General features: G+C 46.0%; 10 protein-coding genes and 1 pseudogene across 19 annotated transcripts in view; 4 read left to right on the plus strand and 7 right to left on the minus strand.

Annotated features, from left to right (window-relative positions):
* Positions 1-5,762: 5,762 nt before the first annotated feature.
* On the plus strand, positions 5,763-18,561 carry LOC144107882 (barrier-to-autointegration factor-like). The gene is made up of 3 exons (XM_077641105.1): positions 5,763-5,898; positions 15,910-16,046; positions 18,084-18,561. The coding sequence occupies exons 2-3, from the start codon at positions 15,921-15,923 to the stop codon at positions 18,228-18,230; spliced, it is 273 nt and encodes a 90-aa protein (XP_077497231.1). The 5' UTR covers positions 5,763-5,898; positions 15,910-15,920; the 3' UTR covers positions 18,231-18,561.
* Positions 18,562-22,020: 3,459 nt separating this feature from the next.
* LOC144107884 (barrier-to-autointegration factor-like) lies at positions 22,021-25,079 on the minus strand (annotated as a pseudogene). The gene is made up of 2 exons (XR_013309425.1): positions 24,955-25,079; positions 22,021-23,078 (listed from the first exon to the last, which is right to left on the minus strand). The product of XR_013309425.1 is annotated as a barrier-to-autointegration factor-like (transcript).
* Positions 25,080-30,802: 5,723 nt separating this feature from the next.
* On the plus strand, positions 30,803-34,611 carry LOC144107881 (uncharacterized). The gene is made up of 3 exons (XM_077641104.1): positions 30,803-32,074; positions 33,364-33,565; positions 34,255-34,611. The coding sequence occupies exons 1-3, from the start codon at positions 31,852-31,854 to the stop codon at positions 34,544-34,546; spliced, it is 717 nt and encodes a 238-aa protein (XP_077497230.1). The 5' UTR covers positions 30,803-31,851; the 3' UTR covers positions 34,547-34,611.
* Positions 34,612-36,926: 2,315 nt separating this feature from the next.
* Positions 36,927-69,187, minus strand: l(2)gd1 (lethal (2) giant discs 1). 4 transcript variants are annotated; one of them, XM_077640127.1, is made up of 25 exons: positions 69,013-69,186; positions 66,803-66,953; positions 65,977-66,083; positions 64,542-64,648; positions 62,291-62,444; positions 60,810-60,924; positions 58,598-58,750; positions 56,898-57,058; positions 56,223-56,307; positions 55,374-55,487; positions 53,669-53,823; positions 53,352-53,424; positions 51,775-51,963; positions 50,333-50,472; positions 49,936-49,992; positions 47,862-47,987; positions 46,191-46,249; positions 45,271-45,387; positions 44,061-44,125; positions 42,109-42,153; positions 41,977-42,029; positions 40,488-40,539; positions 38,328-38,427; positions 38,152-38,242; positions 36,927-37,432 (listed from the first exon to the last, which is right to left on the minus strand). In XM_077640127.1, the coding sequence occupies exons 1-25, from the start codon at positions 69,073-69,075 to the stop codon at positions 37,313-37,315; spliced, it is 2,652 nt and encodes an 883-aa protein (XP_077496253.1). In that variant the 5' UTR covers positions 69,076-69,186; the 3' UTR covers positions 36,927-37,312. The 4 variants fall into 4 exon arrangements, with proteins under 4 accessions (XP_077496253.1, XP_077496255.1, XP_077496254.1 ...); XM_077640129.1 differs by having other exon boundaries at positions 58,598-58,687; positions 69,013-69,185; XM_077640128.1 differs by lacking the exon at positions 42,109-42,153 and having other exon boundaries at positions 69,013-69,187.
* A 3,985-nt stretch (positions 69,188-73,172) lies between these two features.
* LOC144107144 (uncharacterized) lies at positions 73,173-75,148 on the minus strand. Its single transcript, XM_077640131.1, has 3 exons — positions 75,036-75,148; positions 73,776-74,941; positions 73,173-73,532 (listed from the first exon to the last, which is right to left on the minus strand). Exon 2 carries the CDS (start codon positions 74,916-74,918, stop codon positions 74,070-74,072), a length of 849 nt encoding a protein of 282 aa, XP_077496257.1. The 5' UTR covers positions 74,919-74,941; positions 75,036-75,148; the 3' UTR covers positions 73,173-73,532; positions 73,776-74,069.
* A 7,249-nt stretch (positions 75,149-82,397) lies between these two features.
* On the minus strand, positions 82,398-86,428 carry LOC144106580 (uncharacterized). Its single transcript, XM_077639427.1, has 6 exons — positions 86,278-86,428; positions 85,334-85,442; positions 84,433-84,543; positions 84,305-84,362; positions 83,482-83,628; positions 82,398-82,725 (listed from the first exon to the last, which is right to left on the minus strand). The coding sequence occupies exons 1-6, from the start codon at positions 86,298-86,300 to the stop codon at positions 82,553-82,555; spliced, it is 621 nt and encodes a 206-aa protein (XP_077495553.1). The 5' UTR covers positions 86,301-86,428; the 3' UTR covers positions 82,398-82,552.
* A 1,248-nt stretch (positions 86,429-87,676) lies between these two features.
* On the plus strand, positions 87,677-94,429 carry LOC144106782 (uncharacterized). The gene is made up of 4 exons (XM_077639716.1): positions 87,677-88,252; positions 90,040-90,296; positions 92,286-92,546; positions 94,262-94,429. Exons 1-4 carry the CDS (start codon positions 87,840-87,842, stop codon positions 94,330-94,332), a joined length of 1,002 nt encoding a protein of 333 aa, XP_077495842.1. The 5' UTR covers positions 87,677-87,839; the 3' UTR covers positions 94,333-94,429.
* Positions 94,430-96,529: 2,100 nt separating this feature from the next.
* LOC144107329 (uncharacterized) lies at positions 96,530-100,140 on the minus strand. The gene is made up of 3 exons (XM_077640321.1): positions 99,557-100,140; positions 97,992-98,135; positions 96,530-96,775 (listed from the first exon to the last, which is right to left on the minus strand). The coding sequence occupies exons 1-3, from the start codon at positions 100,025-100,027 to the stop codon at positions 96,545-96,547; spliced, it is 846 nt and encodes a 281-aa protein (XP_077496447.1). The 5' UTR covers positions 100,028-100,140; the 3' UTR covers positions 96,530-96,544.
* Positions 100,141-100,577: 437 nt separating this feature from the next.
* On the plus strand, positions 100,578-106,555 carry LTV1 (LTV1 ribosome biogenesis factor). The gene is made up of 10 exons (XM_077640319.1): positions 100,578-100,712; positions 100,811-100,978; positions 101,529-101,699; positions 102,116-102,206; positions 102,293-102,425; positions 102,549-102,732; positions 103,415-103,542; positions 104,208-104,353; positions 104,429-104,481; positions 106,127-106,555. The coding sequence occupies exons 1-10, from the start codon at positions 100,710-100,712 to the stop codon at positions 106,451-106,453; spliced, it is 1,404 nt and encodes a 467-aa protein (XP_077496445.1). The 5' UTR covers positions 100,578-100,709; the 3' UTR covers positions 106,454-106,555.
* A 565-nt stretch (positions 106,556-107,120) lies between these two features.
* On the minus strand, positions 107,121-108,245 carry LOC144107328 (uncharacterized). The gene has a single exon (XM_077640320.1). It carries the CDS (start codon positions 108,118-108,120, stop codon positions 107,254-107,256), a length of 867 nt encoding a protein of 288 aa, XP_077496446.1. The 5' UTR covers positions 108,121-108,245; the 3' UTR covers positions 107,121-107,253.
* Positions 108,246-109,043: 798 nt separating this feature from the next.
* Positions 109,044-142,107, minus strand: part of mon2 (Mon2 homolog, regulator of endosome-to-Golgi trafficking) — a 210,372-nt gene continuing 177,308 nt past the window's right edge. For all 6 annotated transcript variants that reach the window (XM_077640316.1, XM_077640318.1, XM_077640317.1 and 3 more), the window contains 5 exons: positions 122,100-122,160; positions 120,308-120,434; positions 118,888-119,039; positions 116,056-116,194; positions 109,044-112,132 (listed from right to left, as the gene is read on the minus strand). In XM_077640316.1, coding sequence (XP_077496442.1) covers positions 111,951-112,132; positions 116,056-116,194; positions 118,888-119,039; positions 120,308-120,434; positions 122,100-122,160 — 661 coding nt within the window. In that variant the 3' untranslated portion in view covers positions 109,044-111,950. The remainder of the gene's footprint in view (positions 112,133-116,055; positions 116,195-118,887; positions 119,040-120,307; positions 120,435-122,099; positions 122,161-142,107) is intronic.

Here is a 142,107-nt window from a genome sequence, read left to right on the forward strand (position 1 = left end):
CATAACTCACGAATCGAGATAGAGGAAGCAGAAGAGAAGGAGGGAGAGGAGAGCCAAGTGGTCTCAGGCGAGACGGAGCAACAGGGCGGGACGTCAAGGGGCATGGTTTACGCGCACCACACGTGTCTCATGCATGTCGGAGAACTGCGACACCAGCGCAGAGAGCAATGGAAGGGTGCTTATGTAAAGACGCACTGCCGCGCACTGCCATGCATCAACACTTGCCGCTTATGAACATTTATGAATGCGTTTTTTTTTTTCATATAATGTAAGGTTTCACTATAACCAGTATATCGGCAGATCACCTGACGGAAGTCTTGTATTTTTTTTTATTCACCTTTTTTTCTATCGTCAAAAGCGTTCCCCATTGATTTTCTACGGCAGTCTTAACTGTTCGATGCGATCGCTGGAAACATTTTAAAAGAAAGATTTTGCCACGCATCAGAAGAATGGACCATTACCTTCAATATTTTCATAACATTATCTTGCAATTTTAAAATTTTCAAAACTTTTGCCCCAGAAAGCTGGACTTGTTTTCTGCGGCGGAAAACTTCAAATTATGCGAATTGAGACCAAAGGATCTGCAATATTCGGCCGGAAACATAGTCCACGTTTTTATTTTGAACATGCCTACCATTGTTCCAATGTAACTTTATTAATATCAAAGGTGGAGGTTACCGTTCAACGCCAGTTTGTGCTTGTTATTCTCACTCCCCTCAAAAAATGCCACAGGTTTAACGCAATGCTCCCAAAGCTACTTAATCAGACTCTAGAAAATTTTTAAATATAGATTTTTTACTTAAAGAGCGTTTTTTTTTCTTTTCGGCATGGCATTGGTAGCGGTGTAGTGCATCAGCCGAATATCCTACTGCAAGGATTTTTTTTTAATGCGTTTTTTCAAGGTCGGTTTTCTGTAAATCCGAATTTCAGCGTTTTCGCGCCTTTTCTTCTCATCTCGTCACTTTTTGCACGACGACAGGTTGGCGTTCTTCCGCCGGCCGCACCACCGGCTGGTGACGTACATGCTCGGGATTTTCCCGGGAGGCGCGGCTTCCTCACCAGTCGGAGTGACGCGACTGGCTGTCTGTGGTTATACGGTAGCTCCGTCTGAAAAGAAAAATTAACTAACAGCCGTCTCTTAACAGGCGTACGCAGCTGCGTGACACCGAGGGGGGGGGGGGGGGGTGGGGGGGGGGGGTGGGGGGGGAGTAAGAAAAAGTCGCCAGAATTGGCTCGACAACTTTAGCGAGCGATTGTGGGTTGTCTGAAGCCTGTAGAGGTATATTACTTGGCTCAGGCGTTCATGAGAACACAATGTAATGATTGAGTCAGTTTCTGTACTCTCCTCGGAAGGTGTTTCAGGGCTCTATTAACCTTAACTTTTCCAGAAGGAAAAGTTGCAAGAATGCACAGCACTAACCACACATGCCCCCTCCCCCCAACCACTCGATCATCGCCTAAAGCGAATCGTTACCCGCCGTGGTGGCTCAGTGGTTAGGGCGCTCGGGTACTGATCCGGAGTTCCCGGGTGCGAACCCGACCGCGGTTGCTGCGTTTTTATGGAGGCAAAATGCTAAGGGGCCCGTGTGCTGTGCGATGTCAGTGCACGTTAAAGATCACTAGGTGGTCGAAACAATTCCGGAGCCCTCCACTACGGCACCTCTTTCTTCCTTTCTTCTTTCACTCCCTCCTTTATCCCTTCCCTTACGGCGCGGTTCAGGTGTCCAACGATATATGAGACAGATACTGCGCTATTTCCTTTACCAAAAAACCTATTATTATTATTATTATTATTATTATTATTATTATTATTATTATTATTATTATTATTATTATTATTATTATTATTATTATTATTATTATTATTATCATCATCATTAAATCGCGGGGCACCAGTGAGCTATGAATGTTAAGAGACAGGCAGGAAAGGGCTAATAATAAAAAATAATTGGTTTTTGGGGAAAGAAAATGGCGCAGTATCTGTCTCATATATCCTTGGACACCTGAACCGCGCCGTTCAGCCTCCATAAAAACGCGGCCGCCGCGGTCCGGTTCGAACCCGGGAACTCCGGACCAGTAGCCGAGCGCGCTAACCACTGAGCCACCGCGGCGGGTAGGAAAGGGCTTCATTCGCGATTTTCGGTTGATGTATGACCGGTTTCCTCATTGTCCGGAATGCGGCAGTGAACGACAATGCTTCCGGATGTTCGAGGATATAATATTTCTGAAAAAACTCCACAATAAGCTGGCACTCGAAACAATGGAATTAGTTTTTTTTTTTAACCTGCGCTGGACAGCCGGACTAAGAGCATTAAGAGAGAAACGTTTGTACTTTCTTATCTATGTCTTGCTGTCCAACGCTGTGAAAAAAAGTGGCTGTGGCTCAACTCACCTGAGCCAGGATATGCAGAGCGAAAGCTGTGTTAATCATGGTTGGACACGGTTTAGCTTTGGCTCGTCTTGATTGCTTCAAGACTTTATCGAGAGCAAATCACGTGATGCACCCTGTGCCACAAGCGGCTGTCGGCGCAGCGGAGGACGGTGACTGGCAAGCGAAAGAGCGAATCACGTGACACACCACATGCCACAAATGGCGAGGAGGAGCGGCCGAGCAGCCTCCAGCGCAGCGGCGAACGTGGCTGCGCGCAGCGATTTTGCACATGCGGCGCGCCTCCCGTTAAGCCTGTTTCACATGGTGCGACGGGACCGAAAAATTACGGCCCGGTCGCACTGTCGTTGCGACGGTAATCGCAGCCGCCGTTTCACATGACAACGATGAATTCAGTCGGTGCCGTCGGCACCAGCGCCCTAGCGTCGGTGCGGCCTTTCAGTGGACGAAAATTCTTCGGCTGCAATAAATGTCAAACATCGTGGCAGGCGTTGATTTCGTAATAATGGGCAATAATATTGAGCCGTGATGTATTATTAAGTTCAATCAGACGTTTTCGAGATTTTCCTGTCATGTCGCTGAGCTCCTATTGGCTGACTGCTGTGGCCATCGCTGCGACCGCACCGACGCTGCGACAATGCGACCAACTTGTTGAAAGTCTGTCGCAGTGGCCCTGCGACGAGAACGACGCGCATTTCTGTCGCACAGCGGCAGAAATCGCATTGCGCTGCGGCAACAATCGCATCATGTGAAACGGCCTTTAGAGGTCAAATCCAAGAGCCTGATGACCTTCAGGCCCCGCATGGGAGGAGTAGAGCTTTTCGTCCTAAAAAGATCGTTATGGAATACCAACTCGCCCAATCTGCCGTTGTACAAATAACGCAAGCCGCCAAAATTTCGAAGCTAAAAATCGAATGCGTCAGCACACCCTCTGCTCCCCCCCCCCCCCCACCACTTTTTTTTATAGTTCCAGTTACATGTCTCTGCAATGTCTCTGTTTGTCCGTTCACCTTCCTTTCAAGCTTTTTTTTATTCTTTACAGCTGTCTTGATTTCTTCAAATTTTATCCTTTATCATGTAGTGGTGTTAGCTATTGGCTTTTACTCTCGCGATTCTTAAATGCTCATACCCCTCGCTTTTTCGTCTGTGTGTTCGAAAAACCTCAACGTGTCTTCATGCCATCGTGTCTCTCTCGTAATCCAACAATTCAATTTTCTCTCTGGCTACAACTTTTTTTTTCTCGCGGTGAGCTTTTATGTATACTTAATTTGGAGTCGGGTTAACTGTTGGCTTTGTACGTTTCGTTCCTGTGCGTCTTCCTAAATACAAAGCGAAAAATCACGCTCAGTGGTCATGTGTTGCACTGGTGTTGCTGCGCTGTGCACAAAGCCGATGCAAAAACAAATAGACTGACTTCTCGTTCTAATAATTTTTTTTTCGAGCGGCATCGTAACACGCGGCTTCTAAGCTGAAAATTTCAGTTTCCACACAGAAGTGAACAGAGACAGTAAATTATGTACCCAAAAATTCCTGTAGACAGAGTCACTAGTGTAGTTCATTGTACGCGTCGAAGCAAAAAAAAAAAGTGCCTTGATAATAATTGCATTATTTCCAGAAGTAATCGTAATGATATGCCACATATTTGTTTGTGAGCAGTTATAATTATTATAATTTCACTACATTTGCGCAATTTTTAGGAAGCAATTTAAAATGCAATTTAATCACCTATCAAAAACTGCCTAAACTATGCTAAGGCTTAGTTGAAACATTGAGCGAGCGCTGTCATGTTTTAACTTGGCCGTAGCCTTGTTAAGCCAGTAACTTGTTCTCGCTTCCTTCCATTGCTCCAGGTCGGTATCCCTCCATGTAGTTCTTCGCTTCGCTCTGTTCTTCTTTCTTATTCTTCTGCCTTCTCTTCTTTTCTCTTCTTCGCTCTCTCTTTCTCGCTCTTCGCTTATTTTGGTTTATCTTGGCTTGGCTGTTCGCTTGGCTCTTGGCTTGACTAAAACTATAACGGCCTTCAATTACGCGTCGACTTAGGAAATGGGGGGGGGGGGGCTCTCAATAAAGGGGTACTGAAAGGAAGCCCACCGAGAGTTTAAAAAAAAGCCAAAATGCTGTTATAAATTGCGTCACCTATTATCCTCGCGCGAAATTTTTTCGTCTAGCGTCGGTAACACCAGCGATATCGGCAATTAAAAACGGCCTCCGAGTTTTCTCTCTCCACTCAAACAGCGGACCGGGAACGAAAAAATTATTGCTCCGCCCACGAAAGCGCCATTAAGCCAACCGGGCTAGGTTGCTTACTGATTTTTTGTTGCCGCTTGCACTCTCGCCACGACTAAACGAGACAGGAGTGCGTGGAAAGGGAGACATATGCCGGGGTCTCCTGCAACCCGCCTTCTTCGCTGCGTTTTTTTTTTTTCAAGCCAATGACCGCCTTCTACTGCTGACGTCACGCGTTGTGCGAGATTTCGCGCGAAACCCCGGAACCCCAGGCCGCCGCGAGGCCTGGGGTTAATTATAAAGAATTATTTTGTAAACTATCGGCTCACTTCTGCAGACTTGACTTGCATGCGGCACGCATACTCGGCTGCATTTACTGAATAATGCACCCATTTGATAGCCACTTCCTGAAACGCTTCAGTATAGTTGAAATGTGGGTCAGTTGGTACATGTTCGGGAAAAAAGCCAGTCAAAAGACGGAACACAGCGAAGAGACGAGGCACACAAACGACGACTTTATCAGACACCCTTTAAATGCACTCGCCGTAAGATTATTGTGCGATATATAATACGTCAGTAAATTATGGCTTCATTGCCCTCGGGTGACAGAGCCCTGAAGACATTGTGACTCACTCTGTATCGTGGATACAGGCTGCCAGATTAATTCTGACCAAAATTTTGGCACTCGGATGCTTACACATTTCACTCGCCACATTGGCTCCGTGGCTGTGGTGTTCTGCTCCTACGACAATGACATGAACCAACTCGGCCAACAATGCACCCGGCTGAGCCAATGTCGCGGGATCGGATACCTGCTGCGGCATGAGTGGATGCGGTATGCTAAAAAGCTGGTGTGCTGCGAAATCTAATTGCACGCTTATAATGCGCAGGTGGTTGGGATTATTCCTGAGCTCTGAACCACTGCGGTTTCTTGTACGGCTCACCCGCAACTTCGGGAAGCTGGCCTTCACATTCCGTACCGTTCCCGCATTTCGTCGCCCGTCACAAGTATCGGTCAGCGCTGCAGAAAGGAAGCGCATGCGACTGCTCTCGTATGAGGCGCTGGGAGGCGATTCCGAAACTTCCGACACCGGATCTGCCCTCGATATCTTAAAAGTCAAATATATGACGCGTGTGCACGTGACGACGGCGCAGTAGGAGAGAGGAAACGGGCAGGGCTAATAAACGCAAGGCTTTCTCCGCGATCATCATTCCCTGGGCGGCGGTCGGACTCGGCAGCAGGTTCTGTCCTCGGCGGTGTTCTCGCAGGGTTCCTTGACTAGGTGAGTTCGTGCAACACATTTTTCACGACCTTCCACGAAAAAGGTGCCAGCATAAGTGACTTAGTGCCGGCGCCTGATGTACAATTACTAAGAGCTCTGTGACCTTCGCTTTCAGGGACGGCGAACAGCCTTGAAGCAGTTCTTAGCATTGCCATATCTTAAACCAGATGAAGAAATCTCAGATCGAAATTTCTGCACGCGCAAGTTTTATTATTATAAAACTGTTATAAGGAAGAAAAATATTTAAAGTCGCCGTCCTATGTTTCTAAGACAAGGGTCCAAAACTAAAAACTGCACGAACTCCCTTTTAGAGGTGAGGTGCTCCGTTATTCGTTCTTTTTCTTTTTCGGATAGGTGCGTGCACAGAATGCCCTACAGCCACATGTTGCTAATATTGTATCGTATGAAGCCCTTTTATACGCTTTAAAAGCCTGATTTTTTGTTTTGTACATGTAAAGTTACCCCTCTGCTATAATGTGTATTGCCGATGCAAGTCCGACATCAATAAATGCATTTAGCTCCCATTGCCTACAAACTCAGGTCAACATCGTCCTCCAACTAGAGCAAAGCTGACGCCCAAGCTGAAGTCGAAACTTCCCGAAATGGCTCGAAATTTCTCGTCCGAATGGTATGCAGCGCACACAAAAAAAAGTGACTGGATGTTTAATCTTGTGGTAGTCCGTATTTCAGCCGAATGCGTGGTACGGAATGCTGATTCGAGACGGAGTGTTTAGTAACATGGACGCAGGATGCTTGTTGCGTCTATGCCTCTACTGTCTCGTTATCACCACACACGTCTGAGCTCTAATACTTGCTTGTAAGCTTTTCACTGATAGAGTTGGAGTAGGGGAGGGGATATGTGGACGTGGAGGTAGGGGCGTAGGAGGTTGGCCATAATCAGTCGGACTGTTGGTTACCCTGGATAGGGGTGTCCCTTACAAGTGTTTCTTTAGACAGCCTATATACCATCGATGCGCTTTGTCAATAAAATCTATGTGATTTTTATAGACAAATCGTATATAATAGACTCTAGGAAATACAAATTCTATAGAGAGTCTATAGACAATCTATATATTTATGGCCACACACTTTTCTTGGAATTTTGTCTCTAGACTGTATATATACGAATGAAAATCTCTATAGGAAGGCAATATAGTCTTATGAGGTCTATAAAAAGTCTAAAAACCATTTTTATAAACGGGTGTGGGTGCAGAGTAGGCATACGTTGTGGGGACCTGCCCTGCAGCCCCCTGAGTTTGCTTTCCCGCGAGGCACCGTGCAGCAGCAGTCGTACCCCGAGGATGAGCGCGTTCCCTTGCCAGTTACATTAACTGGCAAGAGAGGGCGCCAGCGTCGCTGCGGGGGAGACTGCTGAAGCCTGCCCGCGGGAGATGGGCTCTCTTGGGCCGGGATAATCACCGTGGGCGGACGCGTCGCTCGGGTCTCCGCTCTTCGCCGACGGGGCGAAGAAGCGACGGGGAGACAGGCTCCCGTACTCGTCCCGTCCGGCCTGCGGAGTTTATATCCCTTGCCCTAGCGCGGGCGAACATTCGCTCGGAACCTTGCTGGTGAGTCGGACGCCCTCGATTCATTAGCGTACCTTGTTGCTAGCTGGCGTTATTGTTTCTGTAGCAATAAATGCCTGTTTGTGTCAGCCAATGTGTCGTTCCTTTGTTCCCCCAGAGCAAGGCCCGCCGTGGTCGGCGAGCGCTCGGTAGCGTACGCGATCACGGGGTGGGGTCCGGGCGGCTTTGAACCGTGTCAGCCGCGATTGAGTGGGGAGAAAGTACCTATCTCCCCATGTCAACCCCACATCTGGCAGCCCAACGTGGGGCCTGCTCTTGGAACATTGGACGACTGTCGGTTCGGTTCGAGGAACGCTCTTTGTCCGGACTTGACAAGTGCTAGGCCTAGAGTGAATTTTGATCGCTAGGACCTGCGGCATGCTTTCTTGAGTGCGAGGTGTATTGCGCTGCAGCATGTTTGAACTTTTCGACATGCTCAGCACATTTTTTTTTCCCTGGAGTTTCTTCGTGAGAATCACTTGGTCCGCATCGAGGGAGCGCGAGGCCTAGCGCCCGCGGAGTCGCCGAGCCCGAAGCGAGTGAGTACGGAAGCCGCGTGGGTGGTCCGAGTTTCTGTATATATTTTCTCTACTATCTCTTTTTCGACTCTGGGAGTCGCGGCTCCGGGAGCCGGGTGGCCTGGGGCCACGGGTGCCGCTACGAGCTCGCTGGTATTGCAGCTCGGCACCGGGCGCTCCGACACCGTCCGATACGGTGGGCGCCGACCGCTCAGAAGCTGCTTTGTGCAGTGAGCGGGGTAGGACCACCCCACAAGGCTGATGTCTCCTCGCGGCTGCGCGCACAAAACCCGTTTCGGGTCTTTGGTGTGGTCACGGTCGTTGTCGGAGTGGTCGTTAGGCCTGAGGCTTTTCGGAGCTGCCTGCACCACATTAAAAGAGACATGACCACCGGACCGTGACGTTGAGAGGGGGCGCACTTTGCTGCCCGTCCGTTTTTTTTGTAACCTCGCACGAACTGAGCAGTCTCGTTCAACTCAAGAAAGGGCTTTGTTCACTCGAACTTTGCGTTTGCACAGCCGCCGACACGTTTTGCTAGCGAGTTAGGCATTGTGCCACGAGGCCCTTGCGGATGCCGTTTCCCCTCCCGTGACCTACGTTAAAGGCACGCCGAGAGCGTTTCGACAATTTTGCAGATCCGGTGGAGCCACCCAGGCTTGCTGACCGGTGCACATCGTCTCGCTGCCACCTGCTGCGACGGAGCGGCCTGTATCCTGTTCGCCGCATCCATCCGGGGCAGCTGTGGCGAGACCAGACAGCAGTCACCTCCGGCTGCTGCTGCCCTGGCGACTACTGCAGGATCCTGGCCTGCAGTTTTCCCACCGGCCTTCGATTCGCGGGCCTGCGGACACGGTAGTCCGCGGGCCATACGAGTCGTCCCAGCGGAGACCTTCACGCCGCCTTCGGAATACCGCGGAAGTCTGCGTGGGCGCTGTCGGCGTGACCTCCGCTGCAAGACGTGCCTCAAAGACATGAAGACCAGGAGACTCCTCCATAGCATGTACTTTCAGGCGCGTGGGTCTATTTAAGGTTGGGGGGATGTGGGGACCTGCCCTGCAGCCCCCTGAGTTTGCTTTCCCGCGAGGCACCGTGCAGCAGCAGTCGTACCCCGAGGATGAGCGCGTTCCCTTGCCAGTTACATTAACTGGCAAGAGAGGGCGCCAGCGTCGCTGCGGGGGAGACTGCTGAAGCCTGCCCGCGGGAGATGGGCTCTCTTGGGCCGGGATAATCACCGTGGGCGGACGCGTCGCTCGGGTCTCCGCTCTTCGCCGACGGGGCGAAGAAGCGAGCGATCCAGGAGCGAGCGCATCGAGCAAGGCATAACTGCTTCTGCACTTCTTTGCAGCTGTTGAAACTGCACGGACGCTGCTGCACAATCACCGGAGGACTACACGTGCTGCTGAGGGGAGCTATCGCTGCTGCTTCCGGGGGAGCCTGCCTTACCTGCGACCAAATCTCCAGCGGCAGATCCTGACTAAGCGCCGACGCATTGCATCGACATCCCGGCCTTCAGCTATAAATTGGCGCACCAGCGCCAGACAACCATCATAACAGCGAGCGATCCAGGAGCGAGCGCATCGAGCAAGGCATAACTGCTTCTGCACTTCTTTGCAGCTGTTGAAACTGCACGGACGCTGCTGCACAATCACCGGAGGACTACACGTGCTGCTGAGGGGAGCTATCGCTGCTGCTTCCGGGGGAGCCTGCCTTACCTGCGACCAAATCTCCAGCGGCAGATCCTGACTAAGCGCCGACGCATTGCATCGACATCCCGGCCTTCAGCTATAAATTGGCGCACCAGCGCCAGACAACCATCATAACAGCGAGCGATCCAGGAGCGAGCGCATCGAGCAAGGCATAACTGCTTCTGCACTTCTTTGCAGGTGTGTAGCATTGAATTATTCTTATTTAGAAAATTTGCTACCCGCTCGGCGCCTTGATCGCTCGCTGTTGAAAAATGGGTGACAAACCACCTGGTACAATCAAAGATCTGCTGAAGTATGTAAATGATCAGAATGCCGTCCTTAGAAAGGAAGTAGAAGAACTGAAGCAAAGCATGACTTTCATGAACGATTCCTTCGAAGCCTTTCGCACGACAGGTGAAGAACTCGAGGCCTTGAAGAAAGAGCACGCAGCCCTAAAACTAGAGAAAGATGAACTAGCACAAACCTTAGCAAAAACGCAGAAGGAACTGATTGAACTAAAGCAATACTCCAGGCTTTCTAACGTGGAAATTAAGGGCATCCCGGAGACCGAGGACGAGTCACTGGTAGAAGTGGTCCAGAAAATAGGTGAAAAAATTGGAATGGACGTAGAAACAACCGACATAGACGTAGTACATCGTGTTCCCACAAAAGAAAAAACGAAAAAGAACGTCATTGTCAAGTTTGCTTCACGCGCAGCTCGGGACAAATTTTTGCAGTCTGCAAGGAAAAAGAGGCTATCCGCAAATGACATTGGTTTTTCCGAGACCACACCCGTGTACCTGAACGAGCACCTGTGCCCCGAATACAAAGCATTGCTTGGAATGGCAATTGCCCGAAAGAAAGCCAACAACTGGAAGTTCGTCTGGGTCTCTAACTCTAAAATACTGGCAAGGAAAGCAGAAAATTCCACTGTCATTCACATAGCCACTCGCGACGACCTGTCTAAGATAGTATAGCCGTTTCCTTTTTTCTAAAGCATTGCGCTTACATAGCGACAAGCATAAAAATGCTGAACAACACAGCCAGAATACGTGGAAAAAACATATCTTTACTACACTGCAACATTAGAAGTCTGCATAAAAACTATGACTCACTCGCTGCCTTTCTTTCTCACCAGAAAATGCGATATGACGTCATAGCAATTTCAGAAACGTGGCTTAAAGGAGACGAATCTCTGAATCTACCTGGTTATAAATTTGTGTCCTTGCCAAGAGCGGCAGGTTCTAGAGGCGGTGGTGTAGCTTTTTACCTGTCATCGGAAATCACTTACAAAAAATTACTGGACATTACAGAGACCAGTATGGGTAACTACGAAATGCTCTTTATAGAACTAGGAAACAACATGGTTATTGGTGTCATGTACCGTCCACCCATGTCTAGAACTCAGCCATTTTTGGACAAACTAGAAGAGGCACTGTACAGCCTCACAAATAAGGAAAAAAAGGCGGTTATTTGTGGCGACGTTAACATCAACACAGCTGTTTCATCTAGTAGTGAATACGTAAATCTTTTGTCATCCTACGGCTTTCAAAACCATATAGCAAGTCCAACCAGAATAACGCCAACATCATCATCTACAATAGATCACATATTATCAAATTTGGATGTCAGCCGCTTGAAATTTGGTGTGATAAAATATAACATTACAGACCATTTCCCGACCTTTCTTATCGCTCCTACAATAGCTGTACATCATTCCAAGGACAACACTCATATGTCACCAAGATGGGACTATGAGGCAACAAAAATTTCTATCCAAGAAAAAGACTTTTCAAGCATCGATTTTGATGACGCCAACAAAGCATATAATGCATTCAGCACGCTGCTTTCATCATGCTGCGTCCAAAAGCAATACAACTCTCGCAGAGCATGGCGCCTTCATTCACCTATTTGTCCTTGGATGAATGAAGAAATACTCTCCATAATCAGACTAAAAGAGCATTGGCATACTAAGTTGATGAAAAATCCAAACAACAATTATTACAAGGAAAAGTACAGAAGCATACGGAATATGTCACTTTCTATGATGCGGAGGCGAAAAAAACAGTATTATAGCAACCTGGTTAAGAAAGCCCAAGGTAACTCAAAAGAAATATGGCGGATAATCGCTTCCATTACTAGATCCCTCGAGAAATGTAGTATTTTGCCAGAGCTCAGTGCCTTCAACTCTGACCTAGCATGTCTTGCTTCAACGTTCAACCATTTTTTCCTTAACATAGGTAATAGTATAGCTGCCACCTTGCAAATCAACTCTTGTACTGTTTTGCCAACTCCGTGCTCTAATACTTTTGCTTACACAGAGATAACAGCTGCCGAAATTGTTGCTGTCGTCCGCCAGATGTCGCTTAATAAAGCTATGGGTCATGACGAAATATCAGTGAACATCATTAAGGACAACATTCATATTTTGTGCCTTCCACTGGAAAAAATATTTAATCAGGCTTTTTTATCGGGTATCTATCCTGAAACGCTCAAGATTGGGAGAGTTGTACCGATCTACAAAAACGACAATCCCAATGATGTAGAAAATTACCGCCCAATCACCATACTGAGTTGCATTAATACGCTCTTCGAAAAACTAATAGCTAAGAGAATACAGGATTTTGTTGAAAAATATGGCATCTTAGCCAGAGAACAGCATGGTTTCCGCAGAGGTCATTCTACAGGCACAGCAGTACACTCAGCAACAGAAATAATTAACCGGGCTTTAAATTCAAACAAGATTATTATAGGCATATTCCTTGACATTAGAAAAGCATTCGACACTGTTAAACATGACATTTTGTTACAGAAACTTGAAAGTTATGGATTTCGAGGACCAGCCATCAATTTTTTCCGTAGCTACCTAACTAACCGCATGCAATTCGTGCAAATCTCAGATCAAAGATCTTCAATGGGGGAAGTTAGGACAGGAGTTCCGCAAGGGTCAGTACTTGGCCCCCTGCTTTTTTCCCTCTTTATAAATGATTTTCCTCGTTTCATTGAGCATGGACAAGCAGTCATGTACGCAGATGACACAGCTCTACTAATACCTCATCAGTCGGCAGAAAAGGCTGAATCACTTGCAAATGATAGCCTCCAAAAAGCAGCAAATTGGTTTAGCACTAACAAACTAGCGCTAAATGTTAAAAAAACAAAGTTCATTGCTTTCACCTCCCGTCGTAAATCTACCCCCGTAGAATGTAGTCTCCATCTCGATGGATTACCAATTGAACGGGTTCAAAGCTACAAATATTTAGGAGTAACTCTTGATGAGAATCTACACTGGGCACCTCATATAGAAAACTTATGCAAAAAGTTAACCTCTGGGTGCTATGCACTAATTAAAGCACAAAAACATTTTGACAAGAACACACTACGAATGATATATTTCAGCGTTTTCCATAACCATTTAATATACTGCATTGAATCCTGGGGTTTCACCTTCGCATCTTACTTAGCAAAAGTTAGCACTCTCCAGAAAAGGGCTGTCAGAATAATATCATATGCACCGAGAGCAATACCATCCAAACCTCTTTTTGATGAATTAAACATAATGCCCTTCACCAATGTACGTGAGTACAAAACGGCCATTTTAGTCCGCCAGATAATTAGCACGAACTCTCCACATCCTTCTTCCATATTCATCTCTCCCAAACGTGACACTAGGCAGGCACAGCACAATAATTTTAATTTACCCATAGCTCACAACATATACGGGCGGCGCTCAATTTCTTTTATCGGGGCTAAAATATGGAATACCGTGCCGTGTTACATGAAATACACGTCCAACTTTGTTTCTAAACTAAAACGCCACTACCTTAACAAGCAATCTGATGCACCAAGCTAAACACGTGTTGTTGCTCATAGCAATGCTCCATATAGTGATTGTTTAACTCTGACAATGTTTGTAATGGATCCATCACTAGCCATAGCGGCTAAGGATCCAGATGACTACACAGCATTTTGTGTATAAATTTCTGCGTGAATAAACGTTCTGATTCTGATTCTGATTCTACTCGTCCCGTCCGGCCTGCGGAGTTTATATCCCTTGCCCTAGCGCGGGCGAACATTCGCTCGGAACCTTGCTGGTGAGTCGGACGCCCTCGATTCATTAGCGTACCTTGTTGCTAGCTGGCGTTATTGTTTCTGTAGCAATAAATGCCTGTTTGTGTCAGCCAATGTGTCGTTCCTTTGTTCCCCCAGAGCAAGGCCCGCCGTGGTCGGCGAGCGCTCGGTAGCGTACGCGATCACGGGGTGGGGTCCGGGCGGCTTTGAACCGTGTCAGCCGCGATTGAGTGGGGAGAAAGTACCTATCTCCCCATGTCAACCCCACAACGTCAGGCAAGACCTTGCGTCACGTTCGGTCTATAAGTGGACCGTCCCTCGGAACAAGCGCAGTGAGTGACACGGTATCACAGGGAGCATCGAAAATACAGTTTAAAATTTTTAATAATAATAATAATAATAATGTTCACCTCACTACCATAATATACATGATGGAAGAATTCCAACAATAAAAGCTGCCCCTTGGGCAGCTTGACTGGGCCATGGACACCCAGCCACTGACTTTGACCGCAAAGCGGTGGCTCACACAACTTACAATACATAAATATTAAACAATATTACACACGATCAAGACGGGTGTTTTCCGTAAGAAAAATAAAATGGCATACACGAAGTAAACAAGCGAACAATACATTTCATTTGCACAGGCGAAGAAGGATATCGAGTGCATATAGCAAAAAAGGGGATCACGTCACAGCGTCTTAGAGGAAACGTACTTCACTAGTATGAAGCCTCATTAAAGTGCTACTGAAAAGTTTTGTTTCTTCTTCTTCACAAAATACGCTTCGTGCTTTTTTGTTATTGCACTCGCGCAGGATCTTAACTTGATTCAGGGGAGCCTCTACGAATACACGCTGACAAAGTCGCCATTATCATTAGGTAGGCTACGCCAAATTCACAACAAAGACTCCTCCCATTAGTTTTCAATTACACCCGTCCTGCGCAATGCACGCTCACCTCGCAATTACTATCAAGCTTGAGGAGGTACGGTGCAACATCCGCCGCGTTATAAGCTTCGCTTCAAAGACGACTGTGCGGTGACAAGATGCAGAAATATAGGTTAAAAATCTTCCCGCCAGTGAAGTCAAACTCGTCATGTCCTTACCAATGAGGACGGGTCGACACCGTTCGGAAGTGAATTATGGTGTGCAGCGTAGCCTCTGAGATACGTAATTGAAATTAGTGCCAACGCGTGCATTTTACTTTGCGGAATCGGCCCGAGATGACGACACCTGTATTCCGTTTTTTGCTCTTTTTCTAGCTTACAAAAGCTCCGTTTTCGGTGAGAGTGGTCTCTTTGTTACTAGAACGTGGTACCCTGTAGATATAGATCAACTTCTATCTGCCTTGAGTATCCCTTTGGGAACATTCGCTTTATAATTAGATCGCCTGAAAGGACGTTTCGTCCTACGTTCAAAATCTGCCACAAGATGCGCACATAATTGGCAGGAAATGTTGATTTGAAATTCCCTAGATTGGTTAACAAGTGCGTTAACGTCATTTGTACGATGCAGTTTCGCGTCAAGGCCGCACCACTTGACGCCACGTGACCCTCATGATGCCATGCACTCTTAACAACCTGTCCGAGTACCTGGTCTATTCAGATTGAAGATAGGAGGCAGGCTTTATATTCTTTCGGCTTACATGTACACTTTCGGCGTCTGAAACCAAGCTTATCTAAGCTCAGTCTTAGGCGCAGGTGCGTCAGGCCAAGCATAACAATTTCATAAATCCGGAGGATGATCCTTACACAGGTGCTGAGCCGTAAACGTGCAGCATGGATGACGATGCTATTCCCTGCAGCTAGATCTGCTGCCGAAAGTTCAGACACTGTGTCGTCTGCTGTTTCCATCCGTCGTGGGAATAGCAGGTTCACGGTCCACTCACTTGACGTGATTTCTCTGGTTTGCCGGGAGTTCGTCTCTGTTGTTATTCCTTAATTGTGGAAACTGCGACCATTGCGTTACACATTCTTTGACCCCAGACAATGCGGACACCGTGGTGAGATTCGTTAACGTACATCTGCTCAGTTTTATAGCGTGGCAATGCATGAAATAAAAAAAAATTCACGAGCCTTGACAAGAGCTCTTTTCTGTACCTCGTTATGCGTCACGATTTGAGTGACTTCCCGAAGCAATCATACGTAGTTATCTCCTCCCCGTCGTTTCCCTGCAGAAAAGGCAACCATGTCGTCGACATCCAAGAAGCACCGCAGCTTTACTTCTGAGCCAATGGGAAACAAGAGCGTCACGGACCTTGCTGGCATTGGCGACAGCCTGGGAGGTCGGCTGAGAGACCAGGGCTTTATGAGAGTAAGACGACCCTCGGATTTTGCGCGCATTTTGCATTTACGGACTCCATAAGGACACTTAGATGAACAAGGAAACGAGCAGGAAAACGCCGATGGGCAGGGCACGCGAAGGCGGATCTGCCGTCCGCGCTGTTGTCTGTGGTGTCGCAGAAATATACCCATCAACAGCGAAAACCGGACCGGAGGCAAGAACCTGCAGGCAGCGTCGCCAAGAAAAACCGAAAGGCACAGATCACAGGCGCGAGGCTTTCAGGAGCTGAGGCCGGCCGTTACGTTCATAAACTGCCACGGTTTGTCGAGCAGAGAAGCATGCCATCAGACCCACAGTACATACTATGTGAAACTGGTACGAAATGACTGATTATCGGTCGTCGTGACTGTCAACAAACCAAATGTAATTTCTCCGTTTAAGACGTAAAGTTTCCCGCCTAACTTCCACCAACTAATTCATTGTAAACTAAGCAGTTCGGACGCTCTCCACATGCGGACTTTGCAAACCCGCAGCGTTTGTCATCACTAACATTCGTTCATACCACGCCACTTTTTTTAACACGTGCTAACAATCCAAAATTTTCTGAATTTCCAGAAACAGTTAACGAATGGAATGCTTTACTTGTAAAAATTATCTTGAGCGATCACTTTTACATTGAGGTTCATAACTTTTACGTCATTTATTTGCTGTTTGTTTTATTTTTGTAGTTATCTCCCTATTTTGTTTATATATATAAATTCTCTGCCTTTATCTTTTCTTTGCTCTCGCAGTATTCACTGACGTGAACATTTTTCTCGTATATTTGTGCCCTTCCTGTTTGGACCAAATGAAAGCCCTGCAGTATTGAATAAGGAATGAATAAATATACCATATGGGGTCACTCTGCGTCCAGCCGGCCGGGAAGGCGAGCTTCCGTGCAAGCTACACGCAGGCGTTATTCAAGTACGCAACACGTTTCCCCAACCCGTGGCGCAGAGTCGCAGCCACGGCAGGTCCGGACGAAATAGGCAACGGCAGGGCACGCTAGGAAATAGTTTATTATCCTAACGCGAGGTAAAGCACACTGCGGAAGAATGTTCTATCCGTAAAATAGATGTTCAGTAGCTCACCAAGTCGTTGACGTCGACCGGCTTTGGTGTTCGGGGGCCGGCGGGCAGCGGACTCCCTTCCCGCCGCGCGTTCCTCCCCTTTTATCCCTTCGGGCATTGCCTCCCTGGCAGCAAATCGTTGCCGTCAAGCTTAGGCGTGCTACCCTCTCCGCAGATGGCAGCGCGCTGCCGTGACGTCACGTCAGTGCTGGGGCGGAAATGAGCAGAGTCGCGGGGGTGCCTTCTCTCCGCATTCCTGGTGGTCAGCGCGCCCGTGTAAGTCACGGTCGCCGCTGGCGCGTGGGACGAGGAGGGGATACCAGTGTATCCCACAACCAGTAATAGCAAAAATAATAAGGATTGCTTTCTCACTCGCCCCTTTGTTATTGTTCGGTCGTGCCTTTGATACCACAGAACCACCAAAGGAGATTAGTTGCCGACTATCTTTTCAATGACGCTAGAGGCTCTATAGCTATAGTTGTACCAGTGGCAGGGTAGGGAATCGAAGCAGTCGTAGTAGAGGAATCGCAGGACAATAAGGTCTTACTATCAAATCAAATAAGTTAATTTTTATTGAGTCCGTAACAGACCGCGTGCCTTCCGATTCTGCCCAAAGGCTGCCGTAATAAACACAAATAAAATTCTAAGTAACACTACATACGAGTGTCTCTACAACGGAAACTAGTCTACAAGAGCAACAAATGAGGAAATGACAAAGACATAGCTTACATTGCATAATACGTGAGTTCAAGGAAAGAACATGTTTTCAATGCAGTGGAGAAAAACATTTTAAATGTAAACAAGGCAAGCAGTAGTCCGTATACATTAGTCACAATCGCATCAGCATAGCATGAATTCTTTATTTTGTATCTCTACCAGTTAGAATTTTGAAGCCCCATTTACAGAACGTATACGATTGCATTTGTACCGTGTCATATCCGGTATGTTATCTTTTCAGGCCGACAATGTCGTTGGACAATACTTGCTGATGAGGCGCAATGAGGACCGGTTTACCTCCTGGCTGTCGAACGCCAGCGGCGCCAACCGCAGGCAGGCGCGAGACTGCTACCGCTGTGTGGATGACTGGTGCCAGAACTTCATGTAAACGAGCCACACTGCGCCTGCGTCACTGCAATTGCGGCGTCCCCATTTCCCTCTTGTTTAATCAGGCTATCATTGACCTTGAAAAGATCGCGAGACACCGTTCAGCACTCTTCTCAGCTTTTCATGCAGCGACTCTTCAGATTCTGCCTGACTGCTGCGTCATCATGGGCTTTGTTTCGTCATCGAAGATAACACGCCCCAATGAACAGCTTTCCTGCGTAAGAGGTGCAAAAACTAAATCTGTCTGTAGATTGGAAATGGCATCAGATTGAAATCCGCCCAGGCGAATAAATAGCAGTGTGGATAAAATAAACAAGCAGTCAATCAATTAACATGCTTGTGGTGACTGTTGTTTTATTCTGCAAAGTAGACAGGCGCAGCTCGAACTGGAGCAAATTTGTTTAGTACGAAAGCACTACTTCACGAGGTCTAAACGGTACGCAGAGTTTGTGTGAATATTGACCTTGGCAAAACCTACAATAGCAACAGCCCATGCAGAAATAAAATAAACATTGGCGCGACTGGGTGTCGAACCAGCGGCGGTGCGAACAGATCATGGTCACTGCACGAGAACGCTATGCCATCGCCACAGCCGGCCACATAGACAGACAGATAGATAAATTTAATGATACGAAGGCAAAGAGGTTGGCCTGAAAGATTGATATCTGGCCTGCTACTCTGCACTGGGGAAAGGGAGGAGAAGAAAGAGGGTCCTGATGGGTGACGATGTGGTGAGAAGAGAGATGCTGGAATTACAACGGGAGTAGAGGCCCGTGTCACTCAAAAAAATATGGGCGGCTTGGCAACTCTGCGGCCAAGCGCCTAGCGGTAAGTCCTCCCACACTGCACGGCATGTATCGCATGGAAATACCCTGAATTAACGAACACACGACACAGTAAACTTCGCAACCGCATTTGCTGTGGAGGTTCATTGTGTGGGTTTTCCGTTGGCTCTGAAGTCTGAGATATAATCACGTGTCAGGTAGTGCATCTGCGAGCCGGGTATGATGCAGCAAAATAAAAGCTGCTAACACTGTGTCACAACTTCACAACTGCTAAAGCGAGGTCCAGGCGTTCAAGGAGGGTCACGAAAGGGGCAGTTCACAGACGGCGTCAAGGTGGTTTACAGCCGTCCTTCCACACGCAAGGTCTCAGAATAAAGCAGAAAATATTCATGCACGGAGAGAAAGGAATTTTAATCCCTCGTGAAAGGTAAGTAGGTCCCGTACAGGCCGGTCACAGTATATCGAGCTGAACACGGGTGCAGAGATGATAATGGAAAACATGCCTTTGTATAAGTGTTTCAACGCTGAAAACAAGAATTCAGCAATAAGACGAACGAATAACCGACGAACAGCAAAAACACCTATTCAATTCATCCCCCTTCCCCCCAATCATGAACAATCACAAAAATGAGAAAAAAAAAACAATGATGACCTCCAAAGCAATCACTAAGCTGACCTGTAAGAACGCACTGACTATCGTGTCCGAACAAGTGCCTCGGAAGAGCACGAAGCAGTCTGTCGCACATAGCCAAGGCCGCCAGTGCTGACAGGCCTGAAAAGGCAAAATAGGAAGTAGGCCGAGTTGCATATTGTTCATAATGATAAACAGACGAAAACTTGAAGACACAAGAAGAACGTAGTATAGGCTGCGTTCTCGCCACTCGAATATAAGCGAAAACTCGTTAGAGCAAAAGAAGCTTATCAGGTATCACCGCAAGCTAACAACAAACCATGACAGCCTTGAAATCATTGGAGATGGACAATTTCTTTCCTTGAGAGCGCTGTTGACGGTTTGTCGTACACTTTCTACAAGAGGGGATATACAATACTTCCATCACTAGCTTCCTTTTCATGGTGCTGCGAATGGCGAAAACAAGACGTCTGTTTTGTCAGAAATGGACTGCAATCTTAGCATGCGCTGCAATGATCACTGGAAAAAGAATGCTGTTCCTAATATCTTAGTGCACTATCAAGCGAATGTTCGAGCAGCGCCCTCTTTGGCCGGTATATTAACAAAATGACCACACTCGAGGGGAATCTTACAAACATCACCGGACTGACAGCTCAAAAACTTCACTCGGTGTTACAGCCTGGTGACGCGACCCACGTTTTCAGTCTTCCTCTGAGCCACAGGGAATAATATGCCTATTGAAGGGAAGCAGAGAGCACCACCTTGGTGCCACATCTCTTGGCGACGTGTCAGTCATAAAGCTTGATAAATGGTGCGCGCATGGAACAGCTGCAGATTCCTTCGTCTTCGCATGCACTGAACTGGAAGATCCATCGTCCATGGCCCATTTCATTAACTTCTGACATGACAGGGCAATAACGGTGTTCGGACACTCTTCGGCTTCCGGTCTTGACAGTTTTGCGTAAAAAAATGCAACATGGTCAACTGAATTGATGCGGAGGGGTACGCGTTAGCACTGCGATTCCGGTTACGTCACCAACTTGAGTTGATGAACTCATTGCATTCACAGCTGTTGTGACCGGGCCTGAGGGAGGTGTGGAGCCGTCAAACGACGACTTCGTTGCATAGATTGCGCGACAGCGTTGCATCGAACGGCATCCGCAAGAGCTCGCATTGTGCGGAGCTCGTGGTTTGTGCACGCGTCGAACGCGCGCACAGAAATTTCGCCATCCTCCTCACCCGGTAACTCGCCGCCTCGCTACGTTTGTTTGGGTTGAAACCCAGGTACTTCGGCTACTGATTCGGAGTACCCGGGTTCGAACCCGGCCGTGGCAGCCGCGCTCCGATGGAGCCGAAACGCGCAAGGCACCCGTGTACTGTGAGCTCATCAAATTACGAATGTTGGTCCATATTGTCACGTAGTGGTGACGGCAGTCGAAGCAGCGATGAAGACGGACAAAAGGGTCTTCTAAAAGAAAACTGTTTATTGGGCTGGCTTGCACCCAAAATGGACTGAATCCCTCGGCGGCGGCGAAGCGACAAGCGTGCTCGGAGGTCGTCGAACAGAATGCCCGCCGCTGTCTCCCGTGCTCCATTTAAAGCTGATAGCGAACTTTCGAGATAAAGCGTGCAAAGTTACTAGAATATTCCGGAACAACGTAGAATCAGCTCTGCCTGGCTGCGATCAATCGAGATAATTGTAGTCGCGTCTTGTGTCGCAAACAAGGCGATAAAGTTGTGTGGCAACAGATTTGAAGAATGAACAAACACTGCAAATGTTCGCGGCAATAAGACACCATGCGAATGCCACTGAGGCTCTGGACAGTTGAAGGGGCTCCGAATAAAGCTGCGGTATGCCTACGATGTTAAAGGACTCCGCTTCGCAAATATCCTCCAGCAAGAATATTTTAATGCGTTTTATGGAAGCTGAGTTATCTGTAGTGAAAATTTGAATTTACGCGCCATCTCCCTCTCTCCTTGCGGCACTTTTTGCACGCTGAAATCCCCACGCGGCTGTCGACACGCACGGGAGGAGGGGGCGGAGCTTCCGGCCGCAGCGGTAGAAGGTGCGTGACGTCAGAAATAGACGTCACGACGAAACCGATGAAAGCCCTTCGCGGCTGACGTAACGAGTGCTGCATGACGTAACGAGTTCGGATTCAGGCGAACGCTCGGCGCCTCACGTCGCCGCGAGGCGTGGAAGCGCGAATTTTTAAAAAAATATTGTAAAAGATCAGTTCGCTTTTGAAGTACTGTAAGCGGCATGAACTTTCGGTGGCCTGTACTCTCCATAATCCAAGCCTTTTATAAGTAACCTCAAACACCCTATTCAGGGACCCTTTAAGACACTTGTCTGTGTGCGTTTGACACGACGGTTTCCTTCGGCGCTGCCCACTCTCTGTGGGGACTTCCGTCCACTCATTTCTTTCTTTCTTTATTTTCACTTCAGATATTACAACACGTTTGCAAAGTGTACAGAAGGTGCCTACAGCACGTGCGCAACCATCGGCGAGTACACTTCGGATCCTTGGCCAGTCACGTATGGAAATGTCGTTTCTGCCTCCACCGGGTGTACTTCGTTGACGACATACTTTCCAACGCACTCTTTTCTATTGCACGCGAAAAGTGGCCGATGGAGTCGTTTCATTTTAGATATAAAGAAGCAGGACCGATGATGACGCAACCGCTGCATGAAAGATGGGAAGCAACTGAAAGACACAAGGGAGAGGGGTGCTCGAAAGCAAACCCATGAACACGAGTGTGAAAATCGGCATCGCGTCTGCAATATGACAAGTGCAGTCGTAGAGTTTCCTACAGTTACCTAGAAACGAAACTGCCTCTACGAGCGTTCGCACTTCCCGGGGATGCCGGGAAGTGCAACCTTCGGTTTCTGGCTTGGCTTGGATTTGTTCGAACACGCGGACTCAGTTGTACGACTGTTTATTTCCTCGAAGCATAGCTCCTGGACCTTTCTTGTTCCTTTCGATACGTATGCGCCTAATACCAAACCGTAACTTGAAATGAAGTTTGAAATTAAGTTAAGAAGCGATACACAACTAATTAAAAGAACCTGGTCAGCGCACCGTGGGGTGCAGTTGTGACGCAGCTATGATTCCTCATCAGAATACGCGTTTTCGGTCACACACTAATCGAGCCGAACACAAAAGGTCGCGGTTCCCGACATTCCCCTGGTGGGCGGAGCGCCCTTCGAGAAATTCTCATAGAACGGCTGCTTCTTTTCCATAAAGGTAATTTTGAGGAACTGCGTGAGGGCAGTGTTCGTAGTTTACAGGAATTCTTGACACCACTCCTTCAAGCACTGGTAGCAGTCTAACGCCTGCCTGCTGTTTGCACCGCTGATGTCTTTCAGCCAGGAGATGAAAACATCCTTGTTCTTCTTCATTACGAGGAACTGGCCCAAAACAACGTAGGCCTGAAACAGCAAGAAACAGTGGCGACGCCATTAATCTGCAGCACATACTGAGGCAGTATTGCAGCGCGTTAGCATTAGAAGCCGCATCGTGAACAAAAGCCAGCGTCCGTCATATGTGTGTGGGTGGGTATGTAGTGTTGTGACAGTGTTTAAGTAAATAAATAAAACATATCCATACTTACAGCCGCGAGCACAACTCGGACCCATGCCGACGCGAACAGATCAACACCGCTGCCCGCTGCTTTAGACCACTCGGTCATCCCCGCAGCTTCTCAATGCATGTGCTGAAACCGCCAGGCTCTCGCGCTGTGCTTATACCGCAAGCACTAGTTTGCGTAGCTGCGCACAGATGGCGCCACAAATCCCTCACAGATGGCGCCACAAATCCGCGACGCATGCGCTACTTTGCGTCTGGCAGATCTGGAAGGTGTCCGGAGCGCCAGTTGCGCTAGTGATTTGCTTATGTGGTGTGACAGTTAAGCTGCTTTGTGGAAGCATGGATCCAGGACCTTCTATTATGCATACCAGATGTAAAGCGGTGATAATGCTAACTCATTGCCATGTCACAATATAGACTGTGCGATCCAATAACTTTCTCATGGCACCTTTTCTCCGTCCATTATTTTGCCTTTCTACCGTCGATATCGTAACAACCACTTGTGTCGTCCGGGAAAGCATAGCTTGCTCGCTAGCTGGCCGGTTCTCGTGTCGAAGGTGGGCTTACCAATCGCAAATGGTTAACTTGATAGAGAAAAAGAATCGCCCGTATTTTGTCACGATTCTTTCCGCTTCTAAAAGGACACTGAGCATAACTCCATCCAGTTTTTGTTCCCAGTGAGAGCGAACCACGACGGACATGCCTTACATTGTCCAGGGATATGAATATGAGAAAGATTCAGGCCCCCATGTTGCATGGCACTGTTGACTTAGTCAGCTCGCGCCTGGACTGCAGCTGCCTTTGTGTTGCCCTTCGCTTGGCTTTGAGTGAATTACATCACCAGCAAACCACCCCGAACAACATTAACCGCACAAAAGGAAACCTGCCCCAGTAAATGCCCAGGGACTTCACTCTTCAACTCAGCGAAAAAAAGTCACTAGTGACCGCCTCCCCACAGTGCGACAACGTGACTAACAGCCTTAACCCTCCCCCCTTCCTCCCGCCACACCCGCCTTTCGCATCACAGCTTTCGTTTCTTGACCCCCTCCTCCCCTCCATACTTAAGGACGCTAGCTACTGCCCTGACGAAGGAGCCGAGTCGTCTTCGAAACGTTGGTTTAAAATTAAAGTTTTTGGTTGGAGATGTGCAGTTGATTAATCACCAGCTACCCTTGGGTATGAACACCCTTAAATCAGTCAATTTTATTTGGTTGCTCTTGCTGGCTATGCGAATGTTTGTTCGGTAGCAAATGACGTCCCAAACTGACTCAGGCTCTGAGGGACGCCTGTAGTAAAAGGCTTCGGATAATTTCGACCACCTGGGGTCTTTAGCGTGCACTGACACCGCACAGTAGACGAGCCTCTAGCATTTCTCCTCCATTGAAATTCGGCCGCCGGGATTGAACCCGCACCTTTGGGGTCAGCAGCTAAGCGCCATAACCACTAAGCCACCGCGGCGGCCCACCGAATACAAATGTAGTTGGAGCACAAATCTTATAACCCTGGCGCAGGAATGGGTTAATTGGAGATCGATGGGAGAGGCCTTCCTCCTGGTATGGACATATTTTGGCTGATGAAGATGATGATAGCGAATATAACAGCCGAGACACTGGCTTGTTTCTGCATTTAGCTAAAAGCTGTTCGTGTCTATATCGTATGCGTGTCTATATCGTATGCATGTCTATGTCGTATATCGTGTGCGTGTCTATATCGTCTTACCTTATCAAAGGATTTGTCTTTCAGCCGCTTTCCGAGGACGTCGCCAATGCCAGCGAGGTCTGTGACGTCCTTCTCTCCCATTGGCTCAGAATGAAGTTGCGGTGCTTCTGTGACGTCGACGACATGGTTGGCTATCCTGCAGGAGTGCATCAGAGAGAGGACCAGATAAAAAAACATTGCTCACTTCGGGCAGCCATTGATATCACGACACAGAGCTACGCACAGGAGAAGGCTCCAGACAAGAATTACGCGATAGCGTAACCACCATCCCCCCCCCCCCCACCCTTGAAAGGAAACACCGGCAATGTTACACACATGCCATCTGGCATGGGGACAAGAGCCACCTGCCAAGGCTTGTGCTCGGAAGAGCCAGCTGCGACCTGCCATGGCTGCCAGCTAGGTGGCAAAGTGGAGAAAGACAGTGAGAGAAAAATGTCCCTCTCCACTTCCAGAGAAGAAGAGGGAGGGACCATAAGGTGGCTGCCACGAGAAGAATCCTATCAACTGTTAAAGGTGCACTATAGAGGATTCTGAGCTCGTCCTTTTATCGCGGGAGCTCGATCTACAGGCTCCAAGAATTCTTACTTGACTTCGCGAATTGTGGTCCTGTGCGGCCGATTTCCCTATTAAAACGGATTAAATGTCCCGGCTCCTGCCTTATTTCTTTACTGACCTCCAAGAGAGAGGAACGTCTGCCACGAGGAAACTTCAGAGTGAAAAGCAGATTCGAGACCATTAAACGCTTGCCTTCTCCTGAGAGTCATCGGGGTGCTATGATATGTTGCCTTTAGGTCAAAATCCTGGTCACCACAACCGCGCTTGACATGCAGCCAGCGGCGTCTTTCCTGTTCGTGGCGGTCTGCCCCTACAGTGCATAAAAAGCAGATTGGCTCGCGCGTGTCGTCGAAGAGATAACACAGGCGCAACGGAAACAGCTCGCCATTCTCCGAAGACTCCATGCCACCGCTGAGCCTCCACGCCGCTGCCTCCGGTCGCGACACCGGACGTAATCTTGGGCAACATATATCATGCACGGATGCATTCGTTCCGACGCAGTTTTGCGCCCTGCAGTCGGGGTAGCGACGCGTTCGAGCGTAACAGCAACGCAGGAAACAGGGACGCGAGCACTCACAGGCTGGCATCTATACATCTGCCAGAAGACGAATATATTACAGTTTCTTCTTTCACTCCCTCCTTCATCCCTTCCCTTACGGCGCGGTTCGGGTGTCCGCCGAGATGTGAGGCAGACACTGCGCCATTTCCTTCCCCAAAGCCAATTTTCATTTTCACCGAGAACCCGCCGCGGTGGCTCAGTGGTTAGGGCGCTCGACTACTGATCCGGAGTTCCCGGGTTCGAACCCGACCGCGGCTGCTGCGTTTTTATGGAGGAAAAACGCTAAGGCGCCCGTGTGCTGTGCGATGTCAGTGCACGTTAAAGATCCCCAGGTGGTCGAAATTATTCCGGAGCCCTCCACTACGGCACCTCCTTCTTCCTTCCTTCTTTCACTCCCTCCCTTATCCCTTCCCTTACGGCGCGGTTCAGGTGTCCAAAGATATATGAGACAGATACTGCGCCATTTCCTTTCCCCAAAAACCGACTATATAGTTCCCGGGTTCGAACCCGACCCCGGCGGCTGCGTTTTTATGGAGGAAAAACGCTAAGGCGCCCGTGTGCTGTGCTTGTCACTGCACGTCAAAGAACCCCAGGTGGTCGAAATTATTCCGGAGCCCTCCACTACGGCCCCTCTTTCACTCCCTCCTTTATCCCTTCCCTTACGGCGCGGTTCAGGTGTCCAACGATATATGAGACAGATACTGCGCCATTTCCTTTCCCCAGAAAACCAATTATTATTATTATTATTATTCACCAAGAAAATTTAGATCTTCCCGCCAGTCGATTCAAACTCGTGACATGATGACCAATAAAAAAGGTATCCTTGATAAATAGCAGGGTTGCCTAGCATCCGTGATTCGGGAAGGAATAATGTTATACGAAAATCTCCCATCCACTCGCGTGCCGCGTTTCCGCTTGTGTGTACGATTGTGGCGCCACCGCTGCCTCTTCGCGTTCTTTACCGCACGCTGGAATTTCATCGCCAGCTGAGGAGAGGGGGAAGGGCCCTGGACGATAGCTTCTCCAAGAATTTCACAGCGTACGAAGCAGCACCGTCGAGAAAAACATATATCCTTCGGCTGACGCGACGACACAACGCAAGAACGTGATAAGCTCAGCCTGGATGATAAGCAATTGGCAAAGTTGTTATTCTCTCTGTCCCTAACGCCGAAGACGCTGTTGCCGGGCGCTGCTGGCACGTCTTCCACATTCGCTTGGGCAGGAGGAGCTGACAAGTCGGCGCGTTTGAAAAGCAGCAGGAAAATTGAGCGAGCTCGCGGCACGGCGGCACTTTGGGGGACGCTACGCGGAGCGCGTCTGGCTACGTGCATCTGAGAGCACGGTGCAAAATGAAGAGAGTATAGTTTCTGACTTTCCCGAGCTATTTGAGCAGCAAGCGTCAGTGTTACTAGAAATATTTCAATACATGCCCCCCCCCCCCCCCCCCCCCAAAAAAAAAAAACATTTAGCGTAAATCTACGGCCCTGTCTAAAGTTATACTTTTACGTCAGATGCACAGCTTTGGAGTCGCAAAAGTTCGCTGCCGCAAAGTTAACACGTCGATCAACAGCCACAAAACCTGCACCGTTGACTTTCCCAGCAGCGACTGCATGCATAGATTCCGATACGCAAGGGTCTATCCCGGCTGAATTAAAAGACGACACAGAATACATAGCAGTAGTGAGCCAAATTACCTTTTCCGGTCTAGTTTAACCTCTGGAAGGTAAATTTCGACTTACATACATAGCCGGCATTTCCATTTATCCCAGACAAAGATCTGCATTAAAAATATCCGCGAGTTCGAACCTTGCAGCTGCGGGTTCTTGAAAGCGATACACACGGGAGACTGATGCCGTGTCCAGCTCAGACTATCCGCTCAACCCCGGGATAAAGAGATCAAGGGTACGAACCCTTCTGAGCACGCTTATACTCCTTGTCCTACCTGTAACATGCATGTGACGGCAGTTTGTGGCTTTCGGGGTATACGGCATATTATACGACGCGGACACCGGTGTCTCCGAAAAATGTCCCTCACACAACTGTCCGCGTGAAAATGGTATGGATAACTCCTAATAGATATTGAACACAATATGATTAGGGCGCTTAAGACAGGATATAAAAGAACCAAAGCAAGCGCTATAGACGTCGACTAAAATCTGCCTAAATTATAACTTTACCTTAAAATGCTCATTGTCTCACTACTTTGATATTCAAAACTTTAAAAATCTTACTTCAAACGTTTAGATTTCATAGCAAATAAAGAAAATGCAATGAGATTTACATTAAAAGCTGCCCGCATATCTACCGCCGGCTCTAATGCAGCGCTGACTTACGCGGACAACTGTTGTGCGACGCGTACTCACCACTGAGCAAGGACTCTCGCGAGAACACGGAGGAGTTCACGAACACGAGCTGCAACGTCCAGCGGACACTGAGCGAATGATGCCGGCGGCTCGTTTACTTTAACCGTTCCCTCTCCCCTGATACGTCACCAGTATGCGTATAAGCGCTTGCTCTTGACCTTGCGAAAGCAGTCCCCTCCAGCGCCACTCTGGGAGGTTTCGGAATAGCCTCGCAACGGCCTGTGAGTGAATCCTTTTGCGCGGGTTTTGTCGAGGCCCCAGCGGCACACAACTCGACGGAATCGAAGTGAGCAAAAGAGATACGGTATGACATCGGTGGGGTTCAACATCCCGAAGCTCGATGCGTTCTCGAAGAGCGACGCAGTAGTGGCCGGTCTTCCGGCGTAAGAAAATTTCGTGCTCAACCACCGCCGCCTGCTTCTTCGTTTATTCATTTCTTTTAACTGTCTTTCTTCTAATATTTCGGGTTTTGTTTTTCTGCTGTCTCAGCATTTATCATTTATTTTTGTTTTCTCCCATCTAACTACTAACTTGTACCATCTCGCCACACTTTCCTGTGGTGTCTACGTTACTTGTTTTTTTTTTTTAACGTTCTTGTCGCTGAAAACGTTTGTTGACCAAACTGAGCATGAACCCCGTGGTTGGAGTCCCTACTTTACGACTCTATTGTTGTTGTTTGATACATCTTTATTAAAATGAAGCGTTTTCTTCTCTTTGTATCCTGGCATGACAATGACTCGACGAATTCGACTTTGGGCTGGTTTCCCGTCCTGGTTCTCGACGAATGAGATGGGCAGACGCCCGTGTGCTGAGACTTTGGTTCGATTTATTAATCCGGAAGCCTCTGCCTGTTATACAGGGTGTTTCGTAGTGCCTCCCTTGGTTTCTAGCTGTCACCCAGACACTGAAGGTATACGCTTGCAGCGCCGCGCCATTCGAATTTTGTCAGAAAACTGCTCATCCGCGATTGCCATTGATGCGTACAGTGGTACTTTCATCTAACAGTATTAATCAGGCCCGGCCATGATTAATGTAAGCGTTTACGACGGTCGCGCTTACCTGTAGCTACATTCTCGAGCTCAATTGCAAAATTGTAGTTAAGTACCAAGTGGTGCCGCCCAGAAGTAGATGCCTTGTGTACCTCAGTTATTGAATTTGTAGCAGCTGAACAGCTGAAGAAAAGTAGAAGGAAAAAAAATGGTTGTGGTCTACTCCTTGCTACGTCCAGATTACGCCACTGCAGGAATACATGCGTGTTATTCAATGTTTTCAGCTCATGCATACGCGAGTAACTACGCAAGGACGGTTTTTACTAGAGAAACCATTATGCATTATTTTCGTTACGTCACTAGTAAGCATTGACGCGCAGCAGCAATGACGTAGCTAGTGCGACATGCCTGCATAGAATCCTTGCCTCTTCTCGGCAGCTCGGCACAGGCGTTGTTTTGTTTTTGTTTTTAACGCGAAAATATTAAATATGGCTCAACGGAAAAGAAACCCGTCGTCGGGATTGACCTGAAGCAGTGGTCCCAAAAATCTTGGATGACGTCACCATGATATTAAAAAAAACTAAAATTTCTTCCGAAGGCGCGGGCAATTGAACTTTCAGATTGCGAGGCGAACTCGCAACCCGTAGACCACAAAACCGCTTTGCCTTCTGGCGAGCAAATGTGAACCGAGTATAAGCGTTGCCTTGCGACTGTCTTTTAATGAGCAGTGTGTGTTTAGAAAGGAAGCGAGCAAATTTAAAAATAAATAAAAATTAAAAGAACCAAAGCTCCCGCATAAAAAGCACGTAAGTGGACGTAAGTGCCCTCCTTAATTTTAGTTTACTTTCGGGTCACGCGTTCTAGGTAAAGTCAGTCTGGCAGATGCAAGGAACAAGCGCGCTGACGTTGGCACAAGCATATTTATATATATTTTATCCGCGTGACAAAGCATCTAGACGCACAAAAAATGGACGGACATTCAGGTATTCTATGTGACGAACCTGCGTAAGCAGCGGTAATTTAATGAGATTAAAACGTTTACAAATGACGTTTTTTTTTTTTGGGGGGGGGGGGGAGTTTTTCCCAATTTTGCCGCACCCAAATGCCCGAGTTTGAATCATTTCGTGTGTGTATACACCCTACTGGCCGACCTCGATGTTGCCCTGATTTTCCCGACTTCAATCGTAGCAAAATTGTGGAGTGCGTTCCGCACACTGGATAGGCAGCGCGCCCAACCTGCTACCCTAGCAGGTAGCAGTTAAATTAACTGTTGATCGCGAAAGGTTGGTCACCCAATGAACTCTGCGGCCTGTATATTCTTCCCTGCGGGCAGGGCAATTGTTTTTTCTTAAGCTCAATCTAAGCTCTGTATATTCCCCCCAGAGTGACGTCACAACGGCAGTTTCCAACGCACGACATCATGCGATTGTCACGTGACTATTCTACCACCCTCTACCTACGAATCGAAAGGTCAAGTGCTGCGAAACCATGGTGGACCACACATGGTAAGGCCTAAAGCCACACTTGACCTCTGGCTCACTTGAAGGTCAGCCGACAGCCCACGGCGAAATCGGCTTTACCTATAGCGTGGTGAATCTTCAAAACAGTTAATGCCGACTAGCGTGCATAAAACAAGAAGAAAGCTCTGGAGCGAAGCAAGCAGCGCCGGTGCAATCAAGCTTTTTTGTGAGCCCAAAGCTGCCCAGCACAAGAAAGTAAAGAAAAATAGAGGATATGAAAGACAGAAACTGTGTAAAAAAAATCTTACGAACATCAGCATCACACTCTGTGCGGTCGGCATGAACACCTATTTGTACAACACAATGTAATAAAATGCGCACCACAACACCGATGCTGTTTGCCTACACACAGCAGTTCACATTGCACACAACAGGTGGCGTCACCAGGACTGACGCCATCTTCCGTTTTCGGAGTCGCCGTTCGCAGCATGCGGTGTGCGATGCAAACCGTCGTTGCGCACCTTGTGTGCGCACATGTCCAGCTTGTTTTAACCGCTGCTCCGACCTCGCGACCCAAAGGTCCTTGGTTGAGAGAGCTCGATAAGCAGCTTTAGCCAACGGAGTCCCACACTGAGGACACGAGCAAGACCGCCCCTAACCCCTTTTCATTGAATAAGCGTTTTCTACTACTACTATAACTGCTGCCTGTGTACGGACGTCGAGCATTTTTCAAGCAATGTAGACAGTGAAGTGGAAGAGAATGTACGGATAACATCCGTTATCTCTGCCTTTTTATATCTAGGAAGGGCACCTCGTAGATCAGGCATCATGTTTTCCACGGTGGCCAGCGTTGTTTTTTCATGTTGGTGCCATAGAAGCAAAGGAAGCCGAAGTGACGCCAGAGAGCACCACGCGGGCGCGCGCCACTGACCTCCAGAAGAAGCGGCCGAACGAGGACAACAGCGAGTGCTATGCTGGGTCTCGGCAGCCCCATGCCCTACCTGGGCCCCGTGCTATTGGCGGCGACGTGGTTGCTGTCCGCCTGCAGCGCCGTCGCAGGAGACGCAGCAGCGCCCGACCTGAACGCCGCCCAGCTGCGGCTTGTGGCCGACAGACTGAAGCTGGACCAGTGCCGGAGCCTCGTCGAGTCGCTCCGCTCTTCCGAGGACTACGCCCTGGATCACACGCCCGACGGTATGCTACACGCGCGCAGGCAGCGAGAACTGTGCAGAACGGGCAGGCGCAATCAAAGGGCGAGGACATTCCAAGGACTAGTCAGCTGGCCTAGAAGTCCATAAAGAAACTATTAACGCGAGACCGTTAAGGAGCTCGTGATGCTAAAAAGCCGGCGTTGCCAAAGCTGCCGCAGCTTCGTCGCGTAGTGCGGGAAAAACCTTGCGAAAGCTTTCCACTTTTCGCACAGGCCACAAGGAGCGCTGTGACTGAGTTCAGGCTTATGGGCTTATAGGGATTTAACGCCCCAAAGCGACTCAGGCTATGAGTGAGGCCGTAGTGAAGGGCTCCGGAAATTTCGACCACCTGGGGTTCTTTAACGTACACTGACATCGCACAGTACACGGGCCTCTCGAATTTCGCCTCTATTGAAATTCGACCGCCGCGGCCGGGATCGAACCCGCGTCTTTCGGGCCTGCAGCCGAGCGCCATAACCACTCAGCAGCGCTGTGAGTGAGTGTGACGTCATCGTTCGTCTTTGAGGAAGCGGAGTCGAAAGTTTTCATTGCGCACGGGGCCTCTGGAGCAGTGCGGAGCGATGCCGTCAGTGGATGGTATCAAGAGCGGGCGCAATGCTTGCTCCCGACACACGTGTGTGCTGCAGCCGGTATAACGTATAATAGTGCGGAGATTTCTTCTGAATCTGTGCCTTCCCTGGATGCTGATGTGCCATCTGCACCGATGGGTGCTCGACCACGAGGGAACCTATACCTATCACGTCTCACTCAAAAGGAAGAGCTTGCGCGCCTGCAAGTTTTTACTAAAGCAACCTTAATTTGAGTTCACTAACGTAAGCAGCCTTGCTCGTGACGAAGCTTAAATTGAAGTGAACAGCATCTCTCGGCTTCAAGTGTCGTTTAGTCGATGGACCTTGATTTCCTAGGCGAATCAGTGCTGCTTAATGGCTCCAGTGTGGTAACTACAGAAGGCTTAAAACAAACGAGGTACTTTCGTACCACAGCGCAAGACCTGTGATGAATGTTAAACGTGTCAAATGACCTGGTACACTCCCATAGTTATCACCGATGCTAAATTCGAGATGCCGACGGCTGATAGCGCTTCCCTTAACGTAGTTCCAGAGAAGGTGAAGGTCGCTGCGTTACCAGGAATCATATAATACCAGCTAAGCAACAAATCCATCACGACAACGGAGCTCTTTTCACCTCGTATTTTCCCTGGAGCTGCGAAAAATCCGCGCACAGCGCTTGCGCATACCCGCGAGCCCCGACGTCCTCCGTGGCGCCCTGCAGGCCACTCGGAGTCCAGCGCCCTGTCCTGCTACCGGTTGCTGGACCTGTGGAACCGGCGGCGGCCGGCCAACAGCACCTTCCACCAGCTGTTGGTGCGGCTTCAGGAGCTCGGGCATCGCGACCTGGCCGACGACCTGGCCCGAGTCGTCTACGGCGAGAAGGTGCTCGCCGTCAAGACCAACTTCCTCTCGGACCCGTTCAGGCAAGGATCCGTACTTCTTCGAACCGCAGGACTTTTTCTTTAGTGCGACAGTGTGCCTGCTGGCATCAGGCATTTACAAGTATAGCTACACACTGGACTCTCGAAGAAAGTCCAGTAACATCCGGTGGTGCGGCCCAAAAATCCCTTTTTCTATATCTGGTGGTGCGGAGCAGGTGTTTCTGCCGGATAGCACGCTAAGAGGGGCAGGTCCAAAGCGGGACTTGAGATTAAAGAGGCTGCAAGTAGCGCAGCATAGGAAGATAACAGCTGTATCTTACCGGTACTCACCTATGGGGCAGAAACGTGGAGGGTAACGAAAAGGGTTCAACTTGGACAGACTGGGTCACGGAACAAACACGGACTAATAAAATCTATAGTCGAAATCAAGAATAATAAATGGGTTTGGGCAGGGCATGCATGCAATATACTAAGACAGTATAAAAAGTAAAGCAGTACAGCCCGACGCATAGTAAACCGTCTCTCGTCGAATATTTATGCGCGACGCATAGCACTCCTTTATTTTTTACAACCGCTCCAACACGCGTTGAATGCATTTCCTCAAACAGTGCTAACCGTGCTATGTACGCCCCTGAGGATGTGCGGCGCCGCGGTCACAATAGCGCGCGTGAAGGTTCCTACTATGAGGACGACCCCTCACAGGCCGATTAATTCACTCTCCGCTGCTCCAGGAAGCTGAGCCCACACCAGGACCTGCGGGCCCGGAGCGAGCTGGTCGAGGCCTCTTCATCGCCGGACGAACACACCGGCCACGGCGAAGGGGACGAGCACGGGGCGGCAACCGTGGAGCTGGTGACGTTCGCGCTGGCGCTGTCGCTCATCATGCTGTTGGGCATGTTCATCTGCAACCGGCTCACCAGCCGATGCACCATCAAGCTGCCGCCGAGGAGCCTCCGAGAACACGTCGTGCGGGAGCGCGACTCGCGGGAGTCCACGCTCAGATTGCTGCCCGAGCAGGTGTGAGCACACGCCCCATGCTTCGGAGCGACCTCCGCGGTGTACAATAAGAAGGAAAAGGAGCCCCGTGCTGCAATGTGTGTTATCTCGTGAACGGTATTACACGAAGGCGGCATGTATTTACTCCACAGCAAAAAGGTTCAGGAACGCCGTGGAAGACGCATCTGGGTATTACAGTTATACTTGGGGACTCCTGGACTGCAGTACAAAGTTTCCGAGAGGTCGTCGGCAGCTTTTCGTAGGGAATGTTTAGCTTTCCTCCAAAAGTGCACCCAAGAAAAAAAAAGATCACCGCTTTTAAAGCATTCAAAACCTATGAAACTAAAGCAGTTGGGAAAAGGGGTGCTACTGTAACGATTCCACCCTGACTATGGGTGTGACAAGCATACTTCGAACCCTTTTGGGAGGGTGCGAATTATACAGTGTGTCCCAACTAGCATGGACCAAGACTTGAAAAAAAGACCTAAGCGTTCTTCAGAACTGAGATCGCTTGGATGTTAAGGTTTATCTAAAGTTACAGTACCATTTCTTTATCGTCCTACTTGAATAATCACTCGAGATAAATTAAAAATATAGCTTGAAACGTTCAGGCGTCAATAGGAAAGTTGAGGAGCTCCACAAATATTGCCCAACCCAGGCACTTCCAACGCGATTGCCTTAGCAAGGCCGTCTTTATTGGGGAAAAACGAAAGCCCGCGGAGTTTAAAAATACCACGTGACAGCGCGCTCCGTGCACCCTAATGCGCCGCGATTAGAGCGCTCTCATCCGTGATTTGTAAAAAACATCGCCAGCGCCGCGCATTCTCCTCGCTTACGAGAAAAGGCTTCTATCTTTGCTTGGCTCTGATGTTACCGGAGGCGGCTGGCGACACATCGTGCATTCTGCTAGCGTGATAGCGCAATTATCGCCGCAGAAACGGGAGCCGGCATTCTTTCAACTGCCACCCGAGCCCACTGGCGCTTATCTTGGAAGCAGCCACATGCAACGCGAAGCTCTGTCGTGTGCAGCACGAAAGGCGCGAAGCGAGCGATGTTTACAATGCACGAATGAGAGCGCTGCAACTGTGGCGGGATCGGGTGCGCTGTCATGTGGCTTTTAACTCCGCGGGCTTTCGCTTTTCCCGTATTAAAACGGCCACGCTAAGTCTATCTCGTTGTAAATGTCTGGGTTGTACAATATTTGTGGAGCTACACAAATTTCCTATTGACGCCTGAACATTTTAAGCTATATTTAAAAGGTTAATTTATCTCGAATAATTATTCAAGTAGCACGATAAAAAATGGTACTGTAAATTTAGATAAACCTCAACATCCACGCGGTTTCAGTTCTGAAGAACGCTTAGGTTTTTTTTTTTTTTTTCAAATCTTGGTCCAAGTTAGCTGGGACACCCTGTAGAGACGGAAATGCACCCTTGAGGGTGCAAATTTTCCAATAGTGATATTTATAGTTACGCCACGTATGCTTTAACTGCACCAACTCCAAAGAAGTCATCTAACACTCACGCCAATTCAAGTCGTCGCGACCACAATCGAAAGGTCCGAGGCGTAGGAAAACGAAGATGCTCTATTTGGGCCGGTGTTGGTTCGAATTTCGCTCGAGGAGCCGGGATGGGCAGTTCCTTCCTGCTAGACACCATTAATACAGAAAATTCGGCTTACCAGACTTGGCTTTTCGGCATCCGCCTCAGGTTTTTCGGACGTTTCGTCATTTTCTTCTACCCCCAATCTTTGGTCGGCGCTCCTTCTTCGTTGTGGCATGAATTTACTACCCGACCAGAAAACTATTTCGCCAAACCTTGTTCTACCGAGTTTTCCGACAGTGAGAGCTGAAAACATATGACGCTTAAAAAGGTACATAGTCCACCCAAATTTATTATTTTTACCCGCCGCGGTAGTTGTGGTGATGACGCTCGGCTACTCAGCCGAGGACACGGGTTCAATCATGGTCGCGGCGGCCGCGTTTCGAGAGACGAAACGCAAAAGGCGCCAGTGTGCTGTGCCGTGTCAGTGCACGCTTAAAGAACCCCAGGCGGTCGAAATTTCCGGAGCCCTCCATTACGGCTTCCCTCATAGTCCGAGTCGCTTCATGACGTTAAACCCTACATACGACCAAACTTAGGTTATGTTATGTTAGGCCCAGGCCGGGAGAATACTTTTACAGAATTTCTCCTCCCATGCGGTTCAGGCTTCACTTTCAGCAGCTGAACGATGCACGGCTGTGGCGTCACAAGTAGGTCTGAGATCATAAGAGACATACAGATAATACAATAGTAAATGACCGCAAGAAAATTGTTCTGCGTTGATAAGTGCCTGCTGAACTGACAAAGCCACTCAAAACCTCATAAGACTCCGGCAACATGCAAATATCAAGAGACAACACAAAACAGCAAGAAAACAATTATTCCGTTTTAATGGCATGACAGTTTGCCTCCATGTGACAGGTGCATAGACACTGTAGCCAACAACGATTTCATATAAATAAAATAGTGCTCTCTGCTTAAGTCTGATCATTAAGCAAGAACTGGCAGCACGGAGAGACATTTGTAGATGCTTTAACACTTACGACACACTGCACTCGCTGCAGGTGGCTCTCATTTAACAAGCGGGCCAAATGCATTTATATACAAGTGCTCGATACTGTGCTTTCACCCATCATGCAGCACTGGCCTCCTAAAAGCAAGTTGCGATTATAGTGTCCGGCACTACCAGACAGGCAGATGGTCGCTGACACACGGCTGTATGCCTAACAGGAAAAGTGTGGGCTGGTCAAAACTAGCTGCCGATAATGAGCCACCTGTGCCTGATCTCCTCCACCTGTTTCGACACAAAAGGTTCTCGCACGCGTACTTTTACTTCAAGCTTGCCACCACTGGGACGCTTGCTGTCGAAGACCTTGAAGAAAAGGAAAACGAGAAACAATTTCTCAGTTGTTTTCACCATAGCAAAGAATTCTGCAAGCACTAAATGGTACTAAAAGGCTACAATGAAGGTTACGAAGCAATGCATCTTTTGATATCAGAAGCAAACTTTCACTGTTCAAATATAATCCGACAGCAAGTAGCAGTCTTCCAGACAAACAAAATTAAACTGCTTTTTTTAAAACATTGTAGCTGTCAGCAAATATGGCTAAGAGCAACAATTATATGCCACTGTGTACTGTTTCTGGAACAATCGGTGATCACTGCTACAAGCACTAAGTCATAACTGCAAGTCACTGTAAGTTGAAGTCATTGCCTGGACTCCAAAGTGCCTTAACGACCATTCATTTCAAGTTGTTACCAAGAGTTCCAGGATAGTTTACGTGATGGCAAAAAGCCCCCCAAAAACAGTTATAGGAAGCACCACGCCACTCAATCATGTGGAACCAAAAACTGGTACATCCCGTCCCTGTAAACTACCTGTCCCTACTCCCCCTCTCCTGTAAATAGGCCTTTGTGCTACCTCCATTTAATAAAGATTACTCAACTCAACATGGCTAAGCCTTACATACCTTATCTTGAATTCAGCTACGACTATCACACAAATGCACAGGAAACTTTCAAAGTAAACAATGGTTCAACCTCATTTCTTTGCACACACATACTTCACGGGTTAAAAGAGAAGAAACTTACATCGTAGCTGTCATGAATCTCACATTTGTTTTCCAATTCTTCAAACTTGATAGAAGCCGTGCCTATCACAGCATCACTTCGCAAAAATCCCCTGTAAGGAAGGAAGATCGCAAAAATGTCCCACGTTAGCAATCATGCCATTAAGTGCTTGAAATCAAGAGAGATGGCAGTCGCACCTTTTTGCCCACACTTCACATTTGATGGGGTGTCGTTTCATGACCCTTGCAAGACTCCGTGACTTCCGGTTGACTTCAAACTTGAACGTCTCATTGAACTCTGCGAGGAGAAGGCATTTCTGCTAGTACAAACATGAGGTTCTGAACAAAAGGTGAACAGCTCAATGATCGTCAGATGAGTGTCCTGAAACAGTAGTCACCGTAAAGGGTGTTTCGCATAATAAGAGCCGAGTGTGAAGGAAAAACACAGCTACACACAGTAGGTCTGAAATTGAAGCAGCCCTGAGGAGCCATGAAAATTATAAATTACCTTAACCTGACTATTCAGGTCAAGTCCATGAACTAACTTCTAATACACTGGAGATACACGTATCATTTCAAACTGTACATCATAAAAATAACACTATATGTAATGACTTTCATGGCAGCAGCTTTACTCCGCGTTTTTAGCACCTGGGCCAAAGCATTCAAATATATACAGTGCTTAAAACTTGAAATGACTGACTTAGAAGCATGTTCTTTAAACATCCTTTCCATCCAAATTGCACACATCCATGTGCATGTCCACAATTTCATTCTCCTAGTCTTGTGTACTTCACTCAAAGCACAGAGAAAATGTTCGGGACACCTACTATATATCAGATGATTGATGCCATTCTTGCATTCCTTTTTTTTCATGGCTTCTACTGTTCTGAGAGATACTTATTTATTCTAAAATCTAATTAATTAGATCAGTGTGAGACAAAATATATGGATCCATTTGCTTTAGGAAACCACCAATAACACAGCAGTTTCAGTATACCCTCCACAGAGGTTAGCTGAAGTCACAGCATGTGTGAGAGTATAAAGTCTGGACTCCATGTACGCGAAAACTCACGCGAATGCAAAGGCGACGGCGGCAAGCGACGAGCGACGCCATCGCTCGAAGCAAAATGCATGTGTCGCTTGCCGTGTCGCTCGGATCTGCACCCACAGAAAATTTTGCTCGTCGTCCGGAAGTCCCCCAAGCGACTGGCCAATCAGAGCCCCCCAAAGCCGTTTCCGGTTTGTCTACGTTTTCTCACGGGTACATCTCATGAAACCAGCCCGTCATCTTGGTCATCGCCACCGTCGAGAAAATATTTGGTTTTGTAGCTGAGAGGCAGACCCGCATGATTTAAATAATTAAAGCAATCTACTTGTTGGGTGCGGAGGGCTAACAGCATTTGGAGCGGGCTACGCGAGCGGGCGTACTGCAGGGAGAGATGGGTGTCGAGCTGTGGGTACTGGCGCTCGATCCACCGTGCCGCTGCGCTCCAACTGTGCAGAAACACTCGCGGCGCGCATTCTCACTGGTAAATTATAGTTTGCTCACTTACAACCAGATTGCGGTGACAGTTTATGGGAGTGTTTTTATTAAGCCGGAGTGCACAGGCACCGATGGCTCAGTGGTTAGGGTGCTCGACTACTGATCCGGAGTTCCCGGGTTCGAACCCGACCGCGGCGGCTGCGTTTTTATGGAGGAAAAACGCTAAGGCGCCCGTGTGCTGTGCGATGTCAGTGCACGTTAAAGATCCCCAGGTGGTCGAAATTATTCAGAGCCCTCCACTACGGCACCCCTTTCTTCCTTTCTTCTTTCACTCCCTCCCTTATCCCTTCCCTAATGGCCCGCGGTTCAGGTGTCAAACTGTCCAACAATATATGAGACAGATACTGCGCCATTTCCTTTCCCCAAAAACCAATTATTATTATTAATGCACAGGCACGGAATGAAAGCATTATTATTATTAATGCACAGGCACGGAATGAAAGCACACCTCCCCGTGAACCCGTGATGTGACTTTGTCTCCGCAAGCACGTCGTTGGTTATCTCCACTGCCGCTACACCGCTGCCGTAGGGGAATATTCCTTTGGCCCTGACTATGAGGCACACTCAAAAAACTTTAAGAGAGAGAACAGGTTACGGGCATGTTTCTAAGCTTGAGTGCGCAAAGCACAGAGTGTGCTGTGCACGTCGCGGGTTCGCGTCGCCTGCCGCTTTCGCTTGCATGGAGCTTGCCCACAAGCGACGGAGCGAGCGTCGCCGTGCCGCCTTGTCGCGTCGCTCGCTCTTTCGCGCACATGGAGTCCAGGCTTAAGTGCAGTCAATGACAACCATCCTGAAACAAACCAATGCCTCACCTGGATTGTTCGTGTCCTTCACGGTTCTTGTCCTCGCTGACTGTGGTGCATCCTGAAAGTGATAAATGCCACCAATTACATGCCTGCAAGCAAAAGGGCCCTAAAATCTAGCCCAAATTTCTTCAAGTATTGTTCGTTACCACAATAAACAACTTCCCATTGTCACAAACTCCCTCAGGGCAATAATCTTCTCAAATCTTTTTCTGAAGTTCGGTTAGTGCCTGACTGCCCAAAAACAGTGAGTGGTTTTGGCACAGGCTCTCTGAATCCTGTGACATGCGTGCTGCAAAATTACACCAGACAGTCCCTATGCCTCATAAGGATATTCCTTCAGCTGCCAGTATTTCATTGAAAAGGGGCCATTTTAACCTGACTGGCACAATTTACAAAATCCAGCTATTGCCAAAATATAAGTAAAATGTAAAACAAAGATCCACTGAACAACACTAAAATCAACTCACAAATTAAAATAATTAAAACCATAACCCAGCGGAAGCATAATGCGGCAAAAACTGATCAGAAATAGCAAAACTTAGTTCATGATTACAACTATAAATAGAAAATAATGTATTCTGTTTGAACACACAATAAATGTTAACTGTGGGGTTTAACGTCCCAAAGTGACACATAGGCTATGAGGGTTCCGGATTAATTTGGACCACATGGGGTCCTTTAATGGGATCATGAAATATTACTTACTGAGCTTAAGAAAAGCTCAGGACGGATTGGTCGCCCGTCCCCGCACCGCAAAAATTTTTTGAGCTAGCTTCAGTAACACCGAAGATATTGGCGATTAAAAATGATGCTCTTCCTCTACTTTCAGCTCATACACGTTGACAAGCCAGCAAAAAATAAAGCAAGTCGAGACTGCACCCCGTCGGGCCCCATCTAGCCCACTTCAATTCGGCGTGCCCAAAAAGCACGCCGGCCCAGATTGCCCATGAGATCATAGAGGGTAGGGGCAGCTAAGAATGCGCAGTGTGGTGTTGCCCTAATTGGTTGCAAGCAGCGATTTTTTAAAATTATCTGTAAACCATAGTCCACGGAGAGCTTCTAAATTTGACTCAAATACTCACAAAGGCCATTAGTACAGATCTGCTGTACTAAAATATGATCATAATAATCATTTCAGGGTTCCTTTAATATGCACCGACATCACACAGCACACTGGCGTTTTTGTATTCGACCTCCATCAAAATGTGGCTGCTGTAACTGGGATCGAACCACAACCTTGAGATCAGCAGCTGAACGTCAAAGCCAATGAGCCACTGCATCAGGTTGAATACACAAAACACTCATGCTAAGGGCGACAGAAAAGTATGTGCACCTCTAGAAAACCTACGACTGAAATTTCAATTACCGGCTCAATGATAATAGTGGATTAGTTTTCTATGAGGCACCACTGCATATGGTGATATTTGTGCACTTGTCTGTGCTGCAAAAAAACAGTAGTTTAATTTGACCTAAGTAAAATAAAAAAAATACTTGCATTGGGGAAGGGAAATGTGACCATCACATAGGAATCCAAGTCATCGGGCTTCCCTGCGCAGCGGTGTGTGTGCGTGAGAGAAATGAGAAGCAGCAGCTTACTTGAGCAAGACGTGTCATGAGAAACACATACGGGTACATCCGCACGCCAGTGCACTCTTGACTGTGACCTTTCGACCTAGACACGTCGTCAAAAACACGACAATGGCGCTTCAGGCTTGCAGCTCAGAGCCAAGCTCAAAGCAGAGCAGCAAAGAGAAGCTGCGTCAAACGAGTGGTTAGGCTCTAGTGGTAAACTAAGATGCTTACTTTTTCTATTCACCTAACGTCAGGTGCTGAGATAGCCAAGGCAGCTCAGGTGATGTATGGCAAGCAGTACACATTAGCACTAAGTGAAACGGAGCATTTCAGTGTCCTAAACAGGTGCACAATCATGTCTAGCAGTCAATCCTTTAGCCATCATTTAAAAGCAACATACTGTATTGACACAGAAAAACAATTTCTTTAAAAACCGACAAAAAAACTTTCTCTCATTGCATTCATATTGGGAATTTTTAATGCCGCGTGTTTAATGCAAAGTGAACATGAAACAGTAAAACACTGATAAAATGTGTAATCTGAGGTCAGTATTTAAATATGCTGAACACATGATTACAGCCAAGGCAGACATTAGTGTTCTGCAAAGAATCCAAATCTCAAATGTTCGAATGCGTGATTTTGAAATTCGTTTGGCTCCAAACTAAGCAGCACTATTCAGCGGCATCAATTTTGAGCTTTATTCGGGGAAGATCGTTAACCAAGCCCATTTTCTTTACCCGCATATTGTTAAGTTTCCCGTCTATTGGAATCCACTCCAAGAGAAGGCAAACTTAACAGGAGGATGAGAGAGTCAGGTGAGTGGATGAGATTAGGAAGTCTGCAGGGATAGGGCAGTCATAGTAGGTACAGTAGAGGGTGGAAGAGGCTTTTTCCCTGTGGTGGGTATGGTTAGACCGCTGCTGCTGATGATGATAATGATGATTTTTCTGTGAAGCTTGATCAGCTTCCGTATACTATCTACATTCAAATTCCCACACCATCAATAGCACTGCATCCACAGTATCGAAATATTCAAATAGTGCTCAAACAAAAAAAAATGATGTGATTTGTGTTCAGTTCAAAATAAAGAACTATATTTCCACGAGCCTATTAATAAATTTCAATGGTGATGACATTAATGTGAAAGCATGCTTAGCTCGAAGCCCTTTACCAAGAATCTGCGACAGCATGAGCTCTCTGGTGCAGCTTACAAGCCTGCAAGCATCAAGCCGTGTTTTCAACAACATGCAGCTCGCACAAGGTCGCACGTCACCAAGCACTGAATGCACAACTGCGCATGCAAAGTACCCTGCCATGCAAAACTTCAAGCAAACGATTCAGAGAGCAATTCTTCATCAGCATCCACCCAAGCACAGCCATACAGCTAGAGAGGAAACCTCCTAGAAATGCTTGTAGTTCAGGAAAAATTAGTACTGGTCCTGAATTGTGTGTTGTTGATCAACTGAGCCTCGCCTTGCCCTCTGCTACCTGGCTTGGTTAACTTCGTTGTTAGGCCTAATGCCCTGGATGCTGGCGGTCCTGGGTTCGATCCATGAACCAGGATGATTTTTTTTCTTTTTCTTCAACTCGTGAAGTTTCTGAGAGCTGCGTAGCCTTCCTTTGCAGCTATATGACAGCACTCAGGTGAATGCTAATGGATAACTGCTCCCTAAACTGAAACCTGCTCCACTTTAGATGATTCCCCTGAAACAGATTCTACCCTAAGCAGATGCACACTAACCACAACAGTCAAAATTAGTCCCTGCGAATCTACAACAAAGTGATTCTCTGGCAGAGCATATTGCAAAATCTGTGCCATCAGGACAAAAGCAGCATGGGCTCTCAGACAGAGATTAAACAAGGCGATATCATTTCCACCTAGTTTTGTGACACTAGGGACACAGTGCTCCTAATAAGAGATTGACATTTCATGCAAATCCCACAAGAAAAGCAATGAAACAGTTAGTTCAAGTGAAAGGTGAAGAAAAATATAAAAAATGTACTAACCTGGCAAGTTGACTCCTCTGACTACTGCCACCTCAATGTCGCTATCTGTCAAGTCATGATTGCACCTGAGAGTACAAAATTAAAATAAATAATAATGAAACTGGTTAACTGCCTTGTCCTATCAAAGTTTTATTCTAATCTGTACAATCACCCTACTGGAAGGCTGTTTAAAACTGAAATACACATCTATTTAAGGGAATAACCTTGAATTCTGTAACACCACAAAAAGACTGCACTAAAAGCCAAAAAAGATGCTTTTCAGTACACTAACCTCCCACGCTGCCTTCAGCTCAGTAGCACCTCTATGATAACCACCAACAGGTTTAGATTAATGGTCATACCCTAAACACTTATTCATGCTAATATCTTTTGTACATTCAGGCATCTATTTCCTTTACTGCAATGATGAAAAACGGTTTGAGCGGTTCGAGAGCTGAAATCTGTTTATTATTTGCTTGTTTTCCATTAGCACAAAAGCACGTACTCAACAAAGAAATCAAAGAATGACAGGTAGAACTACAAAGCTGAACGAAGAGGACGGAATGGTTTTCTAGCCTCATGTCCTGGCATTCAAGAATAAAAACTAGCATCAAGTTCAAACGGCAATATGCCAGAAATAGATGCCTCATTCAGCTGCTGTACTTGTCTGGTTACATGAAACTTGGTCAATGCAAAAAAAATAATCAATGCCGAAATAAGAAATCAAGCCAGCATTGCATACAGCATTACTAAGCAGTAATGCACACTCGACCCCTACTAGTAATTTTAAAGCAAAAGCAAAAAAAAAACACTGAAGATGAAGCCCAATGTATGCTAGTTTCGTCATCTTCATCTTGCTCCACATTAACAGTGGCATAAATTAACAGCTGAGAAAAAATATGCGTTGCCAAGTTGAGTACCAGAAGTCAATAAAGTCAATGTCACCTATACCGCACAACCGGCCAACAGTAAAGTCACTCAGAACATCCAAAATCTTTACCATACCACAGTCAACTATATACAAGTTGTTGGTAATGGCATGTTCTAAAGAGATGGTTGACGTCTGGCGATTTGGCTGCTTACAACGATTCTTTTACCATACCTGATTTTACTACAGTGGTGTTCTAATGTGCACTGGTGGTGATAAGTAGTTATCAACACCTAATAGACTGATGCACTAATACAAATCATTCAGCAGCAGGCGTCAGAAAGGCACAGTAGCAGGCCTCACCGCACAATGGAAAACACCCTGGTTTCATAGTGGAAACGTGGGAGCGGATCATTGCGCTGTCTGAGATTTTTCACAACCAGGAGATCACGATTAGTGTCCTGAGCGAGCTTCTCAAACCTAGCAAAAGGAAAAGCACAGAAAAAGAATCGAATGTAGCAGTACGTCAAGAGATAACATCAATGCTCGAAAACATCCTGCCTGGTCAAATGAGAATTAAGAGCATGTAATGAGTGGTACACAGTATCTTACAAAATTAGTGTCAAGTTAGCAGATATTGTTTTTCCCCCATTTCATTCACAATGACCTGCTCTTGTACTCTTGCACCATGTGCACTCGTTACAATGCACTCGTTACAATGCACAAATGCATCGACAGAATAGGAAAGAGCGCCACCACAGAGGATGAAATCCTCCCCTTATATTATCAGTACTAAGTTTCACGAGCTGTTCAGTCGATCAAAGACTGAGCTACCCACCACAGGTCCCTTGATGGTCCGTGAAAGTGTTTCCACACATCATGTATAAAGAGAACATTTATTTTACTTCTGCCCACCCCTTACGTAATGCCCTTAATGGGGTCTTTAAGGTAATACAGTGAAATGAAACCAGCTGAGGTATAATGGCTACCATTTTCTTCTTTGTTTTCTTGAGCACAGCGTAGCCATGTAACAGTGCATTTAAGTGACGCAAAAACCCAGCTTTAGCGACAAAAAGCCTTTCACTAATTTTGGTTACAGTTATGCAACATACAATGCCTTGTCATAACAAAGCCATTTTAAAACCCCCACTAGCTCCTTCGCAAAAGACCTAAGTCAATGCAAGCACCGTCTACAGTAGTCAATGAGAAAAATAAGGTGAATACAAGATCGTTTAGATCATGGAATTGCGACCTCGAACTGCAAAATGTGCAGAAGTTCTTACTTGGTGCCAGAAGACACATCGCCCAGCTTGAAGAAATGGTCCTTGTTCTGAATGCACATCTGCAATGCAGCACAACAGATATTTCAGGAACACCATTCATGCGAATGCCAATCAGCATGAAAGAGGCTTAAAACTGGCTATACTCCCAAGCAACTCCAAGGCAGGCTCTCACATGTCAGCATTTTAGTAATAAGCTTGGCCAGTGACAAAAATTTCTGATGACCATTTAAGAGGTGTTTGTGCATGACAAGATGATGTTACGTAGCAACAACATTCAGGATGCCCTCCAGTGCTACAAGGCATATTTCAAATGTATTATTCACTTTGAGAATCCAGTGGTTATAACAAGGGTTCATGTAGAACCAAGCTGGATGCTATTAGCAATGTCTTAAAGTGACGAGTCACTAATCATGCATTTCTTTCCATAAACTACAGTTACAGGTCTATGCACTAAGCTCATTGCATTTTATGCATATTTAGACGGAGTAGAGTGTTTTCTTTTATTACAAGAAGAACGCCTTCAGTGATGTCACTAGTATCTCCCATGCTCTTAGCATGAATGGTGACACTGTTCATGCATGGAATCATCACAAACCTCTTCATGGCTTAGTTTCAGCAGGGGCTGATTGTCATAAAAACCCATCTTTTTGGCTCCAGTTGGTCATGTTGGTTTAGCTAACTCCAAAGGCCACTGGTTAAGCCAGCATGACCAAAATGACGAGTGAAATATAATTACAATGAAGTTTCACGAGTAGCTTATTCGATTAAAGACGGAGCGACCTAGAGCATTCTCCTCTTGACGATAATTAATTTTTTTATGGAGCAAGGACATCTGTGGCTAAAGGGCAAAGAGTTTTCGTCTACTCAAGGTGGAGCCAAAGACCCATTTTCAAAGCATTTGACCTCAAACAAGCCGAGCACTAGGCCAGAGAAATGCATGTAACCTATTGTATCCCCAGTGGGTACCCAGCGGCACTGGGGATCAAACTCCGCACCACCCGCATGCATTCTTTATTCTTCAGTTCTGCATTACAAACAGCTACAGGCTGAAAGTGATAACTGTGTCCTATGAAGCACTTTCTGCAGCAATAAGCCACAACTGCAATTAACATCAGTGCTCCTGAAACAGCCTGCAATCCTACCAAATGAAAAAAAAACAGGCTGCTTTAGTATGCTTTGGTTGTAAGATGTAGCAAAAGAGTACGCTTAACAGCTGAACTTTTTCACAAAACACAAAGCCACGTCAGGAAATGCACAGTAAGCTCCATTCATTGCAAGCCTAAAAGATTAGTTAAATTTCATAAGACTGAACATCCCTAAGCGACTCAGGCTATGAAGAATGCCGTAGTGGAGGGCTCCAGATAATTTCAACCACCTGGGGTTCTTTGAAGTGCACTGACATTGTACATAAGCCTCATGCATTTCGCCTCTACCGAAATGCGACCTACTTGGCTGGAATCGTACTCGCATCTTTTGAGTCAGCAGCCGAGCACCATAACCACTGATCCACTGCGAAGACAAGCTTAAAAAAAAAGAAAAGAAGCTATATATGCTAAATACACATGTGATGAGCTGAGACATCACAAATTGTTCAGGTAGCGACATGTAAGTCGCAATCTCCACCTGATTCTAGTTTTGCAAATGAAACATTTTTCCATAGAAAATGTTCACCTCGTGTTGGGCCACCAGCTCCTGTTCAAGTGTCTCGTACACCTGTTCTATGTTCTCATCCTTAGGTTCACAATCTGATGCCTCAACAACCACAAAGTCCTCCTGCATCTGAGGTGGAATTGGGATCTGCATGAATCGGAGAGAACAAAAACATGAATCAAGTCTAGTCACTGCACTACACCAAATATCCATGTGACATTGACATTTTGTTTTTGTTCAGCATGTGCACATCATGAGAATTTTCAGCACTACAAATATTTGCGGAAACATTCACCTTTCACTGCAAGGCACAGGAAATTAAGAGTAGAAATCAAGAGTCTTAACTCCTAAAAGCAATGCTCCCATTCACATCACAGCACTCACAGGGCTAAGTTATGAAAAATAGCCTCTTGTGTAAACTTGCTTCTGGTCAGATTTTTGTGATATGTGGCCCGAACAGTGATGCTCCATGGTTCCCCTAGCTTCTATGGAGGTACAACCATGCACACCAACCATCCTTGGTGCACTTTATTCAGTGTCACACGAAGAAAACATGATTACAAAACCTGCACCTAGAATACAAGTACCATACTATGTGAAGCTGCAGAGCACTGTAAAGTGCAGCCATTCAAGTCAAGGCATCACAAGAACATTGGCAGACAGGCTACGTATATCATTTCAGTAACAACGATGCAATGGATGTTTCCTTCTGCCAGTACTGAGAGATGAAATTCCTGTTTGATGACAGCGTGTGAAACGTGAAAGATGAAAGCCGAGTGCAGAGAAATAAGCAAGCTGTAGTGAACCATGACAGACGTGCCTGCTGCTGTCCAATAGACGAAGCGCCGCCACGTTGCCATTGCTGCTCATGCCTGGACAGGCTATAGTTTCCGTTGTCAGTCGCTTGGCTTTATGTAAATTAAAGCATTCACTAGATTCTAATGTGCACCCTTTTTATTTAAAAATAACATGCACGTTAGAATCGAGCACAAAAATGAAACTACACCAGCAATGCCCTGTTGTCATCGGCATCAGAAAATGGCAGCTGGGTATTTTTTTGTGCCTCAGTATCGCCCTATCACCTACAGCATTCACGAGCATCTGCACTGTTTCATCAGCAAGGCTCCGACTTCAACTTGAGCCAATATGGAAGCGTCAGCAGCGATGACACGCCGAGTTCAATAAGATGGCAGGTTGAAAAAAAAAAGGCCGATCTTGCGTGCAGCGGCAAGTGGCAATCAAGCCACCTCGTGTGGATTTGGTGCTCCTGAAACTTCTGTGTGCGATTTACAGGAGGAGAGAGACCGGGTTTTTCGCCAACAACTTGACTGGGAAGGGTTTGTACAGTGAGGAATGGTCAGTTTCCAGAAACATCAAGCGACAGGATGAAGTGTGCCTCATTACAGGACCTTGCAGGCTGGGTAAAGAATGCATGATGCACGATCCCGTCTGCTATCGTCAACAAGACCTTCAAGAAGTGCAGAATTTCAAATGTCATGAACGGCACCAAGGATGAAATTCTTTGGGCCATTGATAGTGACAAGGAGGCTTCTGACAGCGATGATGAGTGATGACGATTTTGCCAGCCAGATGGGGAAAGACGACCGAGGCGGTGGCACCATTTACTTCATCATGACATTAGAGCGAGTGCAATAAAGGTTGGTTGTTCCAAGCAAGAAGTAGTTTCATGTCTTCATCTAAGCGTGAAAATCTGGTGCATGTTACAACAAAGTCATTGCAATTTTTCTTTTTCTGACCAAGAAAAAGAGGCACACATTACAACAGAGTAAATATGGTACATATCCAGTTCCCCTTGTGCACTAACATTCTTTCAAGCCAAACAAAAGTTCACAGGGATGACAATTACATACGTACTGGCAATGCGATAGCAATGCAAGCTGTTGATGACTTTACCGAAAGTGACGTCATTTCTCTCCAATCAAGGGGAATTATCCAGTCTGGTGACGTTACTTCCTTTCAGGCAGTCAACCAGCGAATTTTATGACCGACAACACATTTTTTTCCTGATGATGCTTATAATACTATCGCATTAATAATTTAGAATTTTTAAGTACATACAAGAAAATGTACTCACACTAGATGCATCAATGGGTAGGCCGCATTCCGTAGCATGGATCATGGGCTCAATTCCCTGCAGAATTGAAACACTCACTGGGTATCACAAGGGCAAAGCCTTTCATTTTGCTTATTCTGAGTATAGGCAATGAGCTTTTCAAAATATCTGCCTCTTCAAGTATACTTATTTTCCACTGGTAAGAACAGCATTAACTGTGACAACTAATGACATGGCAGGGGGGGAGGGGTTGAGGGGGTGTTACACAAGAAAGGAACGCCTTGATTAATGCATCTTATAAGCACCAGTCTCAAATTTCTACAGGGTTCCAGATGCCTTCATGGTGCAAGTAACAGGTAGAACTTGACACTAATGCAAAAATTCCACAGAAGTTGGCTATAATGGGGAGAACACATACCTTCATGGTGCGGAGGTACTGCTTGGCCTGTTCCACCTCTCCCCGGCGCTTCGCCTCCAAGGCCGCCTCACGGAACAGCCGCTGCCTTTCCAGTAGAAACTGCATCTGCTTGTCAATGGTGGTCGACAACCCACGCCTCACTGCACACAGTCAAGCAGGAACACCAGCCTGTCTTGGCTACAATGCCACTCATTTGCTATCAACCTATGTGACGTCAGCACAGCTACACTTTGACCGCTGTGGTACAATCAAAATGGCAGCAGATCCGCAAACTAAGTCATGCTTGTCTAGGATGCTTACGAGGTGCATCACAGTCCGATGCGCATATCTTAAATGTATAGAGTGCTGGTTATTAAAGGGGCTCTGAAAGGGGCTCTGATAAAGTTGCAGTATGGCCGGGATGTTAAAGCACGCCGCTTCATGAATATTGCCCAGCAAGAATTTTTTTAATGTGCTTTGTAGAAGCTGAGTTATCTGTAGTCAAAATTTGAATTTCAGCATCTTCGTGCCTTTCCCTCTCCTCTCATCTCATCACTTTTTGCATGCTGGAAGGTCAGCGCTCCTTCGCCGGCCCCATCTCCTCTGGGAGCGGAGCTTCCCGACCCACCGGAGCTATGCGGCTTATTGGCCGCGGTGGTGGTAGCTGCCCAACGTCTGAGAGAATCTAACCAATGGCCACCTCTCAACTTGCATACACAGGTGCGAGTGACGGAGGAGGGCGCCAGCAAGAAAACGTCACCACGGAAGGCTCGGCAACTTTCGCGTGTGATTGTAGGTCCTCTGCTGCGTGCAGAAGAGCATTATTTGGCTCAGGTTTTCATGACAACACAATACAATAATTGAGCGAGTTGATGTGCTCTCCTCGGAAGGTGCTTCAGAGCCGCTTTAAGAGAGAATTCTGCATGCTAGTCTGGCCACACCAGTACACGGGCGCAATATATATGAGCACCATACCTTAACTCAGTATCATATTTACATGATTGTAAGTTTATCCATTTTTTTTTTTAAATTTGAAAATAGTAGACTTAAAATCAAAACCAAAGCATGACACCATAAATAAAGGTGAGACAAACGAGATATCAGGGATGCTAAAATGTGGTTGCAATTTTATATTTGCTCTACAATCTACCAAGAAGCATTTAGCACTCGGTGCTCAAGGAAGTGTCGATAGCTGACCGAAGGGCCGCTGTTCCAATTGCAGTGGCACCAACCCTCAGAACTACAGAGCTTCTGCGGAGTGCCGGTAGTTGATGGAAGTAACTTAACAAGCGCAAAAAGCTGCTCATGCAGCTATTTACTAAATTTTAGGCCCTTAATCACGGTGCATGCCTTTAGATTTGCATCTACTGTGACTCTAACAGAAGAAACAAATTTAAAAGGGCCCAGCTTCTGTGCTTTGCAGCACTCAGAATTTGCCAATCATGGGTTCTGCTTGCACTCACATGGCTTCTTTGGTGAACCAGATCCGGACTGGGCTGCGCCAGCAGCGGGCTTTGCAGCGCCTGGTTGTGGAGCAGCTGGCTTGACAGCTGGCTTTGGAGCCGGTTTTGCAGGAGGCTTGGGAGCAGGCTTGGGTGGCTCCTGCTCCGGCTTTGGAGCAGGTGTGGACGGAACAGGGATTGGCCCAAAACCTGAAGCCGAAATTTCAGGTTAGGAAGTGCAATAAAAATTCTGATGATAAGAATCTTATGTGGTCGCTAAGATATTCGTTATCACCCCAAATTTGTATCACCAATATTGAGAAAAATCCATATGCGGAAGCAAGGAAGTGTTTTGATAAAAATTTATTTGCAGCTCAAGTGAATTCTGGAACCTGTTATTTTGAAGCTTTGAGACCTCACAAAAACAAGAAAATAAAATATTACGATTCTAACGTGATCACAGCCTGTTCAATCCAACTACAGCCAAGAGCTCGAAAAAAACTGAGACAGCACGCAAAAATACGGAAGCAAAAGATGCGCAGATATTATTTAAGAGAACATTTCAGAAATGCGCGCGAAATCATCAAATGCAGCAAGGCTTTAGCCGCATTAATGCACGCCGCATTCTTTTCACATTTATAGCCACTCCTTTGCTCGTGCATGCCGCACGTCCCAGGGTCGTCAAAAAGCTGGCTCCTCCTCCTGACAACTTGAGAGCCTGATGTTGAAGCTTGCTGTAGATATCTTGAGGAGTGTTGAGAGAAAAAGAAACTCCTTATACTCATACCTTGGTTTGAATATAACATGAGTTAAGTTCTAAAAAATAAAAAAAAACTCGCATTATATTCGTGTAAATATAGTATGTCCCTACAGGGCGACAAAATGGCGCAAATGCTTCTGCTCGGTGTCCATTGCTGCGTACTGCATCACTGCAATCGCAACGTTGGCAATGTGCAGGCAGTGTGGCCCCACTCAAGTTTTCATAGGTGCGGGCTATGCGAACGGCAAGTGCAGTATTTCTCGCACGCAGACAACGTCGTAGCAGTCATGCATATAAACCATGCAATGCCACCTCAACATTCCCTCACTGACACCCCCAGTTTTCAGCAGCCACAATGGCTATACGCAGCAGCTTGCCACAATACTTCCACCAAAATCCTGAACCAGTCGTGACCTTCTCACCCCATTAGAGCCGACAGTCGAGGCACACGCATTTGTATCATATTTACCACAATGGGAGAGCGTTCAGAACACCGAAAATTCTGCACATCACATGCAATGTACTGTGGCGAGGAAATTTTATGAATTTGTGCCATGTCAAAATTTTTAGCAGCCATGATTGTATCACCAATATTCTAAATAAATAAACACAGTTGTTAGCAGCGCTTGTGTTTGCGTCCTTCTCGTCTCGTATTTGTTACTGCTGCGCTGCAATTTTTCCAGTATACAGAACACAGGCTACAGAATACACTTTAGTGCAGGCACAAAGCCAAACGCCTAGGATGGGAACTTTTAAAAGAAGACTACACTGAATCAAGAATTACAGCACATACAACTGTTTTTTTATCTTGAGCAAGAAGAAAGCCAGTTTGACATACCTGGAGGAGCTGGTAACTCTTCGAAATCCACTGGTTTTCCAGCCTTGTGCAGTTTAATGGCATCTTCATATTGCTGTCAAAGCAAAAAAAAAATAATTCTAGGTATCGAAAAATGCTGCAAAACTTCCGAAATTAAGCTCGTTACAGTAGCTAATTTTTTAGTTCCTGCATGTAGTCACACATAAATTGAATTTTCAGATAACATGTGCACACAAAAACAGGGAGCCTAGTTACATGAGTTATGATGACACAAATAGGCCAATAATATGCTAAACAAGATAAACTAAATGAGATGCAAGAGATGCAGGCCCTGCTACCTTGACGATGCGCTCCAGCCGCCGTGCCTTCCGGTCGTTCCCTTGTTCCTTGGCCTCAGTGTGAGTGCTCTTGTACTTGTCGAGCCTCTGCTGAAGTGCCTCCATGATTGTGGTCGCAGGGGGAGGGCCCCCAAACAGAGCTGGGTCATCCTCAACTGTGCAGAAGGGACAATGACAGACAAGGTCGCAGCAAAAGAGCACAGAGGAATAGGACACACAGAGACATAAGGACTGGTAGCCATGCCAGCTGGCACTACAGAGCTTTAGAATATGCACATTTATGTACACTGAATGAAAGCACTTTACAAGGTGTTACACTTCATGTCATGCCCACACATTTAGTTCAGCAATATGTAAACCCAGAGGCAATGATAACATTAATCCCAGTCGCACCATCTGGTTTTCATAAAGTCAAACATTTTGGTCAGCAAACTGAGATTTCTTGTCCGGCTTAGCTGCTGCCGAATCATAAAAAAAATAAAAACATAGCGCCAGATGCGGAAGCCTTATGCACCATTTATGCACCAGTGGACGCACCAAACAACACTGTAACTACCAAATTCATTTCGAAGCGAAGGACCCCGCTTCAGAGCGTGCCATCATGTTGGCTATGCTATCTCCTTGCATATGCAAAAGCCATATATGCTAAACTCAAAAAATAGCACCCACCACACGAGCACACTCTGGCGCATGCACACTGTGAACCATGCTAATTGTTAGCGTGCATTTCACTAAAATGCAATGGATAGTGTCAACATGTACCGCCCATCGAGTGGTACAGTTGACATACGACGGTACTTTGTCAACAAATACAAAAGAAATCACATTAAAGGGACACTCAGGACAAACTACTGTTGACCTGTACCAACTGATTACCACATCCCTACTACAATCATACTACTTTCACCAGTAATGAAGCTTTTAGAAGCTATAAAAATCTGAGAAATAAAATACAGGGCCAAATTACGGAATGATCAAAACACAAACCTTTCATAAACAGATCCATTAGCGCCACTCTTGTTGGTTGATGTGTCTGCCTGGTTTAGTTTATGGGGGTTTAACAACCCAAAGCGACTCAGGCTATGAGGGACGCCGTAGTGAAGGGCTCCTGAAATGTCGACCACCTGGGGTTCTTTAACATGCACTGACATCACACAGTACACAGGCCTCTAGACTTTTGCCTCCATCGAAATTCGACTGCCACAGCCAGGATCGAGCCCGCATCTTTCAGGTCAGCAGCCAAGTGCCATAACAACTGAGCCATCGTGGCAGCTCTGTCTGCCTGTCAGTGCTGACCAATAGGAGAAGGGCTTTGTGACCGATCTGTGACTGTTTTGAGACTGTGATGTGTAATTGGGCCCAGGTGTGACTATCATCAGCCGACTTCGTAAGTGAACTGTGGTGCATCAAGTGTTTTCAGACCTAGATCCCTGAGGCTAGGCTACAATGCCATTCACTTTCAAACACCGCAAGTTTGAATCGAGTGGTGTAAAACTTTTAAATCCAATTTTCGCAGGAGTAAATGCATCTTTTGCAGTTGACCAAGCATCAACACAGGCAGAAAGAACTATAGAATCAGTTTTTACTAAGAACAAAAATAAGAACAAAAAAACAGGAATGGTATTGTTCTCGTGGCTCTTTAAATAAAAAGGTGGCAACAGCTACCAGCTTACAACCTACGCAAGATGAAAAGGCAGTGCATTACCATTTTCATCGATGTAAGATGGCATTGGAGTGCTGTCACCAGAAGCCTGCTTCCGTGCCTCTGCTGTCTGCACATTGTGGGGTGCAGTTGGTGCAGCTGTAGCCTGGTCGGCGCCTGTTGGAAAGAAAAAAATATATATTTTCAAGTAAACATCAGTCTTCCACTTCCTCCTGTCCAAGTCAAAATTATGCGGCCAATTTTTGACAAGCACATGCACCATCATCATGAGCACAAAAAGAGAAGTGTTCTTTGAGTGAACTTTGCATAGCTCCCAAAGCACATTCACACTCCAGCTGCCAAGTGACCGGTTTCAGCTAATTCACTACAGTCACTCACTTCTTGACTGAGGCGTGTCAGTTGTGGGGTTTAACATCCTGAAGCGACACATGGACTATGAGCAACACTGTAATGGAGGATTCTGAATAAACGGGGTTCTTTACTGTGCACTGATACTGCAAAGCACATTAGTGTTTTTGTATATCCTCCAAAACATATATCGCCTCCATCGAAATATGGCAACCGTGACTGGGATCCAACCCGTGACCTTGGGATCAGCAACCGAACGCCAAAGCCACTGAACCACCATGGCAGGTATTGCATGGGGCTTCAGAGCAGCAATGAATGAAAACAAAATCAGGCACATGACTCCCACAACTTACTGGTGTGGACTTAACAACTTTTCTGAAGTAGAGATGAAAAAGCGAGACTGGTTGTACAGACAGGAGCAAAAGTGATACACACCATGCGAGCTTCAGTTATACTGCTTATACAGCGCAACGGTGCTCTGTTATAACTTGCTGCTTGAGAAGCAGCTTGTGCCAAACAATGAAGTGAAAATGCAGTGCCCACCTCCAAACTCTGGTGGTGGGGGAGGCATTTTGGACAGGTCGACAGGCTGCCCCTGAAGCATGGCTGTGAGGACTGCATCAAATTGCTACAAGAGAGAAATAAACAGAAAAAGAAACACCAAAGTAAGCATTACAATGTGACGACTGAAATCAAATTTCAAATCAAATTGTTAAAGGGAATGTAGATTAGTTCAACAGTGAATAAGTGTTTGCTGGTAGTCATGGTATTGGTATTGGAAGTGAGGCACCAAGACTTGCATCTGGCATTCCCTAATAGTATGCAGCTCTCTTGCTTCAGTACAAAGTTTGACTTCTCAGTACGGCTTCGCACAATGAGCAGAGTAGATATGAAATAGTGAAAAAAAAGCTCAAAAAGCACTGGCTGAAAAAAAATGACGGCATCTGTGCCACTGTCAGTGACATCTCAAGTTAATGCTTTTTTCTCTCCTTTTTCTGCTTCCTTCATTCTTCTCCTCTGCCTCCTTTCTTTCTTTCCACTTCTTCTCTGCCTTTTTGCACACAAAATTAAATGCTAGCGTAACACCGTCGCAGAATATTATGTAGGCAGCAATTACAGCAACATAAAAGGTATAGCTCCTGTGAGAAAACAAGCTCACACAGCTTAATGACTCACAATCTACACACAACAAACGGTTACCGATGAAGCTCATCTCACCTTGGCCGTGCGGATGTAGTTGATGGCCGCCTGCTGGTCGCCACGCTTCTTGGCGTTGATGGCAGCCCGCTTGTATTGGTCTCGACGTGTCGCCAACAGCTGCTCCTGTGGGTTGCCAGTGGGGGCAGCAGGGGCTGCCGGAGTAGGCTCTGGAACTGGACCTGACGACAGAATAAGCGGACAGAATATGTGCGCCTTTCTAGAGGAGAAAATAGAGGCCTAATATGTCACCTCTGATCGAAGGCGCATTGCTGTCATTGTGGCTACCGTGATGACACAAGAACACAAGTTCACAATACATAACAGATCAGACAGACATGTTTGGTTTTATGGGGTTTAAACTCCCAAAGCGACTCAGGCTATGAGGGACACTGTAGTGGAGGGCTCCGAATAATTTATGCCCCAAGTGTTTTTTAACGTGCAATGATATTGAACAGTACATGAACCTCTAGCACTTCGCCCGCATATAAATGCGACTGCCATGGATGGGATCGACAGAGACATGCGGCACACACACACAGACAGACATGCAGAATTCCCCATGTACCATGAGCAAAACGTCCTAAAAAAAACTGTTCTGGTTGCAGCAATAATTTTGAACCACTATGGCTGGCTGCCATCTAGTGCAAACCGAGGTGTACTTCATACTAACCTAACGAAAATTATCTTTCTAAATGCCTGAGATGCCTAAAAAAATTAAAACAGCAATTTGTACACTCAAAATGTAATATTCTTGAAAAAAATTTAGGGGCCGCCTTAGTAACATTCTTAAAGAAAATGCAACAGCATTTAGGTTGCCTGCTATGATGTCCACAATGCGTGTCTAATGTTTTGCAATTTTCCCATCAAGACTCCAGTTGGAACCGGTTCCATTGCCCTTGTCTGGTATGCATGAGTCATCACCTTAGAATGCGCCAGCACCTTCCATTAAATTATCACTTCGGATTATACTAATCCACCTTAATACACCCACCAACCCCAACTAATCCACCTTAATTCATTTTCTGGGGTAAGCCACCTTCCAAAATTATGGGGGTCCTTTTGAATTTTTTGGGAAGTGGGCAACATCCAAACTTTGAGGGTCCTCAGATTCTGAAATTTGACGGTGCCCTATGATTGGTCCAGTGGTGGTCACACGGTTCTGATGACGTCACGACCCTCTCAGTCGCATCCACAGATAGCAGGGAGTCCTCACACCCCTACTAGCAGTGGCGCAGCGGTTAAGCGATGCGCCACTGCACCGCCAGGTGGCTGTTTCAAACACAGCCATTGGAGCGGCTTGTGAGACCCAAATTGCTCTACCTCAGCTCTCGTAAGGCTCATGTGCAGTACCACAGTGGGCAGGTGGCAGCTGCATTGAATTTGGCAACCGTGGACAGCTTGCTCAAAATCCGATGAGCAGGTTACCAACTGTCCCGATGGCCAGGTTGTGATGACACCACAAGGTTGCGTGACCTAACTCAACCAATCAGAGAATTTTGTGACAGGGAAGCCGGAAATTTTTTGTTACATGACAACCTAAATGCTATCGTATTCAAAATAGCTCCGCACTAAATGCAGATTTTCTGAGTAATAGATGAATATTATCCATACTTGTGTTATTGTAAGCGCGGAATTTTTGCACTGTTACAAAAATTAGTAAATTACATCTGTGAAGCAATTTCGCCGATGCTGATTCTGGCGAAGTTGGCCGCACTCACGTGTAGGAATGGGGGGTGCAGGCCTCCGAGCTGGCACAGGTGGTGCTGTAGCAGGCCCCGAGGGCTCTTCGGCAGGAGGGGCGGGTGGCTCTGAAAGAGGGGTGTCAGGCGCAACGTGGCCCCTGTCCAGTTTGGCCACCTTGGGATGCTCATCTTCGCATCCAGAAAGAGAACAGAAGGGTGGAGGAGAGAGAACAACGCACTTGCGCCCTCCCTCCATGGGAGATAAGGAACTTCCCTCAAAGCAAATGCAGAGGAACGTGGGTCGGACAGTTTTCGAGAAAAAAATTTCCGATCTAAAAATGCATATTCCGACTGAGCCCAAGTTAGCATAGTTTATTTTAAAGTGTGCGTTCATTATGCATTAATTGAAATTATATCCTAAATTGCCAGAAAGAGCAAAAATGGGATATAAAGCAAAATCTAAAGCAAGGAATCTGAAGGGCAAAGTCAGCTGGCATAACTGATTATTGCACTAGTACCACTGCGTTTCTCTTATCCCTACTGATGATTAAGTTTTCATTTCATCAGTATTCTTGGCCCATACAGAGAAAAGTGGAGCAATGATAACCAACTGTGCTACACTGTGTACTGTACAGTCATAACACTAGAGGTTGAAAAAGGCACAACTCTGAAAAGCTACAACCTACGATATGATGTCTGAATAGCCATCAAACAAAAAAATTTAAATAAATGCATCAGCCACCTTGCTACCTGACAATTCCACACTTTGTAGAATAATCGTTTTAACTTGGTTAGCTGCAGAACGATGATTAAGCACCGTGTTCAACTTTTTACCCATCATGTCTGTCCAGACTCCTGAGTTTGGGTTAAAAAAAAAATTACAATAACAGTCATGTCTGGTGACTCTTATATCTTTCATTAATTTGTTACGGAGGCATCTGTATGCCTTAAAAAAATCAGAATCAATAGTTTTCAAAAAATTGTGTACATCCTCTCCTATCGCTTGAATTCTAGTAAGTAGACCTGGTGTTATCCAGGGCTTATGGATTTTTTTTACTGCCCGAGATATCTGTACAGAAATGATGTATTTATATAATCTCACAAAACTACCCAAGGATAAGTTGTATGCATGGTCTGCTTATGTTTGGCCCAGAATACTGATCCAGTTAAAATTACTTAGTATTTTGTGTCTGAAAAGACCTACATTATTCAGAGTTAGTTCTTGTAAAAGAACATGTTGTGTGTTCTTTGGACGTGCATTATTGTTTACAAGGTGCAAGGTGCATTGTTGTTTACATGGCATTATGATAGCTGACATCAGTGAAAATGACTGTTTTTCGTGGCGGACATTGTCGTGGCGGACGTTCATAGCGCTGACACCCTCTTTCTGGTGAACACAGATGTTCCAATACAGATGCCACACGTACTTAAACCCATGTGTCCATGCCCAGTCTTTCAAATGCACAGGCAATGTCCTATTTCATTTCGTCATGTTCTCAAGGATGTGACATTGCTCATTCAACATGTTTAGTTCCTTCTTTGTTTCAGAAATGCCCCTTTAACTGACTGTCTTTTGAGCTGAAAAACATCAATAAACACACAACACAAGAATGCCTGCAGAAGAGCAACTGCAACAGCCGGCAATACAAAAAAAAAGCCCTTGCTGAGCTAGTCCAGCAGTAGTGTCTAGCTAGCTAGACAAGCCAGTCTAGGTACCCAGGAGCAAGGAGATAAGAAAAAAAAAAGATATAGAAATGCAACAAAGATGGTGAAAGAGACAATACAGTTTATGAAAGACACTAGCACCACAAGCTAGATGTACAAAGCACTTCCAAGCAACACTATCAGTTGATAGGATATAAGTTTCTGCAGACATTGCACAACATTTCTCTAGCTGCACACATCCCTAGACATGACAGTGGGTGCCATATAAACAAAGAACATTAACCTGATAGATAAAAATTAGGATAGACTAGATGGTGTGAAAGAAATACAAGACAGGAAGGAACGAGCGAAAGCACAACAATGCTATGTTGCTCGATGTAAACTAGCACATACATTCCACTCATTTATATAGTGCATCACAAGCCCGGTATGCAATGGAAATCCTTTTTTTTTGCAATGTCAATCTTTTTTTTTTAAATGCCTTGCCCTAAATGCAGCTGTTCGGACTGAGTACCAAGGCTAGAGGCTGACACACAGGACAAGAGGAGACTATTTGGGCAGTTTAAAATGAGGTGTGACTCACGAGAAACTTCTGACGCTGCAGGGGCTGATGGCTTTGGGATAGCAACAGGAGGTGGAATTTCCTCTTCGCTCACCGGTGCACCTGCCTTAGCCTTCTTCAGCAGGGACTCCAACGTCTGCACAAATCCCCAGCAAGGTCAAAACGGCACAAGCTTCTCACACATTTTTATGGTTCCGCTAAGAAAATACTGTGGTTTGGAAAAGCCTGTGCAAAGAATAAAAAAGTGCTGCAGCCCATTTGATTGCTGCCATCAGCAACATGGCTGAATGATGCAACAGCCTTGACATTAGCCTTCCTAACACATGTCAGCTATTGAAACCACTATTCAATAGCAGGCTGCTTCAGACACTTCCAGCAGTGAACACCAACAAGGCTCCATCAGTTATGCTAGAGATGGACCAATAAAAAGTGCAGCCTTGCACCGAAAAGATTCGCTGGAAGAATTCAGTGCTGACCATGCCAAACAGGGCATTCTGTGGACACATAAATTATCAAATTACGCACACTAACAAGCTGGTGGGGTTTCTTAGGAAAGCAACCTCATGAGGAAGCAAGCACAACTGAAGACAACACAATGTAGAAACAGTGTTGATCTTCACCAGTACCTTCATGCCACAATGTATACAAGACATCTGGTACACTAAATTTCCCAACGTTGCCTGCTGTCACTACAAGTAACGAAACATGATCTGATAAGCAGTTTGGACTTGACAAGCAATACCGTCACCTTTCTAATTCAACATCAGGTACAATGCATCTTCTAGACTTGAGGACAGAGTAAGAAAGAGACATGAATTAGTGGCAATGCAGCAGCACTGCATGCTGAAAAACCTGAAGGCAGTCCACAATGAAAAATGTCATATGGTGTGACAAACCACAATATCAGAGAAGAAACCAACATTAGTGCTGTGTTCTGCATGTCTCACTGCATCAGCCAACACTTAGTTCATCTTTATGAGACAGTGTTTGATTTCACTGGCAGTAAATGCACTGAAGTGCATTATTAACGTTTTCTTTTACTTTATACTCTTAGCATTTGCAAGCATTTATTTTTTTAATTGGCTCCTTCAAAGGTAAAGCATGCACTTTTGCTGTATTTTTTTTTTGTATTTATCCCTACAATTAGATGTGAGCTATGAGATGGCACCTGTGTGTGTGCTTCTTCTGTGGGTCTGTTTTGTTCTTCACACTGCATTTAGTTTTTCACCATGAATGATGCGATGCTTGCAAGTGAAAACTGTTCCTGAAGTAAGTGGATGTGTCCTCCAGTAAGCAATCTGCCATTTCATAATAAAACTACTGGTTTCAACAACATTACAAGAAGTGATGACAAGCCTTATGAGCAGTCCAGTCAAACTAGCCTTCAAAGCGGGTGTCAAAACTCTCCAGCTCCTCCTTGTAGTCACCAATGTTCTGGCCAATGCTTCAGTCCAATACAGAACCTGCCAAGCCACAATGCATGACTGAAGCATGAAACGCACCTTGATAGCCCGGCCGTAACGCCTAGCCTTGGAGTTGTCGCCGAGAGACTTGGCTGCTGACTCAGCCGCACTGTACATGCGCAGACGCTCCTGAAGGGTCTCAACGAGCGGCATCTCACCACTGGGGCTTGACGCTGAGCTTGCCGGTGAAGGGCTGGCAAAAGCGTACATCAACAACCGTAGCATTAACTACAAAGACACAAGAAAGAAAATGTACAAACACACACTGATCCAAGAGATGGCCTTCCTTGCACCCAACGTGTCTGACCCGCTACCTACAAGCCAAACCAACAACTCTGAATATACTGAAGCGTGACAGACAACCTCATCACTAAACTAGAAAGGGCACAGTTTCAATTTGTGCAAAGCCCTCGCAGAGAAATCACACATTTATGACAGGCCCCAGCGACTGGGTAAAATGCATTTTGAGCTCAACAAGCTGACTTATTCTCAAAATGCTCTATGCTTGTCTCAGTGAGAAAAAAAAATTCACAGTTCCTTAATTATGTTACCCAGTGAACGATGTCATGTATTGGCCTAACCACAGCTGCAAGAAACAACAAAGGCCCCTGCAAAAATCAAGGCATTTCTATGAATTCTTATCAATGACTTCTTTAGTTATTTTTTGTTTAATTTACAAAACGCCACTAGTGCAAAACAAGCTAATTTTTTACATTTCCAGATACCATTTGCCATATATAATCGTTTGGGTTAGATTACTAAAGGACCCAGAACACAACTCCATCCAATTATTGTTCCAACTAAAAAATCTCACACTCTCTATGGCTATGTTATTTTTTTTCCGGCAGCAAAAAGCACATTTATCACCGACAAAATTGAATTTAAGGATCTCGCCAGACTATTCAAAGTCGTGACATCTTTACCAAAAAGGATGGTTTGCCATTGTTTTTAAGTGAGTGGCGGTGTAATGTCGCGTCTGAGATCCACACACAAAATTCTGTGTCAACACGCGCACTTTACAGTTGAAATCGACCGGTGATGGTGGCACATGTATTTCGTTTTTTTTTTCTCTTTTCTAGATTATGAGAGCTCCATTTTCAGTAAGAGTGGTCACTTTGTGATCAGAACTGCCAGCTGTAATAAAAAACGTGTGATGCTTGCTATCACAAGAAAAGGCATGACTTCATCACTGAAGACAGTTTGCAATACATAAAAGTAACCACCAATAAAATGACGCTCATCATCATCATCATCAGCCTGACTGTGCCCACTGTAGGGCAAAGGTCTCTTTCATGTCTGCACATTTAATCCTGTCCTTTGCCAGCTGCGGCGACCGCACCCCCGTCAACTCTCGATCTCATCCGCCCAACTAACTTCCCACTGCCTGCTGCTACGCGTGCCTTCTCTTGGAATCCACTCCATTACACTTAACGACCAGCGGTTAACTTACCTTCACATTATATGCCCAGCTCAAGCCCATTTCTTTCTCTTGATTTTGACTAGGATGTCGGAACGGCGTTATTCTTAGTACTCACTGCCCCGGTTGTCAAAGCTGACAAAGCTGCACATAACGAGATGACAGAGGAGTGCGCCTTTTGCTGCTGGATATATTCTACTTCAAACCTCAATGAGCAAACACACAACAGACAAGCATAATAATAAAAATCTGAACTGGAACCTAAGCTGTCTTTTCTACGTGTTCAACGAGAGAAGGGGAGAACTTCATCATACAGAAGGCAGAAAGATTGGAGAGAGGAAGATTATTACGGCAAACTATATTTGATGCACGAGAGGTGGTTAGAAAGGTGAAGGAAAAGGGTCCATAATGAGTGATGACAATACAGCGAGAGGATAGCACCATGTCTGCAGCACAGGCTTGACACTTGTGGGCCCGTTCAGAGTCAGCCAACAAGTACAGTGCTGTGTAGAACGTAGAGCTTGTGGTAAGTGGGGTTCAACATCCTGAAGCGACAAATGGGCTATGAGGGGTGCCGCAGTTGAGGGCTCTGAACATAATTTAGGCCACCTGGGGTTTTTTAACGTGTGCTGACACTGGACAGCACTGAGGCGCACTTCGTGTTACGCCTCAACCGGAATGCAGCTGCCTTGGCCAGGACTGAATCCGAGACCTACAGCCACTGCGGCAGGTAAAAGCCGAGTTCGTGGCAAAATGTACGCCCACCCAACAAAAGTCAACTCAGCCTGCAGGAGGCTTTTATCATGCGCTTCTCAATTCAGCTTTGAGCAGGCGAGCACAAGAGATGTATGAATTGAGCCACGTGTGTGTTACCTTGTTGGAAGCACCTGCACAGCGCCTGGTGGTTTGGGTGCCACTCTCGGTGGTGGCTCAGGCGCTGGCTCCTCTTCTTGATGAGGATGAAGAGCAGCCAGCTCTCCCTTGAACACAAAAATGCAACGTCACGATACCTATGCAATGGACAGCAGTAAATTGACTCAAGCTGCCACACAAACTAACAAATGAGATTCACAAGGGCAACCAAGCAAAAAAGCTTTCCCATGAGGTAAATGTTCGAAAAATGCGCAACGATTTGTATCAAGTTTTGCTAGAATTAATGCAAATACAAACACACCTTTTTCTATAAGCAACTGCTTACATCACTGCTATTACTGGTTTCTCCTTGTAGTATCACCCAGAAAGTGGTGCTTTCTTCTAAGCTGTTAAGGCTTGTTGAAAATTTATTTCAATAATGTTCTTGAAAACTGTACAAAATACAGTTTCACACCATGTGGATCCTCCCAAGTTCTGGGCACATATCATGTCAGAACAAGCTTGCACTCTTTTTTTTGGTATGGTATGTGCTATGCGGTGTTCAATGTTCCAAAGCTATACACCGGCTATGGGGGACGCCCTAGTGCAGGAGAGCTCCAGTTTAGTTTTTGACCATATGGGGGTTTGTTAACACGTGCATGGGTATTTTTGCAATTCGCCGCCATCTAAATGCAGCTGCCATGGCCAGGACTGACTCAGCAACTTTAGGCTCAGCAGCTGAACATCAGAGCCACTGCAGCAAGTGCCATTCAGCTCTTAGTGAGCTAACATAAAGATCATGAAAATTCCAGATTCAGCCGTCAGAACTGTCGATCATGTCATCACTGAGCGTGCCATCTGCGCTTGAACCTTCATTTTCCACAGTGGCCAGGATTAAAAGAAAACAACGTATTTATTATGTTCATTTCCTAACTTCATAATACCAAAGAATTTGTGTAATAATAATAATTAGTTATAAGGAAAGGAAAGGCATAGTAACTTCCTCTCTCAGGGTGGACATCCAAACTCGGCGGAGAAATTTAGCTTCAGTATTCAAGATCTTTAACCTGAAAATCAGCAACAATGCAAAAACTATCTTTCCCTGCTACTTACACTGGAAACACTGGACCACTTATTTTTTCCTGTGACTAATTACTTTCATGAGTAGTACTACTACACGTTTTCTACAGTTATCTATAAAATAGAACAGTGCTTTGTGAGCTGGCTTTCTTTTAGCCATAGCATAATACAGTGAGCCCGGAATAGCTATGAAGTTCGTCTCACCTCAACAACCACAAAAGACTTAACAGTTAGTTTCGTAAAATGAACTTGGCTCCTCACAGAGTGCCACAATTGCAAGATACTTGCCTTGGCTACACATATGAATGTAAAGCATGCGTACATTCAGCCACTCAAACCAGGTAAAAGCAACTCGCAATCAAAGAAAAGTGCATACCATAAGTTCTGGGTCATCGGAAAGGTTGGCATCATCACTCTCATCACCAGAGCCCACATCTTTCAAGGCAGCTGCAGCCATCATTTGAATTGACGCCAGGTCTGAGGCTGCGAAAAGAGCACGAAGTGTCACTATCGCATGCTGCAGTCTGTTTCCTAATGTCATAACCACAGAACTTAGAAACTAGCTCCTTTTAAAACTTGCTGCCCTGAACTTTATTTCACACTGAGGAAATAAATCGGCAAAATTTGATGACAAGGCTTTTTTTTCATAGATCAAGTTAGCAAACCAAACTTTCTAACACCAGCCGTCATAACATGTGATCTGTACAAATCTCCACTGCTGCATGCTTATGAAGGTCACGGCTACACTTTAATATCGTGGAAATCATGCAGCCAAGGAAATATTTATACTTTAGTTTATTAATGTGCACTAAGGTGGCTGCGAAAATTGCACAAAGTGTCACTATCGCATGCTGCAGTCTGTTTCCTAGGGTCATAACCACAGAACTTACAAACTAGACTCCTTTTTTAAAACTTGCTGCCCTGAACTTTATTTCACACTAAGGAAATAAATTGGCAAAATGTGTCTTCCTTGTGTCCTCTTCTTTATTTGCGCAGTACATTTCCATAATCTTTAATGTGCACTGACATCGCATAGTACATGGGTCTCTAGCATTTCGCCTCCACCGAAATGCGACCGTTGCGGCCGGGATAAAACCCACATCTTTCGGGTCAGCGGCTGAGCACCATAACCATTGAGCCACTGCGGCAGCTGGTACATTTTTATGAAAACACTAAAGCAGCTATCACACCAGAGCACAAACCTGGCTTAGGCTTTGGCTTCTTTGGCTTCTGTTGCACACGACCAGAAAGCAGAGCAGACAACTCAGCTTCCAGGTCTCCTTCATCCACATCCTCATCACTGCCATCATCATTACCAATAGCATCCAAATCGGGCATTTCAAACAGTCCCATCTGCAGCACGGATATACATAAAACAGTGAAGAAGAAAAAACGATAATGACTGATTAAAGCTGGACTATAAACTCAACTCTTGAGCAATTTATTTCTTTTGTGCAGTCCAAAGTAGTACAGGCCCACAAAGTTCTCTCCGTTCACTTTGGCACCGAAAGCAGCCACATTTGACCAGGCAACCCACAATTAAATGAACTGAATTAAAGGGACACTAAGGAAACTCCATCAAACTATTCTCAGTAAAGATCATTTTTGTGGTTCTTCACGGCTATGGTGATGCTCGTGCCAGCAAAAGGTAGCAATGTTCCATGCCGTAACTGAAAATTCCCTCAGTTAGAACCAAAATTTGCTCTTCCAGGCCTCTTTTCCTGGCAGCAACTTGAAAACTCTGTCAATTTGGAAAAAGTTAGGCAAATTTCGATTGTAAAAATTGCTTTTTCACCAGCTTTCACCCCTCAAATTCCATAAATAAGGGGAAATTCACCCAATGGTATATACCTGGCAAAAGACTCATTTATTGATGACAAAATTGGATTAAAACTGAACTTTTTTCTCTCCACCCCTCACCTGAAACTTGTAATGTCAAGACTAACAAGTTTTCAGTAATCACCATTTGGAAGTGAATGATAATTCAGCCTGGCCTCAAGGATTTGTGCCAAAAAACTGCTTTGGCATCACTACAGTTTGCTTGTGGAAACGACCGGTGATGGCAACACCTGTATTCCATTTTTTGACCCTTTCTAGCTTACAGAAACCCCCGTTTTAAGTGAAAACGGCCTCTTTGTCATTAAAAAAGCAGTAATCTGTCAGTATAGGCCAAGTTCAATTTGTTCTCTATGCCACTTTACACTCTCTTTCAAGCAAAAGCAATTGAATTCCTGACATCAAGAGCAATAATTTATGGACAGAAGCAACTAGCTATGTGTGGCAGCAGTGGGCAAGGTTGTTTTTTTTTGCTTTTTGCTCGTTTTTTGAGCTTTGCATTCTATCAAAACCTTATCTAAGACACAAAGGTTCTGCCTTTATGATGCCCTCAGCATTGTTTCTTATAAACAACATACAAAGCTAAAACAATTTGCTTGCTCGCTGCAAAGTGATCCTAACTCATAAACAGAAGACGGTATGGCGGATTGCCCTCGACACGAGATTTACACTCGTAACAAAGCTTTGCTTTTGGTTCTGTTTGCACAACTAATATTTCTGAATATCTATTAATGAAGTCCAATTTCACAGCGGGGTTTATGGACCATTTATGCTCCTGCTCCACAACACTCCTTAAAGAACAAGAGATGCCCCCTATTTGTATGCTTTCCTCACTGATCTACAATACCACCAAATCAAACAAAACAGTGGCACTGTTTTAAAGAATGCTACCATATTCAAAGTAAATTGTACCCAGCATATGAAAAAAAGAAAGAGGTACATTTCGAAACCATCGGTAGGTCGAAACAGCTGCCCCAAAACAAAACTCGTTGAGCTGCACCCCGGCACCTAATCGAAAGCTAACGGTACCGCTGATAACAAATAAGCACTAAACCAATACATTTAACTCTTCGTCAACGCTAGCCGTCGCCAAGCAGCGACAGCATCTTTGACGTGGTCGCATCGCTAAAGAACTCCTTATTACCAGAAATGCTGATTGGAAATCGTGCTACTTCGACCGATCGTGAGTTTACTAATCTGGCCCGGCGCTTCGGCTGGCTCGCAGAAAGATACTGAACAAATACAAATCATTACTAGGGTGATGTATTTTTGACAACAGTCATGATCAGGTGACCCACTCCAGGCTCGCCAGTAAGAAGGCAAAATAAATTGAACGGACGTTTCGCTCGCAACAACCGATATGACCGCTCAAAGAGGGTACAACCGTAGCGTTTTCTGCGTGTGTACCGGCATTTTCACCATAGGGACCGTTTCATGTTAGCACAGAGTGACCATAAATACATATACAGTGCATTCTCGCTCGCAAGCGCAGTCGTTTGAGACATAAAATTGCAAGACACGAGCAACTGAAAAGCGCTGCGCAACAGACACGAAATCTTGAGGAAAAGCTCGTCACCTGAGCCAGAGATGGCTTAGCCCCACCAGAGCGGGCTTTGCCACCTCCCGAACGCCTTGCCATGTCGGTTAGTTTCCGTCTTGAACCATGACAACCACAGAAACAACTCGAATGATTACAAGACACTCAACGGCTTCCAGCAGCGCGTAAGCAGATGGGCGTGAACTGCTGGATTGGATCGTTCTGGATTGGTAGTCAAGTCGCGCAAAGTCGTACCGGTTTCACTTTTGTTCTTATTTTTTTTTTTGCGCTCGAAGGTTGATCGGTTAGATTGTTCGGCGTGGTCTGGCGGGTGTATGCAATCGCCGCTGTCATTGAAGTCGAGACCACCCTCATACACTACCTGCACTGTCTGTGGGATTGCCCCCAATCGATGCAACCTATACCCCCTCCATATGGCAGGCCGCTCTGCGAGCTGCTCAACTGTCTGGCCAAGTATGGCTAGTGGGCAAAGCTCTCCGTGAAACCCAGGCCCGTGGACAAGTAGGGGCCCACTTCTGAAGACCTTTTGTTTTCTGCAAATTAAGTTGTACCTCCGCCGGGCAACACGTCATTTTTTTCTCTTCGTCTTCCAAACGACCCGCTAGTGTCCTATGTGCGTTGCAGGTGCATGCGAGCCCGTTGTCATGGAATTGACCATCTCACGCAAGCTGCTGCCCATTCGATTGAGATTTGAACGTTAAAAACCACCTTACGACCTACCTGAATATTAACGGCGGTGGCAACGTTGTGCCAAACACAGTATGCGAAATCACGATATAAGCAGTATTTCGTTATAACCGGAATACTTTTATACAAACCGTTGAGAGTACTTACGATTTAGCTGTCCAACCCAAGTGGTGATCATTCGTGGCTTCATCAAGCTTCAAAGAAGTTTGCCAAATGCATGTTAGCACAAGTTTTTACATATGTGCAAGGCATATCCCTTGCATTGCGAGATCGACACACACACGAAAGTTCTCAGAATCAAGACTAAGAGAGAGAGAAAATCACTATTTTTCTGTGCAATACCAAGGCTGTGCAAGTCTGTGGCTTTTCAGTCAGCGCCAGCTGATCGTTCCATTGGCCGATGCCAGCCAGGCATGCCAGGAGCATAGGCAGTACAGAGTCGATCAGACTTGTCCAGACCGCTTGAGAGGTGCGGACCGGAGGAGTCAAAGCGAAATTCCTAAGCAGGTATTGACTTTCGCTTATAATGCTTGCGCTGGAGAATACCAGAATAGACACGTGAACCGTGCAAACACCTGCGCCTTACCACTAGCAAAGCAGCAGCGATAAATGTCACTTCATTTGCTCTGCAGCAAACCAATTGAGCGCTCTAGGCAACTGTGATCGACTCTGTACGTATAGGGATGAAGAAATTGGGGGGAGATTGAACAATGAGGGGGCAAGAGGAGACAATGTTCCAAATTCGCGTAAAAGGCATAAAAGACATGAACGGAGGCGTTACATATAGAGACGGGGGGAGGGGGGGGGGGGTTGAATTTTACCACAGATGCGGGACTCTGATGTGGTAAAGTTAGGGTGGAGTGCAGGAAGGTGGGCGAGGTATAAACTTCTTGCAATTGTTTTGGATGGCACTAATGTCTCAGCCCTCACAAACTTAATCCATGCTAGTACGTTTTAGGAAATTGTGCATGGAACTTCGCTATTCACTGAAGGCCTTTTGGGAACAGTTCAGGATTTGTCTTCTGGCACATTTTTTAAGTTTCAGTAAAGCCTCTTTTGATACTGCTTCACATGGTTTAATATCCTGAAGAGTCAGTACAGTTAGCCTTGATGCACACGAGTCTTTATGAATGCTTTCCTTCAAACCGAACCCATCACATTCTATCAACTGCTTTTCTAGCTCATGTTCTGTCACAAATGAATTCCCATACAGATCCTCACTTAGCCCTTGCTCTTCCACATTACTGACCTACTTCAGCATAGGCTCTTTGCTAATAACCGATATTTACTGCAGCATCACTAATCCACATGATCATTATAAAGCTTGAGTTTCACTTTTCATTCCCTTAAGGCAGAAGCAATCAAATAGGAATGTTGCGAGAGAATGCACTTTTCTAGGCAAACTAGGCCCGCCACGGCAGAGTTCGAACTCGGGTACTCCGGATCAGTAGCCGAGTGCCCTAACCAGCAAGCCACCGTGGCGGTATCCTCAAAAACCAATATTTATTTTCAGTTCATACGAAACCTATCTTCCATGAGAGCAGTGTGTTGGATATGGAGCCGAGCTAGAGGGCGGTGATCAGGCTCCATTTGCGACAAGCGCGTGCGCTGGTTTATAAAGTGCACTTCCGGAGCTAGCCTACCACGATTTGTCCCACTATCTGTCTGTCTACTCATATATCTTTGTCTTCAAGTCACCAACAAGTCTCACAATGCATTTCAAACTCTAGCTAACCACATGCTTGGCTATTCAAGATGCAACCTTTCACCGGTGACTAGCTCACTTTATTAAACCTTGCTCCATCCAAAATCTAAGCACTCCCATGCCATTAGAGACATTTGCCAAACCCATCACTTGAATTTACAAAAAAAAAAAAAACACGCTGTTTATTACAATTACTATCCTCACAAGAGTCGGATCTATGAAAAAACTTATCGATCTCTTCCTGTGCCACCACCACTGCCAGTCATTTCACAAAATTGCTGCAACCCCATTTTAAGCTAACCAACTGCAGCACCTCCTAAAAGCCACCATGCCTTGGCTACAATTTAAAAGTGCCAGTGCCATACCATCAACCCTTTTGCCAACATTTAATAAAATCCCCTTGCCACTACCATCTCAAACAGCACACTTAAAAATGCTGCAGATATAGCATTCTTATAATCACACTCCACTCTTTGCACTCAACTGCATTTTTGAACCTTTTACCACCTTCAGGCCAGAACAGTATGCAAATAAAATGGAAAATTTAATCTTTCCTATTCCAAGCCCTCCAGATTTTTAACACTGTAAATAAAGTATTTTAAACAGTTCTGGTTATATTTGACCACACTATTACAGTACTTGCACCTGCTAACCAATGAAGCTGCTTCATGAAACATTGTCAAACAGTGCAGTTTCCACAAAAATTGACAAAATTTAATGAACATGTACCTACCATGCTCTCTTTATTAGACACTTTTGATGGGGAACATCATCCACTTTATATTAGATTTGAACATATCTGTACCCCTCTGCCTTAAAGTCAGGTGAACAGGCGACTCCCTTACTGCCGACCAACAGCAGTCACAAATACGGTTAAACCAACATCCAGTAATTTCAAATTTCATTCTCCACGAAAACTACAAGAAAAAAACATTGGCGCAAATTCTTGCTAAATCTCATTCTACTGGCTTTAACCTTGATTTCCACATAAACCACTTCACAGCCAGTAACAGCACAAATTACGAGATTCAGCAAAATTTAGTTTAAGCACGACTTTAGTCAATCCCACAGCATGCTTATAAGACACTTGTGGTTTAAGAAAATTTTTATGGTTAATGGGGGGTTTAACATCCCAAAGCGGCTCATGCTACGAGGGACGTGGTTGAAGAAAATTATAGCACTACACTAACAATGCTGGCATCAGTTAAAGCAGAATGCTTCAATACTTTTTCTGGTCATGAAAACCCTTTGCAACATTACGGGTGCTAAAAGGCTGCCTTGTTGCAGCGCCATCTGTAAAAAGGCATCGCCCAAGGAGCACAGCGCCGGCACGACAGAAAATGAAGCCCCTGGCAGGACATATGAAAGAGCAATTTTTTGTTTGGTTTGTGCATTCCAGTAATGCATCTGGTGCGCAGTGGTCCCCCAGCACACAAGACCCCTGGCAACATCAGCTGCAGGAGAAACAGAAGCAGACAGTACAGCTGCAGGAAAACTGAGGCTTCACCTCCATCTCTATAATTATGAGTTTGTGAAAGGATATTTGATACCAAGTAAACCAAGTAGATTTCCAATATTAGAGCACCAGTTTCTTGCCTTAAAGCACCTGCTTTAACATTTCCAAACATACCTTACGAAGAATTTTATTTAGAGGCTCCTGTTACCTTTTTTTTTACTATAGCAACTGGGGCAAAGGTTATTCCTTAGCACAAGCCTAGTGTGGCTCAATTTTTTACTTAATGGCACCCCAGGAAGCACGAGCAAAGGCTACACACATGAAACAACGTTGCAGGTCAAAAGCATTTATTCAACACTCAACCGTACCAATCATTCAATATTTACAATTCTCACATGCAATTGCAACAATGCATCCATTACACAATAGCTATTTACAATGCTTTGAGACTTGCCACGATGATTCACTGCATATGCATACAATGCATGTTTACAGAAAAGCTGGCAGAAACAACAAAAAGGATGAAATTTAAATCCTACCTAGACTAGCAATGAGTTACCATTACAAAGAAAAACAATGCAAATTTTCAAGGAGTCATGAAAACACTAGAGAAATTTTGTGGTTTACCAGACCTACCATCCTTACTTGCGGGTAGTGATCCCCAGGTCAGCACCAAGACAGCAGTGGACGCTATAAAGCAAAAAGCTTCTCCAATAACTGGTTCTTCAAACCCAGCGCGACAGTGTTGTGTTGCCCTGGCTATATGCTCATTACTTAACAGATATGTGTAACTGACACTACCGCAGTTAGCATACATACAACTAATACAGTTGGTGTGCACAAGAACACGAACACTAGTCAAATGACTGCGACCTGACCGATGTTCTGCTAAGTGTTGTGTCAGTACAGCTGGGGTGCGTAATGGATACCAACCATCACTGATGGCGTGCAGCTGAGTGTGACCATGACGATGCCAACTGGTCGTCGTGCAGAACACGGTCACAGCTATCTCCGCCGCAACCTGGACATCGTTTCTCGCCCGAGACGGTCACCTGAAACGAGAAAATCCGTGAAAAGCAAAAAGGACGTCTGTCCAACGCTCACATCGGTGGCACAGGCACGAGTTCTCGCTCAAGTCCTTAACTACACGGGCATAATGGACACGCTGTACCGACCATCGTCTGGAGTTCACACTTGTCAAGGTCATGCGAGACGCCCGGTACCGGTTCATCCCACGGTGCTCACCACACGGCACTGCTTTTCCTCGTGAAGACTCTTCGCCTTCCCAGCGCAGCGGTGACAGAATTCCAACGACACTGCTCCATTGGCGACGTGGATGCACACACCCCCCGCCTTCTCAACGGGCGGCCTCCGCTTGCCGCCGGTGGAAATGTAGTCGTGATCTGCTTCAATCTTCCGGCGCTTAGCGGGGACGCCCTCCAAGAGCCCGTCCGAGAGCGAGGTCGCCAAACTAGGCCTAACCGAACGAATGTTGTGAACCAACGTCGAAATTTCGTCGACATTGCAGAGCACACTTCTCAAGTACTGCACTTCGTCGCTCAGCTCTTCGATCTCCCTGCTCATTTCAACAGAACGCTGCTTGAGCGTCGCATTCTCCGTCGACAGGGCGCGGACGCTGCGTTCGAGCTTTTTCACATAAAGCTTTTTCTTAATTCTGTTCTCCCGCGCTGCAATGGCGTTCTTGCTCATGCAGCTTCCGCGGGTCTTGAACGCTTCTAGGAAGTCCTCTTCCAACTCACCCGGCGAGCCGGGGTCTTCATCGTCATCTACGTGAACTTCGTCAGAGCTGGAAAGGGACTCGCCTTTGACACGAGAGCGAGACTTACCAGCGAGCACGGCGTCGTTAGGCCTAGATTGGCGACCAGACTTCGACCGCGTCGACACCGCCTGCTGCCGAGTGACCGGTGGCAGCGACAGGACAGCTCGCGCACCGTCGTCGCAGGAACCGGAGGACGCGGTCGGTTCGCTGACTGCGACGTCGGAAAAGATGCTGCCGTCTCCGTCACCCATGAAGTGACCGAGCATGATGTCTCGAAGAATTGGCCCGGCGTCCATGTCGTCCAACTCGGCCTGGAGGGCTACGGGGAAAAGAGGAAACGCGTCCACGGACATTATTGTGGCTTCACGCTCTTACTCTAAACAATAGCCTATCTCTTTGCAAGAGCAGCGTACCCGATTTATCCGCTTTTCGCAGTTAATTTGGATGGCGGACGCTGCAACCCACCCCAGCGTTTTCCAACGTTTACGAAACGCACGAGCCGCTGAAACAAAGGGCCGGTTCAAGGCTACACATGGTTGCAAACTGATAAGGCTGAAAGCACTCCGCTAACTGCCGCCAATCGTGAATATTTAATTTTATTAGCAGCAAAAACACAGACACATTCATTCGTTAAAGCTTTAAACAGTATAAATTAATAAATATAAATGATTAGCTCCAGCAGCCACTTTCTGGTGCTTACGGTTGGAGTCGCCATCTGGAAGGGGCAAATAAAAGCTGCTGCCTTGTGTTGCTCATGTCTCCATTGCTGTTGTTGTTAGCCTATCAAAAGATGGCACATACCCACACTGGGGGTCGGCCAAGAATCCTGTGGCTATTCACCTGAACGCAGTTAATAAAAAGGAAAAGCACGTGAGAGCGCAACACCGGTACAGTGAACTAGAATATATTCTAGTGCACTGTAACACCGGTGAATTCTTCCTCATGAACAGAAAAGGGATGAGAGTTATGATTTCAAAATTATAAGAATAATAATAAAGAGAGAGATTAAATAATAATGATTAAGTCAAAATGTAATAATTGATAGAAAAGAAAAGTTTGGAACACTTAGCAAGGCAGTCGGTGAGCATTGTCTTCCGAAAACAGTTTTTTTCTTCTCTCACTTCTTTAGTTATCTCTCCGACTTTTATACCAATGAATTTTTGTTAATGTATCTTTTCACTGATGAAACTTGACCGCAGTTTACGTAAATTGACATGGAGGAAAAAAAACTGAGGAGAAAGCATCCGGCGAGCGTTGAAGCCTAGTCGTAAAAAGTAAAAATGCATTAAAAAGAAGAGAGTCGGTCCCCCCTCCCCCCGTGACCACGCCACATAGAGTTGCTTACAATGCACTGTCCTCAAAAATTAATTCTCAAGTGCCACGCCACGTGATAGCGTGCGGTGATATCTAGCGCCGCTGGGCGCGCGCATGCGCGGACTAGGGCGGCAGACTGACCGTAGATCGACCTACTGTAGATGCCCGCGTCACGGGCCGCGCAGACGGGCGCACTAAAACATACCAACACCGAAATACTAAGAAAATACTAAGGACTGACTGGGAGAGTGAAAAAAACGGGGGAGGGAGCGCTTCATGAGCGCTTGGCTTGAGAAGGCTGGCCGCTTAATTGGCGTCGCGCTCCCTCCTAGGCTTTTTTTCCTCCATGTAAACTGACCACGAGCTGGGGTAGGGGAGCGACGAGGCGCGCGAGATTCGAGTTCTTCATTCAGCGCAAGCGGTGCGCCTAAGTTCGCTCACTTATTTAAGTATTCCAGTACACTGCAGCTAATTTGAACCAACAGTAAAAACTATTGCTAGCAATCCCTTGAACGTGAAGATAGCGCTAGTAGGAAGCCCACATGGCGAGAGGACGACACAGCAAACTAACAGCGCTACCTTCAAAGAATGAGTCACCAAGCACGAAGTTCTTGTAAACTGCACACTTAGTGCATTGAGAATGGCGATGGAGGATGAGTGAACATGGAATAAGGCAATATCAGGTATTCGCAAACAGTTTCGGAGACACCAAACGTCCTGACGACGTCCTCATCCCGAGCAGGACATTGAGTACTTTTTGAGTGCGTCATGACCAAACGTCCTCAGTAATTCGTACTTCGCTGGACGACTCGATGACAAAAATTCCTCACACATCCAATCGTAGGACAATATTGTGGCATTAAACTGAGATAAAACCACCTTTATCCCTCGCACTCGGCTTACATTAATTCAAAACTACAGGTTTATTAAAAGATATTTGTTCACTGTAGCGATATAATGAAGGAAACCATTGTGACTAAAGAAAATATATGCTTTGTGGAGATGTCTTAAGATATTTTGGCTTTTAAACCTGTTATGTACTGCATGCTTCTGATGGGGTTGGACTACTTAGATTTTGAGGCCATTCGTCCAAGTGGCTTTTGCACTGAAGTGGCAGAATTCAACTCCTGAGAGAGTTGTAGTCGGCATCACTTTTTCTAATCGTAACTCCTTATAAGAGAGTTGTAGTTGTTGTTATATGAAAATATTGCACAAAGAACAACCTGTATGTACCAACAAATACGGTAAATGAACCAAGGTTGAGCATGGCGAAACTTTTGCAAAATTTGTTTGCAAAACTGCAAGATAAAAGAAGCAAAAAAAGAAAGCTGCTTCACAACCCTGTGTACACTGCCTACAATAATTTAGCAAATAATGACCCGCGTTCTCTGGGTTAAATCGTCATCCGGCGTCCTGAAAACAGACTAAGAAGGTCCTTCAGAGGAAATCTGAGGGTGTCCTGAGGACATACTGAGGCGGAACAACAGGACTAAGTGAGGGCTTGTTGAGGAGCAGTAGAGGACATCCTCAGGACAACCCAGTGTCCTCAAAAATAAATCCTCAGGATGTCCTGAGGACGTATTTGTGTTGTCTGATACATTTGCTGTCCACTACATGGTGTTGATGCAGGCGAAACACATAGGCGCCAGTGTGCTGTGCGACGTCAGTGCACAAAGATCCTCAGATGGTCGAAATGGTTGGTTGTTTGGCCTCAAATAATGATGGCACATACTACGGTGGAGTGGGGGTCGAAACTATTCCAAAGCTCTCCACTACAGCACCTCTCTTCTTTCACTACCGCCATCGCTGTTGAGGTGCACATTAAGAAGTGAGACACTGCAAAAAGGATCAAAATGAAAGTCGACACAACCTGAATAGGGAATGCTGCTGTGATGGAGCATCACCCATTTCCAATAACGGTATGTTTGCATAATAATGGTGTGTTTCGATGGGGAGCAGCGATGTAGGTAGTTGGTGTACAAGCAACCGTCTGGGCAACTCCGTGGACGCCTCATGTGCCGCCACGTTCAAAAGGAATGAAGGAGCTAGTAGCAAAAGAAAGAAGAAAGATACAGGCGCCGTAGTAGAGAGTTGTGGGATAGTTCCGACCACCTGGAGTTCTTTAACTCCTTCCTTACTGTGGGAAAAAAGGTGCACTTTTGTACGCACATTTTATTAATGCAATAGTGTTAAAGGGCCCATTGTCCAGAAAATATGGTGTCGGCATTGTGAGCGAAAAAGCAAGCATGACTCTGGGAGGTGATGTCCAGAGAGCAACCTAGGAGGTGAATGGGCCACCTAAGTCACATAACCTTGCGGCATCATCACAACCTACCCACCGGATAGCGAGCAAACTGCCCACCATGGCAGGTGGCAGTTAAATCAATGTTTGGCCGCTCGGAAAAGCAATCTGGACAGTACAAAGCCCACTGCTGGGAGCACCTGCCATCGCAGGGCAGTGGCACATCACTTAACCGCTGCATCACTGCCTCAGAAAGGGTACGAGGCTCACAGGGATCTATGAATGTCAAGTAGAGAATGACCTTCAGCATATATGGGAATTAACCAATCACGCAGCCGCATCATACCTTTAAGGTAGAGCTTAAGTGTTCCCTCCAATTTTTATTTTTAATAACATCCTTCGTTTTCTAGCCTTTTTAAAAAGTTGCAAAAAGAGCTCATGCTTATCCCTTATTAAGGGCATCCCACAGGTGTTAGTAGGGAACAGTTCAAAAACAAAGTTTTCTCATTCAATTTCTGCACTATTTATGCAATTTATAGCAGAAAAAATTCAAGAGATATGGCAAAATATTTTGTCAATTGAAGAATACCATTACCACACAAACAATGGAGCAAGCTGCCAATTCAATAACAAAAAAGTTCTCAGAAGCCAGCAAATCCCACTTCAGAACCAGAATCTCCAAGCAGGGACCAGAAAAGCTCAACCCAGAACCAGCTGATACATCAAAAGAAAAGCAGAAGGGTGTTTCCTTCTGGGACCAGTAGACCCCGGCACAAAACCAGCTAGCACCCTATGGGAGCACTTCAACCAGCAGCAAACTAGAAGGCTTCCCTTTGGTACCATACAGGACTATTAAATACCAGCAGATTCCCATTAACAGATTATCACCTGGGTTGACTGAAAAAATCATGTTACATTAGCATTCAGCACATCAAAATGAAGCGAAATGAATATACTAGTTGACAGCTGCATTTCAAACAGAAATGTTGAGCAGCAATGTAAAATCTTATATGTCAGTACAAAATTTGGAGAAAATTATAGGGAATATTATAACATTAAGCTTACAACACGAAAAACAGAACATTTATAAACTTCGGAAACATACAAAAAGGTTCTTGTTTTGTTTATAATGCACCTGAGAGTTTCAGTGCTTTAATTTACAATTTAATTTAATTCAAAAATCTTTATTGGGCACGCATGGCTCAAGGCCGCAGAACTAATTAAGGTGCTCTGCCTGACCAATACTTTGAGCTACAACAAAATGTTTCTTGCCTCTTGGAAAGCAGCTATTTCTTGGACATGCTGGAAAAGCTATTTTTTCTCTATATACTTTATCTAAATACACTACAAAGTAGATACACATCTACTAGCATGAATCTGCCTGACCAATACTTTGAGCTACAACAAAATGTTTCTTGCCTCTTGGAAAGCAGTTATTTCTTGGACATGCTGGAAAAGCTATTTTTTCTCTATATACTTTATCTAAATACACTACAAAGTAGATACACATCTACTAGCATGAATTTTATTCTTAATGATAGAAAATGAAAGAGTAAATACGGGATTTTAATTCACAGGAAATACTGCAAGGTACAAAAGTTTAGCAGTACTTCAAAAGATGTCCGAGTATCAAGAAAGAAAAAACTGGCTACTGTATCTGGTGTATTAAAAATTTTAATTAAAGCAATTTAAAGATTATGCACAAAAATGTTGTACCTTAGTAATGTTTTTAGCTCCAAAAGCAAGCCTTCACCAACCAAGGCTCGCATGTCAGTGCACGAAACAGTTCCTTAATGTTGAAAGACACATACAGATATCCATCAAACACAGAAGAGCAGTAAAATACCCTCTCGATGCACTAACCTAGGAAGAAAAGAGAGACCAGAAAACAAGCTGGCATCAATATATTAGACCTAGGTGCAGTCTTAGGAGCTCTGAAGCAGTCTTGTATACGAGCAAAAAATCAAATGACATGCCTCTGCACTTGTGACTCTCTTTTAGCCATCAGCTTTAGCACAAAGTTGTTTGCTCAGTATGAGCACCCAGACATACTTAATCACGTTGATTGAATCCAATTGCCTATATTGAGAAAATAAGCTTGATAACATTGCCACATTTCATCACCTGTTCGGCTCCACTGCATTGTCATGTGGGGGGAAGGATTTTTTTCCAGGCAAAACAGCTGTCTCTGTCGACACGGTGAGACCAGTTCTTGGCAATATAATGTTGACAAGTGGCTAATAAAGGCCATAGTACTGCAAACATTCCTATTACATCCTAGGCAGCACAAAAAATTAGTACACTGACAGCAGGCAGGAAAAAATCTCCCTAGTGGACAGCAGTTGGCACTTTGGTCTCATTTTATGAGGTCTCCATAGTCTAAACTAAAACCACACTCTCCGACATTACCTTGACGCTCACCGTCGCTATCGCTTCAGAAGAAATTATCTTGAAGCCAAAAAAAATTAAAACACCAAGGAGTCTTAAGACAGCCGTCAGAGAACTGGCCATACTAGTAAAGGAATATGTACACCAAATTTTTGCTTGCGTGTATACTTCTTTCAAACTATCCGTTAGACATTCGTATATGTACATGGAGCACCCTATGGTAGTCGTGTATGACCACTAGATAAATTATAATTGAATTTCTTCTTCACGCTGTTTCACTTTCGGTTTCATCAATTGAACGAAGATTGTGACGCGTAGTTGGTGTTTAGGTCACATGAGGCATAAAAAATCGACTATATAAATGCTGAACGGGCATTTTTGTCATTCCAGGTCTTGGAAGAGGATGGATTAAATGCCGTAGTGAATTAAAACTACATAGCAGCGATTAAATTAGTTGTTCTAGTGGCTCACGTGACCAAAACATCAACGTGACGTCACAGTCATTGTTCGGTCGATGAAACCGAAACAGCATAAGAGAAGAAAGTTAATTAGTACAACTTATTTAGCGGTTGTAGGCAAATACCACCTGGTAATCCACGTATTCTTATTGTCAACGCATAGTTTAACAGAAGAAAACGTGCAATAAAATTAGGTGTCTATAGTCCTTTAAACGTAGAGCACTGCAATCTTCAGTCCCGAGCCAAGATTCACCACTTTGCAGCAGTTATAAAATTACTTAAATAGTGAAAGATTTACTTCTTGGGCTATATATATATATATATATATATATATATATATATATATATATATATATATATATATATATATATATATATATATATATATATATATATATATATATATATATATATATATATATATATATATATATATATATATATATATATATATATATATATATATAACTATAACTGATGTCATAACAAATTGGAAAGTGCATTGGTAGCTTTTGATATAGTGCGTGACATCTATGCGTCACCGATGGCCCACATTCACTCGACACGGTAAGGTGTGCCTTTTGAGTTTTACCTCAGTCAAGCGCACCAGCTGACAACCCAGGGTGACAGGTTGGGGAGGTGATGAGGAAATGTAAGGCACAATGACTGTTTCACTTACGGTGAACACTTTTTAAATTGTGGGAAAGGATTAGAAGGGGCTAAAACAAGAGTGCTCAGCACGAGACACAGCAGTCATGCATACTCTTACCGTGCACCCATTCTTCACGAGTCGCACAGTCCATAACAAATCCTCAGCCACAAAACAGCTGTTTTCCCAATTTTAAAATTGAGTATCAGCTAAAGATATTTGGTTCAAAACACCTAAGACACTTGCACACTATGGCATACTGCAAAACTAAATGCGGCGCCATCCATCGCCAACTTACACCGCTTGTGGAGTTTGTAGATGTAAGCTGAAAAGGTATGATGCCGATAAGACAGACATGCCCACAGGTTTAAATTGCCAGAGCACAGAGTGATAAAAATGGCACAAGTGCCAAACTAATAATAAAATGAGCTTAACGGTTATAAAGAAAAGAAAGGTGCACTAAAACCGTCTCACTCACGGTGGACACTGGAAAAGCACCATGAGGAAAGCGTTGAAGAATGCGGTGAAGAGCTGCTGTAGTGGATACCTCCAGGAAAATTTCAACTACCAGAGGCTCATTACTGCACGCTAGCATCACACGCCACAAGGCCAATTTTGTGCTTTGCCTGCATCAAGATGCAGCCACTGCGACAGAATGCAATCCCGCGGTCTCAATCACAGCAGCCAAATGACATAGCCATTGAGCCACCATGGCAAGTCATGCTTAAACAGGTGTTGCAACAACAGCAACGTGAAATGCTGATGTTAGTTTAATTGGCATGATTGAGCGTAAACTTCGGTACATCAGTTTTGTTCACGACGAACACAGGATGCCATTTCTTTTCACCACATTCAATAAACAAACTGTACAAAAGCGGGTCATCTTTTTGACCGCTTGGCCTTGTGGTCTTTCTCAGTTTTGTCCTTGCGCTTTTTACTCATGGTCATATCACCATCCTTATCAGTCCTGTCCTTGTGCTTTTTACTCATGGTCATCTCACCATCCTTATCAGTCCTGTCCTTGTGCTTTTTACTCATGGTCATCACATCCTCTGAAATTAAAGAAAAAGAATAAACACTGTTAGTTCAAAGCACATTTTCAGCACATACAACCAGTTGGTACTTAATAAGCAAATGATCATCTTTTAATGCCATTTTGTGCCTCACACAAACCACCTGAAACTAAGCCAGAGAATGCAAATGCTCTCTTAATTTTCATAACGAGTTGTGCATTGAACAAAATGTCCTCCTCAAGAAACATCTGCCATGCGGATTCCATCAATGGGCCAATTTTCCTGCTAGCACATCTTCTCTATACTCTCGCAGCATATACAACCAAACCCCTTTAAAACAAAAACTGTCTTTAATGAGATAATGAGTATAGCAGAGAAAGCACAATCAACACCTTATGAATTCCCACAAGAAATAAAAAAAAGAAATAGATATAATGTCTGTTTTAAATACTTACGTGATGGGTACATTTAGAACGTGAATAAAACTGTTAAGGCCCCACTGCTTTTGCCAATATTATCTGTAACAAAACTTTTGAATCCCAATCACTCTTCTATGAAAATGGTTTACTTCACTCATAGTGAAGGTTGTCCATGGCTCTAATAAACCAGTGTGTGGGACGAAGGAAGACACACAAGCACAAGCGCTCGTGCTTCATCCAAATCTGAATTTGCGCTGTTTTTGCTGAATGGATTAGCAACTCACCCAAGCTTCTGGTTTAAGTTTACACAGCGCACAGGTGGGCCAATGACCCTCGACTCCTGCATACATGCTTATAGCACAAGTCCATCCCTAACCTGAGCCAAATGGCACAAAACGCTGTCGGGCTGATTCATGCGCTGAATAATCAAGCTGCAGTTTTTTTGGAGAGCTTGGAGCCGGCAAATCTTTCAGACATGTCATCTCCTTCATCAGTGTGGCCATGCCAGCAAATGTGCCTCCAACTGCAAAAATGGCAAAAAAAGAACACTTATTCATGGGGTCCTGATCTTCACACAAGTAATAGACGTGCAACTACAGTTGGAGACAGCTCAAGAACAAAGTGGCAAATGCCCTCCAAAGGAGCCCCTTGAGCCAATGCCGTCGACCTGTTCTCCCCTTCTTCCTTTCACTGATCCCCTTGGACCTGCTAGCGTAAAAACACAGGAAGAGGCAGATGAATTAGGACGGACGAACTGCGGCTTAATCGGATTAACCACCGCGTCATGAAAATCGGTCGACGCCATTGGCTGGAAAGCTTCCTTTGAGGGGCATTTGCCACTTTGTTCTTGAGTTGTATTCAACTATTGTATACTAATTAAGTGCTTCACATGTAAACACGTGATAGCAGAACATAAAGATGTAATTCTTGCCAATTTATTAGCTTGCATGATACATTAGTGACCAGGTCTTAGCACGTGTGAACATTTTAATGAAAAGCAATCAAAACAGGGTTAATGTTTCGATCTGTTCAGGCAGCTCACGGGCTACACTGTTCCGGTGCAGAGCCCGAAAGGGTAGGTTTCAAATGCAGCCATGAGGGCTGAATTTCACGTCTATGCTTTAAAGTTTCTCATAATTAACGGAAATAAAATGTGAAAAACAAGCAGCAATAGTGGAATTTAGGCAGCTTAATCTTACCGAGCGTTATCTGCTCACTTGTCTCATCTTGCACCGAGATGCTCAACTTCTGGGTCTCCTGGGCATGTAAAAAAATAACTAGATTTCATGGATCCTATATTTCGGCAAAAGAAGTTGCAGTGACTTACGCTGTGATTTTCCCTTTTTAAAAATTCATATGTGTCCTCTCCAATTTGTACTGAAGTTCTGTCACCCCCTCTGAGTGAAATCTTCACTCCATCCAAGTTTGAGATGTTCACCTGAATAGAGAGATCATAGGGAAACAGTGTTTACCTATGTTGTAAGCATAGGCACTTCATTGGCTATACAAGGACCACAAAATAATAACACAAAGAATTATACAGTGAAAACCAATTTTTCACAAACTGCTCATTATAATTAGCTTTATATAACATCCATTCAAACTGGAATTTCTAATAAGGTACGTACTTGCGTGAAGAGAGACAGGACACAATTAAGAAACACATATGACATGTACAGAGTCCTGTCTTCTTCATGCAAGTATGTACCTTATTAGAAATGAACCAACTTTCCCAAACAAAAATATTAATTAAACTAGAATTGCAAGCAACACGATCTGTTCAATAAGCTTATTTCCAATTCCCGATGCTTCAAATGTACAGCATAAACGATGCTTACACCTACATGCTAAACTGCCAGGTTATGCAAGCCAGTAACATTTGCCATCACAAACAAAGTTTCAATAAAGACTTCATCATTTGCAGTCAGCATTTACAGTCTATCCTATATGCTATGTCCAATTACCAGTGCTGCATTACACAACCACTGATGACCGCCAATTCTACCCAAGTCAATGTTAACAATCAGTTTGCAAAAGCAAAAGAAAACTTCCTGAGCGAAGGCCTACATGCAAAAATTTAAAAAAGCCATTCACAACGCTGCAGTTTAAACTGTTCACACACTGCTTCTCTACCAACAGCCACCTTAAAAAGTTGCCTCTCAACTCCCTTTAACAAATATGTGCAGAGGAACAGCTCACTTTAGACGCTCTAATATTTATGCACTTACATCATTGGGTGTTTGAATAAGCCACACCCGATGCTCATCAGCAGACACTTCCTCTGCTGGGAGTGCGACGCCATTTGTCACAGCACAGAAGCCGTCGGGAACTTGGTATCTAATGTAGAAACAGTAACAGAAATGATTGTCAATTGCGGATTCTGAGCTTTTAACGTACCGAATTTACTCAGGCTATGAGGGATGCCGCAGTGAAAAGCTCCGGATTAATTTAGACCACCTGGAATTCTTTACAGAGAGCTGACACCACACAGCACATAGGAGTTTTTGTATTTCGCTTCCATCGAAATTTAGCTGCCACGGCCGGGATCGAGCCCGCGACCTTGGGGTCTACAGCCGTTGATAATGTCGTCGCGGCGGGTAGGAACAGAAAACAGAGTGCGAGCGTCAAATACTGTAAAAACGCTGCTGCAATGAGACCAATAATATATGAACGCACTGTGCAAGATGTTCACAAGCACCAACAGCAAAGGGACGGAAACTCTGGTACGGGCGTTTTCGTAAGCTCCTCGGTTTGTTTTAGCATTGTGCAAACAAGAAAAAAAATAAAGCAGCATTTCACTGCGCACCAGGCCCATAACAACTGCCGCAATCCGAGCGCCCACAGCAAATACAGTGCTGGGCACAATACAAACAAATTAAAGAGGTGAATGTTGCAACATGAAACCACAACCACCTCAGACGTCAAGGATCGCAAACCGTTCGAGATTACCGCTAAGCATCCGTAGGCGCACACACTGAAACTGCAGCATACACAGCGCGCCATTCGTCTACTACACAACACGACAGCCTAAAAAATGTCATTTCACGTAAGTTACACCGCAGCATATTTACAACGGGTAGTTGTGCATAGTAGTAAAATGTCTTCGTGCTGCTATCATGCGTGTTTCGAAGGGTTCGTTCAGCAAGCTGTTGCTTAGCTGCACGAAACTTACTTTTTGGTTGCTGCAGAAGGCATGGCAGAATGCTCTCGGAATGCTGTTAGCAACACGGAAGAGCACTAAGTTGCATAGACAACGCAGAAGCATGAACGAAGTATCAGGCGGAACACATGTTACCGCGCGCCCATTTGGCTTTGGATTGGCTACTATTGCCTTCATTTGGGCTCTAATCTTCACAGCTGCTTTTTGCGCATCGATGCGGTGAATTCGAACAGTTTCGGTTCCGGATATATCTTTTAGGCCGGAGAAAAGAGAGCCTAAAAATAGAGTTTCGCGCTACGTGCGACCGTATCACGACCAGAGGCTGCGACTTGGGAAGTCGCTCAAACGACATCTCTATCCTTCTGTCTCTCTCTCCAAAAAAAAAAAAAAAAGCTCGAGATCTTTGATAGCTGTGTGCGTGCGTGCGTGTGTGTGTGTGTGCGCGCGTGCGTGTGCGTTAGCTGAAGGTACGTGTAAAAAGTATATATATATATATATATATATATATATATATATATATATATATATATATATATATATATATATATATATATATATATATATATATATATATATATATATATACAATAACTAAAGCTGTCGGTTGTAACATCAATAACAACATCTAGATACCTTACATATGGTCCCGAATCAGGGTTCACATGAGAAGGTGAAGAATTCATATATTTACCATATGTGCTAGAGAGGAGAGACAGCTTACCAATCAATACGTTCCACACCACTGCAGTCACGCCACGGTCCGACGCGAGAAACTCGCGATTCCGATAATTGCCTTCCGTTTTCCTCCTCATAGGGAAGGAGGAGCGCGGGATATGACATCTTACTGTATAGTTTTTTTTTAATTCGAACACTCGCCATAAAGCACAATTTTGGCCGGCTCTGTACAACCAGCGAGGAGGCGCTGGTACAGCAGAAAGTCGCGCAGTTGCCAACTGAAAGTCTTCTTCTACCTCGTTTTTGTTGTTGCCTCAGACATGTGGCACACATCCACGAGGGCCGATTGGCCAAGGTTCAGTGAGGAGGGCGACTAACCGGTTGCAAGCTAATGAATGTGCTTAGTGTAAAAAGTCAAACATTAATTAAAGAGAAAAAAATTAGGAGACAAGAACAAGGAGCAGGGTGTGGTGCTGGGCTTGTTGGTTTGACATCAGCGCAGTGTGTGTCACGTCCTCCTTTCGTCCGTCGTCTGCCAGCGCTTCAGAGTTCACAAGAACTTGGAATTGAATAAAACAAAAATACCGAGAGATGTTTTTAAATTTCGACTTCCGGTAGCTGTTACGTAATCCTGATCGTACGAGCAAATTTGATGCAATGCAAAACCTCTGGCGCTCGCACTGACAGAGATGTTGTATTTTGGCCTCAGGTGGAGTGGCACATACAGTGGGGGATTGGCCAGGGTGCCTTGCACGAGTAATGACATATTGACGCAATATCTTTATCTTCATTGTCTTCACACTGTCATCATCACTATCACATTTGCCCACGCTGGGAAGATGTCGCCATGCAGCGTTAAAAATTCGCTCTTCCGACCGTGAGAGGCAACAAAATCCGCGATGTCGGCCGCGACGCAGAACGCCGAGCAGGGCAATGCCGCCGCGGCACCCACGTCTCGTTGCGCCAGCAAGACCCACGGCACGCCGAAGAGCAGGCGGCCCGCGACTGTGGCGGCAGCCAAGAAGGAAGCCGTCGCCGAAGAGGCCGTCTCCAGGCAGGTGAAGAAGCCCGCCATGTCGGGCATCGCTGGCGCCAAGCTCGACGCCGACCATTTGGCGGCTCTGCTGAGAGACATTCCGTCGTCGGGCGCAGCCAGTGCCAAGGGAGCGTCGTCGAACGGCAAGGCCGCGGAAGAATTCCACGGCGACTCGGCGGTGAAGGGCTCGCTTCGGGGAGCGGCCGTGTCTGCGTCGATGGGCCCCACCAAGGTAGTGACCACGGAGCACCACCGAGTCGTCACTGACGAGATCGGGTGAGGACTCGGGCGTTCCGACGGGGCACGCGCAGGAGGCGCATTTGTCGAAAACATTCTTTGTTTTTTTTTATTCGTATTAGTTCCTGGCACAACAACGCAGTAACTAAAACGCATCAGTTAAGTTAATCCTTCATGTCTTCTGGTATAGAAGGGAACAATATTGGGCAAAATATGCTCCCCCTTCTTTATGCAGTGTCCCCCCTTGCCACTTTCCCTGTGCTCACGCCAATGCGATTCTGCAATCATTTAGTGGTTGAGGTGTCCAGAAATAGGATGGACAAAACAGTGCACCGCCGTATAACATGTGAAAGAATTGCTGCAAAGAGGATGCATGTATTTTATTACAGAATCATTGTCGTTTATGAATGCACCGTGATAGCCAAGTTGTGGGTCTCACAGGGCAGTAAAGGGTCTGGTTAAGGCAGTCAAATCAAGGCAGTGCAGGAACCTACAGATGACGTGCACCAACGTAAATAGTGGCCGCCATGTTGGAGGCCAGGAGCACGGCGAAAAAGATGTGCATCTCTGCGCTTACCGGCGTTGCTACAACGTGCATGGTGGAAGCTAGAGTCACTAAATAAAGACTTTATTTAGTGACTCTTTTATTTAGTGACTCTAGTGGAAGCTATGCGTGCTGAACCATCATGGCGCACATGATGCCATACGCTAACCATCTACAAGGACACAAGATATTCAACCGGCAATGTTTTTCTTTGGTTTTTACGCTTTAGAAAAGGTACGACGAGTGGTTATGCTAGCTGGTTGATTAAACGACGCTTCGCATGACTGACACTGAACTGGCACTGAACAAACACAAATAGCCGCGGCATATAGCCTATGCGTGAATGGGCGTATACATTGATGTTCCTTGCCGGAACCGAAAACTCCCTTGATGAGCCCCAAAACCACGAGCGATGGTTGCTCTCGTGAGGAGTTAATGGTTAGTCCTCAGCTAATACCATTATGTCCTTAGAGGGAAGTCATCGCTTCCAATTTCTTTTGGGACGCATCAGCTTAAAATCTTTCGTCAATTTGAAAAAGTGAGACAATCTTAATAGTTAAAATTTCCTACAATTCTGCAAAAATTCCTTTGTCATAAAACAATTTGCTCCTCAAATTCCGTGAAAGGAAAAATCTCCCAAATAGAACATCGCTGGGCGGATACATGGCATCACGGTCTGTTAGGGCATCCGGTCGAAATCAGTTCCTCATGCTGACATTCGCCGAAGAGTGTGTGGAGGGAGATCAGCAGTGTAACGCCTTAAGTCGGGGGCGTTTCTTCTTACTTGGGGGTTAGGGAGAGTGTGTGTAGGGTGTGGGGGAGGTCGCGGACGCGCGACGGTTCGCATAAATCAGGCTTAAAAAAAAAAAACTAACAGGATGGCTACAACTGTGTAATGTGTGCCACATTCGGTGAGAGCTCTTTATGGTACTGAATGCAATAACGCATTGTTACTTGTCTTCTTCTCTTGCAGAGTGCGCGTAATGTCGCTATGCTGTCATTCATGACGTTAATACGCTCGGACCCCCAGCGTGGAGTGTTGCAGTGACGTTTTGCGTGACGTCACTTCACATGCTTATCCATCTGCGTGGCGCGATGTTACGTCAGTTGCCACAGAACCTGGAAACGTCGCTGTAAAAAACTGCCCTTCTTGATGGAGCACGCTGCAGTGGCAAGAACATGAAATGCGCTATACGCTCCAAGTGTGGCAAGTTTTAGATTTCTTTTCCCGTGGTGAAACGACACCGCTTACACCGGTTCTTGGACTCTGTCGCGTGCATAGGTTCGACGCTCCTAAGGAAGACACGACGACCACTTCATTCGAGGCCCACGTGCGCATGCGCATGTCACGGCCGCGGGTCCCGGAGAGCAAAGCCGCGACTCCGCGGCAAGGCGACAACGCGCTTCGTCAAGGCGCGGTCTCGACGCGGAGCCGCCAGAACTCGCCGCCTCGCCGGTCAGCCGCTGCTGCTAGTGCTGAAGGGGCGGTCAACTCGCTCTGCCCAGACTGCAACGGAGGCGGTATCGTTGTCCACAGAGGTAATTAAAACACGCCACTGTCACAACGAAATCACGACATGTCCGGTTTAAACAAGCAGACTTGGACGAGCCAGGATCGTCATAAGCCAACTGGGATTCTGACGAGTCCAACTCGTCGTGTGTTTTCTGGCACTCGACAGATTGCCGCACGGGTACTGTATACGACCATATGGTACTATTTCTGAAAAAGGAAGTGTCCGTCGGGGGCTTAATATGCAGGCTACAATTTGCTGTTCATAGCCCGGAAGCAGAGAATTTAGACAACGTACGATTGCCGAAACTATGCATTTTGCGGTTTGCTGTTCCCATGATGATACTCGTTTTTACCAGTTTTTCCTTAACACCCACACACACACCCACATCTACTACCGGAGACTATATTACGCTACATATAAAGAGTGCACGTTGTTTACATAAGCTTCGCAGCTTTGGCTCCATGGCAAAGCTGACCGCAAGAATTTCGCGCAAGATGGTTTAACTGATAAGCTCCTGTGCAGGTTCTTGATCCCAGCTAATAAGTGATTCAAAATTTTTAAAAAAAGAACTAAAGTATCATACTGGATTGAAATTAGGCTAATGCTGTTAGGAATTATGTAAAGCACCGGCTAAGGCTATTCGTTCCACCTATAATAAGTTGACAAAAATTAATGAACTTTTAAAATTGGTTTTAAACGCTCAGGTGTAAATTGACATGTTGTTGAGCGCCATGAAAATGGTCCGGCCCAGCTACTTCCGACTAGGTAGCCTTCATCATCATCATTATCCTGATTACGCCCGCTGCAGGACAAGGGCCTCTCCTATATCCCTCCAAATAACCGTGTTCTGTGCGAGCTGCGGCTGCCTTATCCCCACCACTTCTTAACGGCTTAATGTTAGTGCGAAAACACTACTTCACGAGGTCTAACCGGCTCACTGAGCTTGTGTGAAGCTTGACCTTGAGTGTGACCTTGGCCAAATCGTTGATAAATAAATAAAAAAAATATTGCCACTACTGGAATTCGAACCCGCGGTGTCGCGAACAGATTATTTTGGTTTGGTTTATGTGGGGTTTAACGTCCCAGAGCGACTCAGGCTTTGAGGGACGCAGTAGTGAAGGGCTCCGGAAATTTCGGCCACCTCGGTTTCTTTCACGTGCTCTGACATCGCACAGTACACGGGCCTCTACAGTTTCGCCTCCATCGAAATTCGACCGCCGCGGCCGTGTCTTTCGGGTCCGAACAGATGAGCTTCGCTGGCCACTTCGCAGCCGACTACACCTCGCGTCAAACTGCAACACATTCTCACGCTGTGCATTGCGCATTGTTGTCTTCATCAGCTAATTCTACTATCAAACAATATATACACACTCGCTCTGTGCATTGCATATCGTCGACTTCATTAACTAATACTACTACGGAACTAATATCATCGCCAGACTTGCCAACGACCCTGCAAAGCGCAACCATGAGCCAATCAGGCTAAAAACATGATTTCGCACGTCTACTCGTTTGAACAACGTTAAAACCCTACCATTATTTAATTCGCCAAAACTGAAAGTCTGCGAATTTGTCAAAATACCACGCGAAAGCATGCCGTGCGCCGGAATTAGCCGCGATTGCAGTGATTTCATCCGTGACTTCGTAAAGCACTGCCAGCTTCGCGCATTCTATGCAGTGCACGACAAAAAGCGCGACGTCAACAGCCGCTGGGGATTGTCTCTTAACGTGAAGCTTTGTTTTCAGCAACGCTTTAGCAAGTCGCAGATGAGAGCGCTGTAATCGCGAAGCGTTCTTGCGCACGGCACGATGTGCGCAAAATACTAGACACTTTCAGTGAAATGCTCATGGACGTGAAATGAAATGAAGGCTGGTTCGAATAAGCCGAAAGTTCGAAATAAGCGAGTTACGGGATTCCGCCGTGTTTTTGGGTTTTGGAACAAGCGGATCTGCCTCTCACCAAAAAGTGACATGCAAGCAGTCAAACCACGTGACCTCCACCGCCTCGTTTCAGGCGCCGTCGCGTGCGACTGCGACCGTGCGGCGTGCTTGTGCTGCTGCTGTTGCTGTCGTAGCAGCAGCGGCGACGAAGAGTGCAGCGCAGTGGCGCCCCCGTGCTGCGGCCGCAGAAGCTGCTCGTCGTCCTGCTCGGAAGAGGAGTACAGGACGGACGCCTCGTCCGGCAGGGAACAGTGGTACAGCGCCGGAAGCCTCTCCTCGACGTCGGCGTGCAGCGGCTGTCGGGAGCCCGAGATCGGCACCCTGCTGCACACCAGTGAGTGGTGGCATACTCACTCACTCACTCACACTCACTCACTCACTCACTCACTCACTCACTCACTCACTCACTCACTCACTCACTCACTCACTCACTCACTCACTCACTCACTCACCCGCTCACTCACTCACTCACTCACTCACTCACTCACTCACTAATAATAATAATAATAATTGGTTTTTGGGGAAAGGAAATGGCGCAGTATCTGTCTCATATATCGTTGGACACCTGAACCGCGCCATAAAGGAAGGGTAAAGGAGGGAGTGAAAGGATAAAGGAAGAGAGAGGTGCCGTAGTGGAGGGCTCCGGAATAATTTCGACCACCTGGGGATCTTTAACGTGCATTGACATCGCACAGCACACGGGCGCCTTAGCGTTTTTCCTCCACAAAAACGCAGCCGCCGCGGTCGGGTTCGAACCCGGGAACTCCGGATCAGTAGTCGAGCGCCCTAACCACTGAGCCACCGCGGCGGGGCAAACTCACTCACTAACAGGTGATCGAAATTATTCCGGAGCCATCCACTACGGCAAATTTCTTTCTTTCTTTCTTTCTTTCTTTCTTTCTTTCTTTCTTTCTTTCTTTCTTTCTTTCTTTCTTTCACCCCATCTTCCTTTCCTCACTGCTAGGCTGAGGTGTCCACCGAGAAGCGAGGCATTTACTGCGTCTTTCATTTCGTCAAAACAGAAACCAAACCTCTTATCATGCTCATTCACTTTCTCCAATCACTAGCTCAATACGCTCAATCAATACAGAGTGTCGAAAACATATATAAGCGTCAATGGGGGTAAAATATATGTACGGCACTTCGTTTCCGGGTAAAACCGTATTTTGCCCGATTCTTGAACCCCCGAACAAATTTCTTAATATTGAGATTGAACCCGATTTCTAACAAACTGCGTATTCTATAAGGAACGCAGTTTTCCAGTGCCTAAAGCAACGCACGAAAATAAAATAAAGGCTTGGGCTTATCTTATCTCAGTGGGATGTTCTCAGTTAACTGATGATTTTCAAGTTTTTCTGTACCGATCGCATTCACGATGTGGCTTATAATTTGAGGAAAAGTCCGGAAAGAATGCTGTAGAAGAGACATGCCAAAACAAGGTAATTGACCAGGCGTCCTAACGACATCACTGCGTCAAGCACCGTGCGCGCTAACGACATCCTGCTCCAAAGGTCTTCTGCGTTTAAAATGGCCACTGTTACAATTAATGAATGTTTTCGCAGTGTAGACACACAAAGGCAGGCAGGACAAAATCAGGGCTGGCAGGACGTGCTGCGCGAGATATGTTAATGTACGCGAAGAAATTGTTACAATAAATGAGAAAATTAGGTGAATAGTATTCATTGCAACGTGCCATTTCCATACTGTCCACAAAGTAAAAAGAGCATTCGCGTGTCCCACTGTAAATACGAGTGCTTAGAGTAAGTTGTCGTTTGCTACAAAAAATGACTTGAAGAAAACCCCCCTAATAACCAAACATTTTTGTGAAAAACCCGACTCGTACCCTAATTTGAGATTATAAGAAACATCGCCCTGTTTTCATCCCTCACATTTCATGAAAATAAAACACGCGTAAACGAAGGGCCCTAAATTTGTGCTATATTACTTTATGTTCCGGGATGCTGCCTGGAGCCTGTTGATATTTGGGTGAGGGATGCAATATGTACGCGGTCCTGACCCTATACTGTCGCTCATGTATTCTGACTGCAGCCGCCTCTTTCTGCGAGTCCCTGGCCCGAGCGCTCAGTGGTGAACAGTGCGCTGCTTCCGGAAAGCACTGAGCTGGACCCCATGGACAGGGGCCGAGGATCGACACATCAACCCTCTCCCACGAGTGTGCCAATTAAAGTGACGTCACCCGTTGCTGCATACCCCAGTCGCGGCTACGTGGTATTTGTCTTTTGCGGCGGCAGCTGTGTGATGGACTTTGTCACGGTGTCGTTACCGAAAACTCGCGTCCTCGCGTTGGTCGGAGACAATGATATCCAGACCATCGTTGAGGACGCAGCTCGACAGTAGACGCGCCATTACCGGCTTGTGACGTCACAGTCTGTGCCGCTGAAGCAAGTTGTACCCCGAGGGATAATAATAATAATAATAATAATAATAATAATAATAATAATAATAATAATAATAATAATAATAATAATAATAATAATAATAATAATAATAATTGGTTTTGGGGGAATGGAAATGGCGCAGTATCTGTCTCATAAATCGCTGGACACCTGAACTACAGTGTACTAGAAAGTATATTCTAGTACACTGTACCTGAACCGCGCCGTAAGGGAAGGGATAAAGGAGGGAGTGAAAGAAGAAAGGAAGAAAGTAGTGCTGTAGTGGAGGGCTCCGGAATAATTTCGACCACCCGGGGATCTTTAACGTGCACTGACATCGCACAGCACACGGGTGCCTTAGCGTTTTTTCCTCCATAAAAACGCAGCCGCCGCGGTCGGGTTCGAACCCGGGAACTCCGGATCAATAGCCGAGCGCCCTAACCCCAAGGGAAGGCCCAAACCCCAAGGGAAGGTCCAAACCCCAAGGGAAGAAAGGGCCCAAGGTGTTTTATACCTAATCCCCTGCTCGGTCTGCTCGGCCTCTTCCGTAGGGGACACGAAGAACTTCGCGGAAAAAATGAGTCAACACAAAGCGACGTCCGACAGATGAACCGTCAACGCTGCGCTGTGGCCGAACACTGCGAGGCATATGCGGCCACCGGATTGACTTTGACGGCACTATTGTACTGGAAGCCGAAGCCAACCCACGCAGGAGGCTTCTCCTCGGTTGGCGTCAGTCATCTTTCTCCTAAATTAAATTTCCCAACCAGACAGACTTCTGTCAAATGTTTTCTTTTAAGAGACAATATGTTTTGAGTGTATCTTCCAGCGTTGGTTCTTGTATTGTATATGTTATTATGCACTCATCTTTCGTTGGTCTAATGACTGCAGAAAACGAAGTTATTGCATCAGCCCTTCGCTTCACGACCATTTTGTGGTCACTGGCGGGACAGCAAGAGCGCTGCAGTCGGTGTTTGTCCACTTTCAGAGGCGTTCAGAAATCAGTGTAAGCTTTTTTTTATCTTAGCATAATAAAAATGGTATTGACTGATAATGCGTGGTGGGCCTTCATTATCTTTATCTTTAGAAGAAGCAGCTTCGGTTGATAACGAATAGGACATCCGTTCTTCCTCCGTTTCATTAGCTCGGCGAGCTTTACCCGCCGCTGTGGTTTTGGGGAGCACAAGTTGGCGAAAGAGGGAAGGAGTAACTCTTTCGCGAACTTGTGCTCCTCAAAACCACCGTGGGCTTAAAAAGCCAAGCTGCGCCTCGCCCGTAGTCACAGCGTGAAGAAGGGACCGAGCCAGTGCCGAAACGTCGGGTTTTCCCAAAAATGAACTTGGTTGGCGTCAGTCACCTTTCTCCTAAATATTGTATGTTGTAGCATTTCCATCCATACGAAGATAAGCGACTGCATAAGAAAGAAGTTCGATTTGAATTTCTCACTTATATAGACAACTTAAAAAGCATTTTATTATAAAGATATACATCCATTTTTGTTTTGTTCCGTGGAATTATGCACGTCTGGCATGTTCTAATAAAATCTTTTACGTTTATTTCGCTACCTATTGTGCAGAACGTCACGGCATTGCTACACTGTCATTTGCTGAAAACTCATGTTAATTTCTGTGTATATTTTTTGTGAATGTATCTAAGCTGCCATTAGAGAGTATCAGCCTAGCGTATACCGCAAGCTTGAGTCGCCAATATCCATGCACAGATGATCCCGAGGCGTCAGGTGCAGACCAGCTGGAGATGCACCTGCCGTGTCAGGATCATCTGCGCATGCGCAGTGGTGGTCACCGTACGTGCTAGAACTTTCTATTGTCTGAGGGCCTGCGGCTGTTGCCAAGCTGTCCATCTCGAGAGATTTCTCTACTGTACTCCTACATCCTCCGCATGTACAGAACCACACGAAGCCGTCTTCGTCCGGCGGCTAGTCAGTCTGCGCTCTGACGCTCTTGGTGTCACGGTAGCCGGCGCGTTTCAGCAGGGCCGCGTACTCGGCGCGCACAATGACGATCTCGTCCCACAGCTGTTGCCGTCGCTGGTCCAACGTGTCCCGCTGCAGAAAGCCTTCGTCGGCTACAGCCGGGCCAATCCTCTCCGTGACGTCACGACGGCGAGCCGGAGTGCAGGACGCCCGGGCCCTGGCCTCGATCAGAGTCTGCCTGCGGAACGCGACGGCGAACAACCGCGGCCTGCTCGGAAGAAGTTCACCACAAATATTACGTTGTACAGCGCCACTTCCTCCGCAAACTGGGCTCATACAAGAGGAAAGTGTAATGATCACCTCTGATCATGAGAATTCCTCGGCGCAGCATATCCTATATGCGCCTACCAGTGAACGCTCTGCATTGTGCCCAGCTGCTGCAGAGCAACCGACCAAGGCGCCGGTGAAACCTTCGATGGAGCGGACGGTGCCATCCATACCTTGTTCCGGGAAGCCTAGCTCTTATACTGAAGCTGGGCAGCTATCCATTATGGCCGTTTTATAGGAGGTTGGGAAATTCACTGGGGTATGGGGTCCACGGTTGGCACCGCGGATTGGTGCAAAACATCGGTGACGAAAAACAGCGTAATTAAACAGGTGCAAGGAAAGGGCACACATAAGAGAGGACGGACACTGCCAAGTGTTGAAATCGAACGAAGGGAAAACAGGGTGGAGACAAAGGCACACATAAAGAATGGGCACTGACAACCCAATATACTCCTCAACAATTGGCCACGTGACCTCATCAATTTTTCCATTTGCACACGGCAAAAGAAAAAATTAGTTGCTCGCAGAGAAGAGAAATCGAAACTGCCATATCCTCGTATGCATGCGCAGAGTATTACATGTTCTAATTTACGAAGCAATGTTCTAATTTACTCTATTTTGCGGTAAGGCGTTAAAATCTGCTGGATTTGAAACCATGCTTTTTTTTGCACAAATGGGTCGAGGTCCACCGCCATATTGGGCACTGAACTGTAGGAGGCACCTGCCCACACTTGCTCGTATAGAACTAGTGGTTTATGGGAGTTTAACGTCCCAAAGCGACTCGGAAATTTCGACCTCCTGGGGTTTTTTAACGTGCACTGACATCGCACAGCAGACGGGCCTCTAGAATTTCGCCTCCATCAAAATTCGACCGCGCGTCTTTCTGGCCAGCAGCCGAGCGCCATAACCACTCAGCCACCGCGGCGTCTCTTATAGAACTAGTAGCTACTGAAAAGGGTTATAGACCTTTCAGGACCCCCGGGGCAGTGGCGGCTTCGCCTTTATGCTAGCTGGTGTTGGCAGGTGTCCCCTACAACCCAGCCCAGTGTCCATTATGGCAGAGGCCTCCAATCGACATAACCTTGTGAAAAGGTTTGCACGAGAGAGCTCCAGCGAACGACACCAGCCTGAGCGCGTTGTTGTCCGCCTCCAGACGACAAGCGCCGTCAGCCCAGCGGCCCCTTTCGGACAGCAGCCAGTCCACGCGGTTTCTGGCGTGGCGCTCCACTTCGGCCAGCTCGCACAGCTCCTGCTCCAGCTGGGCCACCTAGCGGTAAGGATGGAAAAGGGAGTTCGGAACACGTCAGACAGCTGGCTCAAAGGACTACGCCTCTACCGCCACCTTATCGCCCCCCCCCCCCCCCCCACACACACACATCACCTACTCAACCTACTGAACCAATACACGATAGGTTTTGCGACAGTATCCGTGATGTCATAGGCTGGTCTATCATGACGTCATTAAACCCAGTTGTGGTTTCGGTTTTCTGGTTTTTGCTCTTTTAGAATACTTCTGTTCGGTGTTTTGAAAAATGGATTTTTGTCACGAAGAGAGGAAAGTGATGTAATTATCAACTCCAAATGTGCATTAAATCACCGAAGTTGGCCTTTAACGAGGGCAGAATCAAACTAAACACTATGGGAAAGGGTATTAGTCTGGGCTAGTCGGCACATTTCGCAGGAAAAGGTAAAGCGCAAAAAGACAGGACTAAAGGAGCGGCTGTGTCTGTCCGCTCCTTTAGGCCTGTCTTTTTTGCGCTGTACCTTTTCCTGCGAAACACTATGGGCCTTGTAAACTTCGCCACAAAAATCAATATCAGAACGACAGACTCTTTGACGAGTTGGTGCATGTTTTGTAATGTAAAAACCAACCAACCACCATTAAAACAAACAAAAAAACGCAATGGTTCATAAGACATTTTTTAAAGAGCGTCAACTTTTACTCGTCACGTTTCTCGATTTCTTGGGGTCTGCTACCACCTCCCTTCGGCGTAAAATTTTCTGAGTCCGAGGAATTCAAGATGGTCGCCCCCATAGTAATTCGATATAGCAACCCAATTGGTGCTTGATTGCTGACGTCATTAGTATATGTCCAATTGGTGATTGACTGGTGAGTCACTTGTAAATCCAAGATGTAAAATTCGTATTTCCATTGGTGTACCTCACTTTAATGTCATTCATATCCATTCTAGTAAACGAAAAAGCTAACGCTCGTTGCTTCGTTTTCCAGACGGTGGCGACATCCTCATTTTTTTACTGCGTAAGCAGCAAAAATGAAAAAAAAAATGGCAATTTTGTGAAGCAAACAACAACAACAATAATTTCGACCACCATGGGGATCTTTAACGTGCACTGACATCGCACAGCACATGGGCGCCTTTTTGCATTTCCCTTCATCGAAACGTGGTAGCCGCGGTCGGGTTCGAGCCCGGGTACGCCGGATCAGTAGCCGAACGGGATGAGAAGAGGGGTGCCTCGCGCTACATCTTCCCAGTGGTCGAAATTTATTGGGACTACGGCGCCTCTATATCACTTCTTTCTCTCCTTTCTCCCGTCGCTCGGTTGAGGTGTCCACCGAGAAGTGAGTCAGCTGACATTCCTTTACTTAAAACGAATTTAATTTTTTCTTCGGCTGCGGAAGGTGTCCCATACACAGCTCTCATTGTAAAGTAAAATACTGCAACCTACCTCGAACCGAACTTCCTGCAGTAGTTTTCGTAGTTCGAATCCTTTGGCGGCAGTGTCGGAATCCCGCAGCTTGATTTCTTCGATCCTCCTGTTCAGTTCATCGGCAGTCCGGTGAAGCTCGCCCTTTTCCTTTTCCAGCGCACCGCACTTGGCCTCCAGCTGCGAGCACTGGTGTTCCAACGCTCGCAAGTCGTCCTTCGACTTCGAAATGTCCTGCTCCAGGAGAGCGATTTCCCGCTTAAACTCACGCAAGGTCGCCGACTCCTGTCGAATGGCGTCTCGGCGGAGTTGCTGGAGCTTTATGTTGGTGGCCTCCAAACGCGTCTCCAGCCGATACTTCTTGGATTCCAGTCTGCCGATTTCTCTCTCGAGCTGGGCATCCCTCTGTTGACGAAGCGAGAGCTCTTCCAGAGCAAGGATGATTGCAGTTATTGTGGCGTCACAGTCGAAGCTGTCGACGTCGTTCGACATTACTGTAGCTCGGGTGCCGAAACAAGTGAAGAGAAATGGTTCCCTCGACAACTCCAATCTAAGTAGACGCAGCAATGACTAAACGTCGCAATATTAGCTGCTACATTAGGAATAAAGAGAAAACTAACGTTGCACTTCGCAAGTCGTTTCAGGGACGCCAGATCAGCAGGACAGCAGACTCGTATGATCGCGGGAGCAGAGAGCAATTCGGCTTGGCTGCCGAGGTTTGAAAATAATTTAAGAAGTTAATGTACTTGCTGGATTTACCGCTGTTATAATTCTGCTGAATGTGCTTATATTGGCAAAGACTCTGCTTTCATAAGGATGAAAGCACAAGCGCGCGCCGAGAAAACGAAAGCCGAACCTACTCTCTCGTCTGCTAGTTTGAGATCATATTAATAAAGTTTTGGTCACAATTTTAGCATTTATTAGCTAATTTATTTTTAAACTGAAAGCTCGCAACTTTATAAAACTATAAAGTTCTGAAGTTTTAACAAACATAAATTGGATGAAGCTGGTGATGATAAATATATGTGCCCCTCTGGCGGAGGGGGCGCGCGCATCGACGCTTCTTTTCATGGCCGCTGACATGGCCGCTGAAACGGGAATGCGTGCGTAGTTCGTGCTTACACTCTGCCCGATCGTTTATTTTGTCTGGGGAGGATTTGTCTCTAGTTTTAAAATGGTGAGTGTAAATATGCATGGATTATGCAAGTTCTTGCTCACCCTGATGTGTCTTGACCAAACTTCGTGTCCGCCTCTCTGCGCTCTCAAACATTGCAGCCGGGTGGGAAACGCAAGAAATTCATCGACAAGAAGAACGCGGTCACCTTCCAGCTGGTCCATCGAAGCCAGAAGGACCCTCTGCAGGCCGACGAAACAGCACCCAAGCATGTCCTGCTCGAAAAGCGAACGGGCCGACCGTTTCAGGGAGACGACAGGCCAGGCCACGTGAGTTGACGATCGCCGCAGTCTTGATTTTGTCATCAATGCATACCTACGCGCTCCTGCCGGAATTCACTTCCTACTGCTGCTCCTTCCATCAAAGGAATTACTTAATGTTCACGAGCAATAAGCGGGAACTAAAGGGAGCTGCCGAAAGGCCAGGTTTCATTTAAAAAAGAAATGTTACTGAGAATTGTTTTCTTTGCTAAGAAGCTGAAATGCTTCTTAGTAAAAAATATATGAAATGACACCTCCAAAAACAGTTGCTATCAAGGGCTCTTTTATAAGAAATGGTGGGGAGGCGATTGCAGCCACACCTTCGAGCGAGGAATTTTGTTTGAAAAAAACCGCATTGCACCCCCCCCCCCCCCCTCCCCTCGAAGGCGTCGATTTTGGCTAGGCTGCAAAACATTGCAAAGCAGCCTGCATGGGAGCTGTGAATACATTGCTACATGAGTATAGCCTTCCCATGTTTATCTTGTTGTAAACTGGCGGATTATTCGCTTTGTGGATGTAAAACATTCAGCCACTCATGTTGACATTTTCAATTTTACAGGTACCGACATCCGACGAAAAGAGGAAAGAGGAGCAACGGAAGTATGGCATTTACTTTGACGATGATTACAATTATCTCCAGCACCTCAAAGACGTGAACGTGGTTGCAGACTGGGAGCCGGTTGTTCATAGAGTTCGTATCCCAGCTGCCCAGTCCAGCGGCGAGGCCAAGGTCAGTAGAATTTCAGCAGCAAAGCAGCATTTGTATGCAGTGATCTTTTATGCTAAAGGGGCTAAAGGTAGCAAACGGAAACGATTTCATCTTGACATGCAAGATGCATAATCAATACGTGATGTCACGTGTTGCCCTTTTCCAATCTTCTGCATAAATTACAAATTTGTGATTAATGTTCCTTATCTGCCTCTTGTTGGCATCAGTTGTCAATGATGTGCTGTACACATGCTATTGACATTATGTTCTATGCTTGACACTGGCATTACTTACTGATGCAGAGAAACCAGCAAATGAAAAACCTGTGACTTCCAGATTTTTGGTCAGATATGCTCACAGTCATGCAGAAGTTTCTGTGATTCTCTTTTGCTCTTGCTGAGTAACAGTGTAGCTGAATTTATGTAACTTATTCCCAGGCAAAGAAAGAAATCAGACTACCCTCTTCAGTTTTCCAATCAACAGTTGAAGAAAAAGAGGGTCTGCTGAACAAAGCTGCCCCGCAAGTTGGTGAGGCATTTGTAGCTTGAGTTGTATTTCGATGCAGCATTGCAGCGCCAAATTTTTGGAGACTGGCTAATTCTCTTTTTCTGCAGGGCCACGACCGGATTGGGATCCAGATGTTGTCGCTGCTTTAGATGATGACTTCGACTTTGAAGATGAAGAAAACGTTCTTGAGGACGATTTCATTCAGCTTGCTGATGGCGTTGTGGACCCCGCTGATGTTGAGTAAGCTATGGAGGAAGAGCCGGATGATGATTGTGTCTTGACTTGTGTAAATGTGGAGAACTAAACAAATGAGTTTGTTGGACAACTTTATTTTATACAGTATTTTTGTTTGTGGTACTGCAGGGATGAGGAGGAGACTGACAGTTGTGACGATGAAGATGAAGATTTTGACTCTGCTGAAGGAAGCGAGGAGCGATTCTCCTTTACTGAAGAAGAAACACGGTCGAGGTTTACAAACTACTCGATGTCTTCCTCAGTGATTCGAAGATCTGAAGGGCTCAAGACCCTTGATGAGCGTTTCGAAGAGGTACAATAGCTATATTTTATTGTGTAAGAACTCTTTTTCATAAAAAAAGAGCATACTGCAGAATGAAAATTGATTGAGTAGAGTAGAGTGCCGTCCTTTTTTTGCCTGTAGCGGCATCTCTGCACTGCAGTAACTGCCTACGTTTATTAGCATAAAAGAACAGACAAAAACAGGCTGACGGGTGGAAATGTTTGATGTCGTTCTTGGGCACACACCCTTTTTTTTTCTTATTCTCTCGCAATGTATTTATAGCACAATTTTTTTTTAGAATAGAATACAGTATTTATTTCACATAAAGTGCCAAAATACAAAAATAGAACTGCAGGGACCCAGCATAAAATGCTTAAGGGTCCAACTAATATGAACTAACACATTCTATGTGGACGACAGCAAAATGTGACATAACTATTTACGAAAAAGAAACCACATTGGAGCAATAGGCACTGAGCACTGGTTACAACATCAAGTAAACACATATTGCACAACTATAAATAAACTGTAACATTAAATAAAAGGGGAATATGGACTATGGAGTTTTAAGTAGGAAGTGTTTCAGTTATTTTTTTAAAGGCATGAAGAGTAGGTAAAATTTGAAGGTTATGATCAAGGCTATTTCATAAGCAAGTACCCATGAATTCTCTTTGTCGGCCATGATGTCTTCTATACTTTCTTTTTCTTCCAGATGTTCAAACAGTACGACGACTTGGAACTTGGAGCATTGGATGGCGAGGAGATTGAAGGCTACGTTCAACCCGATAGTGAGATCATGAAGTCATTGGTAGCGGAGTTTCAGCACATGAAGCAACTTCCGTTAGTAGTCCTTATCAGCCCATTTTTCAAGTTAACAGTAAATGCTGTTGCATTTCAAGCAGTGTGTTAAAAAGCAACTCGTGTTGGCTGTTTGTAGCAGCTTTGGAAGTGCTAGTTAGTCTGCGGAATGCTTAAGCTACAAAACATTTCCGCTATAGTGAAAGGAACAAGACCTTTCACATCAGTTGTAAGCTTAGCAGATGTTCCTTGTAGGCTAGGCTTCTAGCTGCAAGACGCAAAACAACCTTAGGAAGAATGCATAAGCATTGCCCCTTCTCATTGTGTCTGGTGCACTGTTCTTGCACACAATACCGCAACTTGCCAAGCTTTCAATTAGAAAAATATTGCTTTGTTGCAGCTGTGGTTAGCAAGTGTGACATTTGCAAAAAAAAACAACAACATTGAAATCCGAAATGAAAGCTGTAAATGTGAACTTTTAGTTGGACAGAACAATTTGTTGTGATGTGTGTTTTGCAGGGTGCTTAGTTTTGGTTAAGGGAGTGCTGGCATTTTGCTGTGTCACCACCTAACTGTGTAAAGTGCAGTTTAACTGAGCTGCACTATTAGCTGTTGCCCACTCAGCAGCGTTACATTTTTGTTGCTTTCACTGCAGTCATGTAGTGAAGTCACAGCTAGAATTTACCCCCGTTTGCCTTTGGCTCCAGTACGTTGAAGGAGGTGACGCTAGACAAAGGGAATGCCCGAAACGCTGCTACCATGGCTGCCATTGAAGAGGAGGGTGACGAATTAGTGGATATGCAAGTCGACACTGAAGCACCCCAGGAACGCTGGGACTGCGAGTCTATCCTTAGTGAGTCGCATGCGTCTTTTAAAAATGCACTGGCAGCTGGTACATTTGCTCATGTCTAATTTTTTTCTTCCTAAGGTACATACTCCAACCTGTATAATCATCCAAAGCTCATTACTGAGCCAAAGAAGGTGAGCTGTATTTTCTCAAATTCAAGGGATGCTGAGGACAGGTTAACCCTTTGAGGGTCGAATTTCTTTTTTTTTTTTTACAAATTACTTCATTGCAGATTATGAATGTACAGTCGGGAAGAAATTAAAAAAAAAATTGGGTACAGTATTTTGGTGTCGGCATCACTCAGAACTGCAAAATGTTTAGTGGTATTTCAGAGTGTGGCATTCCTTGAAACACGAGTCTACACACAGCGCCTTATCGCTGTCTGCACACATAATACGCGTTTGTTATCCTCTTGGGGCGACGAGTCATTGCTGTCAGTTTCAACAGAACAGGCAGTGCGTTCGGCCATATCGTCGCTTAGCCGTGCATTTGAAGAACTCTGAGGAAACTCAGTAAACAAGGAGAGCGAGAATACCTTGTGAGCGTCGGTAATAAACAACCTAAGAGCAGCGCCAATAAAGACAAAAATCAACTTCCGTGACCCCTGCAAGGCAGTGCTGGTAAAGATAAAAAATCAAGTTTTGCGCGCCTCCGTTGCTATCATACAGTGAAACAGAAACCATGAAAGGACGTTGCTGCAGACCGTGTGACATGCTGAAGCTAGAAATCGGTTCTGTTTATCTGTGTAAGAAGGTGGCACAGTCAAATTCCATGCACTTCTTGCAAGTCCTAGGAGGTGGCAGGACCTCCCAGTGAGCATGCATCGTCATTTGGGCACCAAATTTCAAACAGAGGGTTGAAACCTTTACCGTACGGCAAAGATCTCGCGGGACAGAGAACTGCCTCTGTACATGTACGGCAAAAACCCTCAAGGAGTTAAAGCTGGCCTGTGTTGATGGATCTTGGAGCTTTCACGAGCTAGAAACGGTCAGAAAAACTAAGTACAGGTATCGTGACCACCAGCCGTTTTTGCAAGCAAGCTGCGGCATGTCAAGACAGTTTTTTTGTGTTTAGATCCTTGACACTAGGCTTCACCACCATTCACTTCGGATTGTTGGTCTTGTGATTACACCGTTACGTGTCTGTGGCTGTGAGATGACCTAGACTGCGTGCATGACACAATGTTGTCATTGCGTCATCATGGACAGGTGTTCTTTACTATGACCATTTCTTTACTAAAGACGTCTTTACTATAAAAGAAAAAAATCAGTCATCTGTGGAAGGCAAAAGGGACTGCAGTTTCACTTTACTATTGCCGTGTTTTTACTATAGCAGGGTTCTACTCTAGTTAATTACCATCTTCTGTGCTGCTAGTCAACTTAGGTGGATGTGCAGCCAGATAAGAACAGTGCTGTTTCCAGGTGTAAACATACTATCAATAGTGAATTTCATTTGCGGTGTGAAACCTATCATTGAATGGTGCGCTTTTACCCTTAAGGAGAACCGCTGGTCCTTAAGGGTAACGGAGTGGATTCCAAGAGAACGCAAGCGTAGCAGGGGGCGGCAGAAGGTTAGGTGGGCAAATGAGATTAGGAAGTTCGCAGGCATAGGGGGATGCGCATCTGGCAAAGGACCGGGTTAATTGGAGACATGGGAGAGGCCTTTGCCCTGCAGTGGGTGTAGTCAGGCTGGTAATGATGATAATAGAGCAGCATTACATTACATTGCAGTTCTGTGATGAGTCTTGTCATCAGAGCTATTTTTCTTGCTTTCCTGCAGGAGAAAATCAAGCTGTCAGCCAGAACAGGGCTTCCCGTTAAGGAAAAGGGTGGCTTGAGCCGCCAAGGCCTTAAGCAACTGGATCGAGAGTTTGAAGGAGATTCAGAGGAAGAGACACGGTCACGCACATCTGTGGCATCCAGCATCCGGCCAAAGGATGAGACACCAGAACAACGGAGAGTGCGTAAGGCTGCAGTACGTGCTATGCGCCGTGAACGTCGGGCTGAAAAGAAGGCCAACACGGAAGCATTCAAGACCGAGAAGCTGCGGCAAGAGAAAGTGATGGCCAGTGTCCAGCAGAACTTGACGACCATGCGGCTTTATTAAGTGTGAATTATAGGTGAATTAAAAAGAATTTTGTACAGAAAAATGCAGTAAAAAAAAAGTGCGGTCTGCGTCTGCACATTAAAATATTTCTAAATCCTTCAAGTTGTTGGTCTGCTAGCTTACTCGGCAAACATGGCTTGTAGTGATTGCTGTTGACTCATTTTGCAGCGAATTTATGAGAAACGGCTCCTTAATCAGTTCGATATCAGAAGGCGCAAGACAGTTAAGTGTGCCAGCTCGGATGTGGCTTGTCTTGTCTGTGCTTTTTGAACTACTGGCTTTGAAAAGACAGGATTTAAGCCATGACTGTCCATAATTTCATCGCAGCAGTGAATGTAAAGCCAGAAATTCTTTCTATGTGTGGCATGGTAGGCAAGGTTAACTACAATAATTTTGATCGATTTTTGATACAACTCTTGAGCAATATTGTTGCATTATTGGCAGTTTCTTCGAGAACTTCAGTGAAAGTAGAGCACTCAGTTAAATGTAAGGCTGAAGTGAGAATTTATTTTCAGTTGCTGTAAACACCGTAAAAACAATGTTCAAACATTCCATTGGCATGTCGGCAACCTTTGTCAATGTCTGTATGTTAATGAATAAATTGAACTTCGATGCTGAGCATTGGCAACAAGTGTCGTCTGCACCGCAACATCAGTTACGTCCAGTGTCGGCAGAAGAACAAGGGTAAGAAAACCTTAAAAGCAAAATTAACGTTCCAATGGTCCATTGCCATGTAAGTGACCTCCGTGAGAGTCCCTCTGTTGACGAATAAACTTCACTGAACTGCTTGAACTTCGATGCTAGGCATCAGCAACATCGGGCGTCGTTTGCGCTGTAGCGTCGTCTGTGTCTGCGCAACCGCTGACTAACTTGAGCGCTTCAACATCACGCTGGCAGGAAACCAAGTCGCGATTAAGCTTGTCCATCAGACTTTGGTACCAGCGGTCTTTCTCCGGGTCGCCATTATCTTCGCCTTTCACGGTGCTGCCATCAACCTCGCAAGTAGACATCAACGCTACCAACGCTACTTCCAGTTGCTCTCGCAGCCACGCGTTTTCGGACGCCAGTCGCGCCTCCCGCTTGGCGTGTACGCGCCTCTCTCGCTCCAGCGAGACACGCTGACGAACTACGTTGAACAACGAGCTCTGCAAGGCGCCACTTCGACCGACCAGCTTCCGATACTCTTCGAGAACGGAAGGACACGCCTCGGCTACGCGGGTCAGCTGCTCGTTGCGTGCGCCGACTACCTCCTCCATGTGTCGCGCCTGGTCTCGCAAGTCCTTCACCTTACCCTCGAGCGTTAGCTTTTCGGTCTCCAGGCTCCGAGCGCGGCCGAGAACGGCGGACAGCTCGCTCTCGGCGCGAGCTCGGCGTTGCTCGAGCGAAACCTTTTCGGCGGTCACCGGTCGCCGACGGCGCTCGGCCTCTCGAAGCAGCTCGGCGCGACGCTCGGCGATCCGCTGCTCGGTGAAGCGAAGTCGCCAGTTTTCGGAGTCGATACTCTCTTGTAGGCGTGAGATGTCCTGTCGGAGCTCTTCGATACGAGCGCGGTTCGGTGCCTCGTTTGAACGCCGCGCGCATAGTTCATCGAGGGCTCTCGCGATAGCGATCTCCGCGGTGACAGGGTTAAAATCAGTGGCCGACTCGTTGTCCGTTGCTTGAAGCATTGTGCTCACTCAGGGCTTCGACACAGACAAACCAACAAGATAAACGAAAGATCTCGATCGAAACTTAAGCTTCGCGTTGCCTATCGCCGTCTCCACTGCGTCCACCGTCTCTGCCGTCTGCTCGCAGTTACGTGCAGCTCCGCGCAAGCTGCACCAGTGACGGCCGACGATACAGCTGAGTATATATAAAAAAAATTCAGCCGAGAGCAAATGCATGTAACTTTTATTATATTTTTACAATTCAGGTTTAAACTTCGCGTTGCCTATCGCTGTCTCCACATGGTCTTCACCAAGACCTACTGAACCAGAGACCTGCACATTTGGCACTGCTCCAGCGCGCACCATCTAGTTCATGCCTTTTGCCGCTAGGGAATGCCAGCTACGGGCGGCGTGGCGCTACAATTAACCTGTTGAACAAGACGGCGTCGGTTATTTTACTTCAAGAATGTAATAGTTCTGTCATTTGTCTACGTTTTGAGTATTCATTATTCATTCATTGCCTTAGCAAAGATTCTGGAAAGTCTCACGCATGCATGCTCGCAAACAGAATATTCACCGCTAGGATTTAAAGAAATGTCATATTTGCATCGTTCATTACTAGGTTTCAAAATAATAAGACGGGACAAATGCATAGGGAGGCAGTGAGAGAAGAAAAATCATTTCTCACAAGCAGACGATGATGATAATGACGTACAAACAGGTCAACTGAGCGCCCTCAACGGCCAAAAAGTTAATGAAAGTTGGCGCACGCAGTCCCATAGGACCCCGCCAAATGTGCAGGTCTGTAGTTCCGTAGGTCTTGGTCTTCACTGCCTCCACCGTCTCTGCCGTCTGCTTGCAGTTACGTGCAGCTCCGTGCAAACTGCACCAGTGACGGCCGACGAAAAAACAGTGTATATTTAAAAAAAAAAAACAGCCGAGAGTAAATGCATGTAACTTTTATTATATTTTTACAGTTCAGACTAAATACATTCTCGGAAACGCATATCCACCATCTCTTATGTACAAGAAAACGTCGACCTCTAAGCTGCAGCAGCAAGAGGATCGCATTTAAGTGGGAATGACAACCTTATTTAATAAAAGTCTAACCAGCTGCAAACGCATTTGTTCTGGATGGAAATCAGTAATCACTTAGCTCCGGTAGGTGCTGTCAATAAACGAAACACATGATCTGGCACAGGCAGTGTAACACTTCACACTAAAAACAAAGCATTAGGCTTTAAAGTTAGCCATATGAAAGCAGCAGAGCCAATGCAGTGCAAGGAAGCATGTACCACTCGATGGTCATTTAGTCTTCCCAAGATTTAGCATGCAGGAAGATCCAGTCATTTAAACATGCAACTTCCCTGCTCTACATAACAGCCTTACTTAATATTATTAAGTCAAGTGAAAGCCATGCTTGGCCAGGTGTGCAGATACTGCACAAATTTGCTGACCAATTGAGGTCACAGTACTTCCTTTTACCAAAAGAAAACTCACTTGTTATGTAGTGATTGGCAAGTGACTCATTACTTAGCAAATACTTTTGTATACACAAAGCAGGGCTTAAAGTCAGGGGGCTCTCAGGAGGGGTGCCTCAGACCCCCCTCCATTATTGATGAGGGGGTCTGTGACCCCCCTCGCCTTCATTGTCTTTGGGTATCTGCGAACTGCCCTCCAAATTCCTGCACGTACGCACTACGGTCTGCTGTTCAGATAGCTTCATAGCCCTAGAACGGAGCTTCTTTGTTTCTCCATGCACTTTGTATAAAACTGCTATAAACTGAGCGAGAAAAACACCCTTAAATTTATTTCTCCCCTTTGTATAAAACTATGCGTAAAACAGACTGCCAGCCGCTTTCTCTTTCTTCCTCTATTACCCTCTTCACCTGTGCTTGAATCACTAGAGACCCCCCTCCGATGGAGCCAGACTTTAAGCCCTGACACAAAGAAAAAAAAATAGCACCTTCAGCATTTACAGTGCAAAGGCAGGCTGGCAGCAGGCTTCCAGCTTTCTGTAAACAGCATCTGTTAGCAAATGCACTTCTAGTTTACTCAAGGTGCTGTGCATTACATCCAGCCATCATGTTCTAGCATTGCTGTCTTTGCCTTGATTTCCAATCATTCAGATTAAGCACAGCTATACTTTCAGAGTGGCAGAAGCTAATGCAGTGAATGTAAGCACTTCAATGTTGAAACAGCATAAAAACGAAAAAGAAATAAGCAGGACAGTGCTCCTTCTTGGTCAACATGCTTTTGCACTGCTCCAAAGATTAACTTGGCCCAGCTTATCACTGTTGCAACAAACGATCAAATAGTATAACTTAGTAAGTTCAGCATGAATGACAGCTAAATCAAAAAGCATCAGAACAGTAAGTATTAGCTTATATCAAAGCTTTGTTGGCGATCGTCTCACAAAGAAGCACATGCTTTCAGCAACTCTTTCAGACCATGCTTTACCATAACTGGAAGACTCCCTGTTAAGACTCGACATTTCATACCCTATAGTTGGCAGCATCATCAAATAGGTAAAGACATCTGTGGTCTTTGCCTTAACTGACATGACTTGGAACACAGCATGTCACCAAATCCACACATGCCACACTACTCAGAAGCATGGCTTTAGCAACCAAGTACAGCTGCCAAATAATTTTGCGGATACTGAAAATTCTGATGTCTCCATTAAGCAGAAAGCTTTATGAAATGGCTGCCACACTTCACAGTTATTGGAGGGGTCTGTTTATTCGAACTTTTTTCCCGTGCACCTCAATGTTAAAAAATCAGTCGGCGACTGTACAGGTCTCTTTTGCCCTAGTTATTGTGGCATAAGCAAGCAAAACATCAAGAACACCTGAATGCAATTTCTTTTGAGAAAGCCCTGTGTGCTACACAACTGTGGTATTCAAACAGCACCTCATTATTACATGTCACAGTGGACTTCGTCCAGTGCACAATAATATGCATTGATACCACACAGCCCTGTAAAGAATAACATACTTCTAGACATGTTTTGTCTCCAGCAGAAAGGCTTAAAGAGGCAAAAACTCAGAATCAGACTGACCCATGTCAGAGCACCTGAAACTCAAGTCACATAAAACTAAATTGGAGGCCTTGGCATGTTATGATGGCGGCCATCAGAGGCGCTCGTTTTTGCATGGTGCTTGAACTGACTTTAATGAAAATGTGGGAAATTGTGCCTTATTTCAACAATGCAAATAAAAATGACAGAACCCACATTCTAGGGCCCTTGCATTTAAACGAAATGCATAACAAAGTGCCTTTAGGACTCAACAATTACAGCACGACCTCCTCAAACTTCCGTTTTGTAGCTGAAGCAAAAATAAAAAATAAAAATGGGAATATGACCACATCCGGTTTTTGCAAGGCTGCAAGCAAGCCAGACATGACGAATCTCCAGCATCAATAACACAAAAAGCTGGTCGCACATCCAACGGGGAAGTGCACGTCGTTGGCACGATAAACTACACCAGTGTAGTTTACACTAGTGTAGTGCAGCTGCGCCAGAGCAGACCTGACGCTCTTCACTGTTGCTGGATGCGTCATGTAACACGGAGACTGCAATCTTGAGAGAACACCGGGTGCTAACAAGCTGGCATGCAGTTCCTTCCACCTCTAGCACAGGTGTGAAATTCAGTGCGCACGAACTGCCGCGGTCTCTGAGGTCATGGTGAAGAGGCGAGATCTCAGAAATGCCGAGAACAGTCAACTCATGCACCCAGAACGGTGTGGCGCGGTTCAGGCCGCGGAAATCGGGATGGCGAGAGTTCAGACTGCAGTGTCGTCATGCCATGATGTCGAAACTGTCATTGGATAACATGTTCAAGGGGAGTTTAGGTCGCAGCCGGGTGACCGCCATTCCTCTGTGGTGGTGGAGAACGTGGTGGTGCTAGAAGATCGGCGTACTCATGGAGGGCTTCCCTCAGCGATCGGCACACTTGGGCTGACGTCGATGTGCTGCAGCTCACCAGGTGTGGATAAAGAGCAATCAGCTGCTCCCAGACACTCCATTCAACTGCACAAGAAAACGCGCAGCAGTGAGGTTTGTGGTGTAAACAAGTAGCCCCAACAGACAGCTGGCAGAGTGCTAGATAAAAAATTAGCAGATGCCTAGGCAATGCCCAGCCTAGTTTGGTGATAAGGATCTTGCCAGGCTTGCCAAGCATGACCTGGCACAACCACATATGCTCCACTCACGAACCGAGACTGATTAGTTGTGATATTTCACGTTTGTTCTCTTGAGATAGGTGTGCGCCACTAGTTCACAGAGTGCCCACAAGGCCTCCGAGGGTGCCGCCGTACCCGCTAAATGTATCGGCAGAACTCTGGCACAGTTGTGTGTGTTGCCAGACCAGCGGCACCAGCCCAAGTGTTTATGGCGCACATCAATTCGGCAAGCCGTCGATGATGATGATTATGGGTTTTTATGGCGCAAGGGCATCTATGGCCAAATAGCACCATGGCACAAAGTATTTTCGACTTCTCAAGGTGCGGTCAAAGACCCATTTCCAAAGCATTTCACCCTAAGTAAGCCGAGAACCAGACCGGGGGAAAGCTTGTACCCATTCTATCAGCGGTGGCACCCGGCGGCACTGGGGATCGAACCCCGCACGTCTCGCATGCGAGGCGGATGCTCAACCACTTGGCCACCGCTGCGTTGGCAAGCTGTCGAGCTCCTTAAGCCACAGATAGAGGGTGTCACCACATCCGCTAAATTTAGCGGCAGAACTCTGGTGCAGCTGTATGAGTTGCCAGACCAAGCGTTATGGTGCACATCGACTCGGAGAGTTGACGAGCTCCTTAAGCAATTGCTTAAAAAGGCAGCGCACAAAATGCCAGAGAACAACTTTTATTGATATAGTTTTCACTGAGAATGGCTGGGTGGATGGTAAGAGCATCCCCATGGAAACAGGGTGGTTGTGGCAGCTGCCACCAAGCTCAGTGTATTTAATACTTATTTCAACATTTTTCTCAACCTTAACAAGTACTACTTAGAATTCACCTTTCTTTGAATTAAAAATTACAATAATTTATTGAATCTGACTCTTGATATCCAACCCTTTAGCCACTTCTCTTTTTATCGATGCCTATGCAGACACATCCATGTCACCTTCATTACTCCTGAATTCTGGGGCCTCACGGATGCTGTATGCCAGCATCAGCAACTGAATGAACAGTCTGACATTCTAAAAAGAATATGTTTAATTCTCTGAAAAGACTTGCCATGCACAGCACATGAGTCATCACCTTCGGCATAATTCTTTTCATAGCTGCATATTATCTAAGCGCCCTGACCTCACTTCAAAGAGACTAGGAACTCCTTCGTGAATGATCATAAAATGATACCTTTCTGAACTGTCCAGTGGGATCCTGGTGCCAGCTTTACACCTAAAATTATGCATTGAAAAGCTGTCTTTATGCAGAAGAAGAATCTAGGAATGCTGCATGCTGGACACTATAGCCTCATTGAAGTCCCTTGATGGCAAACATGCCTGTCCCTAACTGTTCCTGATGGTTTTGAAATTGTGAATCTGCTGAGTGCCACATGCCCAATCTTGAGCGGAAAAGAGAAGGGAAATGAGAGGTTCGTTATGACATACACACGAAGGAAGCCAACAGAGCATAGAGGAATGTTTCAATCTTTTTTGTAATTTATAGTCTTAATCAATGGCAAATAATTAGTGTAATTATTTTATTGCAGGAAGATAACTGAATGAAAAGCAGAAATAAAAATTCCAGGGGTGCACTAAAGTCTGCTGAGGTGCAGTAATGCGAAGCCATTTCTCTCACTGCGTGTCCTTCCTCACTCATATGCGTCCGCCATCTTGCCTCGGTCATCTCACCTATGCGCGCGGCATCTGCTGGACCACCGCCGTATATTGCGAGTGCTGGACCACCGCCGTATATTGCGAGGGGGGTTTCAGTGGGCGACGTATGATGGCGCTACGACTGCATTTTTATTCAGTTCGTGCGGACACGCTCCACCTACAACTTCCGTGCACAGCACCTGTCCACAGTGCCTGTCCGCAGCTTGTGGTGACATCACTCATGAGCCAAGAAATGCTTTTGCATTAAAACAACCACACGCCAATGGTAGGGTCCGAACTTATGACCTCCGTATATCACATTCGGTGCTCTACCAACTGAGCTATGGCAGTGGCTGTCCAATCTTCTGCTCTTGAGGGTATTTATGTTGCGTGCAACTTAAAAAGTCTTCACCAGTGCCACCCTCGCCTGCAGTGGCAGATGTAGTATGTCCTGCACTGCTGCGAGTGTCATGTGGAATGTGATTGAATGATGAGGGCATGGAAGCTGTGCGAGAACGCTTTATGCTACCCATAGCATTAAGACTGCCAGGGTTCGGATCCCACCGGTGGCATGTGGTTGTTTCTTCTGCTTTCTAATCAATTACCTTTCAGTGATAAAATAATTACACTATTAATTTTCCACTGATAAAGACCACAAATTACTTTAAAACATAGAAACATTCTCCAGTGCTCCTTGGTTTCAACGACTGTTCCTTCATACGCATGTCATAACGAGCCTCTCATTTCCCTTCCCTTGTCTGCTCAATAGCTTAACGAGGGCCTCTGTTCTGGCAGCCTCGATGTCATAGGTACCATAAGAGAGTTCTTGCACAGCTTCCGCCTTCATCGTTCGATCATGTCGCAATCGCGATAATACAGGACATACTATACATCCGCCACCGCAGATGAAAGTGACAGTGGTGAACACTCTCAAGGTTAGATTACACACAACATAACTACCTCGAAAGCAGAAGATTAGACAGCTGCTGCCATAGCTCAGTTGGTAGAGCACCGAATGAGAAATGCGGAGGTCAAGGGTTTGGATCCTGCCAGCGGCATGTGGTTGTTTTTTCTTCCGCTTTCTAATCAATTTTCTTTCAGCGATAAAGTAATTATTAATTTCCCGCAGATTATGACCACAATTAAGTTATAAAAAAGATAGAAACATAGAAAAAGATAGAAACATTCCCCTATGCTCCTCGGTTTCGGCGACTGCTGACATGCCTGATCTAGTGTGCCTACTTTCGAAGCCTAGCTGCACATTCAGGAAGCAGGTGGGGTCTCAAATTGCACTACTACTAAAGTGGGCCATGTGAAATCGGAAGAATGAGATATCATTACTTAAAAACAATAACTCCAAACTGAATATATTGTGCAAAAGCAAGCCAATGGCTGTGAAGTAATTCATATGATTTTGATGCAACAAGCACTAATTACATTGCTTCCTCGCCAGCATAACAAAAAGGCATAGAGCCCCTGGCATCACTCTTACTGCCTTCCCATTCAATACCATGCCTCTTAAGAACAACCCTCAGAAAGGCGAGAATCTGCATTATACCGAAATCAATCATTAAGTGTAGTGAAAACTAACAAGAAAACAGCAAGATTTGTGGAACAACAAAGTGCTATCATTGGACTTTTGGTGTAGAAAAATGAAATAATGATGCATGGGAAATGTACACAAGATAAAAGAATGCCCAAATATGAATGCTTATATAGTACAGTCATCCATGCACCTGTCTAGAGCACTCGGACAGCGAACCAAGCATTACACTTGCGTCATTTATGGGTGACTTAGGGCTCAAAACAAGACCACATCGTACATGCCCATTCCCGTGGATTGAGCTTAACTCTTCATATCTTTAAAAGCTATCATAAGCCCGTGAGGCAGCGGCAATCGTCACAAATTCACAACAGAGCGTGCTGCTCGAGCGGTCTATACAAGTGTGTGGACGAATGTACATGAAAAATCTTGCTCAGTACACAGCTTGTGTGCTGGCATTGTCAGTGCACAAAATATCACCTCCACCAGAACCATACTGTATGTGCTCCGAACAGTAGGACTGGCATCAAAATACGCAGTGCAAATGCACGCACTGCCACGAAAAGCATCATGAATACGGCGGCTTACCGTTGTTTGGTGGCGCTTTCTTGAGTGAAGCAGTGAGTGTTGCCACAGCCTTGAGGACGAAAGAGATCTCAGCCATACGATGCCTGGGCAGAGGGCACTTGCCACTCAACTGCTCATCTTCCACGTAATGGCAGATAACCTGAAATGTTGCGGAAGGACGCAGTACAACCTGAATACACATGCTCACGACAGCACCATGATGATGATGATGATGATGATTACCCAAATTCTACAATATGAAGTTCTGTCCAGAAAGTATTTGACTGTTCTTTGTTTCTTTTATTTAGTAAGCAGGCCACCCTGTGGATCACATCTCACTTTCCTTAAAAATATCCGCCATTGAGAGGTTGCATACTTAACCGAGCATTCTACCTGCTTCCCAAACCAGACTGCAGACTTCTCCTCAAAGGGACACCAGTGAAAAATAGAAATTGGCCTGCATCGACAAATCACTGCCCTCTAATTGAAAGAAGCTAGCTTTGTTCACTGAAAATGGGCCACTTTTCAGATAGAAAAGACAAGAAAATGAATACAGGTGTTGCCTTTATCAGCTGTTCTCATGAGGAAAGTGCCATGACGTCAAGACCAGAGTATTGGTTCACTGACCTCTAAAATACACTTTGGAGTGCTGGGGAAAAAAAAAGTTCCATTTTCAAATTCAATTTTCTTTTCTTTTCTTTTCTTTTCTGCCAAACAAACATGAATATAGCCACAAAAAGCCAAAGAATCCATTTTTACACAGAAAAAAAAAATCCAGTAGTCCTCAGTGCCGCTTTGAACAATTTTATGAGGTGGCCACCAACTGTGGTGTCACGTAGCCACATATCTCTTCAGTAATCTCAAATCTCTTGCCCTTCAAATGAGCCTTAAAATTTGCTTACAAGTGGCATGCACATATATCTGGGCTGCAGGGCAGATGAAAAGACAAAAAAAAGGGCCAAGCTCCTCCAGAAAATCCTGCACTTAATGAATGGCCAAGTGCACCACTATACAGTGTTCTCATTGTGATATAAGCGCGGCGCACTACCTCATTGAATGGTCTCCCGCTCTCATTCAAGCACACAAAAATGAGCGATGGCTCTTGCACACATGGTGAGGTACCCTCAAGCCTAGGGCTAAATGAGTTGCCAGTGGACCAGTGGTCTCTGCTGAGGTTATGGACAGATGCTTTCCGGCCTCTCATACTTTAAGGTCAAAAGGCAACAGCCACTGGTGCTAAGAAAGGCATCAAAAGATTATAGTGCTTAGATGAGGTGTAAAACTAAAATGTATGAACTGAAAACAAGTCGAGGAAAAGGCTTTGTGTCACCAGTGGGTGTAAAATTGCTTTCATAAGAGGCAGCCATTGTTTTGCTAATTCTAAAAGCAGAGCTGCAGCTTCAGCAATGTTCTGACCTGAAGTGACATTAGAAAATACGGCACCTTCCGTGTTACCAGAAAGCACCACAGCAGCAATTAATTCGTGCAAGATATTTTGAAACGCATCCAATGATCGAGGCATGCCAAATCTGCACTTAGAGTCTGTAGTGTGTGGCTAGTACAAACACTGCACCAGGTGTAGCCATGTGTACTGAATGAAAATAACACGAGGCAGCTAATGCAAAACACTTTTAGCACAGAATCTGTGAGTGATTGGGAACAAAAAATCTAAAGCTGGACAAAAATAGCATGGTCACAGAGAAGCTGCAAGATATGAAGAGCAAATTTTATGTTTAAAGTCTGCCTAAAATGCTCCATAGTGGTATAGCACAAAGGTATTCATTTTTGTGCGTGTGTTAAAAACACACCCTAGGTGTGAGACATGCTGTAATGGAGGGCTAAGGATTAATTTCAACCACGAGGGGCTCTTTTGTGAACACTGAGTCTAGGATACATTGGGCACATTCTTTTGTCCTAGCAGCATCCAAATGTGGCTTCTGCAGCCAAGAACCAACATGTGAACTCAGGATGTCATATCTGTTCAGTCACCACAGAATGTGCACTCTGTAAAACTTCACCATTTGCGTCCCTTTCTTCCATGCACGTCATGTGCCAAGAACGTAATTGCGCTTGTTGTTGGCCCGAAAGATTGAGCATTTGGGTTGATTAAGGTCACAGGGCAAGGAATGCACTTGTAAATGACAAACACAAACCCATTCCTTAACCTGTGACCTTTACCAACACAAGTGCTTAATCTTCCAGGTCACCTATGCTGCCAGATGTGTGCCATCCAAGCCAACTATAAACATGTATTTTGCTACTGCCTTTCACCACTTAGTCATTGCGCTGTTGCTCTGCTTGTGATGCATATTAAAACCACTCACTTGCGTACTAGGAGGTGCCCCATATAATTTCTTAAATTTGGGACCTCCCAAGGTACTGCATTCAATGTACTGAATCTTGTACATGACAATAACAGCGAATAAACTTGAATTACCTGCTGAACAACTTTCTCCCCAGAAGGGGCTCATAAAGCACCACCTTTTTGGTGACTCACTTTTTTTATGTGGCATGTGTTTAGTGGACATCAGTTGCGTTGGAATAGCTGGTGTGATTAGCCTGTGTAGTTGCACGTCAGAAATTAAATTCATTAGGACAAAAATCCCTTTATATTTCCAAAACTTCATACATACTCAATCAAAATGAAGGCAATCTATCCCAGTATATGCCTAATACACCAGCATCACACCACAATATTTATACCATCGGGATTCACTTTCATGTAGATGCTGTGCACAAGGCTCCCACAGTGGAGATCAAAGGCCTTTTAAATGTCAATGACTGGTCAGCACGTAATAAATTTCCACCACAGTTGCCATCTGTGTCAGACATCACAAGCCTAGAAGAACTCACCTCTTGAAATCGGTGAAGCAGGGAAGTAACAGCCAGACGGTTGACAACACCGCCCTCGGGTAGCACGATGCCCCCAAGGAACGAGAACTGCAGCAGCGTCTCAAAGCATGCTTTGGCAAACTCCTCACGCAGCTTCCGTGTGGACTCAGTGTCTGCCAAAAAATTAAAAAATAAAATTGAAAGAAAAACGTGGAAGAAGTGAGCCAGGAAACCTGTAGTGACCATTTGAAGCAACCCATTATAACTACACTAAAAAGCAGTTTCTCCAACGTGTTCAGCGGGATACTCCAAGGTGGGAGTATAGAAATAACCCATTAGCAAATGTGCCAGGCATAGCCATACAGCTGTAAAGGAGAGCTAGCTTTTCTCTGCAGCTGTACGGCTGTGCTTGGGTGGATGGTCACGATCAATTATGTTAATCACTTTACCATTTGTTTTCAAATTTCTTTTTCTTTTCTTTTGTAGCCCTACTACAGCTGTGACCATTGGGTGGACACTAATGAGAAGTTATCCCCCCAAACACAATGCCTTAACACCACTCAAAGTATGAGCTGTTGGTCAATTTGGCACCTCCTGTCATCTGCTAGCTTTTCTGGTTAGTCTATTAGTTGCTAGAGCTATTGCCCAGGAGAGGTAGTGGTCCTGGGTTCGATGTCCAGACCAGGATGAATATTTTTTCAACTGTGTAGCTCCTGTGAAAGCTGTATAGCGTTCCTCAATAGCTGTACGGCTGCACTTGGGTGGATGCTAATGAGTAATTACTCCCTTATGTAAAGTTTGTAAAAAGCCTGGAGCCCACAGTACATGAGGCAGTGGCATCAGTACTTGCTTTGTCCTCAGGTCGTGTGTTTTTGAATAAAAGAAAGACCTACTGAAAAAACAAGCAATCCTGCATTCACACAGAGTTTTGAAAATGACAACAGGACTGGAATTATAAAGGTACAAAGACCTACACTATATTCACTGAGAAAAACATGAAAGAAGGCTTCGATGCACAATAGAATGCATGGGGAAAATTCAGATATTCTGAATTTTGATGTCTGCAGCCTTTACAAGGCAGTAAATATAGCTTCTCTGCCATACTCCTTGGGTTAATGGCATAGAGCAAGAGATTTTTTTTTTTTGTAAGATGGGAATATGGAAGTAGAGGGGACATTTAGATGGAAGCTGAAGCAGGAGTTTATGTTGAGACCACCAGGACAACAACACAAAAACAGCAAATATGCTCATCGTTTGTTGCCCATAGAGTTACTGGTAGCTGTCCAATGGTACTTGTACCATCTGGTGGCTACTTCGTACATTGTGATTACTTAAAGATAAATCCAACAGATGGCACCATTTGTCATTGCCATTAGTTTGTGACCAATTTAACAGATGGCGCCTCTTGTCCATGTTATGCTATGAACACTACAGCACTTACCCACAGGTGTGCTGCTCGTTGCCGAGTGAATGGAACCTTTGTTGAGGAGCGCGACAATCTTGAGCACAAACTCCTTCGGCACATGGCTTGAATGTGGCAAGATACATTCTCTTATCAGCTGCACTACCTGCAAAGTAGATACATGACTGCACTTGCACAAGATCATGCACATGTAGCCATTTCACAACTTCATAACAATGAACAAATGTGTACCAGTGTTCTCTTAATGCCTGCCTATGCTTTTCAGCTGCAAACACACTTAAATCTTCACCAGTCGGGTTATGTATTCTCCAGGACAAGCAAGGCCTACCCTGCTCACATCCAGTTAACACCCTACTATGTCATCTACAGCCGCCAAATCCCAGTAAACTCTCATATCTCACCTCCCAACTTCACGTTCTAACACCGTCAGCTACAGTTCCCTTCTTGTGGCAAAAACTCTGTTAACAGGTGTCCCACACAAGTCCACACTGCCTCTCTGCTTCATTCGCTAATGCATTATTTACTCATGTTGTCTAACACGCATGCTCTCTCTAGTGTCTATTAATATCATTTTTATCACTCTTTATAGCTTGTTCCACAGTCCTTAATCTATTCTCAAGCTTTTTCAAGCAACACACTAAAAATGTTACACACAAGACCAGCATATATACATATACCAGTATATATATACTTATACTCATTCCAAGCACAAACACAGAGAAGTAAATATGTAACTATCTTCCTGTTGCATAGCCACAAGCAAGCAGAAGGGCACAATTATACTTTAGTTCACACGCACATGAAGGAGCACAGAGTCATATTTATATCTCTTGATAACTACCAAATGAAAACAAATTTCAACTATTAACAGCCAAAGAAAAGCTATTTCTATGATGTTAATGCAACACTACATTGAATGCCAAATTTCATGGAGATCTAGTTGCACTAGTAATGTTTTTCTCCATAGTTTTATAATAATATTATAAAAATAATCATCATTTATGTTGTCTCACACATTAATTATGGCCTATAACAGTAGTTACCCAGAGAAGAATTAATTTCCTTGATATCACATGTGCATTCAGGTTCGCTAATGTAAGTGATCAACAACCCACATAAATTACAATGGTCATATCTGTGTCAACAAAAATGTGGTTCAATGCGAGAGCTAATGTGATGGTGCACAGCTGCGAGCTAGACATGTGTGCTGCAAGTGCCATAAACTAACAGACGTATGTGCGATATTTGAGCAGGTAATGAAAAAAAGGAAACAAGTGTTCCAACAGCGCATTAGCATTCTCATTTGCACGCAAGAGTCGAAGCACCTCAAGTACAATTTCAGTTTAACATTTATGCATGGCAAAAGCACTGCACCTGTGCAGTGATGTCGCTTGGTGAGAATGCACCGCTGTGCAATGCAGGTCCTGGCATCTTCGCGGGCATGCAGAAGAGGCATATGGTGATAGCAAGCAAATTCACGGCGCTAACTCGGGAGTCTACACAATGCTCTATCCGGGGCAATGCTCTCATGCGAATGCTTGGAATCTGCAGCTGCTTGACATCTACACCATGTAGCAATATACCGCAGACAGTTCTTTTCTGCCGTCATGAGTTCTATAGTTGGAAACTGCAGTGAAAGCGCTGACAAGAGCGAAGTGGGTGGGATTAATTATGCAGAGATTGGACGAAGATGTGAGTGTATTAAACACAGACTCAAGAGCACAATGTCGCAGTGCAAAACCAATGCACCTTCACAGCAACCCTCAGCAAGCTGTATAACACTAAAAGAAAGGAAAAAAAAAAATCAAACCTTGCAGTCCAACATTTCGTCACACTGTTGGTCCTCCAGGCTCTGGGTAGGTGGAGGGTTGCTGCAAGTTTTTGAAGATGTGATGTGTAAGTTATTAACTCCCAGCTTTATGTTGCCCTCATTTGACAATTTACATATCGCCACCAAAACATCAGCAATGTGATTTTTCATGACTATATAAAACAAGCATGTGCTTCTAGGCTTGTGGCTGCCCTTTCAACAGCATGTTCGCAAAGACGTCAAGTGATAACTAATCAAAACCTCCCAACGTAAAAGAAGGAAAAAAAAATTGTTTAAATATAATTATTTCATGACTAAACACACTTCAGGAGCCAAGAGCACACGCCATATTTCCTGCATGTGATTATAAATACTATTTGCATGGGGATTAAGAAGAAGCCCTTCAGATCAATCTTTGCCAAGAAAGACAGCAACTCCCGCAAGCCATGATCATACCGAAGCAACAGCAGCAGCTCACAGCTGTTGTTGCTCAATGCGTGGTGAGTAAATAGGCAATGACCTCGCCTGACATTACACGTTGCCAAGACCTTCAAGTTTCTGATCATTGTTCTCAGTGTTCTCAAGCTCGCCTCCAGATGTCGCCACACTGCCTGCCTTTCCTCTCATTCCGCTCGACAATGTCATGGTTAAACAAAAGTCAGCACATCTTCCGGAAGCGAAGCTGATATTAATCACATCATGCTGGCTCTCATTGCTGTGTAACCTTTCCCCAGCTGCCTGCTCGTTCCACACGGCCATTAACTGTGGGGGCTTTGACACGAGAGGCACTGCACTGACCCCACATCTGACAGTTTTAGCTGAAGGTCTCACAAGACTGTGCAACAAACATCGGGTCGAGCAGAGGAGACAATGGTATTTCCGCTGCTCTCGCAGTCTTCCTCATTAAAATATGGATTCAACATGAGTCACAAAGCATAATGTGATGACAGGTCAGCGAACCTGTATTGGCCACAAGGGCTGGAAGGAGAAGGGCGCTAACTTGTGAGGTATCTATGCAATACATCTTCGCTGCATGCCGCTGAACCAAAACATGTACACAGACTTTACACACATGCGGCACCGTCATCACTGAACTGCTGCATACACCACAAGTACAACAAGGGAGGTAATGCACGATAATGTTCGCCATGTGCTCAATGGCTGTGATACGACGTCAGCAGCACAATTTCAGCCAAGCAGCCCTGACATTTCTTCAACAATCCATATTTTCTTCGAGCTCAGCATGAAGTCAGCTAAGGAACCATAGTAGAAAAACTCAGAACAAAATGACATCACTTGCTTTGTCGTTCTTTGCAAATGGCACTAGTCTACACGGTACTCAAGTCAATGATCATAACAGAGTGCCATTGCAAAGCCACATTAAGTCTTAGAGATAACACAGCACATGGCACATTTGGCCATGAAAAAAGCACTGCCGATAGTTCTGGCTTTGTTCTTTTATCAATGACTTTAGAGCTTTACTTGCCAAGTGTGCAAAAACTAACTTGTGCAACACATTCGCCAGCTCTATCCCTGACATATTAAAAGACTAAAAGTCAACAGACATGCTGGTGCAAATGAAGCGTTTCTTGAACCGATGTTAAAAAATAAAAATGAACATCACAACGTCAGAGATGATGTTGCAAGATTTTATACGCGCTGGGGCACAAATATCAAACGATGCACTCAATCATGACATATAGTAGAGATCATAGTTTTTCAGCCTTAAGCCTTCAACTGAAACTTCAAAGAAATAACTAAGAAACCTGGGTGCACAAAGACACACAGAGCAACTAGCAGATGAAAACAAAACAAAGAAAAGAAATACAAGGATTGCTTCATTTCCACGAAATTTGTTGCAACATGTTTTGAAATACAATGGGTCCTGGAAAGAATTTTTATAAACACTGCCACGGGCCTATCCGTATTAATAATTCATAGGAAAAATTGGAGAGGACGCTTAAGCTCTGCATGAAGGATATGTCACGATAGTGTAAGCTAATTCCCATATATGCAGAAGGTCATTCTCTACTTTACATTCATAGATCCCTGCAAGTCCTCATACCCATCCTGGCGCAGTGGTGGAGTGGTTAAGTGATGCGGCACCGCCCTGCGATGGCAGGTGCTCCCTGCATTGGGCCTTGTGCGGCCCAGGTTACTCTTCCTGAGTGACCAATCATTGTTTCAACTGCCACCTGCCACGGTGGGCAGGCTGTGATGACATTGCAAGGTCGCGTGGCCTAGGTGGCCCACCTACCTCCTAGGCTGCTCCCTCGAAAGTACTACCTGCCAGAGCCATGCTTGTGATTTTTCGCTCACAATGCCGACGCCAACAACGGACTTTTTAGAGAACGGGGCCTTTAATGCTATTGTGTTAAAAGAATGAACAAATGCCAAACACTGGCAAAAAGAAGAAAGTTTTGACCGATAACGACCATTTCACTACCAATGATACTTTCATTACAGATGCTTACAATTCCAGCATTACTCAAAGGTTCTAATGGGGCAAAGAGACAACCTAATGCCAACTTCCACAGAAAATTTATTTGTCAAACTATTTGTATATCTGACACCAGATATGTCCTTCATATGCAGTTTTTTGATCGTTGCATTTCATGTGTGTTGTCTGGCAATGTTCTGTTGACTGCACTCTTGCTAATCAATATACTGTAACAATACGAACCCTTTCATAACTCACAAGAAGCTCTGGAGTTCCACACTTGGTTTTCTCATGCTGCAAGTGACTCATTGGTCAAGCTTGATCATATGACACCAAAGCATTCATGCACCACAAAAAAACTGACAGCTTGTAATCACTTTGATCTCAACACCTTTTGATACCTAATACCCAATATGCTTTGATACCTCATCTTGCCATTTGCCAGCCTACTTTCTGTCTTAGTGCTAACTTTTAGCAAGAAATGCCTCTTATACCTGAAACGTACAGATTTATAACTTTCTTTTTATCATCGGGAGAAAAGTTCCAATGACTGGACGTGCCTTCAGTGGATGGTGCCACCAGGCAGTGTCACATAGCGAGTACTACGTTGAGAATATTCGCCGCAGTGCAGACGCAGCTCGTGCGCAAGAAACTATTCAGCGGTCATAAACTCGTCCCCTTGACTGCAGTATTTTTCTAGTAAAAAAATAAAGATACACACTCAAGAACACGTGAACTGTATCAACACCCATTGCAGGATAGCGACTTTCCCTCACAAATTGAATGCTTTGAAGAGAAAGATGGTAGACATTTGTGCAACCCTGCTCATGCAGATGAAATATTATTGCACTACTGACGCTGTATACGGTATACGCGTGAACTGCCAACAAGATCCATGAGCAAGCGCTCACTATGCAGTACTATAGCAAGTTACTACGAAAGCTATTTCGGATACCTGCAGATAGTGCTCTCCACTGCAGTCAGACAGCACAAAGGTAAACGTCGTACATCAATGATTGCAAGTCACGTTGGCTACACCTCATTATAAGCACGATGGTGTAATCTATAATGGCTCCGTTAGTCACATCCAGCTGGCCAAGATAGCTGGAATTGACTAAGCCTGCGTTAAACAGAAATTCAATTTGTGATCATGCTTCTTTATACATTCACAAAATATGAAGCCAAGTCAAAAGGGGAATACTGGTGACACCGCCGGTATTCGCTTGAACTACTCCCGCAAGGAGACACCTTGCGTGGCACTCGCTAAACCAGCATGGTTAAGCCAATAAGAGAAGTAGCTAGGCAGCTTCTTGATAAATTCCGGAAGCACAGTGTCCACCAAACGGGGTTGTGACCACAACGTCGCAAATCATATTAGTATGGACTTAACTGAGAGCGCAGGAAACAAGCGACCAAGATACGGACCATTTTGATCCGAAGCTGGTGTATATAATGCAACTAAAAGTGCACAAGAAGCAGAGGCATCGTCTAAAGGCGCTGGACATTATTGGGTAGCTGCAGGATGCAAAAATCCACATTCTTGAAGTGTCCAGGAACAAAAGTACATGGTGCAAAAAAAAATTCAGAATTTTGTTACATGGCAAATTCCGTTCAGTCACTGAATAACTCAGTTTTCTGCAATGTACACATTTAACTGTTTGTTTAAATTCCGCCTGTCCTCTGTGCCACATGCCTGTCATACCTGAAGATCATGACCTTGCACTTTAGGATGCGGGCACCTTACGTGCGAGAACCCTAACCTTATACAGCGAGATCTGTTACTGGCACGACCACCGCTACACCGCGGCTTCGGACCGCGATCACGTGACCACCCTGCGAACGCAGCCCGCGCAGTGACCTTCGTTGTCACCGGGCTAGACGCCGCAAAACGCTTCAAAACGCATCTCAAAAGCTGTATGTAGGCTGGAGGACAGAGCATGCAAACATCTGCAAGTCTATGCCTGCCCACTTCTGCGTGGGGGTTGAGAGTAGCTATATTAGGAAGGAAGGCCGCGGTATGAGTCTTACAGTGGGTGGGCACTTCGACAGTACCCCGAAGGAACGGACTGATGAAGGGGCGAAATGTGTACAGCTTAAAAAGAAAGAACAACTTCTACGTTACAGCTCTCAGTGAGTTTGGCGACTTGCGCAACATAGGCAACTAAATCATAGGGTAAGGACCCGCCGCGTGGCTCAGTGGTTAGAGCGCTCGGCTAATGAATGAGCCGGAGTTTCCCGGGTTCGAAACCGGCCGCGTTTCGATGGAGGCGAAATGCAAAGGCGCGCGTATGTTGCGCGACGTCAGTGCACGTTAAATATCTCCAGGTGGTCTAAATTATTCCGGAGCCCTCGACTACGGCACATCTTTCTTCCTTCTTTCACATATCCCACCTTCCTCCCTTCCCTTACGGCTCGGTTCGGGTGCTCACCGAGATATGTGCACGTACGAGGCAACTACTGCGCCATTTCCTTTCCAAAAGAAACCAAAAACCAACCAATTTGTATATCTTCGCACCGTGCCATGCACGGATCCTAGCACAGCGCGCGGGCTCGCACAGGCCGACAAGCCACGACATCCAAGTAACTCTCCGCGGCGCCAAACTCGGGCTCGGTTGCACGAACAAGACCTGCAACAACCTTTAGCGGAGCTGCGAAGAAGTGCGTCATCCGCCACCTCATGCGACATCATCACCGCCCTGCGTTGCTGCTTCGCACATATGTGCGAAGGTCATTAGCCAGTCGTTGTGCGCCGCAGCCGCTACCGTGCGCTTTAAGAGTTGCGCTCGCGAGAAAACAAGGGGGCGAAGCATTTGTCGGAATGTAGCCGCGTTGCACTCCCGCGCGCGACAGGCAGCACATACACACACATGCACCGCCTCGGAATACAGCCAGAGCGCCGAACAATGGCAGGGTTATAGGGAGGAGCGCCGCTCTCTTATCGTTATAATAGTCATCGATGCCGCCCACGCGAAACTACCACATCTCTTAAGACGCCGATCCAGCCCATTTGGTGTTATCTACTACATATGTTAAGAGAGTACACGCCGATGCACTGTTGTGGTGAAAACGAATGGACTATGGGGTTTTATCGTCCTAAAGCGATTCAGGCTATGAGGGATGCCGTAGCAGAGGCCTTCAGGTAATTTCGACCACCTGGGGTTCCTTAACGTGCACTGACATCGCACAGTACCCGGGACCCTAGCATTTCGCCTCCATCGAAATGCGATCGCCGCGGCCGGGATCGAACCCGCGTATTTCGGGTCAGCAGCCGAGCGCAGTAACCATTGAGCTACAGCGGCGTTAAGTGAAGAAAAGGAAATGTGGCGGTTCGTACACAGTACGCGCGCGGACCAACGTCCCGAGCGGCTGTACGTGGGCTGCGAGGGACAGCATGAGTGCAAGTTTCCCGGTTTACTTCGACCACCCGATGTTCCTTTAACGCTGAACATCGCACAGCACATGGGCGATTTCACATTTCGCACTCATGCATCGACAGCGTTAATTGTGTCCCCTTCTTCCACGAGACTCGAGGCAATGCGGGATGCCATCAAGATAGGAGAACATGCGGCTAAAGGAGCAAAGAAAAACTGACCCTCCGGAGCGTTTACGGTGACCACAACGAAAACAAGACAGAGAGAAAAAAAAAGCTTCAACAGTTTACGTATACGAAACAGGTAGCGCAGAGATCGCGCCGTGGAAAATCTCGGGCCGATTCCAACCTTCGCGGGCAATCGCACTGGCGCCGGTTTGCATGCAAAGTGAGTCAAGCAGAGGACGTGGCGATAACGTGACTCCTCCGTGGCGGACACTGTAATTTCGACTGGCGGTGCGCGAGCGGACGCCAAACTTCCTCTCTGGGGCGCCCCCTGGGTTCCAAGAAATATACTGATAGCAGCGGAGGCGCTCTTCCGTGCAGCTATACCGAGGAGCTAAAGGAGACGCAAGAGTAAAAAGCCGACTCCGCAGACAATGGGCCAGGCGTTGTTTTCGTTTTTGCAGATCTCAGTCACCTTATGACTCTCCTCCCGCGAACCGCGACAAGTGTTGCGGCGGCAATTGCCTCGGGCGCGCCGTGGCGCCACAGCTCCGGCGCGCGCGACAAGCCGAACTAAGAGCCAACGTGAAATTCTAGAAGCATTCCAATATCGTTAATCAAAGACATCTATGTGTAAGTGACACGACGGTTAGTCTATTTGATAAAGAAATTAGATTTATGAACTCACGCGGTTGTATGTGATGCTGCTATTTACCTTGTCTTGTTAATCTGTCATGTGTGCGCAAGCTTGCTTGATAACTGAAGGGTATAAATGTGATCGTTTCTCAAATAAATACAGTCGATAGTCCAGCGGTGTCCTGTGTTCCTTGTTCCTGTGTCTCCGTCTTTTGCGCTGGTTTCCTTCTTCAATCATGTACCGACTCGCCCAGCTCTCCACTCTACTAAAGCCGAAGGCGAACCCCTGAAACCACGACCAGTTCCTGCTAACCCCCTCCTTCTTTACTGTGCTCACTGCGCGGTGCAGTAGAAAACCTTGAAAAGCTAACCTGTGCAACTGCAGTCGCTTTACAACGTAGAACATTGAAAACTGAATTATAGTCTACGTCAGGTATACCCCCGGCCCGGTGAACGTGCAGTCGGGGTCAAAAGTCTGTGGACCACGTGTTCCTGAAACAGAGCCGACAGCTCTGCTACTAGAGAGCAGTTGGAGACCACACTTGATGAAGTGAGAGTCAAAATTTTGTGCTTTCATCTCCGCAAGTGTGGTCTCGAGCCGCCGGATAATAACAGAGCTATCGGCTTCGTATGAGGAACACGTGGTCCACAGGCTTCTGACCCCGACTGTACTTAGACCTTGGCGCGACGCAGCTTCGGAGTTAACGGGGAACGAAGGCAATCTTATAATTTGCTAAGGGCGAGAGCCCTTAGGCGCCCTGTGAAGATCCTTTGTGTGCGTGTCCACGAGGGTTTTGTGCGCATGTGCTTCGTCTATTCCACCCTATAATGTGGAGCAGACTGCAGGGCAGCCAACCGGCAGGTTACTCCTAAAATCTCCTGTGAACACTGAAGTTTGCCGCCTCCTCCTCATTTCATCTTTGTGTCTGCAAAAGGTCCCGAAGGATTCGCAGAGGTTGAGGTTCATTCCGCGTAGGCCTAAGTGACCAACGGTAATCATCGATACCGCTACACAAACTACTGCGCAACTTGCTTTTTGTGTGTGGGGTTTAACGTCCTAAAGCGACTCAGGTTTTGGAGGACGCCGCAGTGGAGGGCTCCAGATAGTTTCGACCACCTGGGGTCTTTTAACGTGCACTGACATCGCACAGTACACAGGCCTCTATAGACTTTCGTCTCGATCGAAATTCACAAATCAAACTACTGCTACTGCAACTACTTCGTGCTATGGTATTACTACACCGACATCTGAGATGAACACTGCAAACGGAAGGAAGACTCGATGATGCAGACATCGTTGCATAGGAGTGAAACTGCAGCGGTGACCACGCGGCAGAAATCCGCAAGGTTGGAACGAACAGTTCGTATGGATTAATCCATGTTTTGAAGAGTCGGCAGCAGGCCGACGCATGCCCTGAAGGCAATGCACCGCTGAATACCTGCTGCGTCGATCCGCTTTTAGCAAGAGCGCACACGTCAGTAGAAATATCGATTTTTTTGTACAGGAGTAATACGTCACAGAAAGCTCGGAGACACTCGCTAGGGTGCCTAAGAACATGCGTCCCCGCTGAGGGTGGGGGCAATTGTGATATCTTCGCTCCCCAGAAGAAATTTCAGGCCGGTGACGCAAATTCAAGCCGCCGCAATATTGCTGCAGGTGGCCACGCACGCTTCGGTATGCGAGCCAACACACCGTAAGATACTACTGCCAGGCGTGGAAGACTTCAGGGGAACATCTAGCCGACGCTACAGCTCTAGAGAGCAAAATGCCGTCACCGACAACAGGTGTCACACCACCCAAAGCGGGTACGCGGCGCGCGTGCATCGGTGTTCCTGTATATGCTCCTGCAGAGAGCAGAGTTGCGCGAAGGTCCACCATCATGTTCCAGTCTGTGCGGGAAAGCCACCACTTGCGTAGATATTGCACTCGATCGCAATTTCTTTAACGTAACGACGAAAACTAATTGTGATTTGCCGAGGGTGTGCATAGAGCATAAAAAAATCGCCAAAGGTTAACAGCAAATTGTTCATGGCAAATTGAAGAAAAATACTAGAAACGGCCAGCGAGTTTTTTGGAACAACTAATTTCAGATGAACAAGCAGTCCCGTCCTGTCTTCTTCTGTGCGCGTCTTAAGAAAAAAAAATAGTATTGCGACGAATTACTTTTTCACATCTAGCACCGCCACGTGTTCTGTGCGAGTTATGCATGGAAAATATAATAATAATAATTGGTTTTGGGGGAAAGGAAATGGCGCAGTATCTGTCTCATATATCGTTGGACACCTGAACCGCGCCGTAAGGGAAGGGGTAAAGGAGGGAGTGAAAGAAGAAAGGAAGAATATGTGCCGTAGTGGAGGGCTCCGGAATAATTTCGACCACCTGGGGATCTTTAACGTGCACTGACATCGCACAGCACACGGGCGCCTTAGCGTTTTTCCTCCATAAAAACGCATCCGCCGTGGTCGGGTTCGAACCCGGGAACTCCGGATCAGTAGTCGAGCGCCCTAACCACTGAGCCACCGCGGCGGGGTAACATGGAAAATATCAAAACTCATTTCCCTGTACCCCGTTGCTTAATGCAGCGAAATGACGAATCTTTAAAGGACCTTGAAAGTACTTTTTCTCGTTGATATTATTAGCTTACCTAATTTTTATTAGAAAGCATCTTTTCATCTGAGTTATTAACTTATATTTCGTCGCTCTTAATGCGGCCCATTCTCAATACCCACTTTAATCGCCGACGCACTTCAGCCGCCGAACTTCCAAATAGGAGACCGTAAAACGCTTTGCCGTTTCCAGTGCGGTTGCTGCAGTTTGGCGCACTGCATCCAGTCATAGCTGACGACTGCGTCCCTCCCTATCGCAGCAGAACACCAAACCTGACGCCACATGTGTGTACGGGAAATGTGTGGAATGTAGCCGACAGCGGGGGCTCACGCAATACCACCTGCTCACGTGAGGCGTCGAGCTGACGAGGGGTCGCTCGGCACTGCGCCTGTGAAGTCAGCTTCCCCGCGGAAAATTGAACACCTGACGTCCCGAAAATCATGTGACCGCCTCTCGGCGAATGGCGTTCGGAGCGGCGAGGAAAAACAGACGCGCAACTCTGCTCCCTGCGGGAGCATCTACAGGAACACTAAGGTTCGTATCCTGCTGGCGGCCTCTGGTGGCCAGCAGGATAACCACCAATGCGCTCACGCCTAATCCTTTGCTGTGCACATTCTCACTGGTAGGCAGTGGCGTAGCCAGAAATTTTGCTCGGGGAGGAGGAGGGGGGGCCTCATGTTGCAGCGCGGCCTCCTCATTGAATCTGTGGAAGGATCAAACGCAGCAATAATAACTGCATTGCCACTGACAATGCTATAGATCACGCTACGCACTGTCTAGACAAATGAAATATGTATTTTTAAAATAAAATAATGTATTCGTATGTCTTAAAAATCGGGGCAGACATGATTACCAAACATAAAACTGAGCAGGGGAAAAGACACAGGAGAGAAGCAAACAGGACGAGCTCGTCCTGTTTGCTTCTCTCTTGTGTCTTGTCCCCTGCTCAGTTTTATGTCTTGTAATGATGTCATACCAACTATCCCCTTATAGTTCACTCGTGGCAGACATAACTGATACCAATGCTTCCATATTTTTGCGTATTAATTAAGTAAAGAAAATATCACACGAAGTCTAGAACTATATCGGCCCGGAACCAGCAAAGCAGTCCCTGCCGCTGATATGAAAAACGTAAAGTTCGTGAAATTAGCAAGCAGAGGACAAATATTTTAATGAATGTTTGTCGTTCAAGCACCTTTACAGTTTTGTACATATGCAACGGCCAGGGAAGAAATCTCAATGACGCTGTCCTTCGTTCCAGTGTACTGCGCAGCAGCAGCTGTCACCGGTCATGTATTGCGGGTAATTGCGCCGAAATTTTAGTCGCAACAGCGAGCCATCGATAGGCCCTTGAAAGTTTGTTCTAGGATGGGGCCCCTTGCGTTACATGATTGCAGGGGCATGGGAGTTGCCACGAAATCCAACCCGAGTTAGCAATGTTCGCGCCAAAATGTCTTTTCTACCCGACCGCGGCGGCTGCGTTTTTATGGAGGAAAAACGCTAAGGCGCCCGTGTGCAGTGCGATGTCAGTGCACGTTAAAGATCCCCAGGTGGTCGAAATTATTCCGGAGCCCTCCACTACGGCACCTCTTCTTCCTTTCTTCTTTCACTCCCTCCTTTATCCCTTCCCTTACGGCGCGGTTCAGGTGTCCAACGATATATGAGACAGATACTGCGCCATTTCCTTTCCCCCAAAACCAATTATTATTATTACTCTGAAATACACTGTAGGTGGCAAAAATAATAATAATAATTGGTTTTGGGGGAAAGGAAATGGCGTAGTATCTGTCTCATATATCGTTGGACACCTGAACAGCGCAGTATCTGTTTCAAGTATTGTCGGACACCTGAACCGCGCCGTAAGGGAAGGGATGAAGGATGGAGTGAAAGGAGAAAGGAAGACGTGCCGTAATGGAGGGCTCCGGAATAATTTCGACCAGCTGGTGATCTTTAACGTGCACTGACATCGCACAGCACACGGGCGCCTTAGCGTTTTTCCTCCATAAAAACGCAGCTGCCGCGGTGAAAATCCAGAATGACTTCCGGCGCCGGTGGTTGTTTGGTCAGCGGTGCGCGACAGTTCGAAGGATTTCGGGGGGGGGGGGGGGGGGGGGGCTGAAGCCCCATAAGCCCCCCCCTCCCTCCCTCCTGGCTACGCCCCTTATAGTGAGACATTATGAACCCCATTATCCTAAAGAGATAATGGATGCTTTGTGAGGCGCGTACTGTGGTCCGTTCCGCAATCGCTCCCATATCAAGGAGCACCACGCAAGGTTTGCAATGTGAGCCACCAAGTGACGCTTTTACGTGTGCCCCGACCGCGTCTCTTTCGGATAGGTGGCGTTACCTAACCGTCTACTCGCGGTCGCGTCAACTGCCTTGCTCTGTCAACGGGCCGGAGAATACGAGCAGAATGAATGCGTAGATGAAATACTGAAAGAGTGATTCAGCGAGTGAGTGAATGAAAGAGTCAGCGAATGAACGATTAAACGAAGGAATGAACTCCCCACATGCTACGTCATATCTCTTGCGACCTGTACGAGTTATAGACGAGGTATGCAGGCTCTCGTGGTGCTTTCCAAAAATACTACACTCACCTCCAGAACGAATTCTACTTTAACAAAGCCTTTCCCCTTTCATTATCCAGCATAAATTAACCTTACGGGCGAGCGGGGAAAGAAACTGCACAACAGCCAGGCTGCCGCCTGGCCGCTCGGCAGCTTCGGTTGACACACCGCTCTCAAAATACGTTATTCGAGAACACGAGACGCCGCAGTAATTTTCGCAGAGCATTAAAGGTACACTGGGGCAAATTAAAGTCGGCTAATATCGATTGATTACCGGGCGTTGTCACGACAAAGGAGATGCACTAATTGAAAACCAGGTGACCGAAAAAGATATGGGGCAGGCATCGCCGCCAGAGGCCGTTTTCGTAAAGGCAAAACTGCGCTGACGTCAGGTGCGTTCATCTGTGCGAACACTTATCTGAGGACATATCACAAAGCCAGCAGCCAGTAGTAGTCAGCGACCACAGAATTCCTGATACATCGACGTCATCACCAACGTCAAGTTTGAGCAAAGCGGCGGGAGAAAAAATATTCCAACTATGAGTACAATTTGTCGGCATTAAATACATCTTTTGGTGTCATGCAGACGGAAACACCACCGAAAAAACATAAACTATGCAATTTTACTCAGACGAAAACTCGATGCACCTGTCTTCGATGTCTATTTAAGAGACAGCGATGACAAATTGATGCAAGCCTGTATCGCTAGACTACCGCCTTCTAATAAGGAAGACGCTACTTTCACAGAAAACCGCACAGCACACTTTTCATGGTCTATATTGCCTTCCTATAGACATTTTCTTTTGTCTATTCATAGTCTACAGACGGATGAACGTCTACTAAAGGTATATGGCCATAAATATATAGATTGTCTTTAGTATTCCAATTGTCTATAGACTAGTTTATAGAATTTTTTATAGAAACTGTACGGACTTTAAAGGTAAAAGTCTATGCGTAGTCCGTACGCTTCATAAATAAATTTTTGTAAGAGAGGAACTTTTACAGACAAGAAAAATAAAAAAAAAGAAATGCAAGCGTCACCACCACCGGCTTTTTTCGTAAGCAAATTGCGGTGCGTCAAGACGGCGGTTCTTCGTCGTTCGCGGATCCTTGATGCTACGCTAGTCTGCCATTCACTAGAAAACTGTGATCACGGAGTCATTTTAAGTACTGTCGTCACAGTTTGAATCGCGTGGCAGGAAAATTTTCCAATCCCATCTTCTCGGCAATAAGTGCGTATTTTGCTCCCGGACATATCCAGAAAGAGCCCACACAATCGATGTTCCCTAAGAAGAAACGCTGAATGGAGTACACACACTCTCCGGTGTCCATTTAAGCACCCGACAAACACGCTACAAAGGAATCCCGACCGTGACGTCGCACGGCAGTGGGAGCAAAGTTCGACGTCTCCTCGTGCGTGCATAACCTTAGCGAATGCGCAATCGCATACCAACCAGGGCGTAGCTGCGCTGCACACAGTTCGCAGCGAGACAAAGGCGCGCTCACATCGCGCACCGAGAGAGCACAATTCTCTGCTCACACGCACGCACCGAGGCAATCGCAAGAAGCGCTGCCTCCTCCGCCTCGCCTTGCAGTGTCGTCGTCAGCCCCGCAGGCTTCCTTACCCGATACGAAGAGGCTTTGGCGCGCCTGTTTCGGCGACGTCATCTCGATGTGTTCGGCAGTGTCCCTTGAAGAAACGACCTACTTATAGCTATTTCATTTAGCCTATTCACTGTCTACAGACAAAGACGAACTAACAGTGTATGGCCGAAAATCTATAAATTGTCAAAAGGCAGTCTATGGGATTTCTACTGACTAGACTATATGTGATGTCTATAGAAAGTCCATACATTTTATAGACGAGTCTGTGGACAGTCCATGGACAGTCTACAGACAGACAGTATAAAAGAAACCTTTGTACGGCATGCAGTTCTTTAACGAAGCTTTGCGACATTTTCAACGCGGCAGAACCACCAGTGTATGTATCGGTGATGCATGGGATGAGGGGTGGCGCCCAAAGAACAGATACACACACCACAGGTGCTAACTTCCGACTGCAAGATTCCCAGACGACCGCGGCGAACGTGACACGAGAGAACTAACCAGCGCGCGTACGTGCTCCAGAGAAAAACCGTGAAAGAGAACAAGGGAATAAAAAATTGAATCGGAACTTAGGAAGGCTGCCTCTCTTTTGGACAGAGATAGAAGGCGTGCGAACGAATTTATCTTGCAAAGCAGTTATCTGCGCAGCTTCTTTTATTTCACGCGTTAACTCATATCTGCTTTTGGCCACGACTGAACATTTGTCTAGAAATGGCACAGAGCCACACTTCTTTACAGAGCAAAGCGAGACTATACTGCCAGTGTATGTTTCCATGTTCTACTTGTTCTCACGAAGCCTTTCATTGAGGCACCTTCCGGACAGACCGACATACTGCTTGCCACAAGAAAGCAGGATATATTATACAGAATGTCTTCCGTACATTTTACAATTTTTCTTCTTGTGGTTCATAACACATTGTAGCTTTTGCGGGCGTTGTTCGCCGGGAGAGGTTCTTTTACATAGGACACTTAGTTTCTCTTGGGTTGAAAACACCACGCGAACATTCGCCGTCGTTTGTGAGATAGACAATGGACGTAAGGGATGACACCTATCTTGCATTCCGCTTTGCCAGCTGACTGTGTCGACTGTCGTTCCTTCTGAAGTTTCTTTTTCAACAGCTTTTCAGCGACAAACACACAGATATATCAGCTGGATACCCTGCTTCGTGTAACCTTATAAGCTGTTCATGAAAGCTTATGCTGATTGGGTGATGATGATGATGATGGATTTTTATGGCGCAAGGGCGTCTGTGGCCAATGGCGCCCCATGGCACAAGGTATCTTCGATTACTTAAGGTGGGGTCAAAGACCCATTTCCCAAGCATTTCACCCTAAATAAGCCGAGCACCAGCCCAGGGAAAAGCTTGTACCCATTGTGTCACCGGTGGGTACACGGCGGCACTGGGGATCGAACCCCGCACCTCCCGCATGCGAGGCGGATGCTGAAACCACTAGGCCACCGCTGCGGTCCGATGCTGACAAGAGGTTGGCATGACTTTTCGATGGAATTTTTCATGTATAGATTGATAATGCCTCGTTTCACGAGTCTCAAATGAGGAGATTTGTACGGTAGAACTGGTTTGTTAGCACGAGGTAAATTGCTCCAGCATACATGATGGTTGTCCAGAAATTTAAAACGGACGTCAAGAAACCAGATCCCTTCATGGATCAAAAAGCAGCGGGGAAAAACACCTTTGTGCAGTGCCTAACATACCAGACGCAAACTGCTCTAGGTGCGACGATGAACAGACAATAAGTGAAGAAAAACGTCCACAAATCGAAAGATTCTAAACACAAGGAAACTGGCAAGTCGACGTTGGAGGACCCCGTCGAGATGAAGCTGGGTCACTAAGTGCGGGTGCCAAGCAGGAACAGGTGCACATTACGGCACCAGTCTTTGAATGAACGGAACACCTTCCCAATTTATGAAAGTGCAACGGAAATAAAACACCAGCAGTTCTGAAAAACTGTCGACCGACAAGCCAGAATTATTTTGAAATGCCACTGCGCCGAAGTGATGGACGGAATCTTCAACTATAGCAAGTAGGTAGGTTATCACGAGGCAATGCGGAATATAATTTTTTTACATCGATAGAGAAGTTGAGATTTTATGGAGGAAAAACGCTAAGGCGCCCGTGTGCTGTGCGATGTCAGTGCACGTTAAAGATCCCCAGGTGGTCGAAATTATTCCGGAGCCCTCCACTACGGCACCTCTCTCTTCCTTTCTTCTTTCACTCCCTCCTTTATCCCTTCCCTTACGGCGCGGTTCACGTGTCCAACGATATACGAGACAGATACTGCGCCATTTCCTTCCCCCAAACCAATTATTATTATTATTATTATTATTATTAAGTTGAGACGGCTCTTGTCAGCAAGCGATTTCACAAGATTTACAACGTCCTCCGAACTTTCTACTAGAAATAATTAACTGATTGTCAGTATATCTACTTTTCTTCTTTTAGAAACATGGCGAATGACTTCTTCCAGGTGTCCTGCTCTGAAATGATTACCCTACGGGCATGTAGACCTTACGTACGGATGGCATTGTGTGTAATAATCGCTTTCTTGTGGCAAGCAATACGTCGGTCACTCCGCAAGGCGCCTCAATGAAAGCCTTCGGGAGCACAAACACAACATGAAAACAAACACGGCCAATAAACTAGCTGTGCACTGTAAGAAGTGATACTACTACTACTAATAATAATAATAATAACAACAACAACAATAATAATAATAATAATAGGTTTTGGGGAAAAGGAAATGGCGCAGTATCTCTCTCATATATCGCTGGACACTTGAACCGCGCCGTAAGGGAAAAGATAAAGGAGGGAATGAAAGAAGAAAGGAAGAAAGAGGTGCCGTAGTGGAGGGCTCCGGAATAATTTCGACCACCTGGGGATATTTAACGTGCACTGACATCGCACAGCACACGGGCGCCTTACCGTTTTGCCTCCATAAAAACGGATTTAACGTGCACTGACATCGCACAGCACACGGGCGCCTTACCGTTTTGCCTCCATAAAAACGGATTTAACGTGCACTGACATCGCACAGCACACGAGCGCCTTACCGTTTTGCCTCCATAAAAACGGATTTAACGTGCACTGACATCGCACAGCACACGGGCGCCTTACCGTTTTGCCTCCATAAAAACGGATTTAACGTGCACTGACATCGCACAGCACACGGGCGCCTTACCGTTTTGCCTCCATAAAAACGGATTTAACGTGCACTGACATCGCACAGCACACGGGCGCCTTACCGTTTTGCCTCCATAAAAACGGATTTAACGTGCACTGACATCGCACAGCACACGGGCGCCTTAGCGTTTTGCCTCCATAAAAACGCAGTCGCCGTTTTTATGAAGGCAAAACGCTAAGGCGCCCGTGTGCTGTGCGATGTCAGTGCACGTTAAATATCCCCAGGTGGTCGAAATTATACCGAAGTGTGGTAGTGCGCCCTTTCTGGACAGATGCTCAATCGTGGCCAAAAGCAGAGATGGGTTGACGCTTGAAATCATAGAAGCTGAAGTGATCCAGCGAACCTGATAGTATAGGTACGCCAATAAGATGCACAGGTGGAAAGTGCGACGTCGAGGTGAAGCGTACAGGTGAGAACGCTTCGGCGTGTTAAATTTTTTCACGCATTCCGCATAGAAGATATGGTCGTTTCTTGGGTTCATTCATACACGAGTGCACCAGCGGCATGCGCTTTGCTACTTTGCTAGGTAACACGTGAGAAGTGTTTGATCGCCAAAGTGTGCTCCATATTATTATGGCCGGGACTGTACATAACACACCCACCTCTACCTCTAATCCAACTTTCCCGTGTACGAAATCCTCCTTTATAAAAATACTCCATCTACTTCATATATACTTCTTACAGACTATTGGCTTCAAATATTTACTTTTGTCTATATATAATCTGTAGACTGCCTATAAACAAAAGTCGACTAATGGTTTAGGTTATGGGGGACTTTAAAGTCCCAAAGTGACTCAGGCTGTGAGGGACGCCGTAGTGAAGGGCTCCGGAAATTTCGACCACTTGGAGTTACTTAACGTGCACTGACATTGCACAGTACACGGACCTCTAGAATTTTGCCTCCATCGAAATTCGACCGCCGCGGCCGGGTTCGAACCGGCGTCTTTCGGGTCAGCAGCCGAGCACCATAACCATTGAGCCACCGCGGCGGCTCCCTACTAAAACTATAGGCCATAAATTTATAGATTTTCTATAGGATTTCTCTAAGAAAGTTTATAGACATTATTGGCAAATGCCTATGGGCAGTCTATATATATCGCCTAAAGAAATTTTCGTAACGAGGGGATTGTGGGAAAGCTGCTAAACGATTGTATGTGCTCTCACGATTTGGTTGATAGTCGAGATGTGCGCACAGCACTCCTAAAATCTCCTTCCTCGCTGTTTCTCCCCTTTCTTGTGCGAGGGTGAGGAGAAAAAGAAAACAAACTAGAGGGGGTTGAGGTGTTCTTGAGCAACGCCCGTTGACAGCGGGGACAGGGGTAGCCGAAGAGCGCGCGATTTGCACCATACGGAAAACTTGGCGATGTTGAGCGTACGAGGAAGTCACGCGCTCCGACAACAGAGCTATTTCGAGCTCGCAGCGCGACGTTATAAAGTTCATCGCTGCAGCGGCCATGCGACGTTGCAGCAACGGAGGCAACGCATATGTCAGTACGTGCGCACTCACATGCGCAAATACATCAATATGTCTGTTCGCAACCTTTCCTGGCCTGTTTACCCGACACTATATTAAAGGGAGACTTGGTGCAGATTGGAAGTTGGCATGTTTCGACAGGGAACCGCATTCTAATCACAAAGAGGCCGCTTTTACCGCAAAAGGTAGCTTTTGTAAGATAGAAGAAACAAATAAAAAGAAATACAGGTGTCGCCATCACCGGCCGATTTCGCAACTAAAATGCGTGCGTCGACACCGATTTTCTTGCGCGGATCCCAGAGGCTACGCTATGCCGCCATTCACGTTGAAAACGGCGGCAACCCGTCCTTTCCGGCAAGGACGTCACGAGTTAAAATCGAGTGGCGGGAAATTTTTTTTTTCAAATGGAATTTTCTCAGAAATAAACCGGTTTTTGCTGCCAGGCAAACATAATACTCGGAAAGAAACGAAAGCTGGATGGAGTGGTCCTCAGTAGACATTTAGATTAGGGGACACTACCGGTTAGGTACAGGGTTGTTCAAAAGTTCCCAGGCCAGACGGTCAGCTTTTCATCGGTATAATATTAAGAAGCAGCGCGAATGGACAAGGACGAACACAAGACAACAGGACTGTCTGTTGTCTGTCTATTCTTGCCGCTTCTTATTATTACGCATTCTGACCAACAAGCCCAAACCAAGACTATTTCATCGATATATTCTGGCACTTAAGACGCCGATAAAGTAAGGTTCTCAAAGGCTATAACGATAGTTATTGTTATTCTACCTTCAACAGATATTTTAAGCTTCGAGGGTGTTGTAACTGCCCGTCTATACAGCTCAAAAGCAGACCCTATGGCCTGGGAACTTTTGACCGACCCTGTACATAGGGGAATAGCGAGGCGCCAGTGCGCAGGACAATAACGCCCCTCCAGTTATTGTCCTGCGCATGCGCACTGGCACCCCGCTATTCCGCTATGGCCTTAACCGATTGGAGCACCCTATTCTAAATGTCCCTATGGCCTCTTTTAACTGACACGCGCGAAGCAACGGCTGATGCGGCGCGAGAATTTGGTCGACCACGGAACTTGCAACAACAACAAAAAAAAAAGACATCCAGCAGCCGGCACCGTTTCGGACGTGCACGCTTGGCCACCCAGTACCAGGGGCTGAACTTTTCGGTCGTTATTTTTAAGAGTTCGGCGGACTTTGTTCGGTGTCTATTTCAGAACGCAGTTTTCGGTTTTCCTTTTTCGTCGAATATTATTTTCGACGGATCAATTACCGTTTTTTCTACCCCCCCACACTTTTTTTTGCTGGCATAATGAGGGATTCTTGTGCGGTAAAATGTCACATGCAGTTTACCTCGGCCTTTCTGTCAGACCGAGCATTCGATTTCCGTGCAATTAACTCACAAATGATCTTTTTTAGAGCTGTGCTTGCAGAAGGAAACGCCAACGCCATTTAAGAAAGTAACGAAAGATAGATGATTGAATCATTAGACAAAAACACAAATGGCAGTTGACTGCCAGAAGGTGCTTTGCCATGTTGTCGTTGGTTTGTTGTGCTGGGTTGAACAATATGACGTGGTCTGCGTGCTGACGGCAGCGACATTTTTTTTTTTTGTGACGCTTATGCACGGTGTCGCGTGAGTGTCCATACAGGCGGCAGAGAACTAACTGCCCAAGGCGGGTGGTGACAGTAACCAGTGCCATGCTAGCAGGCGACGTATGGCAAGCAGGGTCAGTCCCCCCCCCCCCCCCCCCCCCCTTCCGGTCTACAGAGACATGTAACGTGGCGGAGGAATGCTCCAACAGCAACGGAACCACTGCCCTACCAAGCCCCCGCCTTGCATACTTTGTTAGTCCGCTTCTGCTCAGTAAACAGCTATCTATACCTGTGGCGTGCCTTCTTTACCGATATCGATACATCGGAGCATCTCTTTC

This window comes from Amblyomma americanum, chromosome 10 (genome assembly GCF_052857255.1).
Source record: "Amblyomma americanum isolate KBUSLIRL-KWMA chromosome 10, ASM5285725v1, whole genome shotgun sequence".
Classification (NCBI taxonomy): Eukaryota; Metazoa; Arthropoda; class Arachnida; order Ixodida; family Ixodidae; genus Amblyomma; species Amblyomma americanum.

Coding starts and splice junctions, on each gene's coding strand:
- LOC144107882 (XM_077641105.1), top strand. CDS start 15,921: ATGTCGTCGACATCCAAGAAGCACCGCAGCTTTACTTCTGAGCCAATG. Junction 16,047..18,083: donor GAGACCAGGGCTTTATGAGA/GTAAGACGACCC, acceptor TTATCTTTTCAG/GCCGACAATGTCGTTGGACA.
- LOC144107881 (XM_077641104.1), top strand. CDS start 31,852: ATGCTGGGTCTCGGCAGCCCCATGCCCTACCTGGGCCCCGTGCTATTG. Junction 32,075..33,363: donor CCTGGATCACACGCCCGACG/GTATGCTACACG, acceptor GGCGCCCTGCAG/GCCACTCGGAGTCCAGCGCC. Junction 33,566..34,254: donor TTCCTCTCGGACCCGTTCAG/GCAAGGATCCGT, acceptor CCGCTGCTCCAG/GAAGCTGAGCCCACACCAGG.
- LOC144107144 (XM_077640131.1), bottom strand. CDS start 74,918: ATGGACGCCGGGCCAATTCTTCGAGACATCATGCTCGGTCACTTCATG.
- LOC144106580 (XM_077639427.1), bottom strand. CDS start 86,300: ATGCCTTCTGCAGCAACCAAAAA. Junction 84,363..84,432: donor TAAAAAGGGAAAATCACAGC/GTAAGTCACTGC, acceptor TTACATGCCCAG/GAGACCCAGAAGTTGAGCAT. Junction 82,726..83,481: donor TTTTGTGCCATTTGGCTCAG/GTTAGGGATGGA, acceptor CTTTAATTTCAG/AGGATGTGATGACCATGAGT.
- LOC144106782 (XM_077639716.1), top strand. CDS start 87,840: ATGTCGGCCGCGACGCAGAACGCCGAGCAGGGCAATGCCGCCGCGGCA. Junction 90,297..92,285: donor CGGTATCGTTGTCCACAGAG/GTAATTAAAACA, acceptor GCCTCGTTTCAG/GCGCCGTCGCGTGCGACTGC. Junction 92,547..94,261: donor CGGCACCCTGCTGCACACCA/GTGAGTGGTGGC, acceptor TTCTGACTGCAG/CCGCCTCTTTCTGCGAGTCC.
- LOC144107329 (XM_077640321.1), bottom strand. CDS start 100,027: ATGTCGAACGACGTCGACAGCTTCGACTGTGACGCCACAATAACTGCA. Junction 98,136..99,556: donor TGCAGGAAGTTCGGTTCGAG/GTAGGTTGCAGT, acceptor CCTTACCGCTAG/GTGGCCCAGCTGGAGCAGGA. Junction 96,776..97,991: donor ACAACAACGCGCTCAGGCTG/GTGTCGTTCGCT, acceptor TTCCGCAGGCAG/ACTCTGATCGAGGCCAGGGC.
- LTV1 (XM_077640319.1), top strand. Junction 101,700..102,115: donor AGTCCAGCGGCGAGGCCAAG/GTCAGTAGAATT, acceptor ACTTATTCCCAG/GCAAAGAAAGAAATCAGACT. Junction 104,354..104,428: donor GGACTGCGAGTCTATCCTTA/GTGAGTCGCATG, acceptor TTTCTTCCTAAG/GTACATACTCCAACCTGTAT.
- LOC144107328 (XM_077640320.1), bottom strand. CDS start 108,120: ATGCTTCAAGCAACGGACAACGAGTCGGCCACTGATTTTAACCCTGTC.